The following is a 144,179-nucleotide window of genomic DNA, read 5'->3' as shown; positions in this document are numbered from 1 at the left end:
AGGGCACATGCCTGTGTGTGGGCTCGATACCCCGCAGGGGACCTGCAGGAGGCAGCCAATCAATGACTCATCATTGATTTTTCTATCTCTCTCTCTCTCCCTCTCCTTTTCTCTCTCTGAAATCAATAAAGATATATTAATATATATATATTACTGAGAAATAACTATTTTAGTGGTCATGAACCTCACACGCTACAGCTAATCAAAATGCAATTGCATGGGATTTCATGCTGTCTTTACAAAAGTGGGACGTGGCATGACAAACATTCTTCACTGAAACCCCTGTGCCCAGCAGGTTAAAAGCCACATTTCAAAAACACAACAGCAAATCTAAGAGATTTCATGTTTTCTTATAAATCACATTTCAATGTGTTTAAGCAGAAGAAACTTCCCATTCAATTTATAATTTTTAAGGAACTAACCAATTTTTCTGCATAAACTGGAAACAAAAAACAGATAGTTTTAAGACTATTTGAAGTCATTATGAGTCTTGAGAGAAATGTACTTTTGCAATGTCAAAAAGAAACCTTAACTTTCTCATTTGGGAGAATTTGGAGGGTTTATCTGGTAAGTAATATTGGTATATTGACTACAAAGTGGAGGTATTTAGTAATGGACTACACTCATGGAATCGGTAGCAATCATTAGATTTATTAAACACTCATCATGTTCATAAAAAAACAGATATATTCTCAACATTTTAGTCATAGAGAGATCTCTAAAATGTTAAATTCCTTTGCAATAAACAATAACTGGATGGGAAACTGATTTGAGGGTGCAGAATAATAAAGACATTCTGCATATCAAATAGATCAAAGGGAAAAGTTCTTGAGAAACCACAGCTTCTTAATAATAGAACAATGCTGACAAGAATCAGAATTGGCACAGGCTCATGGAAGAACTTCCTGGAACCAGTCACCGGAGAAGTGGCTCTATAACTATGCTGTCGGCAAGGTCTTCACAATTTATATGTGTGCTAGTTATGACCTACCATCCTCATTGTCATAGAAGCACATCTTTTTATCTTGGTTTTCTGAAGCCCACCTTCAAAGTGTATCTTTTAAAAAGCATGTTTAGCTGGGCCAGGTGTGGCTCAGCAGTTGAGCATTGACCCAGGATCCAGGCGATCAGGGTTTGATTCCTGGTCAGGGCACATGCCTGGGCTACGGGTTCGATCCCCAGTCGGGGGCGTGCAGGAGGCAGCCGATCAATGACTCTCATCATTGATGTTTCTCTCTCCCTCTCCTTTCCTCTCTCTGAAATCAATAAAGATATATTTTTTAAAAAAAGCATGTTTATAACTTCAAAAATCATCTTCTAAGAGCATAATGTTTATCAATTTGAAAAAATGTATTAGTTAATCAAAAGTTAAAAATAAACTATATTGTTACCATTTTTCTTTTTATTTCCTGTTCTTAGTTTTCTTTTTGAATAGGTAATTCATACACTTAGTACAAAATTCAGAGGCTAATAATATTTTACAAACTTCTATAGATTATTGAGAGACATGACTGTGCCCCAAGAAAGTCCTAAAAATTGTAAGCGCCCTTTAATACCATGTCTGTCCTCTCTTCCATGTCCTGCTATAAGATTTCGGCCCTCTAGTTTTAACTCTATATATGGACCTTCATTATTATGAGGCATTGCTTTACTAATATGCAGAATTTCACTCTGACATGCTTGATAGACTGTATAGCATTTAAAGTTGTACTGATAGTCTTATGCCATCCCTGTATTCTAATGTGTTACCTTTTCTAGGCACCAAAATAACTACAAAGACAAGTTGCTTCTGTATTTCATATGAGGAATGTGAATGAGGAATGCAATATAAATAGTGTAGGCAGAGTTTACTGAGAAAGGTGTGATGATATTAAGAAATGACCAGTTATAAAATTCCTGTAACAAAAAAGTTTGCCTTTAAAATTTTATAAGCAAAAATCATACTATGAAGGAACAAATTAAAAACAAGTTTACAAAGCACTAAAAATAGCATGGAGCCCAAACCCACCCTGTGATAGATGAGGGGATTTAGGCCCAGAGAAATTAAGCAGCTTGCTCACCTTAACATAGCTAATTAATTACAGAGCTGAGACTAGAACCAAATCTCTGAACCTCCAGTCCTGCTCTCATTTTTTCTGTCAATTTATTTTCCTTTAATGTACATTGCCTGATGTCCTGCAGAAATGGAATATATATTCAAGTTATGAACAGGGAGTTCTCTCAGGTTTTTGCGGGAAGAAATAAGCAAATCGGATTATGAAGGAATTGGATAAATTAATGGATGATATGCTTACAGTAATTTAAGGAACAAAATTAGCTATCTTTGCAGAATATCATAGGAATTTACCCATAGATATGTCTGCTGCACTCTGTTGAAAATGAACTCTCCAGAGTGATGCCACACCTTGGAGTTCACCTCAGCATCGTCTGTCACTCTAGGCTCCACGCCCTGCTTTCTCGGACACACTTCCTTGTCTTGTCTTGTCCATCTTTTTTTACTCCCTTTTCAGCCTCACTGGCCCTCTGCTGCCACTATTATTGCCCTTCCTTACGGCCCTCTGCTACTCACTTGAACTTCTCTTTCATTGCTGTCCATTACTTTTTCCTACATTTTTCTCTGGAGATGCTCCCAGATTTCTATTTCCTGTTCTTCTGCTGACCTTCATCCTGGGTCATATTTCCAACTGCCAGTGGAAAATCTCCATTTGAATGCCACGCCTGTACCTCAAGCTCATGGTAAAAGCCAGTGCTAGAGGGTTTGAGTAGAACATTAAGTACTCAGTCCTGGGGCACCAACAATCTGGTGAATAAACAGCCTGTGCCAAGGCCGGAGGTCAAAGCAGAGGTTATGATAATACACTGTATAGAGGTTCAAATAGAAATGGGAGCCCAATAAGGGGTGAGCTCCAACAGTTCTCTATGTCTCTCCTCAAACTTGCCCTCGGGTTTATATATCTCTCCTACCTGCCCCATTAACTTCTGCCCAAGAAAGAAAGTAAAGTACTGGCCAAATTATTTAAAAATTATTAATAACTATGAATAGGATAAGCAAAGGAGAAGACTATTAGGAAGCTCATAACTAGAAAAACCTCATCTAGTAAAATTTAAAATGAGACCTGAAAGGAATACAGGACAAAAGGTAAACAGGGGAGAGAAGAATGATCTAGGCACAAAATAAACAGCCTGTGCAAAGGCCCTCAGTCAGGAAGAAACCAAGAAAAGGTCCTGTGAAGTGCTCAAGGAGCCTAAGGCAGAGCATGTCCCTGGCCCAACACTCAGGGCTCCAGTTAGAACCTGAAGGAAGTGCAAAGCAATCTACCTTGTGCCTATCTGGGAATTCCTATCAGGCCACAGAGTTGGGGACTGAGGTTTGACAAAGCATCTGTTCCTGTCTTAATGAGTTTTCAGGAGGTTTTATATTCTTTCCAATATCATAATCTTTGGGAGGTATGACAGAGCTCAAAGCTTCTGCATTCTCTCCCTAAAACTAGGGTTTTATAAGCTGACATTTGAGCGAAAGTGGTTATGTCAGTCCATTTGATTCATGCCTGAAAAGTCAGAGGTACTATGGAATCATGTTTAATCATGAGCAGTTTCTTGATTAATTGTCTAGATATTAAGATTTTTTAAAGAACTGAGTGAGAGGTAGTCCACTCTCTCAAATCCGCCTACTAAATATGACCAGGAAGCCTAAGAGAGTGAAAGACAAAGCAATAAATTTTCCAAACTTCTAATTTATTAAACATGACAGAAAAAGTCATGGCAATGCTGCTACAGTTATTTACTTTTTACTTTGCATGGCCTGCACTCACAAAATCAGTGGGAAAGTCTCTCAGGGCTGTGCTGCTGTGATCACAGCAAAAGGCAGTTTCTATTTTTGAGTTTCTGCTTCCTTGTACTCAGACACACTTTGGGATTTTTTTCTCCACAATTGTAGTGTTGGTTGTGGCCCTGTTACTTAGCAACATTACATGATTTTAATTGAGTGTGGCTGTATCTAGGAGGGAAAGGGCACCGACTTTGTAAAGCAAATATCACACCAGTCTGTCTCAAGGCTTGCTGTTTGTTTTTCTGGCTGGTTTAAGATTTCTGCAGATGTTGGAAACTGAATCATTATGGAATCAAAGTCCCCATTAAAATGTTCTATTTGTCATGCTGAATCAATAGAAGGCAGTAAGTTAATACTGGTTTCTCAACGCAATGAGTCAATGGAATATTTTAAAGTTATATATTTAATTCCTTGTTCAGTTGTATTGTGACTTTGTCCAACGATTGCATAATCCCTCGATGAGCCTACTATTCTGGGTCCAGAACTTCTGGGACAGTCTCCAACACGTTTTTTCTTTCCCATCAAGATAGTTTATTACTAATAGGTTATATAACCTAAGAGCTTAAGTGATAATTGAAAAAAATTTCTTCTCCAAGGAATTTAAAATCTAGCAATATTTAAATTAAAAAACCTTATTTTTTTCTCTAGACTATAAGGCAACATTAGCTATAACTCTGATACAGTTAACAATAAAAACAGTGACAAATAAACAGACATATATTGAACATAATTCCAGATCCTGCTACTCAAAAGCCTTTCTCTCATTCTTCTTTGCCAACAGAAACAGCCCCCCTCCTTTTTTTTTGCTTGACAACAAGCCTAAAAGTACACACCTTGTTAGACAATCTTGCACCTGAGGGAAATCGTGTGACCCAATTCTAGACAGTTAAATATAGGCTGAAATTCTTGAGGTGGTTTTTAGGAAAGCTATTGTTTTCCTAAGTGTTTAAAAAAAAGGAGAGAGAGAGAGAAGGGACAGGAGGGAGGGAGGAAGGGAGGGAGGGAGGGAGGGAGGGAGGGAGGGAGGGAGGGAGGGAGGAAGGAAGGAAGGAAGGAAGGAAGGAAGGAAGGAAGGAAGGAAGGAAGGAAGGAAGGAAGGAAGGAGAAGGAAAGAAAGAAAGAAAGAAAGAAAGAAAGAAAGAAAGAAAGAAAGAAAGAAAGAAAGAAAGAAAGAAAGAAAAAGAAAGAAAGAAAGAAAGAAAGAAAGAAAGAAAGAAAGAAAGAAAGAAAGAAAGAAAGAAAGAAAGAAAGAAAGGACTTTCCCTTCCCACCTGGAGCTCAGAAGTGGTGGCTGCCTGTGAAGCAGCCACTCTGATACTGAGATGAAAACCTCCTTTTACAGAGGTGGAGTGGGAAACAGGACAATCTGCATTCTTGATGGTTCCTTTTGAGCAGCTGTGCATCCGTTCTGGACTGCCTCCTCTCAGATTTCTTATCATCTGAGAAAAAGGAACCCCTTTATCTTCAAAAAAGAGTGCTCAGGATTTGTGACGTAGCTGCAAGAGACCCTGACTGGTCAAATACCTCCTCCGTGTGTCCGCTGTACTCGTGTTGCACACGTCTGGGGAGCATCACTTACTTTTACCCTGTACAACAATCACGTGGCCCTGCGGCTGCAAGGTGCTAAGGGAATTCTGGGGATTCAAAAATGAGTGAACTATGGATTCGGCCTTTCAGGAGCTTACAACCTAATGAGGCAAATTTGTAAACAGACAGTTACCATGTAAGTTTATCTGTGAACTTCAGGATTTCACAGAGGGTGTTCCCTGGCATAGCACTCAAGTTGAAAAACGGTCTGCCCTCATGTGTTTGGGAAGCTTACTTACTGTGTGCTGTAGCCTCACGATGCACTCGAGCACACTCACCGCTCTGAGGAGTCCTGTAACAATAAAAGGCTATTTAATTTTAAAAAAATTCTTTGTCTTAAAACATGCCATGATTTTACTGCTTTATTTTATGTCCTAGCATCTCTGTAAAGCCCACAATTCACAGAGCTGCAGTTTGCCTATATTATCCAAGGAGAAGTTAAAATCTGAACCTTTATCCTCTGACCCTAAGTTGGACACCACAGATGGTTAAAGAAGTTATTGGGAAAAGGCAACTTTCTGGTAATTTTAAATTCTCAATGAATTTTTAAAAATATGACTTAGTTAAAAATTAACTGTTCAATTTTTAGAAACATTGGGCATTGGAGTAATAGGAACTAGGCTGCCATTGTATTCAATAGAGATAAATTAGGATTTATTTTGTAGAAACTGTCTTATTCGACTTTCTTTCTTTTCCTTAAGAGACAACTTGGCATTAGAAATCATAAAAGGGGAGTTTTTAAAACCAGGCAGTATTTTTTTCCCCATTAAAATTGCTTATATTTATGTGTAACTTTCTTTAACCTACTATTTCTTAGAACTATTTAATAATAAAACCCTTTCTCCCCAGGCAGTATCTCTTAATATTCTGCATATCAGTGTTAAAACAAACACAAAACACTTGAGGAAATGGTGTACTAAGTGATTTAATATGCTATCTGTGGAAATAATTCAGCCATAATTAAATTATTCACTATTAGTCCCCTCCCCCTGCCTTTTTAAACCATCTGTTATGGGTTGAACTGCATGTTTCCAAAAGACATGTTGATGTGCTAACCCCTAGCATCTGTATTTGTGACCTCATTTGGAAATAGGAGCTTTGCAGATATAAGTTAAGGTGAAGTCATAATGAATTAGGGCGGGCTCTAAATCCAATCACTGGTGAGCCTATAAGAAGAACAAAGGATACATGGACATGCAGAGCAGAAGGCCATGTGAAGACAGAGGTAGAGATGGGGGGATCAAGGTGCAAGCTAAGGAATGCCAAGGATTACTATCTGCCATCAGAAGCTAGGCAAGAGCCATGGAACAGATTCTCCCTCTCAGCCACCAAGAAAGAACCAACCCTGCTGACACCTTGACTTGGACTTAGGGACTCCAGAACTGTGAGAGAATATATTTCTGTTGTTTTAGGTCATCTAGTTTGTGGTACTTTGTTACCTCCACCCTAGAAAACTAATACACCATCATACTCCTACTTGGCTTTTTGTCAGTTTTCTTTGTTCTTAAATTTTTTTCTTGGCATTTTCTCTCCAGGCTAGCAGCTGTGGATTGGGAAAGGAGAGGTTTGAAGTCCAAAAGAGTTTGAGCCCTGACAGCCAATTTTTAACTCTTTGAATTTAGGCAAGTTACTCAGATATTCTGAGTCCCGATTTTCTCAATTATAAAATGAGGATAGAAACTGTCATTCATTCATTCATCAATTCATCCATTCCTTTGACAAGTACTGATTGAACAGTAACTGTGTGCCAGGCACTGTGCAGGGCACACAGATAGATATTAAGTAGGCAGCTATAAAATCCTGCAAAGGAAAAGCAGATGCTAAGAGAGGGCATAACCTGACCACGAAAGCTACTCTTGGAGGTGGTAGTGAGAAATAAATAAGAATGTGAATGCACTTTATAATCTGGACCTCAAAATACAAACAAATGTATTATTATAAATAGAATGAGATGGATTAATAAGAGTAAATGTTCCCTCTAGTCAAACTGATAATTATTAGGTTAAAAAAATAGATTTTTGGTGGAGTTGCAGGAGACTGGCAGGAGAAACTGTTGGAAGATCATAAAAGGGAATAGAAAGATAAGAGGGGTTTGTGAATTTATTCATGAGTATTCAACAAAGTAAACCTGGTCATGCTCCTCACATAGTTTAGTGAAAGCCCACATATCATGTATTGTAATTAAGTGAGATTGTTAATAATTCTTCTTTTTTTCCCCTCCAAAAGTAGATAAATGGATGTTTATGTTGAATCTTTAAGTGATACATATAGGAAAAAATGTTAGAATATCAATAACAGGAAGGCAAAGTACCTATTGGTGTTACATTGGCAAAATATGTACTAAAACAGAAGAGACTGAATTATATCAGATATCTCTGGAGTCATGCAGACTTCATGGCTTGAAAGTTCAAGTCACTGATACCTGCATGTTGAAGGTGTAAAATACCTTCCTCAGTAAATCTGTCAGGGCTCATCATCTGATTTCTATGGAAACCAATATGCCATTTGAAAGACCCCTTCCTTGGCATTCAGCAGACTTAACTCTCCCATTCCCATAAAGTGAGCAGCCAATAGTTTCTCACGCAAGAACAAGTACTGTCCTATTAAAACTTTATGAAGTGGCATGGAGTCTTCGATGCAGTTACTCCACATTAAAATTCCCAGCACAGAGATTTACCCTCTACATGAAGACTATGCTGGATTGCAGAAAGAGTCAAAGAGATGGGGCTCTGGGTTCACTGAACAGCTGGATCTACTGCCCAGCTCTCGTACTTTACAGTTTCACGGGTCCATAACTTACCCCTCACTTTTTTCCCCCAAAGTAAAAAACAATTGACCCAAGAATAAATACTGAAATAATGACAATGTGTGTTTGTGTAAATAAATACACAAAAGCATATATTTCTCCCTATTGCAAAAATGTTTGGGGGCTACTTTTAAAAATAGTGTTTATAATGAAAGACGGATATCCCTGGCTGGTGCGGCTCAGCTGGCTGAGCATCATCTTATTGCACCAAAAGGTGGCCCGGGTTTGATTCCAGGTAAGGCACATACCTAGGTTTCAGGTTTGATCCCTGGCCAGGGTTGGTACATGAGGCAACCAATCAGTGTTTCTCTATCACATCAATGTTTCTCTCTCTCTCTCCCTCTTCTTTCTTCTCTTTCTAAAATCAATAAAAAAACCTTTCTTAAAAAGACAGACATTCTGCTAACACAGGACTTATATTAAGTCTTATATTACAGGTTTTATTAAGTATATTAAGTTTTTAATATCACATATTAAGGTTTTAATGTCACAATTAACATTTTTTCATGGTAGGAATTTTATTTTTAAAAAACCAGTTCAAATTGGATTTCTTTCATCTATTCAAGATTCAAAGAAAAGTATTCATCACTCAAAACCTGGCCAGCAATAATTTCAAATAAACTACCTAATCAGCAAGAGGAAAATTGTTTCATGGACTCCAAGGAAATTCTGGCCAAGAAGCCAGAATTTAATGAGCATCAAGAAATTGTGAGGAAATACAGTGGCATTATAGTAGTTGAATTATAATTATATCTACCAAGAACCATCTCAGTTATACTCATTAATTACCCTAAAATCACCCATACTTCCAAAGCTTTCTGCCATAATATCCTGATCTCTAGTGCCTTGTGTTTAACACTCCATGGCCGTTGTCAGAAGGTTGACTCCAGCTAAAACTAGAGTGGGTTCACGTGGTTTGAATATGATTGAACATTAAGAGAATTTGAGAGCTACTATATTTTACTCAGAGATGGTGAATGTATATAAGAGAATAACGACATTTAGAGAAATCACAAGGAATCACAACAGGATCTAGGATAAACCAGACACATATGTATGTTCGTATACACACACATATACACATGCAGTTGAAAAGAGATGTAAATATGACATCTGATTATTTCTTTCAAACACCTAACTTCAATTATAAAATGTTAGTGCTGAAAAAGGCATCAGAGATCACCTACCTCATTTTTCTCATTCTACAGTAATCTTGGTCATTTCGGGCTGATGGGATAAACTACCATAGACTGGGTAGTTGCTTAAACAACAAATATTTCTTTCTTTCTTTCTTTTTCTTTTTTTAAAAAATATATCTTTATTGATTTCAGAGAGAGGAAGGGAGAGAGAGAAACATCAATGATGAGAGTCATTAATTGGCTGCCTCCTGCACGCCCCCTGCTGGGGATCGAGCCCACAACCCGGGCATGTGCCCGGCTGGGAATCGAACCTCCAATGCCTGGATCCTAGGTCGATGTTCAACTGCTGAGCCACGCCAGCTTGGCAAACAGCAAACATTTCTCACAGTCATGGTGGCTGGGAAGTCCAAGATGAAGGTTGGCCAGCAGACTCAGCTCCGGGGAGAGCATGCTCCTCTGGTTTTCAGCCTGCGCCCTTCTCACTGAGCCCTCATGTGACAGGACAAGGCTCTGGGGTCTCTACCTGTCCTTATGAGAGCACCAGCACGACTGGATTAGAGCCTCACCCTTCTGACCCCATTGAACCCCCTAACAAGCACTATCTCCACATATAGTTACCCGGGGGGTTAGGATTTTAACCTATGACTTGTGGGGGACACAAACATTGGGTCCATAACAGCCATGGAACCAAAGGCAGGAGAGGCAGAGCTGCTCATTCAAGATCACCGAGTGTGCAGTCAGTTGGCGACGGGCAGGCCAGAACCTGAAGAGACCATAGTTAGGGCAGAAACCGGGACGCGGGTGAGCTTGCAGAAGAGGAACCTGAACTGGAAGGATTCTGATCCTGGAGAAAATCCCCCCCCCTTCCTTTCCTCCCCTCTGTGCTCCAGGAGCTCATCACCTGCACATGGCCAGTCACTTGAGTGCCCCTCGCAGCGCTCTCACTGACGCTCAGAGGGTCCATGCTGGCTTTTTGCACTGGAAACCAGCACGCCAACTAACAGCAATTCCCAGCAATTCTTTACTCATCTGTGTACATCCAACAGCTGTGAAGAGTGCTTGTTTTATTTATTTGATTGCATGAGGAGAAACTAGAGTTTTTTCATTTATTTTAATTAGTTTTTTCTCTTGTGCATTAAAATGCTGTATTCTTCCAGGGGAGATGTAATTGAAAATGTACATAAACAAACTAAAGTTTTGATTTAAATGCCACCATTAAGGTTTTCTTCTATCTACTACGCATAGCTGTGTTGTTTTTTTAAACCCAGTATCATCAATATAATAAAATAAAGGCGCAGGGCCGGTGTGCTTTGGGGCCCTTTGGCCTGAAAGGTGCCTTGTCTTATTACTTTTGCTCCTGAGGCCCAGGCTTTGAAGAGAACAAAGTAGATCTGGAGTTTCTCTTCCTTCCCCAGAGTCATTATTATCCGAGGAGCAAAGAAAATCAAGCAGAATATTGCTTCACCACAGCACTTCTCAATCTTTCATGCTTGTTTCATCTTGTGGCCTTGGTGGCAACATTCCAGGCCGTGGGGAAAACGGGCTCTTACACAGGCTGCGTAAGTAAAGAGTAACTTATTAACACTAACACAGAGGAGTACATAGGACCGAAAAGAAATCAACAGAAGGAAGGAGCCCTTTAGGCGTGCTCGCAACAATCAAGTTATTATTCCCTTCAGGGCCTCCCAGGAAACATCTCTCTCAGGCGCTTGTCTCTGAAATTCCCCACCGACTACTGCTTCTTCTCACTGTCCCAGTTTATTCCCCCGCAAAGCAGTCTGTCTCTGCTCGGTCACAACAGAAGATTAGAGTCGGAAGCATCTGAGATTTGTCATTTAATGAACTCACCTCAGATATAACTGCGCCCTGAAGAGGATCACCTTTGAACCTGGTTCCGCTTTTCAGGCTTGCAATTCCAATTCAGTACTACAGTGCCTGTCAGGTGACTTGTTTTTGGTCAATCACCAAGGAGGAAGAATTAGCCTGGCTATTTTTTCCCCCAGATATCAGACAATTACCCTTTTCACATTTGTTTTTTTTTTTTTTTAATACATTTTAAGTGGAAATCTCTCTAAAGTGCATAACAAGTTTTCATGACTCTACCGAAAGGGTCAACAAACAAAGCCTAATTTAATTTGTTACTAATCTTGGCATTGTTACTAAGACTTTTTTTTTTTTTTTTTGGTCAAAAAGCAACACGGCTCCTCCTGAGTGAATTGAGGCAAGCCGGGCAGCTGCTAGGTGGAAAGGACTCCTCTGAGTCTGGGCCAGTGGTCATCAGATACTTGGCATCAGCATCTTCACTCGGGTCCTGACATGACTGTTCTCAGAAGTTCTGGGAAAGAGTTAGTTCTGTTTAACTCCTCCAGAGCAAAGACTTGGCATGCGACCACAGCTACGCCCAGAATTGCAGATGGGCTGTCTTGTGATTCTGTGGGAAGTTTGCTTCTTTACTTGGCTTGTGCTGCACGGTGTGTCATTTTCTGCCCACAACTTGATGAAAGAGAACTTCTCGGAGCTCCTCTCTAAGCATGTGCGTGCAATATAAAAGCAAGGCCGCTGAGAGCCAAGTATAGCGGGGTAAAGGGACAAAGAACAGATCATCTTTTTTTCTAAGCATATTTTGAGTAATACAACCCAAAGACAGCATTCTTCCTTCCAGCCTATGGCTATTTCAAGTAAATGTATTCATCACTATCCTTAAATTAAACTGATAGTTATAGGTTATAAACATGTTTTAAAATACTACAAAATACCTCAAACTCAGTCATAGTAATGATTGTTCTATGATCTGTGCAAAGGATTAATATTTGAAGAATACACAATTAAAATATAAGAAAAGTACCAATTAAAATCCCTTCACATTCTTGAATATAGTTATCTAGAAATACGACTTTTTGACAGATGTTGATAATGATATTTGAGAAAACATTATGAACAAAAAGAGATTTGCAAAGGTTTCTGCGTTCTATACCGGCTTCTACTTTCTTTTTTTAATGCGAGGTGTATTTTACAATATTTCAACCCTCTTCAAAATTCTGTGATGGCTCCCTTTTCCCTAATGAAGCCCATGTGCATTATTTTAGTATTTTTAAGTTTATCCCTGCTTTAGCCCAATTTGTCTTTCCAATTTAGTTTCTAACCCTCATATACAAAAGTCTATACTCCCATACTATTAGATATTTTATCATTGCTTGAGAAAGCCTTGCACTGTCCTTGGGCCATTTCTAACGTCCCTTATCCATGAAACCTCTGTTGTCCCTCCAAACAAAAGAGATAGGTCCTTTATCTGAACTTCTGCAGTCCTTTGTGCTTCCCAAGGGCATTCATCATGTATTGTATTGTACTATTATCTGTAACATCTTATCTTTCTTACTGGATTGTAACATAAGGTGAGGGCAGACTCTGAGTTATCTGCCCATATAGGCATCACCCACAATGCATAACATGGTGCCTTACATATACAAAATATAAGATAATCGAATGATATTATGTGTGTGTCGCTCAGGTCTCTGTCAGTAGCAAGATAACAGAAACCCAGTTCAAACTGGCTTAGTTTCTGAAAGGGGAATTTATTGATTCATATATTTGACCTAATCAGGGATGCAGTTTGACCTCAGGTGTAGGATTTAGGATTTAGGAATATCATGAGAGTTCTCTCTCTACTCTTTCTACATCTCTTTGTCTTTATTTTTCAAGGAGATATTCTCACATGGTGGCTAAGAAAGGCACCAGCAGTCTCAGGTCACATGTTCAGGGACGACATCCATTGGTTCTGCTTGGGTTTCATCAAGTCACACCAGATACAGAATGAAAGCATAGTTTCCTAATGTAACTCAAAGGCAAATGATAGGCAACAGTGCTGTACAGTAAAAACAACTACAAAATTACACTACAAGTTACAAGTTAACTTTTTAAGAATCTTACAGATTAATGTAAAGGTTAGCTTCATCATTTTCAAATTTTAATGAAACTATCAAATAAAAAACACATATTATAGCACTGTGTATTGCTCAAGGACTGCAAATGATGTAAAGTCAAAATATCAATCACTGAGAAATCTTAGTCTAGTTGGTGGCTGATAAAATTTAAAGCATGATGAATGAATATAAAGACATGATATTAACCAAGAATTAAATATTACTGCACAGATTATAGCCTTAATAATAACTCAGAAAAGAAAGGAAGATTGTGAAGTAGAATAATCATTGAAGATTTTTTGGAGGTGATGAAACTATTTTTTTTAATGACAGATGAATAGATTTTGAATTGTTGGAAGAGGGTACAAAGGAATGAAGGTGAAAGAAAAAACCCCAAAATGGTGCCGAGGTTGACATTCTATTTATAGAGATACAGTTGTAGACAACAGCTCACATGTAGCAATCAGAATAGTTTGACTTGCATAGACCTATAGCATTGTCTGCATGATCACGGTGTTCTAAGAAGTGAAATAGAGAAGAGGCTTACTAAAATCTTACGTGACTTGTACCAGCAGAAAATTTGCAGGTCAAGTGGACAAAATCCTAACCTGAATCATAAAAACAGAGTCGTGGCCTTTCAAGCAACTCCCTAACTTGAATCACTTTTCAAATACAGAACCCCTTCAATAAGAATGAGGCTGGGACCCTTTGAGGATGGAACCCTGTACACTGCCCAAAATTTATACTGTTAACCTTCATCCAAGTCTTCCCCAAAATGATCTACAGCATTTTACCAAGGTAACTGTGCATTGGGGGAAAGAAAATAATTAGACCTTTTGAGGACTACTAGAAATTGTCTCTCAGCTCACACTAATTCCAAGAGACTCAAACTGTCACTGTGGTCCACCAGCCGGAGAACGGGCTTATGGAGGTCAGGTAGTCTGGAAATTTTAGCTCAGGCTCCTCTCACAGTGAGCCAAGAGGTTCCTTGAATACATTTGTGTTTATTTTCCCAGTTCCTGGAATGCATAATTGGAATAGATATAATCAACAGTGGGCAGAATACCCACATTGGCTACTTAACCTATGAAATGAGGGCTGTTATGGTGGGAAAGGCCACATGAGAGTGGCTAGAACTGCCTCTAACTAGGAAAGTAGTAAACAAAAAGCAATAGTCCTCATTTGGGTGTTATTCTGGCCGATTAACTGAGTGGCCCCCACATTCCTGGATTGATTGCAGAGATTAGTGGCACCATCAAGGAGTTGAAAGATGCAGGAGTGGTGAGTCCTACCACTTCCCCATTCACCTCACCTATTTGGTAGAAGACAGGTGGGTCTTGGAGAATGGCAGAGGAGTTTGTAAGCTTAAGTAGGTGGTGATGCCAACTGTAGCTGCTGTACTGGATGTGGTTTCATTGCTTGAGTATATTAACACATCTTCCGGTATCTGGCATGCAGCTGTTGATCTGGCAAATGATTTTTCTTGATACCTACTAGTGAAGACTGCTGGAAGCAGTTTGCTCAGCTGGAAAGGCCAGCAGTGCACCTTCGATGTCCTATCTCAGGGATGTACCGACTCTCCAGCCCTAGGCCGTAATTTAGTAGAGACCTTGACGCCTTTCCCTAGCACAAGATTATCATGCTGGTCCTTTACATGGATGACATGCTGATTGGACCTAGGAAAGAAAGGTAGCAAGTACTCCAGACCTACTGGTAAGACATCTGTGTGTCAGAGGAGTGGAGAACAAATCCAACAAAAGGTCAGAAGCTTTCTATCTCAAGGAAATTTCTAGAGGTCCAGTGGCATGGGGCATGACAAGAAACATCCTAAGGTGAAGGTTAAGTTGTTGAAACTGGCCCCTCCTACAAACAAAAAAAGAGGCACAATGACTAGTGGGTCTCCAGATTTTGAGGCCACATAGTCCTCCTTTGGGTGTTATTCTGGCCCATTAACTGAGTGGCCCCCAAAGCTTCTAGTTTTAAGTGGGGCCTAGAATAAGAGAAGGCTCTGCAGCAGGTCCAGGTCCCTGTGCAAGCTTCTCTGTCACTTAGGCCGTATGACCCAGCAGGCTCATTGTTGCTTGAAGTGTTAACTACAGATAGGGATGCTGTTTGGAGCTTTCAACACATTCCTATAGGTGAATCATGGTGCAGGCCCTTAGGATTTTGGAGTAAAGCTCTGCCATCCTCTGCATATAACCACTGTCCTTTTGAGAAACAGCTCTTGGCTGCTTCTGGTCTTTAGTAAAAACTGAGTGCTTAACCATAAACCACCAAGTTACCATGCAACCTGAGCTGCCCATCAAGAACTGGATGTTATCTGACCTACCAGGCCTTAAAGTTGGCATGCACAGCAGCACTGCCTCATCAAATAGAAGTGGTAATATCCATGCTTTATTTGGTATGGTTTAGACTTATTGAGACTCATTTATATCTCAGAATATGGTCCACTGTGGTACGTGGTCCACGTGTAATTAAAAAAAAAAAGTGATTGTATTGTTGTTGGGTGGAACGTTCTAAAAACATCAATTGGGTAACGTTGGTTGATGTGTTGTTCAGGTCTTTATAACCTTACAGATTTTCTGGCTACTTGTCCTCTCAGACCCTGAGAGGAGCCTGTTGAGGGCTCCAGCTATGACTGTGGATTTGTCTACCCCTTGTCCAATTAGTTTTTGGTTCGTGTATTTAGAAGGGTTGCTATTAGGTGCACAAGTGCTTAGGATTCTTATGTTCTTGATAAACTGACCCTTTTTATCATTATGAAACAACCATCTTTATTCCTGATAATGTTCTTTTTCAAAAACTGCTTTGATAGTAATGCAGCCATTCCATCTTTCTTTTGGTTCGTGTTCTCATGGTGTGTGTTTTTTTCTTTTTTAAAAAAAGGTATTTTAAACTTTTTATTTGGAGGTGATTTTCAACTTACAGAAAAGTTGAAAAAATAGTTCTTGTACACCCTTCACTCAGCTTCCCCTCACGCAAAATGTGTCTCCAGTCTCCCAGTTTTGTCCCCTCTGTTAGGGAGATGGCCCTGCTGCACCTGGAGTCCTCCTTCTCTGTGTGGCAGCCTTCTCTACGGCAGGACTTAGAGCAATTATTAGCTTTACCTCTTTTGTTTCCTCCCTTTCTAGGGTTGCTTTTGCCCTGATGTCTTAAATCTGAACCATTATTTCAAATGTTTTGTAGAGGTTTATAGTTATTCCAGGCTTCACTGTAAATGTGGTCCCCTTCTATAGTACTGTGCACCTTGCTTTTGGTGTTTTCTCACTGAGCATTCATCGTATCATGAGGTACTCAAACCCCAGTTTTTGAGGACTTCCATATTCGCGTGCAAACCTTTACCACTCTCCCTCCCACGGGCTTGCAGTGGGCCTGCACTCCGAAAGCAGGTCCCTGGACCTGCCAAGGCCACTTTGCTGTTTGCACACAAAGGGCAGGAAAATTCCTGGGAATTTATTTGCCTCACCCTAGCCCTTCATTAATGACTTCATGGACCAGAAATAGAAATATGCCAGCTCCCCCAGTCCTCATGGGAACTCTGAGGTATGACCTACACTTTCTCTAGAGCTCTTCAGAGAGACCAAGCAAAAGTTACTATGTGTGGGACTGCTGGTTTGCCATCCTTCCTGCTACTATGTTGATTTTCTGCAAGAATTCTTCACATAAATCCTTTTGTCAGGGCCCTTTGTTCAGGATCCCAAGCTAGAACAACCAATTGTAACAATTGTTAAAATATTCTACTTTTACCATTTATATAACTTATTTAACTGTTTCCCAGTAGTTCAGCATTTAAGTTTTTTGTATATTTTTTCTACAATAACTAGCTTTGTAATGATTATCTTTGGATGCAAAATGTTTTCTCGAGTTCTAGATTACTCCTGTGAATAGATTTCTAGAAGGGAAATTGCTAAATCAAAGGGCATCAATATTTTATGTTGCTTTCCAGAAATATGTATCAATTCCTAGTTCCCTTTGCAGCAGATCTTTAAAAAATTTTTTTACCATATTAAGCCAATCTTAATAAAAACTTTTTAAAAACCTTGCTGATTTTACTAGTTATGAGATTATTCGTATTGTTTTCGTTTCTTTAATTAATGAGATTGAATGCTTTCTCACATATATACTGCTTGTTTGTCTTTTGTGAATTATGTTTATGAACTTTGCAACTTTTTTAGTTATTTTAACAATTTACATACAATTGGATAACTTAAAGTTATTAAATCTATGTAATTTATACAGCCTATTTAATTTATGCAAATGTTCTCTGTATATGTTTGCTTTTAAAATTTTTATATTTTTTAAAATGCAACAATTTTGACTTTCAAGTAACTCAATCTAATTGTTTTCCTTTGTGATTCTTCTAATGTTTCCCTATTTAGAAAGCTGTACTACATGTAAAAGCAGATACATTTTATCTTACATTTTCCTCTAGAATTCTTTCTTCCTTTTTTATCTCTTTAACATCTATTAAATTCCTTTGTTATTTATTTTGACATATGGCATAGATCAAAAACAGATTTCATCTGTGTTTCAAGTTTATTCTCTTACTCAATAAAAAATGTACTCGTTATTTACTATGCACCAGGCACAGTACTAGACATGACTGGCAGAGGCAAATGTTGAGAGGATACTGAAGTCACATCCAAAGTCAGAGTGCACGCCGCTGATTTCCAATGAGAAGGTGGAGAAAGAGGGGGGGGGAAAGGCGTGGAATGGCAGCCCAGGGCTGGGGATGTTGCCCTCCCTTTCCATAGTACACTATCAACTCACTCCTTACAGAAAAACAGACCTGTGGGAAGGGATATGCTCAACAATGTTAAAAACTGCAAATGTACAAAAAGCGTCATTATTCTAAAGAGAGTAAGCAGATTTTCATGAGCTATTTAAAATATCCTCTTTACCTAATTACTTAAAGTAATAAGCTATAACAAATTACTTTTCCTGTAAGTATTTAACATGGCTGTCATCAGACTGTCTGTATGATTTTGCATTCTACTTTTTCCATTTAACATTATAAAATATTTGCATGTCATAAACTGGTGAGCATCGTATCTAACAATTACATATAAAAGGTTTTAAATGGACCAATTACTCTTTTCAAAGCAGAGCTAGCTTTTACTCTTAAATAGATACTGTTTTACAGATATTCCATTTGGGTTATTATACAGTCATGCCCTTTTTTCTAGTGTACAGATTTAATCAAAGTGAATTATTACAAGCACACACCACCTTAGGCCCTCAAACAAATGCCTTTATCAATTAGCTTGGCAATCTTTTCAATTTTTTCCTCTTTAGTAACTCTAAAGATCATTTGCTCGATAATTTATTGAGCCTCTAGAATGGAAAATAAACTGTAATAGGGCATTGCCTTAAAAAACGGTGTTCCATACATTCTAATGATGGAGGCAGACCCCCTGGGCTTCTTAGAATCTCTGTTTAAATGTGGCACTCTACACCTTTAACCTATCCCTCTCTACCAGCTCCTTCCACAGATCCTTAAGTCTATGCCAACTCAAAGACAGAAACGAAAACAAAGCCCCCAATCAAACTTCCTTGTAATCTAGTTTCTTCCTTAAACTACGCCCAATCTATCTTATTTCCAGCCAAATATGTCAAAAGCAGAGTCCGCATTTACCCTCCTCTTTCCGTGCTTAACTGCTATCTATTTATTCCCCAGTCTGCTCATTCCCCCACCTCACCCCTAATCAGTTCATTCTACAGACTTGTTTTAGGCTTTACCTTAACTAGCCCTCTCTGAGTTCTGTCAATAATACTCACCTCTCTCTTCAAAGCACTCTATTCCCCTTACCTTTGGTTTCCCTCTTACTCCTCTCACATACCTTTTACTGATCGCCAGCTCTTCCCTTTACCTCTTTATTCGTTTGAATGTATGGTAGAAGCCCTTAACTCCGCTTAGCCAACTCAGTGGAGTTAGTTAAGGGAGGCCGTTCCCCTCTCTGTAAATCAGTCTCCACCACACTTCAGCGCTGAAGACCCCTGGCACATAAATGAATCTCTAACTGGCCTGTGCATGCCTACTGAACTTGTATGCTTTAGTAGAGAGACAAGTGGTTAGTTTTAAAAACTATTTTGCAATCGCACTTGCTATTTTAATTGTGTAATTTTTATCAAATATTATGTAAACTAGTGAAATATGAAAGGGAAAGGAGGATTTGTTTCCATGAAAAATCAGATGAGTATTATGGAAAAGCTCCATATTGGCTGGTAGCTTAAAAAATAATTGCAGTCAAATTAGGTGAAAAATAAGGCCAAGAAAAAAAAAATTCCTCAAATCTAGACATATTTTACAGTGAGTTACCTTACCGAGCAAGTGTCTTTAAGTTTTTGCACCACTCAACCAAGCTGAAACTGGAATGCTAATGGTGCTCCATGGTGCAAAAGACAAAGCAGAGCTCCAACCAGCAACAGATCCACACCCAAAGCAAAGGCTTGGCCTGACATCAAGAGAGAATTCAAGGAAAGCATGTTTATATGTTTTAAGGTGTCTATGCATTGCTTTTATTTTTTGCAGCCTTAACTGACCCCACAGATTAACCTGTCACAGTGGCCTTGCTTATAAGGCCTCCTTCTCTAGAAATATCTTGATTGCATCATAGGGATTCTTTCCTTGCTCTGCTCCGTCTGTGAGAAAATTAATTTACAACCAGAGCTTCAATTTATTAAACAAATAAGGACCGAATCCTCAAGCTCTTTGCAGAGAGGGTCAATAGTTCATTCACCACCACCTCCCCCACTCCCACTTTCCTCTTTGCCTTGTGCCTTGCACACAGTAACTACTTTAAAAAATTGTTGAGATTTAAAGCATAATAAGAACATTAGTCCATAAATTACAACTTAAGAATTAGGTATCTGGCTTGAATAAGTGTATTACAAGAAAATTCCTGTGTTTTGAAGTCATAATTTACCCCTTTCCAACAACTACAGGAAAAAAGCTCCATTGAAAATTACGATTGGAAAATTACCATTTTAAATTGGGTAGCTGAAGCCAATTTAAAGAAAACAACAACTGTAGTTTTCCAGAAATGTGCAGACAAGTTTAGGTGGACAGTGACAAGTACCACTACAATATTCAGTTTTATCTAAATGAAGTCTGAAGTTTTGTTTCTCTCTCGAATCCCGTGGGCTTATTTTCTCTGAGCTAGGCAGGAGAGATGTGATTATCTCTTCCATTTACAGATGAGAGAATTAATGGGTCTAACAGTTACTGACTTGCTTTGGAATTTAGAGAGAGTTTATGACTTCAATGGGATTTAAACCGTGGTGCTAGGTATCTTGTGTCACCTTTTAAATGTTCCTAAGCCCCTTTACAATTGGGCAGGAGAATCAGGAACCAAATATTAAAAAGTCAGACCCTCTATCCACAGCTATCACTCATCGGTTCACCAGGTTTTCTAGGATTATGCCATTAGAGTTCAGTTCTTTGATTTAACACATATGCCCACAACATTCTTGGGAGAAATAAAAAGTTAGTAATTCATTCTTTAATAGCTTCCTATTAATAGATCTACATAATTCACTTTTCTTTGATTAAGTGGTTACTTGAAGAAAAGGGCAGTGATTGGCATTCTGAGGTAGGATTATTTTAGATTATCCTACTTGTCTTCAAGAAGGAAAGCCCAATGTGTGTGCATGTATGTGGGGGATGGGGCGTGGGGGGCATGGTCATAGACGAGGTTCTGGAAAACCAAAGGGCAGTTCTAGGCCATTGGATGCCAGGAGTTGAAGAGCTGAACTAGAAAATGGAATGAAAAGAAGCAGAGTAACGCAAAACAAATGTTTCCATTTAACAATTTTAATTTGAGCTGAATTTAATGGTGAGGTAACTTGATTCTTATTATTTTTTATTTGAAAGTTTTCTCTAGTTTATTTCTAAGTAAAAATATTGGTAGCCCCTTTGTTTTAAATCAAAACATTCCTGAAAACTGGAGTATAAAGAATGTTTATGAAGCAGATTATGATTTCCCTTAGGAATAGTTCTGAAAGTGATAGCTGAATTTTTGACCCAGGAGTTAGCATTTGATACATTATAAATATGACCAGCTATGCCTCATGACAATTAAGTAATTATTATAAATACCTATCCTATAACATATTAAAATTATAATACCAATTCCATAAAATGGTCATGGATAAACCAAGCATGTCTTTTATATAAAGGAATCCAATAAACTATACATTTTGAGGGGGGGGGAATTAAAAATGTCGTGTTTCATTGGCTGCTGACCTTTTCCATGGTCTCCCTGAAGGCAGGGAGCAGGTAAAAAGCTGCCCGAATGAGCCGACAGAAGAAATGGGAAATTTGTTTCATTTCTGAGTCTCACATATGGTCCTTTTCTATTCAAACCTTCTATGAAACTATTTTCTAAAATTAATATGCCAGTTATTTCATTACATGCCAGCATAATAAAGGTTAAGCAACAAATTCAAAATAATTTCTTCTGCCACCTTAGAATTTAGTTTTAGAGTATGCCAGATGGGTCTGTTTTAGAAGGTTGTTAAATATGTTTAACAAATGATAGTTCCTGTTTCTTTTGTCTATTTATACATCTTGTGGCAAGTAGGGCCTTCGAAATAATTTCCCCTGTTATCAAAGAAGTTAATATTCAAAAGGTATTTATTAGTGATGTAGATGGTAAGGTTTTTCTTACTGAAAAGCATTTTACAAATAAGGGCTAAACATCTACTTTCCTCTTTACTCTCTAACTCCTTAAATAGTTTAGAGTTACAAAGATGGGAGCTTAGACAGACCAAAGGAAGGTACAGCACCAAGGCTCTTGGGATGGGGGTTAATTTCTGATTATTCATTTAGCCAAAGGCCTACTTTTTACTCTGTTAATCTGCTGACAGTTACCGCCAGATCATCAGCAAAAAAAAAAAAAAAAAAAGTACCTTGAATGTAACTTCCTTTACCGCTCAAAACAGGCCCGTTAAAGGCGTCAAGGAGAAGCGTGTGTGTTCATTAATGATTGCGAAAGGGAGAAGTGGCCAAAAGGCAGAGATAAAGAGTGAAGTTTCCTGAAGAGAAAAAGGGAATTGATTTCAGCACTTTTCACATGAAAAAGTTAAAACTAGTTTATTAACACTGAAGCTCCATTTAAAATTTTATTGACTTACTTTATATTGAGATATAATTGATGTCTAATATTATGTTAGTTTCAGGTGTACAACTGAAACTAATACAACTGAATAATGATTCAGTATATGTATTTATTGCAAAATGACCTCCCAAATAAGCTGCTAAACATCCATCACCACACATAGTTACAAATTAAAAAAAAAAATTATTTAACATTCATCACCTCTTTGTCGGTGTTGACGTCTCTTACAAATTAAAAAAAGCAACAACATTGAATTGAATTTGTAGTACAGAGTTAAATGAGAAATTTCAGAAAATGAAAATTACTTACTCTAGGATCCTGAACATTATTAATTTAAAATCATCTATTTTTACAAATTATGTACTGGCTGTATCCCTCAACCATATTTTTCTTGCTTTCCCTTCTTTTGAAAATAAGCAAATTTTACCAGAATGACAAATTTACTAAAACTGAAGCGAATGCTGAGGTTCCCTAATGTTACCTTAGCCCATATCAACTGTAAGAGCTTGAATCTCTCTAAGTTAATTTCTGCCTGTCTTAGAAATAAAACATTAAATTGGTGATATTCTTCAGAATTTACAATTTTTAAATTATATATACTGTTAAATATATGGCATATAGAATTACAATTACATGATACTATTATTAAAATGATAAAGAAACAAAAATAAAACAAAGATAAAAAAACAAAAACTAACAACAGACCTTGCAAGACCAGTATAAGTAGCTCATCTATTACAAGTTCTCCCCAAAGGCAATGCTATGTAAATTCAATTTATAGGCCCTGGATAGCTTGCCCAATGTTGGCTTCCCAAAGCTCTATATTGATATTTTCAAGAAACTAGCAGCATACTTCACCTTGGAAAAATAATATTATAAAGACACTGCCATTAGTGATTTTATGTACTTCTACATACCCTTCTTGAATTTGAAATAATGGATAAGTTCAGGTAATAATTTTTGTTCTCTTTCAAATTTTATGACTAAAATATTGAGTTGTGTTTTATAGCCTACATTTATTATTTTCTGTACAGTCAGCCAGCAGCTTTAGGCAAAGAATACTTTTGGAGTCTGGAATCATATGCAAAGAAATCAGAGGTTTAAAATGAGTAATCATGTATTCCAGAAGCATAAGAATTGTCCAAAGGTTCTGAAATACAACTAAATACTGTATACTGTATAATATATGAGAAATAACTTCCCAACCCTCTGTACAATTTTGTCTTCATTTATGACCAGGATAATTATCTATTTAAGTATGGTCCAGGATTACAGCTATAAAACTTTATTTCCTTCAGAGTAGTTTTGGGAGATTTTTTTGGAGGAAGAGTTTGTTTAGCAAATTGTACACTGGCAATGGTAAGGAATTTTTAGTTATAAGGGATTTAACAAGGTCACAGGAAATACGCAGTCTCAGTTTCTAAGAGTCAAACTGAAAGAGGGAAATTTAAAGCAGTAGATTTAATAACAAGTAAGGCTGTTACCATCAGAACTAGGTAACTAATAATAATAGGGAAGAAAGCAAAGGGAAGGCCAGATGTTATAAGCATGGTCATCTAGGCAGCTTCACCAGGAAGCTGTAATTTCACACTCCTCAGGGAACCACCGATCCATTCCCTGCAAATCACTGGGGGAAGGGGCCCAACAAAGGGGAAGCTGGGCACATGAGCAGTGAAGTCAGGATGATGTAAGGAAGGTGCTTGCCTGTCAGTATAACCTGGGAACAAAGATCATTGCTAGGAGGGTGGACCCCAATGCAAGCCTGGGAAAATTTGGGAATATATAACTCGCAGACAAGGGAATGCTCTCTCTCTTGTTCCTCTTGCTTCCTTGCACTCACTAGATTTGTGACCTGTGCTAGCCTGCCATGCAGCCCTAGAAGCCACACAGCCCATGGCCATGCAGACCCCACATGCCATGGACTGCAGCTGGGAGCACATGCTAACCTAGCCAGATGTTAGACTGAGCTGTGCAAATATGGAGCAGAAATTCTGGGCAATGGCTTTGATCTTAGCTCTGCTGAGGACAAAGTGGGACTTTTTCATGGCAGAACTGAGGGAGATGGGACTTTAGAAACCCAGGGGTTTAATTCCACAGAAATAAAGCTTTCTACGATACCTCATCCTTCCATAGGGGGCTCAGGAAAATCTTTTTCATTGGGCACTCCAAGAAGCCCATGGCAGAGAGCACCCAACCATTAGCAAGGCTATATAATATTTACATGACAGAACAAAACCCTAAAACTTCTTTAGATCTCTTTAATTTTAAATTTGGTTCTCATTTTAATGGAAGCTGTTAATTGTTTAAAAAGAATGAAAATGTTACTTTTACAGGATTAAGAGACGGAAAGGACAGGATACTGACTTGGATCCTAATCTTATGAGCTCCTAATTTTCTTTATGATCTAGAAGGTCCTAGAGCTATCACAGTCATTTTGATAAACTTTAGTTTCTTTTTTTACCCAAACGTGAGTCTTAATACATATGGGCCTTGACTTACAATGGCTCTCGATTTACAAAGTTTTGACTTAAAATTGTTCGAGTTAAGATTTTTTTGATTTAATGATGGTGTGAAAACCACATGCATAATAAATTACATGAGATATTCAAACTTTATTATGAAATGGGCTTTGTGTTAGATAATTTTGCTCACTTTATCTGATATCTTTAGGCTAATGTAAGTGTTCTGAGCACCTTTAAATTAGCCTAGGCTAAGCTATGATGTTCTGTAGATTAGGTGTATTAAATGCATTTTCGACAGGATAATTTCAATTTACGATGGGTTTATCAGGACATAATCCCATAGTAAGTTGAGGAACATCTGTACTTAATGTGGCTGTGACAAGTGAGATAATGTATTTGTACATGAAAGCATTTTGAATGTTATACTGTAAGTTATTTATTAGGGAAAAGCACATTCCAAGCACACTGTTTTCATGGTAGTTTAAATTTATGTCACAGGCTAGCTAGGTTGTAAATTCAATTTATTTTATGGTTTTTAGCATCCTTTAACTTCAGAGCCTACCTAAAAAATTCTGCACCAGGGACTGTCTTTATGTTGTATTTGGCTAAACAGATCTACCCTCATTTTGAGCGCTCACTGGCCATTATTGATAGTGATGACTAAATCCCAGTTAGAATATGATTAAAATTATGCAGTATGTAATAAACTCCACGACACTACTGAGGCATTTGAGAAATAATGTACTTTCTTAGAATTCAGGTCAAGAGCAGAAACAAAATTATTTATGCATAACCTCAATTTTCCCCTCTCAAGTACAGAGAAAGAACAAATGCACTACGGATTTTCTTTGGAGAGGTCTGTGTTTATTATGTTTGTTTTACTTGTTTTTACATAGGGAAACTTTGTTGGCCTTTAAAATGTAATTTAACAATGTAACTTATTCTCCCCGCCCCCCCCCCCAATACAACAAATACATATGACAAAATGAATGGGTGCTCATTTCAGCCTGTAAGATTTGTTTTTAAGTTATTCTATTTGCAGCCAGGGGAAAAAAATATGAGATCATTTCTTTCCCCTCTGCCAAAGGCAAGCTGATTTCCCCAACCCACGTGGACAGCTGAGCAGCAAGCCTAGCGCGCTGGAGTGCCCGAGTCTCCCGACGCGCCCTGCCATCTGGGGCGCACCCGCACTCACAATAGCGCGCACGCGGGATGGGGCAGGACGCAGCTGGCGCAGCGCCCCGGGTCCCACTGCGGAGGCTGTGCTGACCCTGTAGCCATCCCTTGAGTCTATCGCGTTTGCCCACTGAGTAGGAAAACAGAAAGGGCACCCGGCGGAGCAGAGCTGCTCCCATCCTTTCTCTCCCATTTTTATACAATGTACTCCTCTCCCAAGTGCTTTCCGAGTGCTGGATCACACACTCCTCGCTGGCACGCTCACACACGTGCGCGCCGTACCTCGCCCAGCTGCAGGCCGGGACGAGCCCCGGGCGCACTCCAGGCGCCCCGCCCCAGGCTCCGCCGCCTCTCGCCACCCACCCGCGCTCCACGTGGGCGCACCCCGGCGCCAGGCGGCCGCGCAGCCCACGAGCCCCTCGCCGGCCCCGCCGCGGGAGGGAGGGCGCGGCCCTGGGGTCCGACAGACAAAGCGGGCGTCCAATCGAGCCCGGCACTGCCTCCCCGAAGGGTGGGAGGTGCAGCTGGGACGGGCCCAATGAGCGGGGAGCCCGAGTGAGACTTCCTCCGGGAATCCCGTTGGCCAGAATAGCCGGGCTGTGGGTGACACGTAAGTTGGGTGGGGGGAGGCGGCGGCGGCCGAGGCTCCGCAGCCGGGTCGGTGACAGCGGCCCGCCATCCCCCAAACCCGGGCGAGCGCCCAGCGCCCGCTCGTCACCCACTCCCCGGGGGCCGCGCGCGGCGGCGCCACCTGGAGCCCGGGTCCCTTTGTTGGGAGCGCAACCCCTCCTTCTGGTGGCAGCCAAGTCGCGCTGTGGGAATCGCCGCGAGGGGGCGGGGAGCGGCCAGGGCGGGACTCCGAGTGCCTCGGGGGCAGCCGGGCCGAAAAGTGGGGCGGAGGGAAGCGGGCGGGCGGCGTCTGGGCTGCGGGCGAGCGCATCCCGCTCGGAAGCATGCGGAGGGCCCCCTCCCGGGCCCCGGCACTCGCGGAGAGCCAGCCTCGCAAAAGTTTGGCGGCGGCTCCCGCGGCGGCGTCGATGGCTGCGCGCCCCGCGGCGCGCGGGGGCTGAGCGGGCGCCACTTCCCCCGCGGCCCCGCTTTTGTGTCTCGCGTCTCCTCCCCATGCTGCGTCCGGCCACCTCCTGCGGCGGCCGCTGCTGAGGCGCTCGCTCGGCGGAGGGGGAAGGGACGGGGGCGGCCGCGGCGCGGCGCGGCGGGGACTATGGGGAACGGCATGTGCTCCCGAAAGCAGAAGCGGATCTTCCAGACGCTGCTGCTGCTGACCGTGGTCTTCGGCTTTCTCTACGGCGCGATGCTCTACTACGAGTTGCAGACGCAGCTGCGGAAAGCCGAGGCGGTGGCGCTCAAGTACCAGCAGCACCAGGAGTCCCTTTCAGCCCAGCTGCAAGGTACGGTTAACGGGACGCGCGGGGCCCGGGCCAACTTTGTCCCGCGCCTCCGCCCCGGCTGCAAAAGTGGTTCTGATGAGCGCTTGGCGCTGAGGGTGCCCCCTCTGACCTCCGGGGACATCCGGGGGGAGCCCCGCGGCGTCACCGCGCCCCGAAGTGTCAGGGGAGGTGACATCCCCATTCTCCGGGTTCCAAAGGCGCAGGCTCTGAAACGGGCACGCCGGCGCCCGGGCTCGCGGGCGGTGGGCGGCGGGGCCGAGCCCGTGGCTCCAGCACTTGTCAGAGGCCCAGCTGCAGCCCTGGCTCCGCGTCTGGGTGTTTGCTTTTGACGTTGTCAGTAGCCTAAGAAATGGGGAGCTGGGCAGCGATTTCTCAAACCGTGCAGCTTTTTCAAGGGAAATTAAGCTGTGACCCAGCAGCCCAAAGGAATGGCCTAGTCCAGTGGAAACGAGACCTGCTAGTTTCTGTTAACTTTGTAGGGGGACTTTAGAGATGGTGGGTATGTTGGGAAAGACCACGCTGCTGCTGTTCTTACCATCCTGCAGGTATGTGGTGTTTTTTTGGGGGGTGAGGGGGGTTCTTTGTCTGCCTGAGTAACATTTAGTTTATCACAGGTAGGGGTGTGTGTGTGTGTGTTTTACAGTCAGCCTTGAGGAGTCCAACAAGAGAAACACAGTTTTTCACTTTGCCAGACAGAGCGGACAACTTGAGCAAGACCTGCAAAAAGACAAAGTTCCTACCCTTCTGTTTTCAAATCTCATTTAATGTAAATTTCAGAAACATAAATGATGCATGACTGCAAAGTAGGCAGCTGTCCTGTTAAGAGCATAATCATCCTAGACATATATTTTGAAAGCTCTTCCTTGTACTTGGGGCTAGTTTTCAACACTTGTGCAGCCCTCTCTCCAACCAAACAATAATAATAAAAAGCTGTGAGTAGTGAAATGTTGACAGTCTTTGCTGATAGTGCAAATACAGCTTATTTTATACGACTAGGGAGATACAAACTGACTAGATGTATCTGTCAGTTCTGTGAATACAAATAGAAAACAGATACCTTTTCGTTGCTTCAGCTCTTTTGAGTGTTTTTTAGTAAAACAATTAAGATGGGAGAAAATGATAACACAGCTGATTGCTTGGTCTTATTTGCTTTTCCCAACTTAGTAGAAAGGAAAGTATTTTTAGTTTGCTGAAGCTACATAAACCATAGGCAGTGAAAATATGTGAGCTGGGCTTAGTTCAACAGGAAAACCTGTTTTGGTACAGTCTTAACTTAAATTTTTTCTTTAAACTTGTGGACATTTATGCATGAATTATATTGTTGGTATTCAAAAGTGTGGAGATGTATATATATATTTTTACTTATTTATTTAGATGATATCAGCGGCTTCCCTGTGAAGTTCAGTGCAGTTCGACCAAGGGACAAATTTACTGTCAACTAATAGTACAACGGCAGGGCTGGATTTTCACACTCCTGGCTGGTAGGGACTTGTGTGGTGAATTCTGTGAGCTTGGTGCCTCGGCCCCTTACTTCAGGGGACTCATGAGAGCAGGTGCTATCATGTTCACCAGAACATCCCCAGCACTGCACAGTGCCTGGCACTCAGGAGGGGATCAGTGTATAGTTACTCAGTCAACAAATAAAATTATCCCAAACCATGGTGAGAAAATTAATCACATGCTTTCACAGGCTCCGCTTCCTGTCTCTGCTTTGTGAAAAACCAGGCAAGTGACAACAATGAAATATTTTGCCCAAGTAGTGCGTTTGCCTTAACTGCCAGTACTGAAACTTTCTGGCCAAGACCCTGATTTCTGAGACATAGCCTTTATTTGCAGTGTTCCATTTTGAAAATCAATCTGAATTTCTTTTCCTTTTATTTGCCGCCTTTTGGTGGGAGTGGGGGAGTGGAAACAAAAGACTTAAAATACACATTTGCTTTGGAGCAGAAGACAAAATGTAGCTAGTTTGAATGTGTTGGCTTAAAGTCCATTTCTTAATTTACTCTTTTGCCGTTTCCTCTTGAGCTGTGATGTTGTAACAATTAGAATATGATTAAGCATGAAGACTTGTTTCCCAAGCAGGCTACAATTTCCTCCCTTTTAGATGATTCCCAATTGACTTCTGTAGCATTTATTTTGGATTTCACATCTGCAGGCCATTTAATGAGGATTCGCTGATGGTATGTGGGTTTGCTTCCCTTTTCCAATGACAAATGACATTTTTCTCAGCAGTGCTATGTACCACCTGCATTTGTTTTTAGGGCATTAAACTCTCTATTCTTAAGACTTGTTTAGTTTCATGAGATCTCTTGATCTGTCTTGGATTAAGATCAGTGTTAATTATGAGTGGCCTTCTATAAAAAATATGACTCTTGCCCTGACCAGTGTGGCGTGGTGGTTAGAGCATAGGCCCCCACACAGCACGGAAGGGTCACGGGTTTGATTCCTGGTCAAGGGCACCTACCGGTTGGCTCCTTGCCCCTGGTAGGGGCCTGTGCGGGAGGCAAACAATCGATATGTCTCTCTCCCTCTCTTTCCCTCCCTTTCTCCCTTCTATTCTCTGAAAAGCAATGGAAAAAATAACCTTGGGTAAGTAAGGATTAACAAAAAAATAAGAATAAAGAAAATAAAAAGCATGACTCTTGAAATGTTTATAGTTTGGTCCTATAACCTGAAGGTATACGTTTGTTAAGTGAGTAGAATGACTTCAGCTGAAGAATGGGTTGTGTTCCAGAGCTTACTCTGAACGTGGGTTACCTCTCCCGTCCAGTGCGTTTTGTAGTAGAACAGTTCCCTAAACGGGGGATGGTGGGGCAAGTGCCAAGACAAGGCAGCCCTCCCCCCACTAAATAGAAATACTTATATCTGTCGGCCTATGTTTTTACTGACCTGTCTGCCATCCACACTGTACTTCCATGATGCTGAGGAGTGGGGCGGGGGTTACTTACCGTTGGCAGAGGCAGCACTGACAGCCTTCGACCGGCAGTGTCTCCTTAGCCTTTTAAACATTTTTAAACTCCCTTCAGGTGGGCCATGCACCATTCTCTGTGTCTACACACCGAGCTTTTCGGCTTGGACCGGCCATTGGGATTACCTGGGCAGCTCCCAGGCCAATTAAATCACCCTCCGTGGGGGCGGACCTCACCTGGCAGCCTCCGCAGGTTATGACAACGTGCTGCCAAGTGGAGAACCTCAGCTCATAGTCTTAACCCCGAGCCACTTCACACAGTCACTTCACCTGCTTCGCAGCAGTGCCACTTAAGGTATTTTTTTTTTTTCTTTTTTGAGCATGTGATTCAAATTCTAGTCCTGCAACTTTTTACGTGAACGTGGACTTCATTTTTCTCATTTATATACTGCAGATTAGAATGACCCATTTCACAGGGGTATCGTGAGGCTAAAGTAGTTCTTATTAAGCTGGTAGCACATGTACCTGGCACATAGTAGGTGCTGCTCATTAAAGATCGGTGGTTACTGTCGTCACCATCCCTGTTAGAAGTTGATATTTTATCTCTTTCTCTTCCCAGGTTTGTCATGGGTAAAAATTTTGAAATTCACAAAATTTGTTTTTGTAGTGAGCCACCTCCCTTTACTGTACTGACGTGAACATCAAAGAAGATAGGTGAACTGTCGTAAATGTGACTCCTTTACTCTGGAGAAGGGACTTTCCTTCACAATTTAAATTTAGAACATGGTTAATGATTAACTCCTGTGTCATTTCAGATTAGGAGAGGGGGTAGATCTGGAAGAGAGATATAACTTTAAAAGTTTTTAAAAGTAGGAGCAGCGCTGGACCGTGTGGCTCAGCTGGCTCAGTTGGTTGGAGAGTTATCCCGTATTCCAAAAGGTGGCGGGTTCAATTCCCAGTCAGGGCACACACCCAGGTTTTAGGTTCAATCCCCGGTCGGGGTGCGTATGGGAGGCAACTGGTGGTGGTTTCTGTCTTGCATCGATCTCTCTCAAAATGAATAAGAAAAGGGTAGGAACAAAGTTTCTCTCATTCCTAAAACACTATATGACATTATTGCAGTGCTCTTGGTCTTCCCAATTATGACCGGAAACCATCAAGGAAAGGTTTATATAATGTTTTCTATGCTCCCATTCCAGATTAGTGTATCACAACTATTTAAAACAAAAACAAACAAAAAACTTCTAGTGTTTCTAAGGGTTATATTGTGTGTGTGTGTGTTTTTAAGTTAGTTTCCCTTTGCATTGTGTGCCCCTAGCAGGTCTACTTTGTTTTCAGTCTACCTTGAATCTGCTTTAAAAAAAAAAAAAGTCTCCTTCAGCTCAGAGCCACGCTTTTTAAATTCTTTTTTTTCTCCAGTGACCGGTTCCTGGCATATAGCATGTGCTCAGTGAATAGTAGGTCTGTGGCTTTTTGGTATTTTCTGTCTGCCAATGAATGGGCTTTATATAGGGTGGGCAGTGAGGTGTGGTGGATAAGAGCTGAGAAATCAGAGAGCTTGTATTTTATTTTTGCCCCCCTCCCCCACTTAGTGGTGTGATCTTGGGCAAGTTACTTAACTTCTCTGAGATTTGTTTTCATCATATGTAGTAATCAGGATAATAGCGCTTATAATAGGTTGTCATGAGGATCAATAGTGTTAGCCAGTATATAATGCATAGAAGGCTGTATTTGCATTTGGGCCTATTGGGCAACCTCATGACCCACAGAATGGTTCACAGACCTCAGTAATTTACCCACAGGTGTGGGCAGTGCATCGTAGATATACTCATTTTCAAGGGCAAAATTAGGACTTAGAAACATCAATTAGATGTTATCTAGTAAATAAATCTTTTCTCTGAAGTACATCTTGCAGCTAAAAGGAGATATTTATCAAGCTATTTTTGTTTCATTCTGTTGTGTTTAAAAAATAGAACAGAAATACTTTCTGGGTTCAATCGTTTTTATTTGTATGTAAAACCCTGCCTTAAAATCCATTCCCTGAACAAAAGATAAAAACTTCTAGATACTTTTGAAATTTTTCCTCCATTAAGTATTCTGCTGAATATATGTGATTTGCAAAAGTATCTGATTCTCCACATTGTGTCTGCCCCAGTCATCCCTCTCAGTGGGAACGTGCCACTCTCAGTTGACCATGTAAGAAAATTGCTAATTATCTGCGGAGCCTTTAGTTTAAGTACTAGGTGAGTTGAAAACCTTACCTTGAATTTTTTAATTTTTATTTTCTCCTGCTTTTTCAAATACAGTTTCTTAGGGGGCTGGGGCACAAGACCAAGTTTCAGTGACTTTAGGACTGAGTGAACTAGAGTCGGGGAAATGGCAACTGAAGCTGCTGTGGACCAAAATGCAAAGGATTTGAGAGAAACCGGAGGAAGGGAGAGAGAGAAAAGGGGACTAATCTCAGTTTATGATTTTTCCAAGCATCGAGAAAGATTCTTGCTCACATATTTATATCCTGAAAAGAAACAGGAACTAATGAAAGGAGAGTGGGTCTGGCATCAGATACAGGGTGAATGCAATTCTGGTGTTTGCCAGTAGAGTGACCTTGACCTCACTGAACTTAAGTTTCTTCATATTTAATTGGGGATAACAATGACTGTCTTGTACACTTGTATGGATTAGAAGCAATACACTTAAAGTGAACAACATGAATCCTGGAGCGCATTACAGCTACAATTATTAGGTGACCAGGACTACCGTTGTTGGATTAGTAGCGGGCTGGTTATTTGGCCACCGTTTGCTGTATCTAGTGCAGCAATTTTCAACCTTGTTCATCTCATGGCGCACATAAGCTCATTACTGAAATTCTGTGGCACACCAAAAAATGTATTTTTTGCTGATCTGACCAAAAAATAAGTATAATATTGATTCAGTCACACCAGATGGCTATTGTGTTGGCTGTTGTCATTTTTTAAAAATTTGACAATCTAAGGGAAGTCAGTGCCCCTGACTAAATACTAGTGAGGTATTGCATGTTTTTTTAAAAAAACATTTTTAGTGTTTCTTAAAGAAAGAGGAAGGAGAGAGAGAGAGAAATATCAATGTGAGAGTGAAATACTGATAGGCTGCCTCCTGCACGTTCCTGGGAACAAGCCCACCACTCAGGCATGAGCCCTGACAGGGAATCGCACCCGCAGCCTTTCGGTGCGTGGGATGCCACCCACCAGCTAAGCCACAGCAGCCGGGGCTCGGGTAGTGCATGTTTTAAAAATTCTTGGGGCATGCCAGTTGAAAATCATTCTGTTTTTTTCTATTGTTTTGACCCATTTTGGGGTAAGAAAAGACCTGAAAACACTACATGGTCGCAACTAAGAGTTGCTGTTTTTCATTTTGACCACTAAGTGTTGTTGACATCGAGGACAAAATGTTTTTACAATTCTTTTGCCAGCCAGTGGTTTGCGGGTTTTTAGCTTTGTTTGGAAATGAAAGTTTTATGTGTCATATAACTTTATTATAAAAGAAAAATGACAAACTATATTTTCCTCTCAAGCTACTATTTGAAGTGAATTCATTATGATAGAACTTTGAAAATGTATTTGAAAGAATGAAGTTGTTTTAAATACATAACATTTATTGAGTGTCTACGGTGTCCAGGTACTGTGCTAAGTACATTATATGCATTTTCTCACCTAACAGTGGCCCAAGCACTTTAATGTGAATGAGCAATCTGAGGCTCAGAGGCCTTCATTAACTTGCCAGTGCCAAGGTCAAATCCAGTGAAACTGAATTTAGAACCCTAATGTGACTTCCTGGCTCGTGTTCTTGCCACAGTGCTCCGTTGCCCTCAAAAATTATTTTAGTGTTTCATGACAGTATTATTGCTTTTGAAAAAGTAGGTTAGGTGGGTCATATGAGAATTCAAGATAAAATTTAGAATCAGAAGTAACAGCTGTGATTATTTGATTTTCAGAGTGTAGGACATTTCCTTCTGTTATGAAAGATGATTTTGGTTGATACTGAGTTGATTTTAGGTGGTATGGAGATCTTGCATAAAATAACATAATTAAAAAGTGTCCTTTTGAATTCCCTGTCAGTGTGTTCTTGACAAGTCAAGTAGAAACTCTCAATTTGATGCAAGAACCTATCCCCTAGATAAAGTTGCCAATTTTTCTCAAAGAGAGCAGATTTCAGGTAGCCAGCAGCCTGATAGCTAGAATTTAATAATTGTTTTGCTGTTTTATTGCACTTAAATTTTACAGTTACCATCTATTAATGTCATGGAAGTCAGATTTTTTTCATTTACGATGTACTAACGTAAAGTTTCCTTTCAGAAGTTTATTTTAGGGGAAAAAGTTAGTATGTGGCAACTCACAGTACCTATACAGGCTTTGTGTGCATAAAGATGTAAGAACTCACATTTGGAGTACCTGCATGAAGTTTAGGAATGCATTCACTGTTCAAATCTGATATAAACACTGAATTTTACAGTTATGAAAACAATCCTGAAGCACTTCCATGTGTCTCAAGCTAAGCGCAGAGCCCACGGCACATACCCTGGCTTCCAGTACAACATAGCACTCCTGCACAGTGCTCTGCTCTCTCTGGAGACCAGCAGCGCCCTCTTCCTGGGTAGGACAGAAATGGGAGTTGCTATTTTTAACAATGCTGTGTCTTTCTGAATGGTGTATTTGTGTTCTTTGTTTTTATTGGCCTGTGAGTGCTTATCCAGAGGACATGTCAGTCATTGCCCTTCACTAATAAGCCTCACTAAATAGGCTCATAGCCTGGAGGGACTGGGCATGAAATAAATTGCTCTTTATAACAGTATGACATTTAAAAAATATATATTGCTTTAACAATTTTTCATATATAAAATGTCACAATATGATAGATACTGAATAGAGAAGTAAAAGGTACGCTGTCATTCTGAAGAAACAGGCATTATAGAATGTTTGAATGACACCATTTCCTTTCCTTTGAGAGTAAGTGAATTTAAAAAAAATCTATAAATATTTTAGGAGAGATAAACATTCCATTTCCCATTTCCCATCCCATTTAAACCCCTTTAGGTGGAATTTTTGTTACAAACAAACATACAAAGTCTACAAATCAAGATATTCAAGAGAGCTTTGTTTGACATTGCTTATATGCTCTCGACAATGTCTTGATGCTATAAAATTAATATCCTAAACTTACATTAAAATTGGGCAGCTGATAATTACTTGATTATTTAGTTTGGTTAGTGTAGAACAGTCTATCAAGTTTTACATTGGTAAGACAATATTATGAATTTATAATTTCTGTTGTGTCAATCTCTCAACCTATTAACAAACATTTCAAGATAATTTTTGAAAGGACTTCATATCCTTTTTAAAGGTTTGATGCTATAAAACATGTTAAATTTTACTGATGTCAAACACTGCTTTTATTACAAGATGAAAAATAAATTCTCTGTACTATATAGGTGAGCATCTGCTCAAAATCCAAAAGTCATCTACGTTTGATCTGGGTGTGGGTGAAGCTCCTTGGGTATAGTTTCTCCAGGACAGTTCCTCTTCATCTACAGAACTGTGACACTAAAGAGTCGAGTTTTCTGACCTCAAAACAACAAGTGTACAACAGTGGGGCAGGCCTAAGATGCCTTCATATTCCTGTTCATCAAAGCAGAAAATCCAAGGTATGTAGGAACCACTGGTTCATAGCAGTTCTGAAATCCGACTGGGCAAATGGTCCTTGACTAGGTTTTCAGGCCTGGGAATAATTCTCCATGGCTGTTGATTCTGTCATTTCAGCTACTGGTTCCACTCTCTGAGTCATCCTTTCTTTTTCATGAAAGATAGTATGTGCCTGCAGCTGAGTTTTCTCAGCCTGCGTCCTGCCATTATATCTTTTGGGATCTATGGCCTTTTTGTATCTAGCACTGTCTCTGTCCCTTCAGTCCAAACTGGCAGTTTCTGCAAATAATATTTTCTCCAATCTTTTGTGGGTCTCCTCTGAAACCTGTTGGGGTTTACTGTTCGACAAAAACCACACCCACGTGTTTCTTGGAGACAAATCCTTCTCTTCCTTGGGCTTCTGCTGAGACACAAGAGAAACTACGCCCTTTAACTTCCCGAAGGCCTATTGAAAGGACCTGCAAGCCACACCCTTAAACTAAATAAGTACTCTGAGACACCACATTTCCAAGGTCTTAACAAGGATTTCAAAAGCCATACCCTTGGTCTCATCTTTAAATATATATGTATATTTTTAACAGTTCACTGGAACTGATCTTTGCTTGGGAGCTATTTCTTAATTTTAGCAGTTTGTTGTCTAGAGAGGCCGAGAATGTTCGAAACCATGAAGTCCTCCCTCCCTTCTGTTTAGTAGTTGTTTCCTCAATTTATCTTCTCACAGTTTACTATAAATAACAAGAAGAAACCAGGTAGCATCATCAACATTTTGCTGGGAAATCTTAGATAAACCACACCATTCATTTTTTTACTTCTCATATACCTGCAAGTGACTGCAGGTCCCATAGCTATCCGCAAGTGTGGATGTTGTTAAACCTTCTGCCACTACATAATTTCCAGCTTCCAGTAAAATTTTCTTCACTTTCATTTACACCTTTACTAGCAATCTTTTCAGACTCCAGAATTCTGTGGACAGCATGTTCAAGGCACCTTATTTTCTACTCGCACTCCTGTTAAGGCCCCCTACACAGTTCCAAAGCTGCTCCCTCCCACCTTTTCGATTTTTGTGACTGCAGCACTTCACTTCCAAAATCTGTATTAGCTACCCTGTTGCATAGCAAATTATCCCTAAATTAAATTGCCTTAGAGCAACAAATATTATCTTACAGACTCTGTGGGAAAGGAAACTGGGCTTGGTTGATTCTCCCAAGATCTAGCATGAATGTCACATGAAGCTCCTGACTATGGTTGAAGTCTTAAAATCTGTGTCAGAATTCCCAATGTGGTTGCCGGCAGGCCTCAGAAGGCCTGCTTTCAATTCTGCTCCTCTGGGCCTTTTTGTAGGAGTTTCCGTAGTGCCAGCGTGGAGCTTACAATGGGATAGCTCCTTGCTTCAGGGCATCCAAGAGAGTGTGTAAGAACCCAAGATGAAAGGAAAAGTATTTTTAATAACCCAATCATCCTGAAAGTGATAAAACATCACTTCTGTCCTATTCTGTTTATTAGAGTTGATGACTAAGTTCAGCCAATGCTTAAGAAAAAGGGTTTTGTGAAGGTATGAAAAACAGAAGCTGAGGATCATTGGGGGTCATCTAAGTAGCTGAGAATGTCATTACTTTCATTGTTGGCGTATCATTACCAAAGTCCTCCTAAGCTAACATTTATTTGACACTTGCTATGTACCAGGTACTGTTTTAAATTGTTTTCTTGGACTATGAAACAATGCTTTTGAAAAAAAAAATGTTTTGCTGCATATTAAAATGTGATTTATCATTCATTTTGAAGTATATTAGGAAGAAGTGGCATTTGAAATCATGCCTTCAGAAGGAAATTATCTGGTGTCTAAACCATCTGACGTGGAAGAATTAAAATTAAAAGAGAGTTCCAGGTAACTCTCTGAAGTATAATCCCAACTAGTAGGCTGTCAAAAGAAAACCCAAAGCGGAAGGTGTCATGTTCTTGGGGAATTTCAAAACTCATTGATAATACATGAAAATTCCCCGCTCCTACGCAGGACTGTATTTCACTGGCAAGTACATAAGAATGCGGTGTAGTCTGTTCATACAGTGTTTTCACATGCTTCTGAAGGTTCCTTCTAACTTTATAGACTGCAGTCCTTGGTGAAGACCTTGGTATTTGATAGTCAGAAGATAATTTTTTATAGAGTTTTACTGATCTTAGATAGTTGGTGTGGCTCAGTGATTGAGCATCCACCCATGAACCAGGAGGAGGTCACGGTTCGATTCCCGGTCAGGGCATGTGCCTGGGTTGCAGGCTCGATCCCCAGTAGGAGGCAGCTGATCCATGATTCTTTCTCATCATTGATGTTTCCATCCCTCTCTCTTACTCTCTTTGAAATCAATAAAAACATATTTAAAAAAATATATTAAAAAAATCGTTTATTTAAAGAAAGCTTTAATTGCATGACAATTTCAACTTGTTTCTCCATCCCTACTTTGAAAGCCAATTTTAAAATATTGCAGTATATGAACATTCTTTTTTGATATTAATTAAATAAAAAATAGAGCATAAGAGTATATTATGAAAAAGTCATTAAATGTTTTCTGAACAGTTGTAATTCCAAATTCATGGTATGACCTCACTCTTCTAAATATATTTTGGTAGTTAGAAATACATGAGATAAATATTTCTACTTTCCTTTGGGCTTTCCTAAACACATTTCTATAAGAGATTGGCTTGGGAAGTGGATAGAGAATATTTGGTCAAAATGTGTGAGGCCATATTCCATTCAAGAATTAGGGAGAGTTCTGTTCTTGTCAGTGAGACGTTACTGTTGCATTTCTGTGGAATCAGTGATTGCCTCTCTGCCCCATTTCTATCTGTGTGGGTGCCAGGTGGTTGCCATGATATTCATTGTTACTTTATGTCACTATGGGCCATGAGTCTCCTGTGATGTGTGGCCTCTGTTCTCTGACCCAGAAATCAAAATGGCAAAAATTTCCTGCATGGCCCACACTGTATTGCTAACGTGCAGTGTGGTTCTTAGGGAGATATACAGGTTAAAATGTTGTTTTTTAACATGTCTTTTGCTCCCTGGGTTGGTTAGGGTCCATATGGACTGAGCTAAAGGATGCTCTTTTCTGTCAAAACTGTCCAAGAAAGCAGCAGCTAAGAGTTAGCTAGAATGATGGTATTTGTGAGGACTTGTGATTCCCTGTATATACACCCAAAGAAATCTTCATCTGAGGTCCCATGGTAGCAACACTTTGCGTAGAGGCTGTGCCTTTCAAGAAAGGCTGCTTTGTTTTTATTTTTGGCCTCCAGCTGTTCTTAAAACTGCCTCATACCCAGCAACAACTCATTCCTAAGACCACATCGTGGGTCTTGCCTGTGGCCCTCTCGTTCTTAAGGGTGGCATTTTCAATTTCAGACCCATGGGGGTCCATAAACTTCCTGAAAATATATGTCGCTTGGTATATGTGCCATTTTCCAAGACAGAAGCCATAGCTTTAGCAGATTCTCAAAGCATCAGTGGCCTGAAAAAGGTTAAGAACCTTTGCTTTAGGGCAAATTCCTCTTTCTGAGGTACTTTTAAGTCCACCTTGGAATTTGACCTTCCTTGGTCCCATCTCATGAGCCCTTCAGAAAGTAGCTGGCTTTGTAATGGGGTGTCACTACTATTCCCCTAAAGCTCTAACCCACTCCACACCCTCAAATTTAAGAAGAGTTCTTATTAAAAACCTAAGTGGCATTTAATTGTGCATTCCTAGAATCCATTAGTAATTACTTCATAAAGAAAGCAACATACCTTGCAATAACATGAGAAATTTATACTTTTCAAATTGCTTTATAGTCATGATATCATTTGGTTCTGAAAACAACCCTGTGATATAGAGTAAAGCAAAATATGCTATCTTGTGACCAGTTTAAATTTGGGGAAACAAGTCACACAGCCAGCCAGTGACACACTTGGGATTAATGCTCCAGTTGCTTGAATCTTAACTGAGAGCCCTGACTAATCCTGTTTCCAAGGCTCCCTTGCCCTGCAACTCACTATAACGAGGTTTTAACAGTATTCACAGAACAGTTTCTTTCTGACTTTGCCTCTTGGAGGGAACTCTATCCTTTACAGATTCTGTCAAACAGTGATATTCCCAGACAGTGACTCACCTGGACTAGAGATCTCATCTCCTTGGAGTCTACCTGCCAGCTCCCACCTCTTCCCATCCGTATGTCCAAGGAAGGTGCTGATGGCTGCTCAGGCCACGGCTTCCTGCTTCACCTCTGCAGCTTTCCCCGTCAGTGGTGCAGTCTCCTCGCTCCTTTTTGGATCTCACATGCCCTGGAGTATCCAGGCAGGCTCTGTGGAGATCAGGTCCCAATGTACTAAGAGTAGTAGTCACTGTGGTGAACTTGGCTTCACCACCCTTGCCATCTATCTCTCTCGCATATTGTCCGTGTTCAGAAATTAGGGCCTTGGGTTGTTCTTGACCGTAGGATAATTCTTTTTTGGACTTCTCTGCATTCTGGGGTGTAGACGGGGCTTAAGGTCACACTAGGATCCCGCTACTTTTCACCACAGACTGTCTCCTCCTTCTAGCATCTGTGGCTTCGTCTTGACTCTAGGGGGGCTTTGAAGCTCACCACTCCACTGATTCTCCAGCTGTGTATTTTAGTTTCCAGATGTAGAAGTCAGATCACTCCTAAATAAATCATAGACTGGTGAAGCAGGAAAGAATGTTTGTAGAGCCCAGGTTGCAAAGAGCAGCATATGGATATGTTTTGGTTTGGCCTACAGTGCTCTGAAAAATTTCACAGTAGTTGTCTACAAGGAGAAAGATATTTTATGTAAACATCCAACTTCCAACTTTGAAGCCATGAGATTCCTGGACACCAGGCTGCATTCCTGTGTCATGAATGGCTCACGTTTTGAATGGAGCATGTGGGCTTCAGTTGGCAAAATTTTCACTGGGGATTCTTTATCTTGGTTTGCTTCTTTAGTTTGTCAATGAAGAAAGCGAGCCTCAGAAAGATCGAATGACTCGACATCTGTGCTGTCCAGCGTGGTAGCCACTGGCCATGTGTGGCAAAGGCACTTAAAACGCAGCTAGTGTGATTGAGGATCTGAATTGTAGATTTTGACTAATTTAAATTTAAAAGTTAAAACTGAAGTATTGTGAAATATTTTTCTGTCCAACACAACTTTATTGTTTTGGTAGCACTACGGTTCAGTTAACTGTTGTGTTGTGTTAGATATTATTGGTGGATTACAGTATACTTATATTTCTACTTTTTTTATTTATTTGAGGCTGCTAAAAATTTAAAAATTACAAATGTAATTCACAGTGTATTTCTGTTAGACCACGCTGACCTGGCAGAGCTCACACAGCTGGCTGGTGGCAGGTGCTGTATTTTTCGGCAGATACCCACAGTCCTAACCATGTTTTTCCCCATGACTAAAGTGGTACCCAATTTTTCTTCTAATTTGCAAAACGTTTTCATTGTCACATATAATCTCACAAACTCCTATAGGAATTTTTCCCTCATTTTTATGTGGTACATGATACAGAAGTGATTTTATATAAAAGAAAATTTAGCTTCCTGTATTATCATCTGTATAATAAAGGTAATTTAAAAGATAATATTCATGATACATATGGCTACTTTTAATTTTTAATACAGTCAAAATGACAGTGTGTTTGCTTTTGGCACAGATGCATAAAATAGGTAGTCTAAAATTAGTTACATATTGTAGCTTTAAAACTAGACAGAATTACTTTGAGACCTAATATATTGAGTTCTTATATTTGACAAGATAAGATTCAAACACTTTACAAATAAAACGTTGGACATGTGAATAGTCTATTCAACTCTAACATTTCCTTTTTTTGACATTTTTGTTATTGAACTATGAATTGTAACATATATACATAAAAGTGCACAAATTATAACCATACAGCTTGATAATTTTCACAGACATTTGTGCACCAGCCACCTGATCAAAACACACAACAATACCAGCACCCTGGAAGTTTCCTTGAACCCCTTTCAGTCACCAACTGCCCCCACTGCCGAAAGACAAGTCTCCACTGATTAATTTTGCCTGTTTTTGAACTTTACATAAAGGAAATCAAACAATATGTACTCTGACGTCTTTTGCTTAATATTGTTGGTGAGATTCATCCGAGCTGTTACCTGTAGTTGTAGATTGTTCGTTGCTATTGGTATTCCCGTTGTGTAAGTCTGTCACAATTTATCCAGGTTAGTATTGACCGACATTTGGGTAATGTCAATACCTGCTGCTATGTTCCTTTGTGTTTTTATTTTTTTTCAAGGATCGTTGAACTTGTGTTAGGCTACAGTTGGTCTTCATACAAATTATGCTAGAAAAAATTAACTAATGAAATATTTGTTTGAACAAAAATTTACCCCACATTTTAAATGAACAGATTTCTAAATGCTTAGGAATATAAAAAGGAAAAATATCCTCCTAGACAAAGAATTAATGGCTGATTCCTATCTAGTGATTCAGGCAGGCCCTAAAAGTATTAGAACTCAAAAGCAACATAGAGGATAGACTGACAGCTGTCGGGGGTTGGGGGTGGGGGTGTTGCAGGACTGGGTGAAAAAGGTGAGGGAATTAAGCAAAAAAGAAAAACTCATAGACACATGATGATTACCCAAGGGGAAGGGGGTTGGGGGTGGTAGAATAGGGTGTAGTGGGGATAAATAGTAATGGAAGGAGACTTGACTTGGGGTGGTGAACATACAATACAATATACAAATGATGTGTTGTAGAATTGTACACCTGAAACCTATGTAATTTTATTAACCAGTGTCACCCCAATAAATTCATTGAAAAATTATACTTATTGAATTCTTCCTTAATTCAAGCATTTTACCCATTCCCGTTCATGGGTACATATTTTGGCTGTGACTTGGCCATTATGGGCTGGGCTAGGCTGGGCCCAACTTGTCTGGACCCAGGCGTAGACAGCAGGTTTTCAGTTTCAGGCAGACTCCAAATACCTCCTTTCTGTGACCTGTGCTGAAAGGATTTCATCTACCTGAGGGTGCTCTTCTCAGGGTAGATCACAGGAGCTCAAGAGGGCGAGTGTTAACACGCGATGTCTCTAAAGCCTGTCATTTTTGTCTGCATCCCATTGGCCCAGCAAGTCATGTGGTCAGACCCAACGCTAGTGGGTTGGGATGCAGAAGAATACCCTGCCCACAGCAGTAAACGCAACAGCATGCATGGCAGGGTGTGGGTGTGTGATCACAATAACGAGGGGGTGGAGAATTTGGAAGGATGATCCCATCTATCATAGTCAATTTCAAAATTAGTACAATTTTGAAATAAAGGAGAAAGCTGCTTTTACTTAAAGAATCCTTTTGCAATGATTTGGTAGAGACTTTTAAAAAGGTTAACATTAAATAGCATCATTTTAGTCATATTTGTATTGTCTTGGCAAAGGGTATGAATTTATAACAAATAAACACTTAGCGTAAATGCTAAACAAAGGGCAGTAAGTTAATATCTTCTTTTATTCAACAAACTTTTCCTGAAGCACCTACTGTCCAGAGACTTTCTTGGGATATAAATTTTATTATACAGGTGCTGATATCAAGAGATAGAATGTAAAAAAAAGTATCCTTTAAAGTTAAAGGCTTTTCTATTGGATCCTTATGGCTCTGCTCTCTCAGTAACAGAGAATAACTAGAACTTCTCTATCAAAGTTATTTCGACATTCAAGGTGCTGATTTCAGTAGCAAAAGCGGATGTGACAACACATAGGGTTTACTTTTATACACTAACGTATGTGGGTAAAATAAAAAATGAAAACAGTTTAGAACATGGACCCATGGATAGATTTAGGCATTTAAAATTTTTTGTAGATTTCTTGTGGACATATGTTAATACTTGGATTTTTAAAAGAATTGTTGCCTATTCACTGTGATTATTTCATAAAAATATTAAATGAAAAACATTTTTCCATTAGTATTTACTTGAGGGTTTTAGCACTTACTATGGCAATTACATATGTTTATAACCAAGACCTTCGGGGGAAAAAATGTGGAAAATTTATAGAGGCAGATGCTCTGTGGCTCTTTTTGTCATCAGTCTGTTTTTGTTTTGTGTTTTTAAACTAATTCGATTTTAGGCATTTCTTTAAAACACCCTTACTTTTCAAGTTGTACATTTATTAATTCCTTTTAATGTGTGATTTCGTGTGTGTGTGTGTATGATTGTATAAATGTGGGTGGGTGACTAGTAAGTTACTATATTAGCCTTCTTTAGTAAGATAATCCTAATAGCAATTTATTTATATTTTCACTTTTTAAAGTATGATTCTTCGTGGCTCAGCTTGAGAAGGTCAGAATTTTCTCCTAAAAACAGGAAGCTGAAGGTGGGTCCCTGGGTACGCAAGTGTGGCTCTGATTTGGAATCGGATACTTCCTGGGAGTTGTCCTGACATGCTTTGGGTGCATAGAACAGGAGAAGAAGTAGGAAGAGACTTTTTCCCTCTGCCAGGCTCATTTCTGTACTTTTTGTGAACAGTGCCTACTCAGAAAATTTTCAGAGTAGGAACATGTAGGTTCTTGTTAAGACCTAATAGGTAAACCGGTGAAGAGTCAGCCAGTTACCAGTGTAGTGTTTGTTTTCTAACTTAAGTAAATACTTCTTCTCATTAACTTGTTTCTTTGGAAAAAAGTTGATGTGGAAAGAAAATCTGGCTTTGATCTTCCTCGTTTCTGTTTTATTACTTAATTTTTATTTAATTTTTTTACTTTGCTAGTTCATTGCTTCAACACTGTTTTGTTTTTTTAAACAGTCTGATTGGCACCAATATGAGACACCAAAATGAATATTTCTACTGACTGCTTAAATTCTTTTATAAAGGGAAAAGTCCTTTTTTTCCCCCCAGGCCCCCCAGCATTTAGCTATAAGAAGTTATTTCTTGAATTTCGAGTTATGTCTCAGTAGATCATGTCTAATTTCCCCTCTTTCTAGGCGTATTCTGGTGTTAGTCTGGTCACTCAAAAACCAGAACCTACTGGCATGGTGTAGGCTACATAGATGTTTTTCATATAGTTGTGTTGACTCTACTTTCAAAATGTATATCCTGAGTCTTACCAATCTACAAATACTTCTATTTCTAGCCTCCTAGCCTGACATACTATAATCTTTTGACTAACTGCAGTAGGTTTCCACCTGGTTTCTTTGCTTCTACTCTTACGTCCCAGAGTAGCCCAGTAGTTTACAAAGATTGTTCCTTGTAAAATATAAATTAGGTAATGTTATTTCGATCTCTCTTTGGAGGAAATTTTAACTCACCTGTTTTAATTCACCAGCAAGATTCCAGCTACCTGGGCCTTTTGGCTGTTTCCGTGGCACCTGGAGCTGACGCCTTTCTCAGAGACTTCATACCTGCTGCGCCCTCTGTCTAAAGTTCATCCCTGAGATTTCTTCATCACTTTTATTCTGGCCTCAGCTCAGATTTCAACTCCTCCAAAGGCAGCTGCATAACATATGACCCCCAAACTTAACACGTTCAAGCAGCCAACATATAAATATTAACTCTTCTGCAGGTTTCCTGAGGGTAATGAGTCCAGGGGCAGCTTGGCTGGATAGTTCTGGCTCAGGCTCTCTCATGAGGCCGTAACCGAGCTGTTGGCTGGGGCTGCTTCATGGGAAGATCAGGCAGGGGAGAATTCACGTCTGAGCTTATTCACGTGACTGTTGGCAGGCTGCAGTTCCTCACTGTTGGCCTAGTGCCTCAGTTTCTCTCTGTGGAGCACCCCTTCACAGATGGCCTGCCCTCCACGGCATGGCATCCGCTCCCCACAGAGTGAGGGTCTAACAGGAAGAGCCCAGCATGGGAGCCACAGTCTTTTATCACCTAACCTGGGAAGTGGGATAAGATCACTTGTGCTGGATGCTCTTAGTCACAGAGACCGGCCCTGGTGCAGTGTCGGAGGGGTGTACAAGGGTCTGAATACTTGGAGGTGGGGATTGTAGGGGACAGTCTGGAAGGCTGGCTACCACAGCAGGCCTGCCACATGGGACATTACTGGTTGCTTTCAGGAAGCCTGCGCCTTTCATATTTTTACCTCGGAACAGTCCGTACCTACGTCTTCCTTGATACAAGGGAGTAGCCTACATAAGCTGACAAATGATGATAGTTCACCCACCCAGGTGCTATCTGTCTCCATTGTCCTACATTATTACCTAGTTTGCACCGTTAGAAGTCTCATCTTGGATCTCCTTGTTTATGGTCAATCTTGTTTGTTTTTCTTCCTCTACGAGATTATAAGACCTTAAATTCAGAACACTGGCTTTTCATGTTCACTCTTCTAACCCTGAGCTTAGAACAATGCCTGAAATACAGTCGATAGCTATTTGACAAATAAGTAAATTGATTTGCCTTTTCAAGCCCACTTTATATGGAAGTGTTCCTACTTGCATCCTAGTGTTCTAAAATTGAGTATGCTGAACATATGTAATTCCATTGGTTTAAGTAATATTTGCTGAGTTTACCTTATGTAGAAGGCACTGTGCTACATACTCCGAAGTTATAAACACAAATAAGGCATGGTTCCTACCCCCAGGGTGTCCTTTTAGTAAGGAAGTAAGTAGGTTCTCTATGGAATGGGCCATAAGAGAACACGGAAAATAGAGAAATCCCCTTCTTTATTTAAATTTAAAGTGGTAGGGCTAGAGGCAGGGTGAGAATTGGGGCACAATAGAGTGCCCTCTTGATGTCTTAGGGTCAGTACAGTTATTTTGTGCTATAGTATTGTGTTCCTTTTAGCATGTTCCAAATGTAGGAAGGAAAGAAGCCATATTTTGAACAGCAACAACAAAACCAGGAAACCCTGTCTAAGCAGAAATGGTAAGTTACTTAGTTAATATATTTTTAGAGATCACCTTGCTAAAATATACATGAAATTGTGTTTCATTATATGTGGTCATCATATGTAGAGGAGTTTGCCCACATGTTAAATCGCCCTCAATCAGTGAGTCTTTGGAATTAGTTCTCTGAGTAGTGATTATTTTTTATAGCATCTTTGCTGTTATCAGCTTCTTACTAAAGACGTTCTGTCTCCCTCTTAGTAAAATTGCTTCATCTAAGTTTGCTATGGACTTGAAAGTCCAGTAACCAAACTTTATAGAATTATGTACAAAAAGAAGAAACATTACTCTGTACAAAGTTTTCTTTTCCAGTAATTAAGTTTTAAGGGAGACTGTTTTTAGTTTAGCTCTTTGTGGCCCATTTGTGCATCTTTCTGGCACTCACCTATGTTTCAACAACTCTTAATAGGATGTTATTTTAAGTTAGGTTTCCTATTGAACTTTTGTCTCTGTTCAATATATCATAGTTGGCTTTGAAGTCAGTCTGACTCATAGGTCTGCCAAAATTTCGTTTTATGCCTTGAAACAAGTTGTTGAATCTTTCTGAGCCTGATTTAAAGAAAAAAAAAATCTTATCTTCCTTGAAGACTTGGTGTAAAGAATAAACTAATATGTTAAGGGCCTAGAATATTACCTGGCAGTCTATTTTCTTTCCTACTTTCCTCCTTCCCCAGTTATTCCCCACCAGGTTGACTGGGCTTCACACTCTATCAGCTAGTGCCTACTGACAGATACCAGGGATGTCCTGGCTTATCCCCAGGGATGTAGGGTGGACTGGGAAGACCAGTCCTGCAGACAACTTTCTTTTCTAAGACCGTCGTCCAAGGGTGGGTTTCACTGCAGACTGGTACCAGTAACTTAGCCAATGGAAAACCGAGTCCAAACTATCTCTAAAAATAAATCTACCTTCTAGGTATCCTTCAGAGATTTGATACCCACAAGCAGGTTTAACTGCTCCTCGGCATTTCACTCCCTGGGGTTGGCAACAGCGGAACCCAGTCAGGCACCTTTGAGAAGAATTAGGCTACAACGGTTTGGTGGGCGGGAAGGATGTTCCAGTCCCTGTAGATACTCAAAGTTAACAAAACATTCAAAGCAAGGAATTTTTTAATTAGAATAAGTTCTACAACATCCATGTCATTACATTTTTCCACTCCCTAACATTTTTTCTCAGCTTACGCACCCACCCATGTGACTCACTCAGTGGCAATACCAGTGAAATCAGCATTCTCTTTTAGTCTTCAAGTAAAAATGGGCCATCTCCCCAGTCTCCTGGATTGTCTGGTATGCCCCGGAGCGCCTCCTTTCAGTTTGGGCCCGTGTCCTTCGTTTCCCCTGGGCCTGCTTTCTCCTGGCCCTTGGAACCCTCACCACGCCGGCTCTCGCACTCAGGCTGCCCTCTTCGGAATGTCGCGTTTCTTGTACTCGGGCATCGCCCACACCTTGAGAGCACTGCTGAGATTCTGCCGTTTTCTTGTTTTAAGTTTGGCTGAAGTTCACTGAGAACCTGTTATGTGCCCTCCACCCTACCGAATTAGGCCCTGACACTTACATTATGGGCTAGGATGAAGCTTAAAAAGATTATGCCCAGAATGACAAACACAATAAATGATGGGAGAAATTGGATGCAGATCTGCCCACTCCAGATTTCGTTGTGTTCCTAAGTTAGCACAGCTGCCCTTTCCCCCAGGTGTGCCGAGACGGTGAGAAAGGCGGGTGCCGGCAGCTGGAAGGCTTCACTGGTTCAGGTTGGGGCCTGTGCCACTGGCCATCACCCCTCCTCCAGCTAGACGGACTGCCGTAAGCAGTATGTGGCAGAGGTGGCCCAGGTGCCACTGCCTGGCTCCACTTGGCGTCTGTAATGCCAGCGGCTAGCCTGTAGGATGCAGAGAAAGCTATCATCTTCCACACTGAAAAAAAAAAGATTAGAGAAAAGGACTCCTCTTAAAAGCTGATTTAGCAAGTTAGCATAGGAAACCTCCGTTCACTAAGAAGACTGAAATTATTATTAAATGTAACAAAATTGGGGGAACTCCCTGACTTCAATTATTTAGAATATTGATTTAATATTTAATCAGCAATGTGTTACATTGGATGAGCTTTCCCTTTGACATTATAAGGCCTTATGCCTCTGTCTAGAAAGGTCATAGAATTTTTTTTCTTTTTAAAAAAACGTTTTCAATAACCTTAATGAAAATGAAGGTGGTTTCCATTAGTTGAAAAACAGGTATTTATTGATTAATTACACTACTGGAAGAGAATATTAAATAATTCATTTTGGGTTTCATAATGTGTGTTTAGAGTTTACCTTTGAATTTATATTTGATGAGGTTGGCGATTGCTTTGGAGCCTAATGAAGCCACAGTGTGAACACCTGAGTCAGGAAGATGAGGACGCTCTGCACTTTCCTAAAATTTGAAATGACTGTAGACCTGGGTTTAAATTTAGACTCCAGACCCTGGCCATGTAGCTCGGTTGGTTAGAGTGCCCACCCGATATGCCAAGGTTGCAGGTTCGATCTCCAGTCAGGGCACATACAAGAAGAAACTAATGATTGCGCCAGTAAGTACGACAAGAAATCGATGTATGTTTCTCCCTCTCTCTCTCTTTCCCTTTCTCCCTCACTCTCCCTTTCTCTCTCTAAAAAGCAGTCGATAAATAAATAAAAAAATCCATTCGGACTCTGTAATTAAAAACCTGATAGACCTTTAGCAAGTTACCTAGCCCCTTGGCCTGTTTCATTGTCTGTTCACATCAGGATTACACTTGCTTTCTGGATTTATGAGTCTAGTGTGAGTATCTGTATTGTGTCTTTTACCTGGTAGACATTTCTGAAAAAGTAGGTCAACCCCACCCACCATTTTAATTAGTTAATAAATTACAACTTCTAGGAAAATAAAGTATTTGTCATAACTAATGGTGAGTTAGTAACTTCATCTTTCTATACAAAAGCTTCATATTTGAAAACTAGCTATATTACATAATTTTTTACACAACACTAACTTAGAAAATAAAAGGCTCTCGTGATACCCTTTGAAGATCTCCATGAAGGTGAGTTTCACATAGTATAAGACATGATGTTTTTCCCAGGCATTTTCTATTTCTCTCACGACGTATGTTTTGGAATGATGTTGGAAATGCTGCCGTTTGAATCGTTCATTCATTTTACTCAAAGGCTATGAACAAAAAAGCAGTAAACTCAATTAAGTGAAATGGTCAGGAAATGGAATATTCTGGTGAATTTAGTTGTTAGTATTAAATAGAAAACTTATTACCTTCTCCACCCATATGGTTTCTGGTCTCTACGTAAATCATTCCATTGAATTAGAGTTTGTATAGAAAGCTCTGTGCCAAGTGTTTTTCTAGAGAAAGGAAGGGAAATAAAAAAATTCTTAAAATTCTTTTTGCTTCAAGTTATATTACTGAAAAGTGTTCCAAACTGTACTCGGTGCTTTACTTCATCGGTAAAGATGGTCATGGAAAACATCAGTTTTTCTTCCAGTACTTTAGTGGAGATCAGATCTGACGATTCAACTGAATGTACAGGGCGGGGCAAAAGTGGGTTTACAGTTGTGAGTACTGGAAACAGTTTATTCTTGTATTACTATTTATTTATTATTGCATTATTTTCCATACAAACAACTGTAAACCTCCTTTTGCCACACCCTGTATACCGGTCGCTTTTTAACCTATTAAAATTTTGCATTATGTATTCTTATTTTCACTTTAAGTTTTAGACAAATTATATGAAAAAGTGGATAAAAAACAGAAATGAAGCTTCCTTTTCTGGTTTAAAAAAATATGTCCTTTATTTAATCAACATTGCCGTATCTTATTGTGTATATAGAAAACATAACAGAAATTTTTAAAGGTTTTTTTATTCTACAAGGAGTTGATATGTAAATAGTAGATCACAGACTGTTTTTCAGAATTCAGGGGAAAAAAACACTGAAAAATAGCACCATTCAGAAACCAAATTTTAAGATTTTTTTTTTCCTATTTATTTTCTTACTCGGTATTGAATGAACAGTTTCAATCACAGTAATTTTTTTGTTGGTTTGCTTTCAGTTTCTTTCATCACAGTAAGGAATGCAAGCCTAACAGGAAAATGCATCCACGAATAACCAATATTTGTTTTATCTTACTAGATTAATTCCTGATCTCTGGCTTCGTAAGGAAAATCTTATGAAAATTATTTTAATTTTATAACGAACTATTATCAGATATATACTTTCATCACATATAGATCATATATATATAACAGCATTTTAAAACACTGTGCATGTATGATAAGCTGGTGGCTAAAGAAAGGTTGCTAGACTTTCTAAAATTACATTTCACCCCCCTCTCACCCCCAACACACACTCACATGCACAAAGGTGGTGCCCAGGGCCCCAGAGCAGAGTGTGCTCCTGTTAGAGCCACATGTGTTCTTCTTAAACCATCAGGACACTGTTCATTTTCCACAGCAAATATGAGGAAAGGAAAGAATACTTCATACTCTTATTGCAAAGAAGAGGTGGAAATGTCTAAAAATGAAAAGAGAATGCAGGCTGTCACTAAGAGTTCCAGTCGCACTGCTGAAGAAGGTTTGAGACGTCCAGAGTTGACTTAGTCCCCACAGTTTATGATCTTTTTCAGTCCCCTCAGTGGTCACTGTGGGTAGTTAAGCAGCTTGGTGGCGGAGGGACAGAAAATGCCAGGAAGAGTAAACAGTGGCGGTGGAGAGTCGGCTGGGATTGTCCTCAGAGGGGTCCTCACGTTAGGTCTTCAGACTTGTAAATGATGGTGAAATAGACCTTCCCGGCAGAAACCTACTAGTTACCGGCAACCTGGGTGTTTCCTAGGTTACTCTTGACCCTTCTCTGGGCTACCCGTATATCTCTCAAGCTTGAAACGTCTCCGACACGGAGGCCTAATGTGCTCCCCGTCTCAAGGCCGTCCCCGTTGGTCCTGGGCCCACCTTGCACACAGCAGCCTAAGCCAGAAATCTGTGCGCCGTCCTTGGGTTTGCTTTCCTAGTGTACTTGGAATCAGCCACCCAAGTGTTTTGGGTTTATTTCCTTGAATAGCTTTGCTTCTGTGCCTTCCTCTGCCTCTGTCAATGACGGCTGCCTGGGCTTAAATATTATGGGGCAAGGCTCTCCTCATGGTGCAAAATTATCCCCCAGAAAAGAGGAGGTCTCGCGTTGGAGTCAGTACAGAGCCTCTGCTATTACTGGGTGCTTTCCCAACGGCTTTATTTTAAACAGCAGAGCACTTTGTGAGGAAGACACATTAGCCCAAAATGACCTCGTTTAATGTGGTTAGATATTTATGGAGGCCTCCTGACAAAATCGTTTTATTTTTAAAGGATGCAGTAACATTTAAAATTGTGTGGGCGTTTAGCCGCTGGAATGTGTTCTCACAATTGCAAATGCAAAATGTCTTTATAAAAAAATCTTCTTACAAAAACAAATAAAAAAACTCACAAAGCAAAAAAACACCCCCGTACAGCCAGGAATTAGGGCTATAGAAAGCATAAATAGGCACCTACAGGACAAATGAAAAGTAAGCTATTGTAACTTCCACCAAGCATCTGTAGTTTAGGACGTTTGCAGGCAGAGATTGCACAGCAGCCAGCTCCACAGTGAGGATGGGATGCTGCAGAAACCTGCCAGGGAGGTGTCTGGAACATCACGAACAGTTCAGGACTTTTGGGTTTGTTTCTGACTCCAGGCTCTTACCTGTTCTCTCTCCACTAGCTGGATTTTTCTCTCTCCTTTTTGTTTTTCCCCCCACTTTATTTTTAAAATTTATCTTTATTGTTGAAAATATTACGGATGTCCCCTTTTTTTCCCCATTGACCCCCTCCACCCTGCACCCACTCCCGCCCCAGGCCTTCCCCACACTATTGTCTGCCCTTCCTTCATTGTCATCTTTAAATATCCATTCACATCACCTCTGTAATCTCTTGAGTCCTGCAGGCTGAGTAAATCACTCTGCCATCAGCAACGCTTCTTCCCTGTCTCCCTCACGACCCGCCCCACCTGCAGCCTTTCCCTTCTCTGCTGATAAGAGGCGCTGGTGTTATCTCAGTGTAAACGCAGAATCTGCCGCAGCTGCACAAGGCCCTGTTCTGTCATTGCTTCACGGCTGGGTTTCCACCAAAGCCCGCTCCTAACCAGTTTCCCTGCTTGCATCTTGCACCAGTCTGTGAGAGTGACCCTTATATTAAACACCACGTCAACATCACGTATTCCTCCTCGGAACACTCCACTGGCTCCCCGTGTCTCCCAGAGGAAAAGCCAGTCTCCAGTGGGTTCTAGGAGGCCCATTGCTATCATCTGACCCCTTCTCCGCTTTCACCCCTTGACCACCCAGGCTCACTCTGCCTCAGCAACCCTGCCTCCTGCTGCGCCTAGACTACCCCAGGCATGTTTGCACTCCAGGGCTTTTGCATTGCCGGTTCCTTCTAGCTGGACCAGTTCCTCTAGATGTCTGTAGCACTAGCTCTTTCACGTTTTTCAAGTCTCAGTGCATCCTGCCTTGACCACACTATTTAAAAATGAATTCTGACCCATCCTTCCCACACCTCCAATTTTTATAGCCTGCTCTTACCCCCTCCCCCACCTTTACGTTCACTGGTTTCTAATATACCATTAATTACTCTCATTATCATTTATATTTGTCTTCCAGAATATGAGCTCCCAAAAGTAGGTATTTTTTACTCTTGTGCTCGTGACGTATTCCCATGTATCAGAACGATGCCTGGCGCACAGTAAGTGCTCGATGAATATTTGTTTTATTTGTTGAATGAAATATTCAGGATGTTAATACGTAAGAGATCTTACATAGTATCTCTTTACAAGCCAGATTTTTGTGAAACATTTTCCAAGAAGTGTTGCCTGTTTTCAGATTTTGAGGTAAAAACTTGCCTTTGGGAGTTTGGATGGAGATGGGATTGCTTGTGGACTCTGTGCTGGTTTGACGGAGAAGCCAGTGGTAGCTGGGCTACTCCTGCCCGGGTCGTGGGTGTTTCTGGGTTCAGGTTTACTCAATGTAAAAACCTCTTAGGGGTTGCTACACAAGTACTGGATTTTGGGTTGTTTCCGCTTTGCTGGTATTCCCAGATAAATTATGAAAATTAAATATCTTTTATGTTTGCTTCAAGCACATACATTATGAAAAGTGTATTCATCAATTCATAGTCCCCTCATAAAACCAATGTGCTTTTGCATATTTTAGCCCATCTCAAGGGCATTCTTATACGTCCTTGCATTAATTTGGGGTGACCAGAAACCTGACCCTCTTCCTCTGTCATGCATTATTTCCTGAAATACTGTGATGTTGTCCCGCTGAAACCTGACTGCTAGATAAGAATAGTGCTCTTCAGGGTCTATTTATATACAGCTAGTTTTAGAATAACTTTTATTTCTATTACTCTGAGTCCTTAAGTTTCTAATACACGTACGTTTTTACATGTAAGTTTTGCTTCGTGGAGTGCAGCATTTTTATGGGAATGGGGGATATTTTTCCCCTCAGTTTACAAAGAGATTATGTTTAAAAATCTGTTGACTCAGCAGGAGATTTTGTCGTCCCAGCTCGCCTGACCTTTGCTGATCTCTGATTGTCTTCTCACTGTTTTACCTGTTTTAGCTTCTCACCACCTGAATTTATTGATTTTAGGCTTTTTATAAGAGTAAATTCTACACTTTAGCATCTCCCAAGCTGCCTGGAACAACACTGGGCTGTAATATAATAGCTCTGAGCAGCTAAGAGAAGAATCTTTTCACGGGGAGTGAATAGATTTCATTTCATAATGATGATTATTAGTGGCTCGCCACTAGAAAGCATGCCAAAAAGGAGACTCTTATGAAGAAATATAGCTTAAGTCAGCTACTACAATACTTGTTCCAAAAAGCCAAATCTCAATTAGATTGTGTCATGAAGGAAAGCCTGGGTATCATTTTATCCAAAATAGAAGAGCCAGTTAAATCATAGTTAAAATTTCCATTTAAATGACTTTGTCAACTGTATGCATAACAAACTTAAAAATAACACTTGTGTGAACTATTATAGGAACTTTATTGTTTAGTAAAAAAACACTTCAATCGCCCTGTGGTAGAAAAATACCCAGTCAGACTGTTCTTTGGTCTCTCAGCATTTTGAAAGCTGTGTTTTAGGGCTATGATTTAACTGCTAATCTTATGAGCCTGTACATTTATATTTAATGTCCATCCTTTTATCTGTTTATTCTCTGGGGTATGTGATACTAATGAACCAACAGATGTGGAAATTCAGTTTAAAAATACTGGGACATAGAGCATGGCAGGCAAAGGAGGCAATCTTTTCTAAATGCCCTCATTCATTTAACAAGATAATTGAAGACCACTAGATGTTAGGAACTGGGGGATTGAGACCGAAGTGGTCATGAGGGTTTGGGATACAGAGGAGAGATAGCCAGTCCCATCTTCAAGGCACGTACAGTGTTCGTTCATTCGTTCGTTCATTCATTCATTTATTATCTATTGAATGCTTAGTCAGTTTACCGGGCATACAATGGTGAAATAAAACAAACCAGAAATTCTTGCCCTGACTGAGCTTATATTCTAGTGGGATAGAAAGGGAATTAGACAGATCAGTAAAATATATTGTAGAGTGTTAAGTGCTAGGGAGAAAAATAAAGTAGGAAGGGAGACTGGAGGCGCTGAGGGCGGGAAGCAGGTTGCAGTTTTAGGTAGGTCATCCGGGAGGGCCTTGGTGGGAAGGCAGAGACCTGAAGGGGCGAGGCGGCCGGTTGCAGGTGCCTGGGGAAGGAGCAGTGGAGGCGGAGGAGGAGGCAGCCCCGGTGCTGAGGTGAGGCCTGCCTGGCTGCTGGGGCTGCTGCAGGACCACAGCCCGGTGAAGCCCTGAGAGGGCTTTGGGCTTCACAGGGTCATGAGAAGCCCTTGGGAGGTTCTGCCCCCAGGCTTGGGACGTGAATGTGCCATTTAGTAAAGGGAGCTAACCGTAAAAAAAAAGGTTGATTAAAAAGAAAGGCTGATTAATTATTAAATTCAGCTATAAATTGTCAAGCAGACTGGAAAGGTTGAGTTCTGGAAGGTGTGCAGCTGGGACTGAGTGAGACATGAAAGCTGGACTTAGTGGGTTAGGAGTGGGCTGGGGAGACATGCAGACAGCTCAGGGAGGCCCCGGCCTGCTCACAGGGCTGGGGGGACCCCGTGAGGCCCTCAGAACGGAACTAGTCGGCTCCCTTCTTTTCGCTTCTACTTGTTTTATGTGGGTTGTTTTCTAAGGAGATCTGTATTCTTTCTTAAGACTTATTATGAGGCAAATAGGAAAGAAGGAAGAAAGGATAATTGGAAAACTCGATGATGTCTTGATGTTAATGACCCACTCATTGTACAGAGGGGGGGCGAGTGGCTGTCCTTCACTCCACTTCCATAGGTTAGAGCCACAACCAAAAACTGCTTTTAGACGATAATAAATAGCTACGGCGTTAGGCCTACAAAACAAGACCTCAAAAGTGCTATATTGATTTCAGTTTATTTTCCTTCTCTGTCATTTCTCTTGCTATCCTACTTAAAAATCATCATCCACAATTATCAAAAGCATACATTTGTTCATTTTCATTTTTATTTGTTAAATGACAAAGTTACTTGCGGATCTTAATATTTTCAGAAGTTGAATTGCGTGACTTTCATATCGAGCCTTAGTTGTTGTTGTTGTTTTAAATAAAGTTAAAACCTTAGTTGTTGTCAGGACTGAGAGCAAAATCCCGTGGGCTGTTGCTTCTGCCAAAGGAACATTGCCCTCTCTTGGCTTAAGGAGTTAACACACTTGGCAGAGCTTTCTGCCTCATTCTGGAATGTCGCTTTCTAATTCTGATTTGTAGCAGTTTACCCCAAAATGTCCTGGATATGTGTTTTGCCTATAAATGGATGTATATGGCTGATTTCTCTGTGACTTTCAGATGGAATTCAAGGTTAAATTGGAAAATTGCTGTGGAAGCTGACGTGCTTTTGAACTCTTGAGGGCTTTTTAAGACGGAATGAAACCTCTTTCCATTCTCCACTGCATGGAAAATACCAAACTCCTCTGCAGTAAGCAGGAGATGAGCACTGTGGGTTTTCCTCTTTTCCTCGTGAGTTCCTGTGATTCAGACCCCATCCCTGTCACAGTGTTATTCTACAATAGAGGCTTTGGGTGCCGAGATGGAACTATTTTATTTTTATACCTATTTTTCCTTAAACTTGTTTAGGCCGTGAGAATATTCATTATATACTATTTTTGTTGCAAAGGTTCTAGCAGCATAGTTCATCTTGACTAATGCCCTTGACTTCCAAGTATAAACAGAAAAATAGAGAAAGGTGACAAGGATTGATTAGCAACCCTCCTTGTAAGCGAAACGGTAAACCTATCTAGATAAATCACTCGCTCGAAAGCCTGGAGAATGTACTTTAAAAGAATTAAGGGTAGGGGTGTGTGTGTGTGTGTTTAATTGATAGGGAAATTTTCTAGAAGAGCTACAAGGACACAAAAACTCTATCTGGTCTGTTTTAACTGTCCTTCAATTTTTATTTTTAAAAATTGGCTTGTGGGTTTTACTAAGCTACTGGAATGATTATTTGCTTTCTCTTTTTTTAAGTGGAACTAAGAAACATTAAAGCAAACTGAAATCAAGATCTGCTGCCTTTTTGAATATATATGTATACATACATATATTCTTTGTTATCATTAGACTTTAATTTTAGGGTTGAAAGGACTCACCCGATTTCCCCTCTGGCTCTTTTAAGCCATCACAGCAGATAAGTGATAACATATTTTAGTATTTACTGACATTTACTCCGTGCCAGGCAGTGTTCTAAGCACTTGACATATATTAACTCATTTAACCCTGACATTCCACCGAAAGAGACAGGTACTGCTATTATCGCCACACACCCTATAAAGAAACTGAAGTGCAAAGAAGCTCAGCAGCTTGCCCCTGGAGGAGCGGATCTGGGATCTGAACTCAGACGCCAGAGAATGTGCTCTCAGCGGCTCCATTACGGCCTCCCTCTTTCCCTCTCCCCTTCTTTCTAGTATTTCCAACCCCAGTGATTAATTTTCACTCTCACCGGCCTTTACCTAGTGTTGGGTTCCTCAGCTCCCGATTTGGGGCTCCCTTTGGGGCTGGTTTTTTTCCTCTGGCCGGGTGAAGAACCGCGCTTCCCCTTCCCGCCAGGCCCTGCTGCTCCCGCACCCTCTTGCCTGGGCATTGTCTCCACCTCTCAAACCAGTTTTGCGCGTATTACATCAGGACTAGCAGCCGGTGCTAAAAGAATGGCTTGACCGTCCTGTGTAAGGTCATAGTAGTAGTACAGTTCCCCCGTGGTTTCCACACAGTGTCCCCTGTTCCCGTCCATCACATCCTTTTGTCTCCTACTTTTGCGGGATCGCATCCTCTTTCTGTGGTGCCATTTTTTGGGTGTGTATGAATATGTCTCAGATGTCCCGGGGCCTTTGCATTTGGACGGTAATCCACAAGCATGTTCACCTCTCTGTGGACATCATAGAGCATCTCTTCGGGTGGTTTGTGACAGTTTATAACTATGTATCCTGGGATCTCCTGGCTCTTGAGACACAGATCTATTAATATGTTGAATGTGTAAATTCCCATTTTGTGTAAAGCCGTCAGAGACGGTTATGTGATTCAGGATGACAAATGGGTACTGTGGACCAGCTGTTGGCATGTTATGCAGGGAAGATAGAAAGAAAGAATGGAGCCGGGCCGGCGTGGCTCAGCAGTGGAGCATCAGCCTGTGATCCACCAGATGGCAGTGCGATGCCCTCAGGGCACAGGCCCGGGTGGGCTCGATCCCCCAGCAGGGGGCGTGCAGGAGGCAGCCGATCAATGGCTTTCTCTCATCACTGATGTTTCTGTCTCTCTCCCCCTCTTCCTTCCTCTCTCTGAAATCAATAAAAATATATTTAAGAAAAAGAAAGAAAAGGAAAGACAGACTGGAGCACTGTCTCCCACCGCCCCACACTCAGGGCCCTCAGGCCACCCCCCACTCCCCTACTTGGGATCATCTACTGGGTGCTCCCCTCCTACTGAAGTTGAAATCGCACCATGAGTTTTCTGCTTCCCAAGCCAAAGATAATCATGACCTGATTACCGGGTCCCATACAGCATGGAGTTTGCAACAGGGAGTTTACGGTGATCGCTGCTGTGTATTATTAAGAATCTCACAGGATTGAAATTCATATCTGCATCTTCTCCCCGCTATCCTCACACTTCCACAGTAATAATTACTGAGTGTGAGGTGGCTGGGGATGGGTGGTGAGCAGTCCCCTCGTATACATGTTCTTGACTGTACCGTAGGTTTGTTTTGTTTTGTTTGTTAATTACGGATGTTTCTAGGCTGGAATCATTAAGCCCTAATGGACCTGACATCCTCGGGAGCCCCTAGACTCAGGACCCCCGGCTGCCTCTTCAGTTGCATTGGAGCAGGGTCTTGGCTGCTTTGCCTGTTTCTTTCTTTGAAAAAAGTGCACATGCTTGCTGAAACTGTCTGCAGTATGTCCAATTAGTGCACCAAGTTTCCCTTTTAACTGGCAAGTTTACATTCTTGTGATCTTCTACCCAGGCCGTGGGAGCTTTGGCCAGTGGATTGGAGTTGAGGGTGTGTTTTCCTTCCAGCTGGGGAGCTTAGGTGTTCCTATGGCACCCGTTCTTGCCTTTGTCACGTTGTGACGGTGTTGGAATTTGTGTTTCCCTCACCTAACTAAAATGCTTTAAGACTCTGAGCCTGCAGCCCAGGGCCTGGCTTCAGTGTGGGTGTAAAATAGCACTAATCTTTGTTTTCCCTGCTTCTTCCCAAACATCATACCACTCTTTGGGGCCACATTTCCTGTCCCTGGATGGAATCTAGGACAGACTTAGTTGCTTCTTGACTTCTCTGGGATTATAAATATACATATTTCTTGTGTTATAATTATGCAGTGTAATAAAAATTGCTACATCAGCAATGATATTACAATATATAAATGTATCAAAATCACACTGCTTCTACCTTAAACTTAACCAATGTTACACATCAAATTTATTCCATAAAAATAAACTTTCTGTCACTTTTATCCATAAACACAGCCTTGGGTTAGTAAGTATCTGGTCTCGCCCAGTGTAGTAACATTTTATTCATTCAGGGGTAAATCTCCTTCTCTTGCAGCTCCTTTTTGCCGTAGCTGCAAAGCCTGCAGTGGGGAAGAGAGTTCTGCCAGGCTTCTCGTCTCTCTAACACATCTGCTCCTCACCAGGCAGCATTGGCTGCTTTGGAGTAGACGGAGTAGGCAGGGCCGAGAAAGTGAGGGAGGGAGGTCACAGCGTGACATCACCCTGCCATTGCTTTCTTCTGGCCACGGCAGGCAGACGGAAGCCTGACTTGTTCTTTCCTGGGCACTTCTGTAGGTTCTCTGGAATGCCCCTCCCTCCTTCATTTCTGAACCTGTGTTTCCCGTGACGTGGGGACATACACCTGCTTTTTCATTCCAGGGGTGTGCGCTGAGGTTTTCTCACTGACGCACAGCTGCCTTAACTCAAATTCAGATGCTGGCGGTGTTTATGGGGCATCTAGATGGAAGCACCCTGTAGGGCTTAGGGAATACTCTTCAAAGGCCTAGGAGAGAGTCAGGGGTTGGAAATACAGATGTGCTGGGTGAGTGCTATGCAGATGGTGGTTGAAGTCGTGAGAGTGGACGTGGTTGCCCAGGAAGAGACATGGAACCTCACAGAGATGCTCATTTAAGAAGCAGGAGAAGGAAAAGAAGTGGGCAGAGAGGCAGCAGCCTCTTCCAGAGTGTTGGTTGTATAAAGGGGCAAACTATATAGGCGTCAGCCCAGAATTATGTCAGTTATTGCGCCTGTCTTTTAAGCCGAATGTGGAACTTATACATACATACATTTTTATTTCAGCTGTGAAAAGACCCTAAACTGTTTTCCTCCCGTCTTAAAAATTGATGTTAATTTTACTTGAGAATGTTTAATTCTTTGAAAATAAATTTTAACTCTTCTTTTTCCAGTTGTGTATGAACACAGATCAAGATTAGAAAAATCCTTGCAAAAGGAAAGACTCGAACATAAGAAAGCAAAGGAAGGTAAATAAATAAATGCAATTTGTGTTTTGTTTTATCATATTCTTCTTTGAAACATCATGTATTTGCTTTACTTTTTTTTTTTTTTTTGGTAAGAAATTGATGTTATCAACCCAAAGTCAGTTTTATAGGTAGACAGAAAGAGATGTCAAGCAATTTGCTGTGCCTTGTGCAATAAAATAATTCCTGCTCAAGACTAGATTTAGAGTCTCTCATTCAGTGTGTGCCACCTTGCGGTAGTTCATATAGTGGTTCTATATATTATTTCAGAAATAGCTTCTCATTTGAATATTATACACATGTTACTAATACGTGGAACTTTTGTCTACAAATATCCAGAAAGCAACAGTATGCATTGTCCAGAATATGACAGATTTTATATATACATAAGCATATATAAACACATTATAACATAATACAGTGATCACATTGTGTGATGACTTTTGAGTTATGCACCTGTTTTTATCTTGTGACGGCTTTTACTGGACAGCTGATTAGTTCATTTTGAAAAATTAACATTTAGCACAGGTATTATTAGGCAATGCTATGATTTTTATCAGAATTTTGGTATAAAGCACAGGCTTTATACAGCTTGTGATTTAAAGTTATCTACATTTATATCTTTCTTCATGTTCTGTGATAAATCTTGAGATTTAAGTGAGGTGTTCTGTCTGATTAACTCGGTGGGTAGAAGGAGGGAGAAGAGGAGAAGGTGGGATGTTCTACTGACCCTTGGATTAAGCCTGTGTGAGGAACAGAAGTTTAACGTCATGAAAATGTTTGGATAGGAGTTGGATTTTTCTCGTCTTCAAATGCAGAGTGATTTTCCAGGGCCATCTAGTGGATAGTGAGCTCTGAGCCTGAAAGAGGTTTTCAGTGGCTTGAATTCTCTTTCTAGGTCCTGAGTGAGTTCAGTGTGCCATCTAGTGGGTAGCAATAAATCATCTCTCTTTAGGTGTGCTGCCTGTTTTATTTCCTCCTTAATTTCAGGGCTAGTTAATTACAGACCACATTCTAAATGCACCTTTAATCAGTCGGTTATAATGTGAATATTGCTGATGCAAGATTTACAGCTTTAAGGTAAAGAGGAAAATTATATAATAGTTTTTTCAACTTTTTCTAAAGTTTCAAGAGGCAAAATAAAGCATATATAAGTCACCAAGCAGACTGTTTTAAACCTAGAACTTTTTTTTTTTTTTTTGTAAATCTGAGTAAAGTTTGCCTTTATTCTTTTAGATGTTTAAAAATTTCACAAGGAATGAACTTATACTCTGTTTCCTCCATTTTGCTTTTTTTTTTTTTTTTTTTTAGATTTTCTTGTTTATAAGTTAGAAGCACAAGAAACACTAAATAAAGGAAGGGTAAGTTTTCTTTTTTAATTTTTATTTCATAAAACCTAGAAGAGAGGAAATTGTTGTGAAATCTTTTACTCTGTTGATCATTAGTATTGTAGGGCTGAAATATATATATATTTTTGCTACCAAAAATTTTAAGAGGAAGACTTTAAAAGTTGTTCTTTTAAAACCTGCCTTTGCTTATTGCATTATTTATGACAGCAATAAATTGGGAATAGCTTAATCTTCCGCAATAAAAAGCATATTATTCATTTATTTGTTCATTTGTTTATAATCTTTCTTTTCTATAGAATATAATATTTATTTTGGTTTGCCTTTGCACAACATTACTGCTCCTTGCCCAGACACGAATTACTGTGTGATGTCTGACAGCGCTGTGGTGCTCCTGTCTATCAAAGTGCACGTCCCTCTCAGTGCCAGCCAAGAGATTACCACCTCCGAGAAGTCTTCCCTCACTCCTCTCCCATCCAGAGCTCATCCAAAACATTTGTCCAATGCATGAATGAATAAAGGATATTGGCATTAAAAAAATTTAAGTCCAAATTAACTGGAGAAAAACTAGTCTTTCTCTTACTCTAAAAAAAAAACATTAACCTTTAGTTGAATAAAATCATTGGCATTTTGGGATCTTAAACTGAGAAGAGTCAGTTCCTTGGGTAGCAGGGAGGCTATTACTTGCTTTTAAAAGCCCTGACCAAAACTGTGTGCATTCTATTGTACATTTTATAATGTAAATTCCTTATAAATTAAAGTAGTAAAGCAATAAAATAAAGCGAGAAAGAAAAAATGCAGTTCATTTTAGAAGTTGTAAAAATCTGAACTAAGAAATGATTGAGAGCGTGTCCCTGTGCTGGCCATGGGGCGGTGTGTGAGACAGAACGACACAGTGGGGAGAGAAAAGCTTCAGGAGTCTCGCACACTGGCTGGTCATGGCTCCCAGGACTGTGGGAGTGTGTGAGGCCCGCATGTGGACCCAGCGCTCCACTGGCACCCAGCGATCTACTCCTGGAACATGGATCCAGCCGCAGGTCAGGCTCAGGTTTCAGCCCTGGCTCTGCTACTGAAGGAAATGCTCGCCCTTGGTCAGTTTCTTATCCTTTCTAATTGTCACTTTGAGGTGGCGTCTCATTGGGGTAAAGTAGTGTATGTAGAATTTCTTACCCACTGAAGCTCAGGGAAGGAAAGCAGCTTTTCTCTCCCTTCCTGTTTGCCAGGCTAAGCTTGCGAGGCCCGGTCCTTGTTGGCTCAGCCCCTTTCCCTTGGGCACCGGGCGTAATGCATTATTATCTGCCTGCTGTACTGGGGCTCAGGACAAGCTCCTTTGTACATCTGGGCGTCAGTTCTTCTGAATCTGAGAGTGGAAGTCATCTCCAAGGCCCTGTCAAGCTGCTAGTTTATGACGCCGTATCTTCTTTCTTATTACTAAAATCTACTTATGGAATGTGAAAGCTTTATTTTTGCTGTTATATGAAGGCTTGGCCTCAGAGACATCCTGGTTCAAGTGTAGAACTCAGCTTACACAAGTGAAATAAATGTAATTCTTCCATTAAGAGTTTTAGTCTGTGTTTAGCAAAAGAGCCAGATTTTTAAAATTTTTGTGTTAACTATTTTCTTTTCAATTTACAGCAAGATTCCAATAGTAGATACAGTGCGTTGAATGTGCAGCATCAGATGTTGAAAGTGAGTAATTTAATGTTGTTCTTTGTGAATGACTTTTAAAGGATAAATTAAGTAACTTAAGCGATTAAGGACAGTTACAGAAAGCTGATTTCTATTGTAATATGGCATCGTAAAGTCATATTTGGTTAAAAATGATATATAAGTATAATTCCCCATCATATTTACTACCTCATTCCAAAGAACACATTTAACTTATTATACATTTTCTTATAAATCAGACTCTCTGGCCAACTAATTTTTCTTTTGTTCTTCTCTTTATTCTTTAAGGCTTTTTGTCTGTTTGTTTAATTTCTCTCAGAGGTTTTCCTTAGATATTTTCTTTATCTTAGACACACTGGAGGTGGTAAACTATTAAAATGCCTCCTTTGTGCTACTACTATTTAAAAAGTGTCTTTTTACCTACCACAGGGACACAATTTATAATTAAAGATTTTCCTTCCTTGGTTCTGGCGTAAAACTCATTATTGTGTGTCAGGAAGACAGAGAGAGAGTCATTATTTCTGTCCAGCTAGAGGGGGTGGAGGGGCTGCCACTGTGCCCTTCTGCGCGGCAGGAAGGCCACGCCCCGGCCTCCACCCCCAGCACCCCAGCTGTTGGTTGGGACTGTCTTTCCTCCCGTATCAGTAGGGCCAGTACTTTTACTGAAACCAGACTCTTCTCTATTATCAAGAAAGCAATACATGAATTACAGCAGACTCTCCTTTCACATGAAGCATTTGGAGACTAGAATTTATCGAGGTTGTCAATACTACAGCATCGCGTTATAATCAGGAGTAAGATAGAAAAGAGTAATTCAGTGAACAATCAGTTTATTACTTCCCCCAGAGGGAAGAGTCTTTTTCCCCCCCTTCTTTAAACTGGGTTAGGAAGGCTGAAAATCAAAGAAGGGGAATAAAACATGTTTTTAGAACAACAGATTGAGAGAGGAAGCGTAAAATATCCACAGAGGGTTAATTTTTCCACTAGCTTCACCTTGTTTCCACAGTAATTCGAGTGCCTGGGAATGTCCCCAGATCCCTCCCTTTTCCATCTCTCCTGCTGACATCTCACTTCTTGTTGTTTCCATTGATGTTAAACATTAAGAAGAAAATTATTTTTGGCCACGATCCCAAACTCATTATTTGAAATGTAAGGGGAATGGAGGTGAGCTCCACAAATTGAAAGCAACCTGAGGAAAACGAAACCCACTTCTTCATTCGCTCTTACTTCCTCGCAAGAGAAAGGCCGTGTTATTGAGGAATAGACTCTGGTGTAATTTAGAGAATGGGCGGTTTTGCTCAAGGCCTCCTCTTCGCAGAGTCAGCACGAGGAGCTAAAGAAGCAGCACAGCGACTTGGAAGAGGAACACCGCAGGCAAGGCGAGGACTTCAGCAGGACCTTTAATGACCATAAGCAGAGGTACCTGCAGCTGCAGCAAGAGAAAGAACAGGAACTTTCTAAGCTGAAAGGTATTTGGAAATCCGATTAGCCAGCCTATATGGAAATAAGTGCTCATATTAATGTCTCAATAGAACAATAGGCTTTTGTTTTATTTTGTCTGTTTTTTGCATGGCGGCTGGTTTATCTGTAATTCGCAGTCCTTTCCTGGCCACTTATTTCTTTGTAGCATTTCTCATTTATCTTTATCTCTTTGGCTTGTTTAGGGAAGCGGAGAATATTTAGTATTTTTCAGTGGGGCGCACCCAGCACGTTGGGCAAGACAGGTCTGTGTGCGCGTGTGTGTGTGTGTGTGTGTGCGCGCGCGTGTGCGTGCGTGTGTGTGTGTGTGTGTGTGTGTGTGTTGGGAGACATTTGGCATCTCTAACCTCAGCCCACAAACTGCCATCCATCCCCTCTCCCCAGTCATTGCGATGATCAAAACTTGGGATGGTGAAGCATTTCTAAAAATCTTCAAGGGGAAGAAACACTTCTGACCAATGGCTGATAGTAGCTTGCAATGGCTCAGGCCCCTAGAGTCTGACTGCCTGGTGAGCCTTGGCCTCTTCGGTTACTGGCTGTATGACCAGCTGTGTGAAGTTGTGTAATCGCCACTGGCTTCGTTGTCTTCACCTGTAAAACTGGGATATCCATAAACAGTATCAGCCTTGTAGGGTTCATGCAAGGGTTAAATAATTTATGTAAAGCACCGAGAACAGCTACTGGTATGTGGTAAACCTTCAATATATATCAACTGCCATCAGTATCGGCATCAGGCATTTTCTTAGTAATATGGAACAAAATGTGTTACTTTCTCAAAGTACATGTGGGTTTTAGAAAAGAGAAATGGCACATTCTACAGTTACCTATTCAGTGATTAATAAAAAGTAATATTAAATTTAAATAAACGATTTAAATAAGTTTAAAGTGTGGAGAATGCTTTAAAAAAGATACAGAGTGCTTCCGAAAGCAGTGGTGAAGTCTGAGTGAGGTCTGTCATCTAGTTAACTATACTGTTCCTGGTTTGGTGTAGAACATGACATTTTAAGATGTCATTGCCAAGAGAACTGAGTGATGGGTACCTTGGGCCTCTCTGTGTTTTTTATGCAACATTTTATCTGTAAGTATTTCAAAATAAAAACTTATAACGAACAGGCTGCTGGGAGGAGGTAAGTAGCCACTGAGGCAGTTTACAAAGGGTTAAGGCGGTCTTGATGGAGCCGGGCTGGGCACCAGCAGGTGGTACCCAGGGGCTGTAGACGTGCAGGAGCATTGGCTTGTTGCTGATGCCGCAGGTGGTGAGGGTTCGTTAAGACCACAAAACAGCGAAGCATCTATTTGACAGCCTTGGAGCAGTTGCTGTCTGCTGCTAAGGTTCCAGTGAGATGCAAGAAAAAAGGGTCCTTGCGCTTTCTGTCTGTCTGATTGTGGCAGCCAAGATTGAATAGGGGAATACAAAAAAAAAGAAGAAAGAAAAGGTAACCAAACAAAGGAAGGAAGGAAGACAGCGCCAGAAGTGCAAAGGTAGTGAAGGAAGAGAGAAGCAGAGGCCTCCCTGTGAGACAGCACTTGCCGTGCCCTGGGAGCTCTGCCTTCCTTTGGCATATTGGATACACTGTTTAGCATTTGCAAACCTGTGCTAAACTGAGTAAATGTATTAAATTATACTGATAATAAATAAGTAGATTCTTTAAGGCACGGGAAATAAAATTTCCTGGGTGCCTGACCTGTGCTTGGTATACTTTACACAGTTAACTTAATTTTAGCAGTATCCCTCAAGGGCAGGTTTTCTTATGTCTATTCTATATTTACTCCTTTCTTGGAAGCAAAATCCATGTGTAGTACAATTTTAACGAATTTTATAGAGAAGTAAGAAATAAGAACCACAGAAAAGAGGACATCTGTGTGAGTTCTGCGTACTAAGATGATTGAATCCTGTAACCTGGTCTGAACTTCCTGGCACCCAGGACAAAAGGGGAAATACAGTAAGTTATAGAAGCTCTCGTTTTCAGAAAGGGAGTGGCAGAGACAGAGACAAAGGGAGAGTAACAGTGACAGAGTGAGAGAAAACACTCTATTACCAATTAAGTTTTGGAAAAAATTTCTCAAAGAGACCTTAGCCAGCAGAGTGTGACAATGCCCTGATGACACTTACAAAAAATTACTTACAAAAGTAATGTTTACATCAGCAGTTTTGTTTATGATCCTTGATAAAGCTTGGGGTAGCAAGTTAAAGTGATAGACGCAGGTCAGCAGTGGCAAACTAAGGTGTGTGGTCCAAGTAGTTTTTGGTAGTATGTTGTGATAGGAGGAGAGAATTTAGAATGCCTAGGGAGATGAGCTGATATAAGCTTAGATAATTATTTTTTTCATTTTCATCATCACAATAGCTGACACTCAACAAATATTTACCATGTGCCAGAACCAGGTGAGACACTTAGTGCAATTGTCTTATTTAATTCTCACAACAACCTGTAAGTCAGGTGTGTGTTTAGCCCAATTTAACAAACAAAGAAATTGAGGCCGACTAAAGTTGAATAACTCACTGTAACAGCAAAGGCATGGGGTCCAACACCATTAAGTTTGTAATCTGTAAGTACTTTAAAAGCTAGCAAAGGTTGGGTATTTCAAGTGTGTTTGTTCCGATGTGTTTAAATGAAAGCCCCTTCCAGCCAGTGACACATTTACAGTCCTCTTGGATCACCAGTGGTCCTGTTTTGACCTTGAGAAAATCCATTATTACATGTAGACGAACAGACCAACCACTGGCCCCATTTCCCACCTTGTTGATCTCTGCCCCAAACCCAGTCGCGAATCAATGCCCAGGAGTTGGCAGGGACTCCTAAGGTGTGAAAATGGGCAGAAAATATGTTGAGCGCTGGTGACTTGGCACTTTCCTTCAGTGCCACGCAGGAGGATCAGGGTTTATCTGCAAAGGGGTGGCTGCCCCTGAGGGACAGTTTGCCCAGCACAGTCACGGTTGACATCTGCTGTTCCAGTATAATAATTAACAGCACCTCCTTTCACTCTCAGAAGTATCTCCTGTTGGAAGATGAATTATATGGTCACTTTGCCACCATGCAACTTTCATTGAGTGTTCACATGAGAATTGGCCTAGTGTTGCCAGATTTTACTAGACCCAGATTATTATTATTATTATTATTATTATAGTATGTCTTTTATTGATTTCAGAGAGAGGAAAGGAGAGGGAGAGAGAAACATCAGTGATGAGAGAGAGTATTGATCTGTTGCCCCCTACAGGCCCCCTACTGGGGATCGAGCCCACAACCTGGGCATGTTCCTTGACGGGGAATCGAACCCTGATCTCCTGGATCATAGGTCGATACTCAACTGCTGAGCCACGCCGGCCAGGCTAGACCCAGATTCTTGATTTTGTAAATGGAGCCAACTATTCAAATCAAATGTGGGAGATACTTATATAAGCCAACATTGCAGGGGCAAAAAAAAATGTGGCTGCCAGTTTATAACATCTAATGTTCAGATACAGGGAATGTGAGAAAATTACCAAGAAGGTAAGAACAGTGGGTCTAGTCTCTTTAAGTTGCTGAAGCTGAACCCTGAATAAGCTTGGGGAGGTTTTAGGACTTCTCTATGATGGCTTCAGTCTCCCCTTGCGACCCTGGAAGTATTTCCCTAGAGCAGAGAATTTCGATCAGTCAAGAGCTCAGTGGTAGGAGAACAAAAATGTATTTAGAATTTTCAAGAGGTAAGTGGGATTTCTCTCTGTCTCTTATTTCTTGAGTTGCCTTTATAATTGAAATACCTTTTGGGGTTAGTGGAAATTATTCATGCTCTGAGAAATAGGGTGTGTGCTTTTTGATAACTATGTTCTTAATTTGTAAAGAGACTCATGTCTTAGATCACCCTGGCCTATCACATTTTATTCCTAAGGGCTTATTAACAGAAATCTCATTTTTAACTCCTGAGTAATTGAAAATTCTTAACTTCTCCCACAGTGTATGACCTGTTTAAATGTATGTAAACTACTGACCCAGGTTGTATTGGGATGTTCAGCTGAATCCATGCCAAATGGTATAGTTTTTGTTGATTTGTAATATTATATTATTTAAGTTCAAAACATCCTAAAACAAGTTATATGAAGCTTTAGATATGAAAACATTAGAATCAAAAGTCTAAAAGTTCTAAGGCTTTATATGTGATTTTTCTTTTTCTAAAATAGAAACCGTGTACAATTTGAGAGAAGAGAATAGACAACTGCGGAAAGCTCACCAGGACATTCACACTCAGCTCCAAGATGTCAAGGTAAAATCAAACCACGCCTCTGACAGCATAGTCTCTGCCTCATTTACTTTTGAGGAGTGATTTAAAAGTCATTTTCTAATTGACCTGCTCTGCAAAACCACACTGTTAACTGGGGCTTTGCATCAACCGGAGTGTGCCCAGTACTTTCACCAGTTCTGCATCGTAAGCTAAAGAAAGATGGTCTGAAAATCCAAACATTTTCGTTGGTACCGAAATTATTCTTTTGCTAGATGGTTGCATTTTAATACGCTTTTTATTTACAAAGGTTTGATAATAATGAAAGACTCATTCCTTCGGTTTTGATTTCATTGTAAATGGTAGCACGTTCTAGAGTTTGAAATACTGCATTAATCGTAGTTGTCTCCTTACAACGCTTTTTAAACTTAACAAATGCTGCAGCAACAAAGAAATAAACAAAAAGGCAAGCAAACAATGTGTGGGTGGTCCTACCACTGTCAGCCAAAAAAGAATTTGTCTTAGAATGTGAAAACTCAACATGTAAAATTCTTTTTTGTGTAGCAACAGCATAAGAATTTACTCTCCGAGCATGAACATCTTGTAGTGACTTTGGAAGACCACAAGAGTGCACTAGCTGCTGCACAGGTTAGAAGGGTAGCAGCCTCTATCAGTTCTTTTTCAAGTCTGCTTAACATTTCTGAATTCCTTTGTGCATGTAGTCTCTTAAAAGCCAATCATCAGCGAATTCCTTAGGACAGAGCTATCCTAATCCTGAGGATCATGCATGCTTTCAAAATTCAGTCAAGAGAATATGAAATAAACCTTTGACTATTTTTTGCACTGGTTGTGTAGCACATAGGACTGTTTCTACCCTGCAGCATCCTAATACGTGTTTAAATCACAGAAATTATTCCATACATATGGCCTCTCGCCACTGTCTGACCTGTGTTGACTCTTGCATTAGGATTTATGGGACTTTATGACGCTAGCTACCTAAATAAATTATCGTCAGACTTTTTCATTCCTCCCTCGCTTGCTGCTGGCATTTCAGCCTACACACACAGTCCTTTTGGGACCAGGCTGATGTGTTGTTGGTCAAATTACAGAAAAAAAAGAAGAGGTCTCATGTCAACAGGGAAGGAAAAACTAGTTGTAAGTTCCCTTTGGTCAAAGTCCCTGGCACAAGGCAGGTCCTCAGCAGATATTTCCTGAACGAACAAATGAACAAGCACTGGTGCTGAAGAGCTTATCAAAGCAACGCCATACCAAGGGGTCCACGGCCTTCTAGCAGAAGCAAAGAATGGGGTGGCTGGCGAGGCACTCTGGCTTCTCGATCTTTAGGTCTTTACTTTTTTCTCCTGGAAGAATTCAGAGGAAAGGGCAAAGGAAAACCAACCATCTCAACTTATCAGGAGACCATGTATTATTTCTTCTCTTTATGAAATTATTAGTAGTATAATATGGTGGGCCCTGGAGCCTGCATTTTTAACCTGATCCTTCCGTGAGTCCTAATGCACACTGATGCTTGAGGACCACAGCGTTAACGCCTTCAGAGATTACACATTTAGCAGGAGGAAGCAGAAAGGCTAGAATTTAGGTTTGTGTGTTCCTCCATAATTATCTTAAAATATTTGTATTATCTCTATGTGGATGCTGGTTGTTTTTTTCTTTGACCTCCAAAGTTGGTTGGCAAATGTTTTGATAGATTTCTGGGCTAAGGGCCCCTGTTAGCCGTATGGCACGCCTTAGTACAAATGATAAAGAAGCACTCCCGTGAGACATTTACAAGCAGACTTCTTCACCTTTGTGTGAATTAGAAAAAGGGGAAGAGGCTGTGGCCTCTCCTCGGGTGGGCAGCGCTGGGCGGGCGCTTTGTCAGCCTGAGCACCGGCGAATTCCCGTCTGCAGCGCCCGCTCTGCTGTGCACCCGAGGGAGGCTCCCCGTTGGGAAGCTTGTTCAGAAAAAGACCTCTGTGTTCTTTGAGTTTCTGTAAGTGTGCGTTTGCACACACAGCATTTCTGTTTTAGGGTAACAGTGTTGGTGCACGTGATGAGCTAAGTATAAACAGTGTCTATTCATTTTCGCAGTCAAGGTCTGATTTTTTTTGCCTTTCTAGCTCCTTGTGTTAAAAATATTACACGCACACACCCCACCACATATACACACAGATATATCTAAAAGAGTATATGCTTTTTTACACCTACATTAGTGCCTTTATCACTTTAGAAGAAAGGTACATTCCGAATTGAGGAATAAAAATCCAGCCTCACTTCATGTCTAACTATTTCTTTCAAAAAACCACAGAGCACAATAGTGGAAGTGTTTTGGGGAATAAGGGACCCCATCTGAGCAAAAAGAGGGTGGCCTGAGTGATTTCACCTATATATATTCAGTTACTTATCTTAAGCTTACTCCTTTCCACTGAAAAATGTTACTCTGACCACATTGGTAAAAGATATCAGCACCTGAATTTATAATTATGTGAATTTTTAATAGATTTTTAGATGATATAAAACTGATTGCATAGATGTCTTTTAATAATGATAATGTACTAGAAAGTTATTTAGAAAAATTCTGACTTTGTTCAGTGTAGCATGGGAAACTAACATCTGTCTTTGATATTTTTTTCTCTGTTCCCTGTAACTCTAATTCTAATTTGCATGTGCTTAAAAAAGGTTATGCATGTCCAAGTAAGATTAGCTAATGCATGGAAACGATCCTCATATTTTTTCTAATTTGAATTTAGGTGTAATAAATTCCAGTGAAGCCTAATGCCCACCCATGAGTGATATCTTTTTCCCTCTTCAAATTGTGCAATTTCTATGCAGACTCAAGTTGCAGAATATAAACAACTGAAGGAGACTCTGAACAAGATTCCCAGCTTTCGAAGAGCGGAACCAACAGAGCCGCCAAGTGTTACTCAGGTGGCACATTCTCCACAAGGCGACACCACGGCAAGGGAGAATCGAGCCGGAGAGCCGCAGGAGGTAAGAGGCCAGTAGCCTGTGGTCAGATCCCTGTCAAGCTGACATCAGGCGAACTGCTCTTCCTGCAGAACAGCGGTTCTCAAATATCAGGGTTCCCAGCAGGGCTGTTCAAACGCAGATTGTTGGGCTCCAGCCCAGGGTTTCAGACTCAGCTGGTTCAGGGTGAGGCCTGAGGACTTACATGTCTGATCCAGCCGGTCTGGGGAGCACACTTTGAGAACTACTGCAGTACTTTCTGGGAAATACACGGTGGCTTTGTCTTTATTTGTGTGGACTTATTTGTTTGAAAGGAGCTGTCTTGTCCTGAGATTTTTAAGGTTTTGTGTGTTTTTTTAATCTTCACCTGTGGACATGCCTACAGAGAGAAAGGGTGCGGGTGGGGGAAAGAGAGAGAGAGAGAGATGGATGTGAGAGAGAAACATTGATACGCTGCCTTCTATAAGTGTCACAACTGGGGATTGAACCTACAACCCATATATCTGTCCTGACCGGAATCAACCTGGCGACCTTTTGGTGCACAGGACGACACTCAACCAGCTGAGCCACTCCAGCTGGTCAAGGTTTCTTTTTTGTGGTAGAGTGAGAGGCTGAATGACCATGCGTATATAATGTGACCATCAGCCCACTCAAGTATTAAAGTTGATAACGTATTTGAATTTGATGCAGTGCTTGGTCCACATGGAACATGCCAAAATCTGTATGAAAAGGCCTTTATGAAACTACCAAGGGCATGAGTGTTGGTGTCAGGGTCGACTTTTTTGTCTTCCTGTTCTTCATGAAGACTAAGCCTCGCCTAAGATTATAAACAGGACATCGAAAGTAGTGTCACGTTAATTGTGAATTCTTATAGTTCATTTTGCAATCACAGGTGTCATAAGAAAGGCCAGTATGGTGATCTTTCCTCTGACAAAGCTGTTAGAGTGTTTGAGAAGACTCGCCCCCAGTTCCCATCTTATAGGAATAATTGAGTGATGCGAGCCTTCAGTCCGCACGAGCGTTTCTTCACAGATAGGTTCTGTGTCCTCGTGGACCCTTGTTCTCTGTCTGGGTCTCAGGTTACTACTAACTTATGAAAACACGACCAGATCCCTGACGAGGGAATCGGGTTTGTTCTCTCCCCTAGTTTGATAGTCTGTGGGATTAATCTTTAAATGACTCGGAGCTTCAGTTTTCCCATCTGCGAGGTTGGAGGTAGCTGTGTTCAGCTCTGACCTTTCTCTCAGGGATAGTGCGGAGATAAATGACACGTGTCTGAGAGCACTTCGTGTTCTTTAGAGAAATAAACCCAGCGCAGCAGCATGTCACACTCGCCAGGTATGTGAGGATGTTGGTAAATGTACATCTCTAAAAGGTGTTCTCAGATGTCTGAGAGAGGACTTTTTCTCCCAGGATTATTTATATATTTATACAATTCAGTTCCTTAGTTATATTCCTGCTAACTTAAGAAGAGGCCTTCACATTTATTTCAATTATGGGGGAGCAGCCTGACCAAAGAAGTTGTTTCTTCTGGCAAAGAAAGAGGTGGGGAAAGGAGTGACAGATGCTCCAGTTGACATGAGCTCATGTCCACTTTGCCCCCCGTTCTAAGTAACGAAGATCGCGTAGAAAGCTCTGAAACTTGCAGGGAAAACGGATTTAAATAAATTAATTTTAGAAGAGGGGTACTCTTTGGACATGCTTTTTTTTGGTTCAGTTTTCTTTATTAACAGTACAAAATACAAAAGCCTCCCTCTGGTTTATGAGGAAACAGTACTTTAACACATTGAAAAGTGTTATGTTTCTGGTTTACCGGGCACTGTTTTTAGCTAACATGGATGTCCTTCTTTTTCTTACTAGCTAATAAAAACAAACCCAACTCATTCTTTATTTGATCTTATTCTTTTCAAATCATTATTTAAGACAAAATTTACGTTGAAGAAAAGCGTGTCAGTGTTTCATCCCTTGTATGAAGGTTTTCCCCCCTTCATTTTAAGGGCAGACAGGAGCTAGACTGCTTTTGAGACAAAGGCCTGCTGAGATGTGGTCACTCACAGGCTGTGCTTTTAGGTTATTTGCTGTGATCTCTCCCAGATGAAATTTGCTTGTGCAGTTTCTATTTCGTAGGTGAGGTTGCACAGCGAGAAGAGTTAAATAAATGACTGTTGCAGCCATGCGTTTTAGTCAGGACTCTATTTCTAGACTTCAGGATGTTCCCTGTGTTGTCACCCCACAGACGTGGTTATAAAGAAATTCTCTGACTCCTTTTGAAGTGGGAGAGTGTCATTTCCAGGGCTGTGCTTGGCCTAGGTGTCTCGAAACAGCGATGCGTGGCCGCAGCGTGGAGCTGTGCCTGGAAGGACAGAAGAAACAAAAGCTTACGCGCCCACCCAGAAGGAGGCAGAGCTCCAGGCTCCAGCAGGGCTGAACCGGCAGCAGGTGGACGCCAGAGACACCGAGGGGCACCAGGTGGAAGAGGAACACAGAAGGGCCCTGGAGGAGGAGGCCATGGAGCAGGTGGGGCAGGCGGAACATCTGGAGGAGGAGCACGATCCGTCCCCAGAGGAGCAGGACCGGGAGTGGAAGGAACAGCGGGGACAGAGAGAAGGCGCCAACCTTCTGGAAGGGCATGCTCGTGCCGAGGTAGGCGGGCATCCACTTCAGGGGGGCTCCCCTGAGGTTTTTCTGGCTGAGATAGGGGGCGTAGCTTTGATTTTAAATATTAAAGAGAAAAGCTTCCCCATACATGACAATCTCTGAAATAAAAATGTGAGTGACTTCACTGAATGTTACATGCACATAAGTTTTCTTTTGTAGCGTTAATTGCAGACCTACTTGCATACCTAAGAAAATTCTTTGGAGGAAAGAGAAAGAGCTGCTGGTCTATGTATGTGCCCTGTGTCCACAGTGTACAGTACAGGAGATGCCTGCTCACATCCCTTTAACAGAGCAGCATAGGTGAGCACCTGACTGGGCACCTTCCCAGAATGGGCTCAAGCCCTATGGTCCTCTTGAGGGTGAGAAAAAGTCTGATTTTCTGTGATCAAAGGTTTCTTCTCCCTGCTCATTTACTTTCAAGTATACGCTTGCTTTTGCCCACTCACCTTCAAGGTGGTTATTAAGTTGTCAGAAAGCTCATCTTATCGCTTAAGGTGAGCATGTTTAACCTCTGCTCAGGCTCCCCCTACTGTGCACTCCCCTCTCACATCAGTAAGATTTTCAAAAATGATTCATCATTTTTATAAATGGTACTTTAAAAGAACTTAAAGCAACACTGAATGCAGCTAGGCACCTTTCTTCCACTGTCTCAAAGCTGATACTCAACAACAGGCTACCTGGCCCTCGCATAGGTGCTGTCACCTTTTATTTATAACTGAAGCTGTGTTTGGCTTCGAACTCTCTAAGACTTCAAGCTGCTGGAGACATTAGGCTGAGTAGTGTGGAAGTCTCTATGGCTGGATTCTGATACTGTTGCCAACTTAGCATCGAGAAGCCTCTCCCAGCTCTGTGTCCTTCGCGGCTTTCTTCAAAAGTAATTCCTCACTGTGCCTATGGTGTCAGTTGGGGGATGGAGGGGGTGGGGGAGCTCTCAATGGGAAGCAGAGTCTAAGAATCTGCATCAGATTTTCCTTTGATCAGAAGGTACTATCTTTCACCTATTCTTTGTTTTATGGAAGAAAATTGATTCTCTGCTTTTCCACCCTAGTCTGAAATTTCACTTTTTAGTGATGTTTCACTTGCAATTGATACAGACATTGCTAGAGTTAATTAGCATCCGTAGGTCTTTAGCCTCAAGCTCACAAATTGCCCCAATTAGCGTGAGATCACCAAGTTCCCACTTCTAGCAGAGCCTTTTGAACATAAATTTAATTAAGGTTCAAATCTGGTTTCTTCTGTTTGTCTTCTTTCATTTGAGAGGGAGCACATTGAAAATTGGCCTTCAGGCCAGTAAGTCGGGAGGATCAGTTACTGAGAAGCCAAGGGCAACTCGTAGGGAGCTGGGAAATAGGAGTCCTGGCACCGGGTGACCTTGAACCTCATGTGTAGTCACCATTCACCTGACATATAGGTATTAATGTACCAACCCTGCCTCCTGAGGTTGTCATGAGAAAAAAAATGAAGGGAGAATTCGGAGGACATGACTGCTTTTGTCCAACGCCAGCTTGTTTTTCCCCAGGGGCATCCTTCAGCACAGCCTGTCACCAGGTTCCGATCCCCGTACGAGGAGCAGCTGGAACAGCAGAGACTGGCGGTGAGGCGGGCAGAGGAGGCCCAGCGGCTGCGAGAGCGCCAGGAGGCCCTGCACCAGCAGAGGCTGCAGGGACACTTGCTGAGGAAGCAGCAGCAGCAGCAGCTGCTGGCCCAGGAGATGGCCCGGCAGAGGCAGGCCCGGCAGGAGGAGGGGCGGCCCCAGCGCCTGGAGCAGCTACGGTAGCCTTCCGATGGGCACGGACGGCTCCCCCGCCGGTTTTTAGAAGCAGATTAAAAACAGCTTCGTGCATGTGTTATCTGTAAACTTGAAGGGCCCGTACTGCTTCTGTATCTGAGGCAGAAGTAAATTCCAAATATTTAATTCTAAAAATAATCAACTTTTCTTTCTTTCTGCTTAACAGTGATAGTTGAGGTCTCGGAATAATCTAGCAGGTTTTGTGCCAACTTGTATTTTATCATTTGAAAGGTAGTTCATCTTTTTTAAGGTATCCTTTGAAAGTATATCCGGAACCTTTATGAAACCTAATGGCATGAGCTTTTTAGAGAAATTTTTATGGCTTTCAATAAAAATGTTGAAAAATTAGTTTATTACTGTCTTTAAAGATAAATGACTGATGTCAAACTGTGATACTTAATTTGTGTCGCTGAGTTGGTAATGTTTGCGCCCCTTGCAGGCAGCAGGCTCATTACGATGCTGTGGATGAGGACATTGTGCAGGGGGCAGAGGACCAGGGCACCCACAAAGAAGGAGGTGGTAAGACGTCTTAGATGATGGATGTTCGAATAAAACTGCTTGGTAGTATGTTTCAGCTCGGAGTTCGTGCATCTCTGAGCACATGCAAAGGAGGCTTGTGTTCCGTCTGTCTTTCGTTGCTGTGTTTTCCTTAATCCTTCCAAACCGTGCCCATTAGTAGCCAAAACTGCCCAAGATAATGTTTCTTCTGCAACGTTTTTGAATAGAAAGGAAATAGTAGTTTAAGCTTTTGTATACGGCGTAGTTATTTCTGACGCGTTATCATAAGACTGTTCTGCTTTGGGAAACTTCTTCATTTTTCTCCTTGTTTTGGAGGCTTTTGGATCATTGCCTTAAAAGTTTTCAAAAATTAAGTCAATAGTAGCTTTCCTCTGCAGTGTGCATCTGGTATGCAATTTATCGAGTGCTGCTCTCTGTGACAATAGAACTAGAAAGTAGCTGTCTCCCTGACAACACTAACACTTAGATATGTATTCTCTCCAGAGTCTGAAGGAAGGTGATTACCCGAGCTCCCTCTGTAGCCTGCTCTGGTATTTTATAGCCCTTATAGTCAAGAAATTGTTCTCCGCATGTCCCCTGTGCAGCACTTTAAGCTTTTTGGTTCTGTTATCAGTAAGACTAGAGAATGGTTTGTTCACCTCTTTATTTAACGAATCCCTCGGTGCACTTGAAACCCGATGGTGACTTATCCTGTATCTTTATTTTCTGTGCGTTAAATACTCTCCATATACTTCACTTTTCCTCTTACTTTAAAAGTCATTTGCTCTCTTTGTATGCTCTTGTCCAAATTTTCTTTATCAAAATATTTTTTTCAAAAAGCAAGTAAATGTCTGTGCGAGTATAACGTGGATGTATCTGTGTCGTGGCCGTCGCCATCGCTGCCACACCGGAGAGCACGGGATGGGCGGCATTTGTTTTTTCGTTCCACGCATGGGGTTCTTTCTTTTACTTCCTGAAACAGCATCAGTTTCTACTTTGGTACCTTGCTATCTCCTCTGGTATTACCAAAAATTAGTTGGTAATTTTAGTAACGTCCCCAGTTGACTGGCTTTTATTGAGAGTTTTGATTGTTGATTTTTGCAAAATGGGGTGGAGGGTGAGGAATCGCAGTTTCTGTTATAAACATTTGTTTCTGGGAATTAGAACGGTGCTGCTCACCCGCACGGTCTCCTTAGACACACCGTCTGGGAAAGGGCATGATGTTATTCAGAAAAGCCGAGGCGCACGCCTTACTTTGAGTTAACCTTGCTGGAGGAGAGATTGGGTGAAATGGTCACTGGAAAAGCCTGCCGGTGGCTTTTGTTTTGTGAAGGGAAAGGGTCCTGTCTGGTTCATCTGGGCTGATGTTAGTTCCTTTGATTTGCTAGCGTATGAGAGAGACAACCAGCACCAAGATGAGGCAGAAGAAGACCCAGAGAATGGACGTGAGCCTCGAGAACAAGGGCTCCATGGAGCGGACCCGGAATCTGAGGCAGACGTAAGTGTTCTCTCTTCTGGTCATGACACTCAGAAACTCCCAAGGTGGAAAAGGAACTTGAAGGTTTGCCCGACACCAGGCCTCTGGTTCCAGATACGCCTGTGATTTCATCAGCACAGAGGGAAGGCGGCTTGCATAATTATATGATGTGTTGTTAACCGTGGAGGGTGTGTGTGTGATGAGAAGGGGTTAATGTTTGCTCTGGGAAAACATCAAAGGATTCTTTCTCTAATGACTTCTAGATTAATAAATTAAATTAAAAAAGGAAAGCAAAATTGAAAGGCATTGAAAGATGTAGTAATTTTGAAAGATTATTTTTAAAAAAAGTCAAGTGTGGGAGTTGGAGAGGGAACCAGAGAAAGGAAATTAAGTATTATTGAGCTTGGCGAGCAGTCTGCTAGTGCGTGTTATGTGTGTTATGTCACTAATTTCCCAGTAGTCAGTAAGCGTTTTCATAAATACATGGATAAGAATTTGTGGCTTGAGAAGTGAAAAAAGTTGCTCAAGTACCGTAATGCTATATTGTGTTTACCTAGAAAGGACTAAGACCCCCAGTTCAGCTGGGTGGCCTGGGGCCTTGGCCTTGCCTGTAAGTATAGGGAGCAAATGCTGAATGGGCATGTTCTTGTGCTTATGTGTAGGTGGTTTTCACAACTAACTTTAGCCCTCCTGTCATCTTTTGCTAGTAAACCAACCACCATGTTTATAAAATTTAGCCCATGCTGTCCCATGGGCCCTGTTTCTGTTGACCCAGTGTGATTGAATAAAGGCTCCACGTCCTTCCTAGATTGTCGTTGACAAAGTCTTCCTGATGGCTGCCGAAAGCCGCCTTGATGGGAACGGCTTTCCCACTCAACTTGCAGGGAGAGATGGCAGAACACGTTTTCCTGCCAGCCCTGGGATTAGCATTTTGAAAGAATGCTCCAGGAAACCCTAGCCCTGAGATATTTCCAGGAAAGAAGAAGAGCTGTTGAGAGCGGGAGAGTCGGAGAGAGCCAGAGGGTGTGAAAGAGCGAGGGAGTGTCCATGAGAGAGAAGCAGAGTGTGTGAAAAGCCTGAGTGTGCCCGAGACGGAGGAAGGGGGACAGGGAGAGGATGAGTGTTCAGTCAGGGACATCTGGGCGACACTGCGTGCTTTGATGACTTACCATCTTTCTTCTATTGTCAGTTTGCTCATTTTGGAGAACACACAGGAAACATTGGCCTCTCTTCTCTACCATGCCTTCTTTTCATTAGAGACTGTTAGCCCCCGTGTCCCTCTCTCTGTCTTATGTATTTCATTTGTGTGTTTTTTAAAATAATTTTTAATTTTTTAATTACATTTGATGCACAATATCGTATTAGTTTCAGGTGTACAACATAGTGACTAGACATTTATATAACTTACGAAGTGAGCACCTGGATAAATCTAGTACCCATCTGACACCATACATAGCATTCATAGTATTACAATATTATTGACTGTATTCCTTATGTTGTGCTTTTATCCCCGTGACTGCTCTGTAACTACCAATCTGTACTTCTTAATTCCTCTACCTTTTTCCAATTTAGTTATTGTATTAGGATATAACAGCCATGCCTGTTAAACCTTACTTATTATGTGGTCAGAGTTGGAGCTAGTGTGCATATTTTTATTACCTTTTGCAGTAGCTTTGCTATTTTTTTTTCCTGAAGAGAATGTGTGACCTTTTTTTTCTATTTCCACATGAATTATTGATAATGCACACAGAAAAATCCATGTAACGAGAGATGGCGGAGTACCTGGGGTTTAGTGTGCAGGCAGGCTTTGTCATTCTGTGTCGTCCCCAGAAGAGTGTCATTTGCACTTGAATGAGGTGCGGAGCCAGGATGTGCAGATAGCAGTTTAGCGGAGACGGCAGTGAGCTCTCGAGCACGTCCAGGGCTCCGAAGTGAATCCAAGTAGAATGGTGTCTGGAGAACACGGCGAGAGACTCAGCCTCACTCGGAGCCTCGCCGTCTCCAGGAGCACTTGCTGCTTCGGTCACGTGTCCTATCGATGGCACTGGAGTGGTGGGGCAGCTCGCACAAGCATCGCCGTTTCTGCCCGGCTCAGGCTCCGAGATTGGAATCTTTATGAGGTCATGCATTATTTTGAAAGGCGCTTTGGGAGCTTAAGTGGAAAATTGAGATAATGCTAAACTTTGTAATATGAAGGGAATTTGTTGAACGCCGGAACTGAGAACTACTTGGAAGGGGAGGGTGGGCCAGGGGAGAGATTTTTCAAAATATATTGCCAGAGGTGGGGTTAGCTCTGTTCTCGTGAGGCGAGGCCCTGGCCAGCACAGCGTCCCTCGGCGTCCTGACGGTGTTTGTCGTAAAGAAAAGGGATCCGTACTAGAAACTGATCATTTGCTTTTTTTTTTTTTTTAATATATCTTTATTGATTTCAGAGAGAGGAAGGGAGAGGGAGAGAGAGAGACAGAAACATCAGTGATGGGAGAGTCGTTGATCTGCTGCAGCCCGAAACCGGGGCATGTGCCCTGACCGGGAATCAAACCCTGATCGCCTGGATCCTAGGCCAATGCTCAACCGCTGAGCTGCGCCCGGCTGGGCTGATCATTTACTTTTGATCTGGCCTCTCCCTGGGTCCTTCCACATGGGCTTGCTTTCTCTCCTGCTGCAGTTTGACCCACTTACACGGAAAGGGTTGCTCACGAAGGAAAGTTTGTCTGTATAAACATCACTGAATGGAGTTACTGTTTGCCCATCTAAGTCTTTCATTTTAATTATTTCTCCAACTTGGTGTTTTGGTTCTTATTGGCTCTTTTCCTTGTGTCTGTCTCGCTGTGCTCGCATTACTTGTGGTCGTGCAGTGTTGAGGACTAGTTTGGAATCCCTTACAGGAGAGAAGGGCCAGTCGTGTTTCATTCCGATGCATCAGCCTCTCGCACATGACGCGGGAGGTTTGTCTTTGGACGGCGGGCGTTGTACTTGCATCCCGGCAAGGATAGATCTGAGCAATCCGCTGAAGGACGAGTTCATTTTCTGCCCCCGTGTGTCCTTTCAAATGAAATTAAACTTGATCCGGGTTTTGAAGTGGTGGTTGCTCTTCATTAAAATTTTACAGAGGGCAGCCGTAGAGGATATCAACCCCGCCGATGACCCCAACAATCAAGGCGAAGATGAATTTGAGGAGGCTGAGCAAGCGAGAGAAGAAAACTTGCCGGATGAAAATGAAGAGCAGAAACAAAGGCATCAAAAGCAAGGGAATGCAGAAATGGAGGAGCATTTGGTGGTAAGTGGAGACCACTACGGAGGGCGGTGTCCCCCGGGTATTCTAATAAATGCCTGGTTTATGCAAAAGATGCGTCATAACCGACATTGACAGGAGGTTTGCCTCTTTGGCTGGTTTTCAGGCCGTTATGTGAAATGATGTGTCTGCACTCAGAGAGAGAGGGTGACGGATGGCCTGGGCTTTGTGTTGGGAACGATTACTCATTATTTCCTGGCCACCGAGGCATTGAAAGCGCACTGGTGGTGGCGGCCTGCTCGTCCTTTGTCCCGGAGCACCGTAAGCCACAGCTCCCTGGCGCAGTAACCTGAGCCTCCGCTTTGTTTCCACAGATGGCCGGAAACCCAGACCAGCAGGAGGACGCTGTTGATGAGCAGTACCAGGAGGAGGGGGAGGAAGAGGTAGGCTGCCCGACGGCAGGGCCCTGAGCACGCGGCCTGCTGTCGCACACTCGCCGTCACCCCGCCTCAGCAGCCCTGGCTTTGATGTGCCTTTTATGGAAATGTTTATGGAAAGACTTAGGCAGGACAAGAAAGCGGGTTTCAAGAGGAAACAGATGGTGGCCGTGGAGACATTGGGTAGAAAATAACAATAGCAGGGTGATAGACCCCCTTCTCTCTGGCTCTCACTAGAAATTTTGAATTAAGAAGACATTTGGCCTCCAGGAATAGTGGACGTGGGTATATGTGGTCTTTGGAAGAATATTTCCTGCTGTATCTTTCCCGCATAAAAGAGAAGAACAAGGCTCCGCTGGGAGCCTGGACTAACCCCGCAACTTTCCCTGTAGACGTTGCGCAGCGCCTGCCTCCCCGGGGTGCCCCACAGTGTCTGTGGGAATTCGCTGCACACCCTGCAGACATGTAAAAAGAATTTTATAGGCTCTACTTTTAGCCTTTTCCCTCCCAGGAATTTGGTATCTTAATTAAATTTAACAATGAAGAAAAGGAAAAATAAGGAGCTCAGTTGGATAAAATGCATTTGGGGAGAAATTCTTAACCTTTCATTTTAGTTTGTTTTTTTATTGTAAACTTCTGGCACATTATGGTAGTTAGGCTTGGAGCATTTGTGTAATTGACGGACAAGTGCTGTTGGTTGTAGCCACTTTGTCACAGCACTTTACTGTATGGGCACCTGAAGCTCAGTACTTGGGAACATGATGTAGATGAGACCAAGGCCCCATGGTTAGTCTCTCCCTGGACCAGTAAGATGCCTCTCTGTCAGACGTCTTGCTAATATGTAGCTTTGGCCCTAAGGGGAACTGCATAAGAGAATGGACAAATGGCAGCCTGAACACACCCTTGCCTCCCCAACCTAAGACCCTGCTCAGAACACCTGTGCTGCTGCACTCGGTACACAGTTACCACCTGGGACCCTGCTCAGAACACCTGTGCTGCTGCACTCGGTACACAGTTACCACCTGGGACCCTGCTCAGAACACCTGTGCTGCTGCACTCACTACTCAGTTCCCTTGTCTAGGTCTGCTTTCTCATTTTTGTTGCATTTGTCAGCTTTCAGAACTAATGCTAAAATTTGTGCTTATGTCAGGAAAACAAAAGGATGTTGCTCTTTACAGCTGTTGATAACATAAATTTTAGTCACGTGCACTCCAGCTGGCTTGATCTTTCTTTCAGTCTCTCTTTTCTCACCCTGCTGTTCATCCTGAGCTTTCTTATCAGAAAAGAGCATTAGAGAAACACGCAGCCTTGAATATTAAGACATTTGGCAAGAAAAAAAATACTCATCTGGACTTCTCTTGTAACAGGATGTCTAGACTAATATTACTTTATTTCATTATGGCAGATGCCAGGAATCTTTGTGGGATTAAAAGCAAAGAGGGTTCACCTTGGCTTCTTTTTAAAAATTCAGAAGGGTAAACATAAAATTTTAATCAGTATTTAGTGATGATTTTTTACCTCTATATTATGTCAGTTAAGGTGGGGAGAGAAATCCTGTGATCCAAGAGGGATCGAGGATAAAAAGAAAAGAAAGAGACCAGGGGGAGGAGAATGGTGATCAGGCAGATGTCAATGCCTTGCCGGAGACAGCTGCTCCCTCAGGCTGGGGCTCTTCCTCCCTCCACTCGGTGGAACCGACGAGCATCCTTTCCTCTCGCTGCACCGAGCCCAGGTGGTCCTGCTTCTCTTTTTCCAGTTCCCTGCCCAGAACCCCTGTGCTTGGGATCTGTGTCCTCACTTTCTAACCCCATCTTGCATAGGCTCCCCATTGCCACACCCTCTCATTTAGGATGTTGCCCTGTGGACTCCTCAAGGAAGCCCAGCACGCCTTTCTTTTCCTCTCTGCAACTTTCCTCTCTGCCCACACACGTCCCTTGTTCAGGCTGTATTGTCTTTTTCTGGTAGTTCTGAGATGCTGATTGTTGGATCTTCCCACCTCTTTCTGTTGTTCGCAGTTCTTTCCTTGAGGAGGGCAGAGGAGAGTCGTTCCCAGATACTATTCAAGGACTAGTAACAGAGACAAAGATCTCAGCAGGCTCCACCGAAGTGAGAAAAATAGAGAGGAATACACTGTGGAGAAAGCATATTGTGTTCATTTATGAGTGATTGTGTATGAGACACTGGGTGGGCACTCTGACAACCATCAAATACTGTGTAGTGTACATCGTTGTCACCATCAAGCCTCAGAGTCTCCTAGCTGCCCCAGCTGACCACCGGGGTGTCCGGCTCACTGCTCCCGTTGGATCCCTTCCCCTCGAGAGGAAGTGTATCTCGCTAGGGCGAGGAAGTGTATCTCGCTAGGGCGAGGAAGTGTATCTCGCTAGGGCAATACTTGTTCAGAGGTGCAGCCTATTAGCCTTGTGACTTGACCTCTGAGAGTACAGGACCCAAAACCAGTGTGATTTTAATAAATTTGCATGGTCCCTGCTTGTTTTGGTCTTAGTACAGTGGTATTGATCACCCTTGAAAGACAGAGAAATGATGGTTATTGACAGCATTGTTTATTGTTTATGATTGTTTGAGCGAAAGACATTCATATAGTGATTCCATCATCATGTTTCCTTACTTCCCAGATCTTTTTATCTACTTATGAGCAAATAAGACAAGTTACAACATTGCCCAAAAACACACTCTGTGTGCTTTAAAATTACTTAAATGTTAAAAAAAAAAAAAAAAGGTAGATTGAATGCTTGAAAATCCTGAGTGCTCAGTTTCCCCAATATAACTGACCACAGATTAATCTGAACACTCAGGAGAGAGCAAGCACAGGTTATGTGGGGACCTTTAGTGGTACTGCCAGCCTGTGAACCACCACAGCAAGAAGCTGTCCAGATGGCAGAAACCCTCCTGTTAAACATCACTCAGTAAGCAGTGGTGCCCATCACTATAGCTGGCATTGCTGAAGGCCTTTCTTTGGTCACATCCCATCCACCTGTTTGGATCCTAGCGTTCTTGACTACTTAGAGTTCAGCCTTCTGGCTCCTGGCTCATCCCATAACATCTTTGATGTATAAAAGAAAGGAGTTAATACATATAGGGACAGGGACAGGAACAGGGAAAGGGGTAGCTAGCCAAAACCCACTTTGGACTCAGTTGACCTGTTTTGTTTTGTTTTTAACTTTTTGTTTAAAGATTTTTTAATTGATTTTTAGAGGAAGAGAGAGAAACATTGATTGGCTGCCTCTTGTATGCCCCCTACTGGGGATCCAGCCCGAAACCTGGGCATGTGCCCTGACTGGGAATGGAACTGGCAACCTTTTGGTGTACAGGATGGTGCCCAACCAACTGAGCCACACCAGCCAGGGCAGTAGACCTGTTTTGTCTTGTTTTGGCTAGTTATTAAACTGTGCCACATCACACAGGGACCATTTCTAAAATGCTTAAAACATCAGAGTTCAGTGAACAAAAGTGGGTAATGAGGAGCAGTGTTGGGAAATCTTTAACAAAATGTTTGCATCAGCTTTAACAGGTCACTAAAGAAAGTGGAATGTGGAAGACATAATTGCTGTGTCTATATTATTAAAAAGTACTAATGTGGCTTCTGGTTATTAGTCTAAGCATATTTTAAAATCAGAAACTCTTTATCATTTTTTCCCTTTTCAGTAATGCCTGTAAGATGAAATTGAATTACTTTTGCCCCAAACATGAAGAATATATTACTAGAATAATAGGGTGCATCTATAAATCTGAAAAATTACAGAATTTTCATTTATGGGTTCCATAAATTAAAAAGTAATCTAAATCAGTACTTCCCTCCTCATATTATGTTGACACATGGTAAACAACCTAAATTTTCTACAACAGATCTGAAGAGAAGAACTCATAAAAAGGGTGTTTATCACTTTAGCCAAAGAAATTCTAGCCAGTATTCATTGTCACTCAAGTGGGTGGCTCTCAGTCTTTGCTGTGGCTAAGAATCACCTTGGAGAGTGTGTGAAAAATACAAATACTAGGTCAGACCATACCCTTGGAAATGTTGATCTTATCTATGGTGCACCCTGGAAGTCAGAGTTGTACATTGTACACAAGCCCCCCGCTGATGCTGATGTGTCAGGAGCACACTGTTTAGAGAGACAGCCCTAGGACAGAAGTTGCAGGTGGACTTTGGGAAGTCTGAACCTGCCAAAACTTCTGTACAAAATGCTGTGTATCTATACCTATTTGCTAACTACTTTCTTACCAAAGTCTTAAAAGGATCCATGATTCCCTCTACCCCACACACAATTAAAAATCACTGATTTTTATCCAACCTTTTTATTTTACAGATAAGAAATTTGAACTTTAGAGAGGGTAGCTAAATTTTTGAAGGTCATACAGCTTGTTATTGTTAGAATCATGATTAAACCCACTGAAGTCTGATTTTAAAGGCTAACATAATTAAGTATACCCAGTGTGCAATTATGCACGTAACTAAATAATTGATATGGCCAGGTTCTTCTTTATAGAAGTTAGTGAATGCAGAAGGAATGATAGAATTAGAAGGGCACCATTTCTGTAAGCCCTAATTAAAACAATTGATTTAAGAGCAATCATCAATGGACGATATCACTAGATGAATGGAAGTAGGGGAATTTTACCATGGAGGGTCAGGCTGTCCCTGTCAGGCGCACTGAACAGTCTTAGCCTCACTAAAAGTGGGACAGACATTAAGTACCTTCTGATGTGATGAAAATATGAATTCTCCAGCATCACCTCTAAAAAACTCTTACTTTGCAAATTGAATCGAATTCATCCAAGCCTTAAGCTGACTTGCTTTTATATAAGAAATGTCGGGGCTAAAGAAATGAGTTAAGTAATACCTTAAAGAAGCAAATAAATGCAGAACGTGGGTCTTTCTAACAAATCAATAACTTTGAGGAAAAAAGAAGGGAGCAGAACCTAAGCTAGGTGTGACCTTTGTTTGGATGACTAGAACAAACCAGCTGTAAATAGACATTTGTAAGACACTTGGGAAAATGTGAAGTATGGACTAGACACTAGATGATACCATGGAATCATTTATCAGGTGTTTTAATGGCATGCTTATATAAGAAAGGTCCATTGTTTTCAGAGATATATACAAAGATGGGTAGGGGTGAAATTATATGATGTCTAGAATTTTGAAGAATAAGTCATCATTAAATAAAGAAGAGCAGTGCCCGGCCGGGCGTGGCTCAGCGGTTGAGCCTCGACCTAGGATCCAGGCGATCAGGGTTCGATTCCGGGTCAGGGCACATGCCCGGGTTGCGGGCTAGGCAGCCGATCAGTGACTCTCTCATCATTGATGTTTCTATCTCTCTCTCTCCCTCTCTCTTCCTCTCTCTGAAATCAATAAAGATATATATTTTTTTTTAAAAAGAAAAGCAGTAAATGATGCAAGTGTGGCACATTGTGATGACTTTTGAATCTTGGTGATAACTATAAGGAGTTCATGAAATTATTTTCTTTATTTGTGAGCGCTGGAAAATTTTTATAGTAAAAACAAATGACCTCATTGTTTATACAGCCAGCAGAGTTGCGGAACCAAGGTTTTATCCAGGTTTGTCTGACTCCATAGTCCGTGTTAGGGGTTGGCAACTATTGGCCTCAGCCTGTTTTGTAAGTGAAGTGTTATTGGAACACAGCCATGTTTTTATTTGCATGTTGTCTGAGGCCGCCTCTGCACTACAGTGGTAGAGCTGGGTAGTTGCTACACTGTATGGCTGAGAAAGCCTGAATATTTACTATCTGGCCTTTTACAGAAAAGTGTGCTGACCCTGATTTATATATTCTTTCCACCATGCTGCAGTTTCAAGGCAGTTTCTTCCCAACCCCAACCAAGCCAAGCTATTGTTCACTGGTGTATTTTCATTATTGCAGCTATAGCAGACATATCTATTCACTGATATCGACCAGGACACTTGAGCAATTTAACGATGTTTCAATTAGTGAGACCTTAATATAGTCTGAATTAAATGCTTCATCATGTTCATTCCAGTGTCCTGGGGAATGTTGTTAGGAGGTTCTGTGACCAAGGGCAGAACAATGTCATGGACCATAGGTAGAGCCTGCCAGTGCAATGTGTGTCTTCTCTCTAGCTCGCCCCACCAGGACATGTGAATACAAAAGATGCTTTATGCCTTTGTCCCCAGAATGAATTTATTTTGTGCCTGTGTAGTTTAGGGGCTATGAATACAGCTGGCATTGGGTTGGTTAGAGAGGTTCATGAAAGCTGGGCTCTGTCTAGGGCATCCTTGAAAGGTCATTTGTAGGCTCCTAACAGGCCAGGTGCGCTCCAAAGCTTGTCTGGTAGGTTGCAGTTCATTTCTGTTGCACCTGGACTAAACACCTTGAGACAGCCCTTAATTTCTTGCTCCTTAATTAGAACACGTGCATATTTCCTCCCCTTGCCCATTTCTGGGATTTTAAAGATCTCCCCTCTCTGCACCAAAAGAAAAAAAAATCCGGTAATTTTATGTGTTATTCTAGAAGATTTACTCTACCACTGTCCTTGGAGAGATCAGGTTTTCTTTTGGTATCAGGACAGTACATTATGCTTAATTGATGGTCAGCAGTTTTTTGAAATGTATTCAAATGACTTAAACCTTTTGGCATATATATAGTTTTCAAAAACAGTTAAATTAGAAAGTATTTCCTAGCATATTTTCCAACTCTTATATTTTGTGGAATGTGATCATTAAATAGAGGTTATTTAGCAAATATAGTTGGATGATTTTTTTAATCTGCATATGAAAAAATAATTGTGATCAATGACATAATATTAATAGCATTACAGAAAACTATTTAAAAAAGAAATGTCATGTTAGAACACTGAAGAGATATAGGGATTTGAGGCAGTTTAGTGACTATTTTATAAAGAAATTGAAATGATTGTGTTCTATGTTCTGGATATTTTAGCCAGAAATGTTTAGTCTTAATTATAGAAATGTATATACACATTTTCCCCTCCTATCTTATATATAAGCCATGAGGTATGTTTTCTGTGCCTTTACAGAGCAGATATGCTTTGCATTGACTCATTCATTCACTCATTCAACCAGTATTTATTAATCAATTTCAGTGTGCCAGGTTTGAATCTAGGTACAGAAGACAGTTGAGTAAGATTTTTTATAGTAGGTGTATTATACATCTCTTCATTGCTAATAGACAAGTCAAATCTTTGACTTCTGTCTTTTTTTCAAATTTATTTTTAGTTTAATTTTGTTGCTGCTACTTTGAATGAACTCTTTAGAAATCAGAATAGGTTGTTTCCAGTGCTTAAATGATAAAAGTGTCACCTCGTATCTCTGGTTTGTTTTAGGTTCAGGAAGATTTGACTGAAGAGAAAAAAAGGGAATTGGAGCATAATGTTGAAGAGACCTATGGTGAAAATGATGAAAATGTATGTGTGGGATGTGTATTTCTATTGCGCATGTTTGCGGATGCATAGGCCATCCCTGTGTATAGTTGGATGGACACCAGTCCGTACATCTAGGGCGCCCTCTCTGGAGTTTAACACGCTAACCCAGACTTAGGAAAATGTGTGACAATATGAAGATTAGGAAAGACTGTAGCACTGTTGCCTCTTGGAACATTTTTTTTCACTTTCTTCCTTCTTCCAAAAATGAGTAACTTCTCACCCTTTTTTTTTTTTAAAGAGGGAATTATTTATCTCACTAACTCTATGCCCTATCTCTTAGGTGTTTGCTTTTTTCTTTTAACTTTAAGGCTGATGAGAAAAACAATGATGGAGAGGAACAAGACGTTCGAGACGACAACCGCCCCAAAGGCCGAGAGGACCCCTATGAGGAGGAAGAAGAGGAGGACGGGGCGGCTGTAGCTGAGAAATCACAGCGAAGGGCTGAAATGTAGCTGTGTCCCCGCTTCACACACAGCGCTCAGTGGAGAGATTCCCTGCAAGCTGCTCAAAAGGAAACCTGCCTACTGAACTCTAGGATATTTAATTACAGAAATTAAGAATGTAGACTTTTTTACAACTTTTGTATTAGAAATGCTCATACATTTATATGAATATATTTTGATAACCTAGGTTAGAGCTGCTTTTATATTCAAGCTAAACCTGAGCAAGAAGAAAACAGTAAAGCAAGCCTTAGGCTCTGAATCTCAGTTTTTCAAAGACTGTGATGTAAAGGACATCGATTTTGTATATGTTTCAACTTGTTACTTTTCTATCTTCCAGTTTCCAGGTGTTCTCTTGTTTGCCTTTGACAAAATACAGGATTTCAAAATAAGAAATACTGCAAAAAAATCGAGCAGACGTTAAGGAGAATGGCCAGTTTACTAACTGCTCCCTTTCCGAGGTTCTTGTGTATAATTGTGATGGACTTTTCACCCGTCTGCGTATCTCTGGAATAAGATTCATGTACAGAGTGACATTGCTTTTCAGACTTGTCAGATCAGTTAGAAAAATATTTGGCTTTACTTAAAACCACAGCTATTCTTCTTGAAAGGAATTAAATTTAAAAGTCAGGTAGTACTAAATTCATGTGACAGTATTCTGGAGTTAGATAGTTTAGTATTCAAACAAGATATGACACCTTAGTGTATTAACCTTTTTGAAGGACTGACAGGTTGTTTAATAACGAATTTACTGTGTATGGGTGGTGGTTTCCACATTAGCACCCAGTCAGTTGTTTTTCCGACGCCACCTAGCGATACCCTTGTTTCATTACCAGTTCCTACAGTGCTGTATATTTCCCCTGGAAGCTCTGTGCCTCAGTAAGTAATCACTTTGATTACAGTGTGAATATGAAGGTATACCAAAGTGTATAACTAAAAAGGATTATTTTTTAAAAAACTATACGGTGAGGTACATATGGTGGTAGGATAGACCCTGATGACTTTTCTGATTGCTGGGGTTGGGTCTGTGTTATGCCCACAAATAGGCATTTTAATGATGTTGAATTTAAACATTTCTTAAAGAAATTAAAAATCAAACATTTTCCTTGGGATAGAAACATTTCAGTCTCAAGCGTGAAGATTTTTAGATATATAGAATTAGGTTATATAATTCATGTGTGTGGTTTTGTAATAATACTCTCAAATTAATAAAAACAAATTTCAATTTCCGTTGTATGAATGTAATCTTATTTTTTAGTAACCACACTCATGTATGGTTTTGATTGTCTCAATTGAATGATTGTGTATGTATGCATAGGAATGTTTGTTCAAATGTATTTTGGATTTTCAATAATCATAAATCAAATTTTACCTTTATGTATAAAAACCTTTTATGTAATGTAAAATGTATAATATTGTATATAATATTCAAAATACAATTATTTTGGTAAATTAGTTTGTATTTTTAATGTCCCAGTTGCAGTATTTAATTATTTGAAACATTGAAACTTGGTAATAGTCAATAAAGCTATAAAAAGAAAGTGATAAATCTTTTAAAGTATGTGATTTTTTAAATAGTTTATGATTTTAAACATTATCGTAAAAAAGAAAAACTTTAAGAGGTACCAATATATATTAATGAATTATACAATGCCTTTCCTAACTTGTTATTTTCCTTGTCACTTTCCCTACTTGATTGGCATGTGATTCCCCCCCCCCCCCCCACTGTCCTAAAGAAAGAGCTAAGAATTTTTATTTTATTTGAGCTACTTCTGGGGGAAGAAAAAAGAAACCGGTAGAGAAATGCACCAGTGTTGTGTGCACACACAGACATTAAACAACAGCAACAGAACCCTATTAAATCCCCACTAGGAAAGCAACAATCACAAACCATACTCCTCTCAGGACAGCACAAGTTATAGGGCCATTTAAGCTAATGTTTGGAAGGGAACTAATCAGCCAGAGCTGATCTACATTAATGAGATGAGCAGAAATAAATTGTCACTTGTATTTATCTTGCCAATTAATCTGTGACTTCTGGTGCAACCAATAAGTCAAAGGACTTGGTACCATTGACATAATCAGAAGGGAAAACACATTTATTAGGGACAAGAACAGTGGCACACAAAAAAGCTACATTGGTACAAATATAATAACCGGATAGCTGTAAGTGACTGAAAAACATCTAGGAGTAAGAGTATGATCTGGCCACATGCAAGTCAGTGACTCACTCTAAAGGAAAATTACTGGCGGTTATTAAATGTCATAGTACGAGGGGTGTGTTATTAAGACCCACTTTGTCCTGCAGTGCTCCTTGAAGATTGATGGAGTTCCTCCCTCCCCACCCAACTGAAGAAGTTTGTCCTGGAGTATTTGACATCCTTTAACTGCCTTGAGCTCTTTGTTTTGTTTTTAGTTCTTGCATTACCTGTGGTATATACATACTACGGCATGTTGCACAGCCTTTTAAAAAAGTGAGGTCAATTTTTATTCTTGAGCCATCTTTTGGCTTCCATCGTACTCTGTTCCTACTTTTCTTACCATCCTGGCTAGTCTTGCTCAATCTTTTCTTGCAGGTTTCTCTTCTATGTCTTCCCCTTAAACACTAGTGTTCTTCAGGTTTTGCCCTAGAGGTCTTCTCTCTGGCCCTCTTCCCACTCATGTCTTAGACACGTCTCCAAATCCACCTACTCAGCCTTGCTTTCTATGACCTGCCCTACCTCAAATTTATAATTTTCAAAACTGAATTTGCATTTCCCACCTAAATCCCACTTATCTTTCCAGGTTCTGTATCTCAATTCACTAAGTCTTCCAAAACAAAAGACAGAGTTTGTCCTTGAATCTGTCTTCTCTCCCTATAGATGCTATCAAAATATCCTTAAGTTTGCACATTTCTCTGTGGAGAAAATAGTCTATAGAAGTACAGACAACTTAACCCACAAAGACAAGCAAAATGCAGAGGCAGAGATCCATTTTTTTCAGTCCTTGTACCTTGCCATCCCTGATGCCAGCCAAGTCCACCCATAGGTTAATTAATGAGCCAATAAATTCTACTTTTTTATTTGAGCTAGTTCGCTTGCCACCTGAAGATTCCTGACTAATACTTGACTAACATTCAGTTCCTTTAAATCATCATGGCCTTTCCTATCTTGGTAAATTTGCCACCTACTCCCCCCAGAAATATTGTTCAGTCCCTATTTGCTCTTCTCTCATTTGCTCTAGGTTTCACCATAGATACCACCTTCCCAACCCCAGAAAGTCCAGTTTGCATACTTTTTCCTCTGTCTACCTGTAGTATACTGTATTTTATATCATGGTACTTATCACAGTGTATGGAAACAACTATAAACTTGTCTGTACTCTTCATGACATATGTTCTGTGGGGGTAGAGACCTTATTTCTCTCGTTTATTGTTGCATCCCAGGCACTGATACTTCCAATAAATATTTACTAAATGATTATCTTATAGCCCTCATTTGTAAAATGAGAATATTTGATTATTCCAAGGTCATACAATTTTGAATAAGTGGCAGAGCTGCAGTTTCTTCCCGACTGAATCTGATTCCAATGTTAATTCTAAATATAGCCAGATTCGTATGGATCATTACCCGGTGTCACATTCTGAGTCGCATATATTAAAAAGGTGTTTTAAATTTTACAAAAAACTTACCCCCCCCAAAATGTAATGGATATAAAACATAAATAAGTGAAGTCTCATTCATAGGGTTTTGAGGAGGAACCAAGAAATTGGAAGTATTTGACCTAAGAAAGAACTGGTCAGAGGAAGACGTAACAGTATCTGCCTGTCTTCTCTGAAGCATCAATTGTAGCATCAGGAATAAAGAAGTTCTTGAGAAACAGGTGAATGGAGTTGTGAATTCTAGAGAGTGAAATCAGAATATGTTAAATAATCATTTACCATTTACTAGAGGCCTGCCTAAGATGGGGAATAGATGCAGTATCCTCTGAGAATTTCCCTGGCTCGTGTGATCGTGTGGGAGGGCCAGCCGTTATGGTGGATGGCCAGGTGGTTAGGCTTTGTGCTCATCCACTGATTGTCCTCCTGTCTGCACCCCATTTCCTCTCTGCTCTTCATGTGTTGAAAGGCCTAACCCTATAACCACAGGGGTGAACCCCAAACCAATCATTGTACTCTGTCTTCTGAGGCTGGATTAGGAAAATGCTCTTGGTCTGCTCTGGTGAGAGCAGGAAACGTGCCCTGGGGACTGCCAGGGGTCATACTCCCCATGACATGGAGAAAACCCAGCTGCAGAAGGAAAGAATGAAGCCAGTACAAAAAGGACAAGATTGGGGTCTTGGTAGAGAGGGGAGAAAGTGGGAAAGGGAGGGAGACAGAGACAGATAAAGGAAGAGAATGGTGTTTAAATTCCCAGGTTCTGATTTCCTTTGATTTTATTTATCAAAAATCTTTTTTCTTAAGCAAGTTTAAGGTTCTTTGCTACCATGTACAGCCTAAAGAATATTGACTTCAGCATTATATTTTCCTTTATAACAGTAAAGAACAACAGTAGGGTGGGAGGAAATGCTTTTCATTACTTTTCAGTCATATTGCCCTACATGTAGCAAGTTTTAATAAATAATGGCATGCTGTTTTGCCAATCTTTTGATTGCCATCTTTTCTCTTGGATCTGGCTTTAAGACCTCAAAATGTGTGACAAAAATTTAGGGATTATTGTGATAAAGTTAAAAATACTTGTATACCCCCATTCTTTAATCTACACCAAAGATTGGCAAACTTTTTTCTGTAAAGGTCCAGATAATTAATGTTTTAGTTCTTGTGGGCCATAGAAACTACTCACTCTGCCGTTTACTGTGAAAATAGCCAGAGACACTGCATAAAGGAATGAGCATAGCTGTGTTCCAATAAAATGTGATTTACATAAACAGAAAGCATGTGAGATTTGGCCTGCAGACTGTAGACACCTGTTCTATATGATACAAGTGCTTGCTTTATTATAACAGCAATGATTTCAACAGAAAATAGAGCATTTTGAGATTTTTAGATATGAAGGCTTTCTGGTTCTCTCCCGTAAACCTTTCCATTTTAAGTTGGCAAGTCCTCAACATTATCTTAGCTGCTGCATTAATACACTATTTTAAGTAATTGGAAATGAAATACTCTTGTCCTTTACCATCTTGGCTGACCTTGTTCTCACCATTCCCTGTATGATACTAATGAAGCTTGAAATTAAATGTCATTTCTGTTTATCTGTTAACACATACACAGCATTTCCCATAAAGCACATGTCTTTTAAAGAACTGATTCATTGGAAAACATGGGTTTGAGCAAGATGTGATGGTTTCTTTTGGTCCGGTTATGTTTTTCCTCTTTTTAAGACTTAAGGTATGGGAACACATAATCATGCCTGCCTAACAATATGTTAACATATTATTAATATGTTAACAATAATCGAATTTGTTAGCTCAGAGTTTTTTGGGTTCTGTAGGTATCTGATTCCTGTTAGGTTTATGCATCCTAGTGGAGTTAGATTATTTTATCCATAAGGCAATTAAAGTATCTTTTATATTCCCTTAACCCTGGCCAATTATCTTCTGCGGTGGTTTTAAGATTTGTTCGCCAAATCTTTGAGAGTCTCCCTTTCAAGAGGCAAAGTCTAGTTTCCTTTTCCTTGAGTATGAGCTAGACTTAGTTACTGGCTTCTGACAAAATTAAAGGGAAGCAAGGGTGTTTGATTCAGAGATTAGGCCATAAAAGACGATACAGCTTCTTCCATGCTCTCTCCTGGAAGCCAGCTACCATGTCCCAAGGATATTCAAACAGCCTTATGTTGAAACCTACATCCATGTGGCAAGAAATCCAGGCTTCTGGCCAACATCCTGTAAGGAACTGAGGACTCCTGCCAAGAGCCACATGAGTGAGTTTGAAGCGGACCCTCCAGCTCCGATCAAGTCATCAGACTACAACCTGATCGTAACCTCATTAGAAACCCTGAGCCAGAACCACCCAGAGAAGTCTCACTCAGATTCCTGGCTCACACAAACTTTAGATAATAAATGTTTATTCTTTTAGGTTTTGAAGTAATTGGTTACACAGCAGTAGGTACTAATACATCTTCGAAGGAGTGTTTATGGCTCAAAGTGGAGAGGCCGGTGGTGAAGATGCTGTGCAGCTGCAGGGTGCACCTGGGCATCCAGCCAGCCGCTCTGCTGGAAACCAGGCCTAGATGTGTTGGTGAAGGAAGATGGAGTTCTACTTAATGAGTTGAATACTCTTAAGCCAATTTATTTGTTCAGAATGATAAGATTCTTTTTTGGCAGTTATTAGTAGCCTCGAATACAGTAGTAGTTCACTCACCTGGAGAATTTCTAAGGTAGTGATACCTGGGTCCTACTCCCACAGACTTAGAATTAATTGCATTACAGTGTCATCCGGGCATCAGGATTCTAAAATTCCCCAGATGTTTCTAATGTGCAGCTAAGGTTGAGGACTACTGTTTCATTAGAAGTTGGAAAGAGTAATGTTCCCTCCCCAACATATCGCAACCAAATAGTAAATCACAATGAAAGCAAGTCTCAGATCAATTTGCAAAGCCAATATTCACAGGCAAGCTGAAACCCAATATTAAACTTTCCTAAGTCTCCATGAGTCACAGATCTCTCTGCTTTTAGGAATTCTTCCAGGCATGAGGCATGAAGGATTGCTCAGGACAGAGCTCACAGTGTTCCCGGATCAGAGTTCAGCAAGACTTCGGTCAGGTCCCAGCCCGCAGTCTTCCCTTAAGAGGCCCACGTCCTTCTGTGACAGGTGCTGGGCTCACCCTGTGCTCAGAGCTCTTTGTGGGAGGGGTAGGTGCTTGTATAGGACTTCCTTCAGCTCGCCCACATAATATGAACACCATTAATTTCTAGAATAAATTTAAAAAAGCCTTTAATATCCATCGTGCTATCTAACAAAACAGCGCTGATTTGGGCTGAAGAAAGTAGATCTTGTGATAGCAGCCTCTGGAGTGTGGGCCCTGCGGAGAGGACCTGCTTTGCAGCCGTGGATGCACTTTAGAGCCCATGAAGAAACTTTTAGAAACACCTCACCCCCCACCCCAATCTAATTAAATCAGAAACTCTGAGGGCAGAGCCTGGGCATTGGTATTTTTTACAAGTCTCTCAACAAATCATGATTGCCAGGGGTTAGGGTGGCGGGGAGGGGTGCCCTTAAAGGGGCAGTGCACACAAGGGACTTTTCTAGGTGGTGAAAGTCTTCTATGTTCTGATTGTGAGAGTGTTATACAATCTGTACATGTATTCACACTCATAGCTCTGTTCAACAAAAGGAAAAACAAGTCTTATTGTGTGGTAATTTAAAAAATAAAATATAATACTAATTCTTTTTAAAAGCTTCAGATAATTCTAATGTACAGCAGGGCTGGAAGTCACTGGGTTAGACTGTTAAAGGGCTGATTCACCATCTGTGGGACATGCATTCATAGTTAGGGCACCACCAGGGTTAACCTCCTAAGTTAACAACCCCTCCAACCATACATATGCACACACCCATCTATATCAGCACACCACATTACCTATGATAAAGTATTTTACAGTAAATTATAAATACCATAATAGTGAGATATAGCTGTCTTACCAGATTCACACTGGAGAATTTCAAAATATTGTGGCGGGGAATTGCATGAGTCAATAGTTCTATTAATCTCTGCTCTTGGAGACAAAACTCATAATGCAATTGCTTTGCCTCAGCACAATGTTTCTCAAACTCATAAACTGTGGTTTTTATAGAATAACAGAGAATCCCATAAGGAGAATAGCTTGGCAGTTTAGTTTCATTTCTGAGTAGGATTACAGGAAGAAATAAATACATTTTATATCACAAAAGAGTGTGCATACATATGTGTATATAAAAACTGAAATAAAAGTTTCAAGAAACGACTCATGCCTTTTCCTATTTTTCTCTTTCAGAGCAGGGTTGGTCATGACTCAGGATCTTGACATCATGATGCGCTAATGTTGTAACACTGGGAGAATAAAACCGGGTGTCTGTGTTTCATCCCGCCCTGAGGCAAGGAGACAGGCATTGATGCCTGGCTGCACCATTCTTTAGCTTTCTGAAATTAAGCACGTTTCTTGATCTTTGTGTGCCTCCCTTTGCTCACTTGTAAAATGAGAATAATTGCAGCGGCCTTCAGGCTGGGCTGGGATCACTGCACCCTCATTTGATGTACTCAGCTCCTAAGTTTCTCTTCCTTTCCTCTACACTGAAATTAAGACTCAATGAGAAAGAGACTGGACATGGGAGACCTGGACTATTTCTTACCTTGGAGGCCGGAAGACTGGACCTGTGTTTATTGTCTTTTTTCTTTGAATGATGTTACAGGGAGATAGGTCTTTTCAGAGCTTTCAATATAGGAAATAGTCAAAGAGTTTAAGAACAGTATATATTCTTTAATCCTCAATGATTTGGGAAACTCTGGCTAGAGGCAGAAGAAGAAATTAAGCAGTTCTGGCAAAAGAGGATTGAGATTCAAACTGATCTGCCCCATGCATGTCCTTAACTTTGAAAATAACCAGGAGCCCGGCCCGGCGTGGCTCAGCGGTTGAGTATTGACCTAGGATCCAGGAGATCTGTTTGATTCCCGGTCAGGGCACATGCCCGGGTTGCGGGCTCCATCCCCAGTCAGGGGCATGCCGGAGGCAACCCATCAATGACTTTCATCATTGATGTTTCTATCTCTCTCCCCCTCTCCTTTCCTCTCTCTAAAATCAATAAAGATATATTTTAAAAAAACACACCCCAAACCAGGAAAGTTTCACTTACGGATTTATCTTATGGAAAATCAATTGTAGCATGTGAGGGGGGAATGAGATGATTATCCTAGTTAAGAAAAAAGATGTACAAATGGTCCCAGCAGAAGGGGATGACCAAATGAACAGGCATGTGTTGTTTACCTTGCCGCTGGTTGAATTCCTCACCATTCACTCACTTTCAAGGAATCCCAGGGCATCTGAGGATCTGGCAAACTAGGCAGAGTTTATTCAGATACTCACTAGGGCACTTTCTAAAACTTTGGAGACATGGAAAAAATATGCTGTATGTTATAGAAATATAAATCACGCAAAACGCAAGTGAGTAACGAAGTAAAATCACAAGGCAAAGCAGCTACTTCCTTCCCTTTCTGGTTTCCCTTATTTTGGGCAGGAGCAGGGACGGGTGTTTCTCATGGCAACCAGTCCTGCTACTTAGTCACAACCTGGACAGCAGTTCAAATTCACGAACATGTGCTGTTTACCTAGTGTCTATTCCAGCCAAGACCAGGAACTTTTCCAAGGCATGGAGAATAGTGACCCTGCAAAGTTTGTGGCTAAGTTGGGGTAGTTCAATGTATATTAAATCTCAAAGCTGTCTTTTAGATTACAAAAACTATCGCAAAGGCTAATCCTGAAAGAAAATCAGGTGTTGGTTTGCAACCTCGGGATTTCCCGTGTGAAATATGAAACTGGGCATGGTACACGGAGGGCAAAGAGAGGCCCAAGAAAGAGGCAGGCACCTCCAAACTGGGAGGTGGCAGGTTTAATAAGCAAGGGAACTTACACAGGAGGCTTGTCTGGGGTGGCCATAAGACCGGTAGATGTCTGTACAGGCCCACCAGAATCTTAAAAGTTTATAGAGAAGCCTTAACAGCATTCAGTCAAGTATACTGTCCAGATGGTCTCAACAACACATTGCTCTCTCAAGGCTGCATCCTTGAAAAATCTCCAGCTATGAGAATGGCAGGAGGAGTGTACATTCCAAGGATGGGGGGCGGGGAGCCTCAGATTGCTGGGTCCAGCTCATGGGTCAACCAGCGGTCACATCCTCTCCATGACCTCCTCTAACAACAAGAGAAATAATGTTATTTGACTTGTGACAAAATTACTAATGTGGCTAAAGAGCACAATACATGTTTAATAAGAATGAAATTGTATTGGGAGAAAAATCAGCTATAACACACATTTAGAAAGGGGGGAAATGGCACTGTTGAACCTGAAAATGATAGGTTTAATCTCCTTGGGGCCATGCAGGAGGGGACAGCAAAGTGAAATCTTGGCTTCTCACTTTGAAATGCATTTGAATTTAATGTGTACACACACTTTACAGTTTTGACTTTGCATATTACCAGTTGGTTACACCGCAGGACAGCTTGGTTCAGGAACATCTACGTCTGAAGGCCCTGGGAAACTTTTCCTGGCCTCGGAGCCTTGCAAGGTCAGTAGGTCCCAGGGTTGCTGTAACTTCAGTGAACCATAGCAAGTACTCCTCAGTTGTTCTTCCTTCTTGTTTTTAATCCCCACCTTTTTCTTCTTCTTCTTTTTAAATCAGTTTACTAATTTTTGAAATGTCTTTAACTAAACAGTAGGACTGGAAGACTTGAAGTCCTCAATCAGCAGTGAACGACTTGGCGCAGGGTTCTCTCTGGATGAGGTAGGTTACCCACCTCCACAGCATCTCAGGTAACGAAAATGGATCACTGAATCCTGATGATTTGGGGTTCAGATGCTGCTGGGTAAAGAGCCAGAGGATGCTGGCTCCCTTGAGAACAGGAAATAAAGAAGGAGGGGTGCAGGCCCATTTATTGAAAGCCTGTCCATCTTTGCCTTTAGCTGTGAGTAAAGTATTAAAATAGTTTGCATTAAAGTTCAAAGATTATGACCCCTTGCAAACCATAGGAGTAATTTCTTTTATCTTAATAGATTGCTAACCCTGGTTTCTTAAATGGGTGAGTAACTTTATTCTGCATCCTGACTTTGGAGTGGGTTTTAACAGCCCCTGGGAGCCTCTTCTGTCCTCTCTCTTCCCAGCATCTGGGCTTCCATTGCCTCAGAGCTGTAGGGAGGCACATAGGCACCACCAAGGCTCATGGGGTGGAGACTATGATTCTAATTCCTTTCCTCTGCTTTTCCCTTCAGCTTCATGTCTATAAATATTCTTGGTTTTTGAGGAGAGAAAGCTGAATTAATAAATGCCTATGCACATAGCACAACAGAGCCATATGTGGGCTTAATCCTTTTGGCATTTCCCTGTGGTCTGTTCTTAGCTCTTGAATTAACCTGTGCTCCCTGTCTGCAGGCAGACTTGGCTGTGGCCCCTTTCTCTCCACCCTGCTGCGCGTTCTTCTTACACTAACAGCCTGGCAAAGTCAATACGCTGTGAGTCAAGGCTCCGTGCGAGGGAGCAGCTGGCCACTGGCCAACATCCCATGGTTTCCTGACCTTTCAAAAATAAAATTCGTATCATAATGGTAAGAAATAAGACAAAGTTTACTCTCAGCTAGGAACTGGCTTCTGGAAGGAATGTTAATGTTATGCTTTTGTTTTTAAATAGCTTAGAAAAGCAAACATTCCATGGCTGGATATCAGTACTAATTTTTATGTAGTATTTATTTTCTACAGAGATTCCTTAGTTCATATAGAACTCTCAATAGCTGTTTAACATGGCCATAAACATTAGTAAATATACTCCTAATATATTTACTGAAATATAAATTTATAGTATAGCATATACTATATGCTATGTAGTATAAAAATTGCATAGTATAGCATTAATTTTATGTGTTTCTTAGAGACTGATATAAGCATATTACCTGTTTTAATGAAGAGGTAACTCAGCAGCTTTATCCATACTAGAATTGATGAATTAAGAGGTAATACAACCAACATTTACTTGTATATATATTCCAGCCCACAATTTGAGGGGAAATTATTCACTTATTATATTGCCCCTCCAATACTTTTTTCTGCTTAGAAGCCATAATCATGCCTTTACCTTACATATTAAAAATTAATTAACTGTCATTTATATTTTGATGGCTAGGATGAAGGAGTTGTCAGCACCGTCATCTCACATTCTTCTCTTATACTTTTATTTCCCCAGGGATCCAGTTCCAGTATAGTTTTAAATCTATAGGTGATGCCAACAGCAAGTAAAATTTTTTAGTGGTTCATATACACTTAAGTCCCAAATGTCAAATTTGGAAAAAAAATTTCAACTGTAAATATTACTTTTATACCAATTAAAAACCATGTATTTCTCCTTGTTGCTCAGAAATGCACATAGCCTCTTAAGGCATATTTCTTAGAAAGCCAGGAAATTGTTAAAATAAGAAAAAACTTAGCTGTCTAGGTTCCATTTAACATTGTAATTATTTTTAAGTTTATTTAATTTATATTTTCAGAATTTAATGCAGTTGCCAAATAGTTATTAGAAGCAAAATCTCAATTAAAATAATTTTTCTTTGCCCTTGTTTCAAACTGAAAGTATTTCTGGGGTAAAAGGGAGGAACTTGTGTGAGCAAATAAAACAAATGGTTAAAGTGTTTTTGTACAACTACAAATGGCTTCGTATAGACTTTATCAATTTTTTCTTTTGTCAACCTAGTAAAATAATTGCCAGATTCATTATTTGATAGCTTAACATTTCATTAATTAATGGATTATATGTAGCATTTGAAATTATTTCCAAAGCTATCATCGTATCTTTATGAACAACCCAGAGGAAAGGTCATTGTTTTGAAAAGATAATGGGAGTTGATCTGGATTGCCTTTCCCTAAAAGTTCTATCAAGTTAATTGTACAATATGAGAAGCCTAAAGCACTACCCGTCAGACAGAAATGAAATGATTTATTAATGTTAATGTTAATGGAGAAAATATATTACAAGTTTTATATCAATGTATAGCAACAAATAATTAACTGTCAGAGACTGAGCTTATTCAAAAGCTTAAATAAGCTATTTTACTTATTAATTAATTTATTTTTTAATAAATTTTCTTTTTTTTATATCTTTATTGATTTCAGAGAGAGGAAAGGAGAGGGAGAGAGAGATAGAAACTTCAATGAGAGAGTCATTGACCAAGCCCACAATGGGGCATGTGCCCTGACCGGGAATCGAACCCCTATCGCCTGGATCCTAGGTCGACTCTCAACTGCTGAGCCACACCCGGCCAGGCATAAGCTATTTTATACTGCTTTGAAAAGTGATCATTTTAAGTAAATTAAGACCATATATGTTTATAATAAAAATACTGATATTTATAAAATAGCTGTTGTTTTTACTAATGTCTAAACAATTGAGGCATCAGCAAATTTCTAACAATAAACAAACATTAAAATTTCACATTAGTGTCTATATTACTTTCCTAGGGTTGCCATAATGAATTACCACAAATTAGGTGACTTAAAACAATAGAAATGTGTTCTCTCACAGTTCTGGAGGCTAGAAGTCTAAAATCAAGGTGTCTGCAAGGTTGGTTCCTTCTGGAGGTTCTGAGGGTGAATCTATTCCATTCCTCTCTCCTGCTTCTGGTGGTTGCTGGCAATTCTTGGTGATCACCGACAATAGATGCAGTGCTCCATTCTCTACATGTCATCGCATGGTGTTCTCCCTGTCTGTCTATCTCTGTGTCTCTGTCAACCCATTACACTCTTCTAAGGACCCCAGTCATTGGATTTAGGACCCAATTAATCCAATATAACTTCATCTTAACTAATTACATCTTCAGGGACCCTATTTCAAAATAAATTCACATTCTGAGGTCTGGGAAGACATATATTTGGGGGGTAGAATATTCAACCCAGTACAATGTCTTAATATTGTAAAGAAAAAATTAACAGTTTAAAAAAGAAAAAATTAACAGTTTAAAAATGTGGTTCAGAATATATTTTTGGTATTCATGTGCTTGAACTGGCAGTTAAACAAATTTATTTGGGAAGTATATTGTTTCATTTTTATTGAATTTTATCTGACTAAAGAATTAGGGAATAACTTAATACTATTTTTAGAAAATGTTGGTATAGTCTCTGTATACTTAATAAGAAATAATCAATAAATAATTATTGAAACTTTACTATGCCCAAGGCACATGTTTGGGGACTACTGGCCTTTCATTTATCTGAAACATGAGTACTATTGATTAAAATATTTATTACATCCATTCTTGATTGCTTGCAATACATAGAAAATGCAGGGTATATTGGAAATAGGAAATAAAAAAATACATAGTACTTTTCCTCAAAAGCTTGCAAATAAAGATATACTCTATTATAAAGAGGGAGTGTGGCACGTGAAGGCATGCCAGGCTGCTACTTATCCAGGTAACCATAGGCAGGTTAGTAGACCTCATCCATGCTTCTATGTTTCTGGATCCATTTTGTTCATCAGTTTATTTTGTTTATTATGTTCCACATATAAGTGAGATCATGTGGTACTTGTCTTTCTCTGACTGGCTCATTTCACTTAGCATAATACTTTCTAGTTCCCTCCATGCTGTGCCAAAGGATATAAAGATCCTTCTTGAACTTGTAGAGACTTGTTTTGTGTCCTAACATGTGGTCTATCTTTGAGAATGTCCCATGTGCACTTGAGAAGAATGTATATTCTACAGATCTTGGGAAGAATGTTCTGTAAATGTCAATTAAATCCATCTGATCTAGTGTGTCATTTAGGGTCACTGTTTCCTTGTTGATTTTTTTGTCTGGAAGACCTATCCAGTGAAGTCAGTGGGGTGTTAAAGTCTCCTAGTATGACTGTATTGCTGTCAATCTCTCCCTTAAAGTCCTCTAGAAGTTTTTTTTATAAATTTAGGTGCTCCTGTATTAGGTGCATATATGTTTATCAGGGTTATATCCTCTTGTTGGATTGATCCCTTTAGTATTATGTAGTGATTTTTTTTTTTAATTTATCGTTATTGTTGAAAGTATTACAGGTGTATCATTTTCCCCCCCACAATTGACCCCCTCCACCTCGCTCCCACCCCCTCCCCAGACCTTCACCCCATCATTGTCTGTGTCCATGGGTTACACATATATGCATATAACTTCTTTGGTTAATCTCTTCCCACCCTCCAACCCTTCCTTCTTAAATGTGATCACCTGTTACATGAGTCAATGTCTCTGGATCTATTTAGTTCATCAGATTCTTTTTTTATTAGCTTCTTGTTAAAGAAGACCCTTCAACATTTCCTGTAGTGCTGGTTTGGTGGTGATGAACTCTTAGCTTTTCCTTGTCTGAGAAGCTCTTTATCTGACCTTCAATTCTAAATAATAGCTTTGCTGGGTAGAGCAATCTTGGTTGTAGTTCCATGTTTTTCATCACTTTGAATATTTCTTGCCACTCCCTCTGACTGCAAAATTTCTGTTGAGAAATCAGCTGACAGTTGTATGGGTGCTCCCTTATATGTAATTAATTGCTTTTCTTTTGCTGCTTTTAAGATTCTCTCTTTGTCTTTAACCTTTGGCATTTTAATTATGATGTGTCTTGCTGTGGGCTTCTTTGAGTTCCTCTTGTTTGGGACCCTCTGTGCTTCCTGGACTTGTAAGTCTATTTCTTTCCCCAGGTAGGGGAAGTTTTCTGTCATTATTTTTTCAAATAGGTTTTCAATTTCTTGGTCTCTTTCCTCTCCTTCTGGCACCCCAATAATACAAATTTTGGCCTCTTGAAGTTGTCCCAGAGGCTCCTTATGCTATCTCCATATTTCTGGATTCTTTTTTCTTTTTTTTCTTCTGGTTGGGTGTTTTTTGTTTCTTCATGTTCCAAATTGCTGATTTGATTCTCAGCATCCTTTACAATACTGTTGATTCCCTGTAAATTACTCTTCATTTCAGTTTGTGTAGCTTTCATTTCAAATTGGTCCTTTATTATGTCATCGATTTTCTCAATTATTTTCATCATACTCTTATTAATATCCTTGAGCATCCTTATAACCATTATTTTGAACTCTGTATCTGTTAGCTTGCTTGGATCTATTTCATTTAGTTTCTTTTCTAGAGATTTCTTCTGTTCTTTCCTTTGTGACATGTTTCTTTGCCTCCACACTTTGGCTGCTTCCTGGTGTTTGTTTCTATGTATTAGGTAGAGCTGCTATGTCTCCTGGAATTGGTAGAGTGGCTTTGTGTAGTAGGTGTCCTGTAGGGTCCAGTGGCTCAGCCTCCCCAGTCACCTGAGCTGGGCCTTCCAGGTGCTCCCCTGTGTGGGCTGTGTGCACTGTGCTGTTGTAGCTGAGCCTTGGTTGCTGTTGGGGTCACTGGAAGGAATTGACCCCCCAGCCAATCAGCTGTGAGGACCAACTGCAACTATGGCCAGAGAGCTCCTGTGCTGGAGACACCCCTGTGGAGCAGGACTTACTTCAGTGGAGCTTTGGTGTTCACCAAGTGCACCCCTTGAGTGTGTCAGTCGTGGATGTGGTAGGGTTGTAATCCAGGATGATCGAGTCTGATCACCAGGTGCACTGTCTCTGGGGCCTCCTGGGAGGTGCCAAGTCAGCCTGTGCCAGTGCTTTGCCCAGGGCCACCCAGCATGAGCTACTTAGCTACTTTTGCTGGGTTTGGCAGTGTCCAGGAGAGGCCCAGCTATGAGCCAATGCAGCTGCCGCTAGTGCCAGGCCTGAGGCCCCTTATCAAGCCGTATGGGGCCCACTGCTGCTTGTTTGAGAGATTTTAGGAAAGTCCTAAGCATGAGGCTCGAGAGGCCACTTGCACAGAAAAGCCCCTGGAAATGGCCTGGATGAGCCGCAGGTGGGGAGGGGCGTGGCCTCCGGGAATCATGGGGCGGGGCCAAAGGTGTGAGTCAGGTGCTGGCCATTCAAATATGGCGCCTGCCTGCCGGCTGTGTGCGGGGAGAGTCGCCAAAGGAGCCATGGCCTCCGCCAGCCCTTCTGCCTGGGAGGAAGCCGCCCCTCCAGCTCTCGCCCGGATCTCAGGCAGGTTAGTTCCCCCCGAGTGTCCCAGGTCCTTTCAGGCTGCTGCCCGGCGCTGGGCGCAGAGGGAGCGTCCGAGTGAGTCCGTGCGCGGGCCCTTTAAGAGGAGCTGCTGGGGCTCCCGCAGCCTCCGTGACCCTCAGCCACAGTCCCAGCTGGTTTCACAGCCTGGAGTTGTGGGGACGTCTCTTCCCGACCCTGGAGTCCTGGGCTGGGGGCCTGATGTGGGGCTGGGACTCCTCACTCCTCCAGGAAACCTCCTCTGCTGAGATGCCCTCCCGGGTTTCAACCACAGCACCGGGTGTGGGCCCGCGGCCGCATCTCCACGATTCAGCCCCCATCCGCCCGGGTCTCCGCCCCTCCTCCTCAGCTCCCTGGTTGTGGGGCTTCTGTGCAGCCAGATCTCAGGCTCTGAGTGATGGTGGTTCTGTATTTTAGTTGTAATTTTGATGTGGTTGTGGGAGGCGGCGGGTGCAGCTGTTACATATGCCGCCAGCTTGTTTCTCCTGTAGTGACCTTTCTTGTCTCTTGTTATGACCTTCATTTTGAAGTCTATTTTGACTGATATGAGTATTGCTACCCCAGCTTTTTTTCATTTCCATTTGCACGGAAAAAATTTTTCCATCCCTTCACTCTCATCCTGTGTGAGTCTTTTGTTCTGAGGTGGGTCTCCTGTAGACAGCATATATTTGGGTCATGTTTTCTTATCCATTCAGCCACTCTATATCTTTTTATTGGGGCATTTAAACCATTTACATTTAAGGTTGTTACTGAAAGATACTTATCCAGTTCCATTTTATTTCTTTATGCCTATGTTTCTCATTCTCTTTATTTCTACTTCTAGTTATAGCAGTCCCTTTAACATTTCCTATAATGCTGGTTTTGTAGTGATAAACTCTGTTAGCCTTTTTTTTTTTTTTTGTCTGGGAAGCTCTTTATTTCACCATCTATCTTGAATGATAGCCTTGCTGGATAGAGGAGTCTTGGTTTCAGATGCTTGTTTTGCATTACCTTGAACACTTCCTGCCATTCCCTTCTGGCCTATGGAGCTTCTGATGAGAAGTCAGCTGACAGCCTTATGGGGGCTCCTTTGTAGGTAACAGATTGTTTTTTCTCGAGAGCTTCCTTTAAGATTCTCTCTTTGTCTTGGATTCTTGGCATTTTAATTATGATGTGTCTGGTTGTGGGCCTCTTTAGATTCTTCTTGCTTGGGACTCTCTCTGCTTCCTGAACTTGTATGACTTTTTCCTTGACCAGGTTAGGGAAGTTTTCTGCCATTATTTCATCAAACAGGTTCTCTAACTCCTGCTTACTTTCGACTCCTCTGGCACTCCTATAATACAAATATTGTTACGTTTCATGCTGTCCTCCTGTTTTTTAATTGTTTTTTGGTTTTGGTTCTCTGTCTGAGTGATTTTTTCTACCCTGTCTTCTGATTCACTGATCCGATCCTCAGCTTCCTCTAATTTGCTGTTTATTCCTTCCAATGTATTCCTTATTTCTGCTATGTCATTCTTCATTTCTGACTGGTCATTTTTTATAGTTTCCATATCTTTTTTCATGCTGTTGAGCATCCTTACAATCAGTATTCTGACCTCTATATCTGAGAGATTGCTTATCTCTGTTTCATTTGACTCTTTTTCTGGAGACTTCTCTTGTTCTTTCATTTGGGGCTTGTTTTTGGTCTCCACATTTTGGCTTCTTTTTGGATATGTTTCTAAGTATTAGGTAGATCTGCTAGGACTCTCAGTCTTTTTGGTGGGTCTCTGGTACAGGCCAATGTCAGACGCAGTTTATGACTGGGCCCGACCGAGTACTCTGTTTGGGGCTATCAACAACCCTAGGCTTGAGTTCTCCACTGCTAGGGCTGGGTGCATTTGGACAGGACTGAGATGCACACCAAAGTTAGCTAGTCTAAGGCCTGGGTCCCAAAGCAGATCAGGCAAAGGCTCAAAGGACCCTGAGGTCTGCCTCTGCCTGCAGACTCGTTAATCTGATTCTCTGAATGAGCCTCAGGCTGTAGAAGCTTCTCTGGTGAGGACGAGAAGCTCTCCAGCAGGGTGGGGAAATTGCTTCCACCCTCAGGCAAAAGCTGAAAATTTGCCGCTGAAGAAAGATGTCCCCCACCGTCTGGGGGAATGACTCGGCACAGGAATCCAGATGGGTGTGCCCTGATCTCACTTTCCAGAGCCCACAACCCCACACTCTCCCCACACAACTCCCATCCACTCCACTCCCCCTCCCCCAAATCCCAAGGTGAGTGGCTGCACATGAAACTTTGGGCGTTGGCTCTTTAAGATATGCCTGCAGTTCCAGCTACCTCTCCCTGGCAGACAGAAACCCAGCTGCTTGTCACAGCCAGATGTTATGTGGGCACCTTTCTCAGTTCTGGGGCTCTTGGCTGGGAAGCCCAGCCTGGGGTTTAGGCCCCAGAGTCCTCAGTGGGAACCCCCACAGCTGAGATCTCCCTTCAGACCTTCAGCTGCTGCCTGTGGGAAGCGCTCTCGCTTCCACACTTCCTACTAGTCTCTATGTGGTCTCTACTTTTCCTCCTTGGTTATGAGGGTGCTTTCCAGCTCATCTTCAGTTGGTTCTGAGGATAGTTTCTCTGTTTTAGTTGTAAATCCAGATTGGTCCTGGAAAAGTGTCGGTGTAGCTTCCACTCAGTCCGCCATCATCTTGGATCTCCCGAGTTTGCTCTTAACAGTAACTCAGATTGAAAAACTTAAAATATTTGAAGAATTTGATTGTACTGGTTTGTTTTGATATTATACGGGTTTGATTGTATCTTCCTGTGAGGTCCTTCACATCATAAAATAGGCACTAGCCAGAGCAAAACAAGACCTTCACCTTGAGCATGGTGGACATGGGCTTCTGTCTCTAAAAAGAATCCTCTGCTGGGTCAACTTCTCAGACCAGCTGCACCTTCCTGGGACATCTACTGCCACAGACAGAACATAGTGCCCTGGAGCACTTAAATTACTCTGATTTTGATGTTTTCTTTCCCCAGCTCAGCCAACTTATTGTATGTCACATGAGAACCTTTTGGGTGATAATAAACTTTTCCTTAGGGAGTAAATAGTATCTGGTATTTTCAAAAAATATTTTTGGAACAAGTTGAGGGTGAAACAGTGTTTGTAAAATGATGGTTTTAAATGTGTACTTAGAAATAATAGATTCTGTATCCCCATCTTTAATTTCAAATGTAAAAGAAACTAAGTAAAAACCAAAGGAGAAAATTATTTCTGTATAAATGTAGTGCCTATGGATGATATTAAAATCCTTTAATGAGGAACTTAATTCTGTAATATAAATCTTTGGGATTAAAGGTTTATAAGCATGGCTGATATCCCATTAACTTTTTAATAATGCTATAATACCCCAGGGGAAAATTAGCACTGTCCTTAAAGATCATTAGCACAGTGTGCCTGTTTTCTCTACATCTTCATCATGGCGACTTTTGATTCTAAGAGTCTTTTACGGTTGTTTTAGGAAAATGCTTGATTGTAAGTCCTATTCATTTCTGAGCATAAGACCACTTAAGTGCAGATCTTTCTGTTGCTGGAACTATTCCTTTTATAATTCTAGTAAGTGTTTCCAACTTCATAAAATGATAATGAGGGTTTAATGGTTCTCTTCACCCTCAAGGAAAAATGGTTTCTAGGACATTAGTGATATAGGGACTTTGCTTTTTCTGGAAAGACAAAAAACAAAATTGACCTCAGTTCTCAAGCTTTAATCCTCAGGTGGTTAATTGGATATTATTCTTACTGTGTTTCAATCTGTTTTCAAGGGTCCTCATATTCACTGATTAAAAACTAACAAGAAGAAAGAAAGATCATGACTTGAAGCGTGAAGGAATTAGGACATCATAGTTCAAAATGGAACAGTATAAATAAACTTGTATTGCTTGCTATACCTAGAAACAGGGTAGGCAAAAAAGGTCAAGAGGGTGGTGAGAGGCAAGAGTATGGGAAAAGACTGCTTAGCCAGAGTAAAAGGGAAAGCTCATATTGTCTAAGAATAACAGTTGGAACATTATAGGCACTCAGCAAACTGGTCAATATTCAATATTTGTAGAAAGAATGAATGGCTCACAGTAATCAGATCTCTAGTGCTTTGCTAATTCTAACACATTGATTAGGAATTATTTCAATATAGAGATAAAGCAATAATGTAGAAGAGTTTTTCTGATTTTTATTTAAGATCATAAAACAGAGAAGAAAAATATGCACACCCTTCCTTTTCCCTTGAGTAAGTCATTGAGATTCAGATTCTTTCCAGTTTTAGAAATGGTAATATTGGCTTTACCTTCCTCGCCTGACAATTTGAGAATCAAATGAGAGAGCTGATAAGGATGTATTTCACAAGTATATTGGAATATTACTCTGTGAGGGAGTATCAGTTTCCTTCAGAAAGCTTTTTCTCATCCAGCGAGTGATCAAATCTCTACATATGGATGAGAGGCTGCAAAGCAGAGATGCACGGCGGCTGCCCATGTCTATGTTATTAATGGCGTAGTATGAATCCATGATTCTGAACTTCTCAGTGTGGTTAGGTTCAACTGGACAGCTGTTACAACATACTTGTGTCTGCATCTTGCTCTTAGAAATTCTGATTTAATTAGTCTAGATAAGGCCCAGGTATTCAAATGTTTTTAAAGCTCCCTAGATTATTCTATGTGTAGTTAGAGTTGAGAACTACTATTATAGATCAAAGTTGGGGATAGAGAGAGAAGATAGAGCTTTCAATTTTTTCCTATATCAATTCAACCAATACTTACTGAATATCTATTAAGTGCTAGACACTGTTCTAGGCACTGGGCACATATTGATAACTAACACAGAAAATTCCCTATCTCTTCTTGAGTTTCGGTTCTAATTTGAAAAGGAGGACAATAAATACAAATTTAATCAATTTTAAGACACATATATTGTCCACAATTTAATATCTCTAAAACCATTAAGCAGTTTATAGCAAATGTGATAAGAAAACATTGCAACATATAGTTATTAGATAATTTTTTTTCTTAGTGGTAAATAGAGTAATGATACATTTTATACTCTTTGAGAATCTAAATTAAATAGAATATAATATGATTTTAGATAGAATCAAGGAAAACAATTTCTCCATAATCAATAAAATGTCAAGTCACATAATCCAAAAGTTAAAAATCTCAGTGAACAAAGGAATCATTAATAAATTATTCACCTAGATCAACACTATGATTCCTTCATCAAGGATTTGCTTCCCTGGACTGACACTGTAAATTCTACATATTTTATTGAACAAATATTGTAAAATTAAAAAATGTATATTATCAGGTTTGGGACACAATTTTCAATGAGTCATGTTTCTCCACATCTTGAGAAGAAAGGAACTAAATGCCCTTTTTTCCAACTATCTTTTCAAGGTTATTTACTTAGCAAATAGCTTTGGAAGGCAGAGCAGCGTTCCCCTCCAAAGCAAAGGGCAGGCAAGCTTACTGTCTGTATAATAAAAGGTAACATCTCCTCCGGAAACAAAGAACTTGCATCTTATTGGCCATTATAAACGTTTCAGGTTTATAAGCTCAGAGTTATCTCTTATAAAAACATCTTGCTACATGTTCAGTTATCACTGAACTCCTTTGCATTGCCCTTTGGGAACTGGGGTTTAGTGAACCAGCGCAAAAGATGCTTATACTCTGACTACTACAGGCATACCTCAGAGTTATTGTGGATTTGGTTCCAGACCACCCACCATATTGTGAATATGCATATTCATAATATCCATACAGTAAATATTGCAATAAAGCAGGTCACACAAATTTTTGGGTTTCCCAATGGATATAAAAGTTATGTTTATACTATAGTATAGTCTATTATGTGTATGATAACATTATGTCTAAAAAAACAAGGGACATACCTTAATTTAAAACACTTTATTGCTAAAAAAAAAAGTGCTAACTATTATCTGGGCCATCAGCAAGTCATAATCATTTTGCTAGTGGAGAGTCTTCCCTTGATGTTGATGGATGCTGACTGATCAGGGTGGTGGCTGCTGAAGATTTAGGTGACTAACAATTTCTTAAAATACAACAGTGAAGTTGGCCATGTCAATTGACTCTTCTTTTCATGAACAATTTCTCTGTAGCGTGTGATGCTGTTTGATAGCATTTAACCTACAGTAGAACTTCTTTCAAAATTGGAGTCAATCCTCTCAAACTGTGCCACTGCTTTATCAACTAAGTTTATGTAATATTCTAAGTCCTTTGTTGTCATTTCAACAATCTTCACCAGGAGAGTTCATCTCAAGAAACCAGTTTCTTTGCTCATCCAGGTTAAGCAAGTTTTCATTCATTATAGTCTCATTATGATATTGCAGCATTCAGGCACATCTTCAGGCTAGCCTTCTAATTCTAATTCTCTTGCTATTTCCACCATATCTGCAGTTACTTCATTCATTGACATCTTGATTCTCTCAAAGTCATCCATGAAAGTTGGAATCAGCTTCTTCCAAACTCAGTTTAGAATAGTGCTAACATCTTTGCCTTGGAGTGAAACTTCCAAGAAGGCTGCTGTGAGGTTACTTAAAGAGATAGAGAACTGGTATTCCCGATTGCCACAGAATCTGTATGTTTGACAGAAATCAGTCTGAGCCTTGCTCTCAGCAACCCTTGACGGCGAGGTAGGGGAGAGTCATCCTGATTAATGTAGATCACCAAAAGGACCTGACAATTATGAAGACACATGTTCACTTGAGGTCAGCTCAGAATAGACAAATATCAGTATTATCCCCATTTATAGATAGGAACCTAAGGCTGACAGAAATAAGTGATTTGTCAGGGTGACAAAAACTAGGCCAAGGCAGAGCTGGGATGGAAATTTGAATATCTTTCTAATGTCCCTTTCCTTGCACTTAAAGCTGGTGAAAAAAAGAGGTGCCAAATTGTATTATTCTAACCATGGGGCAAAAATAACACCAAACCAAAGATTATGCATTAAAAAATCCAAAAGAAATTATACCAAAAATATTACTAATAGTCTGTGGGTCGTGGGCAATTGTTTTATTTTCCACTTTTCTGTAATCTTTATACAAAGTATCTGCAGCTAGCATTTTCAGAGGTTTAAAGAGAAAAAAATCCTAAATTTTATTTGATTAAAAAAAAAAATTCCGGCTGAAGCAAACTGTTCTATCAATGTTCCTCAAAATAGTATATGTAGAGATAAAAATAGTATATGTAGAGATAAAAATACATTCATAAGCCAAATAAAATTCTTCTTGTGTCAGAGTCCTAAGACATTTATGCTGTTGACAGAATTTTTGAAATACACAAAATCTCAGCCAACATATTATTTATTCTATTATTAGAGTATTTTATCTTTTTATAATTCATCTTTAAAGAACAGAATATTGGTTTTATTGACTAAAATATGTTACTTACTATTTCAAAGCCACATCAGAAGAAATGTTTAAAAGCAATAGAAATAAATCTACCTCTATCTGCTATTTTAAATTTCCTTTTGCATAGTTTATGTGCATTGCAAATCTTGCTAAGGATACCTTGCACGAAAGAGTAGGTTATATTTATGTTTCCAGTTGTTAATAATGGGGGAGCTCTTTGCTTATATGCTCTCTAAATGCTCTCTAGGTTATTTTAAGCTGGTGAATAGGAACATTGTAAATTTGTATATGACTGACACTGTGGATGAATAATGCAGTATAGTGACAATCATTATCCAAAACAGTTTTAAGTAGAGCAATTGCTCACTGAGTTTTGTATTGTTACTTTACCATGTGCAAGGTATTTTAAAATGTAGCTTTATAGTGAGGCTAAGAAAAAAAAAAGTAAGGCAATATGACAGGATTTTGTTTGTGAAGTAATGGGGGAGAGAGTGAAACAACAGCCTCTCTGTTTCTCTGATTCTTGTCTCTCCACTTATACATGTGCATAATTATATTTATATATGTGTTTGAACTATATTATATATTTCAGTACGTTTGGAGACATGTTCTGATGTTGATAACAAAAAACAAAACAAAAAAACACACACAACAACAGTGTTCCAGTACCAATTGCTAGAATTGTGTTACGTGACCTACACAATGTCATCTGGACTATTTCTAGTTCTTCAATACAAAAGTCAATTAGTACATTGATTACGTTTTTAATCTATTAACAGTTGTATGAAGACCTTTTTTTTGGTGGTGGTGGTTATATAATAAAATACAAGATAGCTCATTTGAGACTAACAGAAAAATGGATAAAATTGTCTTTCAGTGCTGCCAGGGAGAGACTGGAGCCTCAGTGGTGGTTCAACGCACTGATGAGGAGAGTAGCTCCGGCCAAGAGGGATCACTGTCTCCACCAGAGCTCAGACTCCAGAGAGGTTGCAGTCACCCGTTCCAGATGGAGGGAATATAAGCCAGCGAAAATGTGCAAGAATATGACTGCGCAGGTAGTTTTTGGCCTGTTAAGAGTCAAATATATCTATTGGACTACAGGGGATGCTAAATAGCTTCTTACCATTTCACTGTAGTGGCCCCCTTTTGAAGTTCTTCCATAGAAACATTAGCTTATAAATATTGTCATAGAGCATTTGGGGTCCATTGAACTTCTGCTTAATACCTATTCAACCTAAAACACAAGCCGAAAATGAAATTAATTTTATACCATAAGTAAAAAATAGGCTAATTTTTGCTTAAATAACTATATAAGAAAGTCAATTTATTTTTAAGATACAAATTTATCTGATTAGTTTTTGAACTAACAATAACAATGGACTTTGTTTTCTGTTTTATTGAAGTTGGAAGAACTTTCAAATTATAACTAATTTGTATTTTGGGTTCCCTTTCAGTAAAATGAATAAATTGTAAAATGCGTTATGAATTTTTTTAGTGAGCATTTAGGATAATTTGTGTGTGTGCTGCCATTATTTGTGTTAAATGAAGATAAATCATTTTTGAAACTGTATTGTGTCATAATTAGTTTTTGCATATTTTGTTCTATGTACACTGAAAATTCCTTGAGGGGAGAGATTATTTCTGAATTTTTTAACCTCTACAATGCCAAAGATACAATCCTACATGTAGCTGGACTTCAATAAACACTTGCTAAATTGAATTGAATTTACACATTTAAAAAGAAAGAAAGTAAGAGAGAGAAACAAAAAGGAGGTAGAGGGAGAAAAGGAGGGGGAGAGAGAGAGGGATAGAAAAATTTGGAGAGAGGCAGAAAAAAAAAGCAACCAAGATATTATTATTAGGGGGAAATTTTCCTTTTAGTAAAGGTCAGTTTCTTTTGCTTGTTAAAGGTATAACTACCTTATAGGCTTCACATGCGAAAAATTAAGATGGGCTCCAGTGCAGCAGGCAAAATTGACCTGAGATGATGAAAAATACTTTGACCAGAAAAATAGTTAGAATGATAGCACAAAATAAATACAGAAAAATGTCAGTGATCTCTGTGCTTTTGACAACCATTAGTGTTTAGGGAAAAAAATGAAACCAGATGAGAGCAATTACTTTCCATTGTGGGGAGAGGAGGCAATTAAAATGGGACTTGAAGAATATTATAGATCTGGGCCCTCAGAGTAGAAATGCAAGGAGAAGGCATTGAAAACAGAAGTTTTAAAATGAGCAAAGTCCCAGGACTGTGGTGGTGGAGGGGGTGTTGGGGTGTTGAATAGGAACAACTGATACACAGGAGAGTCAGGATCTGCACTCAGGTCTGGATTTGAGCTCAGGTCTGTTAGACCAATGTTGATTCTCTCCTGGACTATCAAACTTTGCCATTTAGTGCTCAAAACTCCTTTTCAGCTGCAAAACTTTTCCCTTGTGAATCTCGTAAAATCAGAATATGAAGGGTGAATAGAGATTTCCTTGTGTAGAATTTTGAAACTGAGAGAAGGGATAGAGTGGGAAAGTTGGGCAACAGAACCTCCCAGGGTTGTCAGTGTTTTTAGAGACCACCCGATTCTCCTTTGTGCTTCCAAAAGTGTTCCCATTGAAGCTCAGAGAGGTCAGACGTGTTGGACAGAACAAAGAGCCAGTTAGATCCAGATCCCAGTGGTCTGCCATGTGCTACCGGGATCTTTCTTCCGGGAAGGGCACAACGGTGTGATGGGAAGAGCCCAGACTGTGGAAGGCAGACAAAGCTGGATTTGCACTCTGTCTCCATTACCCATTACCCTGTGAACTAGGGGTTTCACGGAGCCGCGGTCAGCTCTTTAATGGGCACCTCAATCTTGACTTACCAGCCTCTAGAACTCTGAGAAAGAAATGTGTGTTGTTCAAGCGACCCAGTCTATGGTATTCTTTTATAGCAGCCAGAACTGACTAGGCAATATTCTCATATCTAGTAGAAAGAAAACACTACCTATTTATAGAATTGTTGTAAAGATTAAATTGGTTAAATCCTCAAAAAATTGTTAACCCATGGAAGAGTTTAGGACTGTACCTGACACATATTCACTGTTTAATAGATAATGGTTGTTATAGCCATATCATTATTAGAGCAGGATCTGTGGTTTGAATCTTGTTTTCATCACTTCTTATCTATATGACCTTGGTGAATTTCTCTGTGCCAGTTTCTTCATCTATATATAAAATGATAATAAAACTACCTGCTTTATAGGGTTGTAGTGAAGATTACACAAACAAATAAGTATAGGAAAGAGCTTAGAGCTTGGTATAGACTGAGGACTCTAAAATGGCTAGCTGCTTTTCTCTGCAAACCACCAACAGATTACTTTGTAGATGTCATTTTATATCCAAGTGATATAATTTTATGGAATCTATAAAACTGTATAATAACAAGTTTAGGATGAGTTTTAATATAAATAGTGAACTAAGTTTTATGAACTAGTTTAATGAACTAAGGAGAAGAACTTAACACACAAAGGTCTGAGTAAAGAATATTGTAAACTTCAACTCTTGACAATATGCAGAGAGACAGCGTTATTGAAAACATCAAATGGACACAGTTAAATTCCAGTTACCATAATTGCTTATTCTGAGGAACTAATAATTGCTTCTCTTTGCCCTGAGGATCTTCTCTCATTAAAACTGAAGCAATTGTAGCTTCAGGGGAAGGTAGATATTCCAAAAAACAAAGAAGTAATTGCTCAGCTTGAAGCAATTTTTATTCATATATATTATTTAGGGGAAAATACATTTTAACGAATTAAATGAGCATACTTTTAAGATAGAAATGTATTTATTGGTATTTATATGTTTGATAGTCACGTGGTTCAAAGTTCGAGAAATATAAAAGACTATATGGTGAATATTCTCCTCTCTTCTGCATTGTATTCTGCACAGATTATGAATATTACTGGTTTTAGTGTAACCCTCCAGATAGATCTTGGAGATCTTACAGGTCAGTACATAAGAGCCACTTCCTAATTGTTCATGCCTTTATAATATCCCATTGTGTGAATTTATCGCATTTTATCTAGTCAGACCTATATTGATGGACATTTAGGTGGTTTCTAATATTTCACTCCTACTAACAATCCAGCGATGATGAACCTCATAAAAAGGCCATTTTGTGAGAACATGATTATATCTACTGTATAAAGTCCTAAAGGTAAAATTGCTATTCAAGGCCATGTGTATTTAAAATTTGTTAAATACAGGGGTGGGCAAAGGTAGGCTTACAGTTGTTCATATGGAAAAAGATATGCAGGCTACAAGTATTCCAATAGGCTTATTAACTCTGTCTCGTGCATTCACAATTGTAACCTGCTTTGCCCACCCCCTGTACTGCCATGTTACTGTCGGTGAGGTGGTACTGATTTCCATGCCAACTCGAAATGTATGAGAAGTGTTTGACCTAGACTTCTTCAAGTCTACATCAAAATCACTTTTTTTTGGCTTCCTGAACTTGAGTTAAAATTCTGGGAAAGGGAGGGATAAGGCCAATGGGGCTGCCACTCAAGCGGAAGATTCAGCCTGGTGCTCACTTGCCCAGCCATTTCCTGCAGATGCGATGAGTTCCCGGGGTGACGTGGCTTTGCATTCCCCATGGCACCGTGGCAGTAGCTTAGCAAGAGCAGGGAGCGGTTCCACGGCTGTGGGTCTGAGGGCAGCTCCGAAGGGCCCCCTCAGCCCAGAGGCATAGAAGCTTCTGCGAGTTCCTGGGGCCCACACAAGGCTTGGAAATGCTGAGAGGAGCAGCAGAAGAGAAGGCGGGATTTGGGACCAAAAAGCTATCGAGGACAGAAATCTTGTAATCAGCAGTGATAGCTAGGTCTGTTGTTATCAGTAACAAGTGACACCCAAAGACCAAATGAGACCTGACAGGTAGCCATAGTAGGTTGTCTTCTTCTGGGCCAAGTGAGGGGGACAGAGGACATAGCAGAATGAGACACCGGCCAGAGACCAAGTAGGACAAGACATCTGTCCTCTTCCCTAATGACAGGAAAGTAAATAAACTTGAATCTTACCTGGGGATAGAGCAAGGACCCTTGTACTGTCCTGCCTCACCTCCTCTCAGATATTTCTTTCCTGATTTGCTCAATGCCTGTGTCTTGGATTTCTTATTTCACTGTTTCCTTAGGTAATTTACAACTGTAGTTGCAGACCATAAAATACTCTAATTTAAGCATGAACAGACTTATAAAACACTTTTGGGAAACTCATAGGAACTCCAGGGTTCCTGGAAACTAGGCTGAGATATAAAACCGGCAGTAATGCAGCCAGCAGAGAAGCCCTGTAGAAACCAGTCATCACCGCTCATCACTTCGACTCCAGGATGCTGGGGAAGAAATGCTAGAAACTCTGCCACATTTCTCCCAGAAGACTCAGGAGCCTCTGCCACCATGCCTGCCTGTCTGAAAATTATGTTTTCCTGTGTCTGACAGCTGTTCACTGTCACATCAAAAATGCACACGGACTTGTTGGCACCAGGCTCTAGCTGGAAGGGTGCCTGGGAATGACTCTATTGGGGTTCCTGGTGTACGGGACAAGAAGACAAGCAAGATATGTGTCAGCATGGGTGTTGCATAAACCAAACCAGAGCATCTGCCTCTCTCCACATTTCAACTGTGACCTTTATGTTGAAGAGTTCCACATATATATGTATCTAAGCCTCGGATCTGCATTTTCAACTTCCTGCTAGACAGGAAAAATGACTTGTTCACACCTCGTTTGAAATAACACCTTATTTATTTATTTTTTAGTGATTCTTTCTCCTAAAGCTAGTCTTATCCTCTTATATTTAGCATTTTTGGATAAGGTCTCTGGAGACATGTTCTTACCACCTTGTTTCTGAGATTTTATTTTGAACAGATTTCCCTGAGATACAACCTTTCTGCTAAATTCAATGGCATGGTTATCATGGTCCAGCTGGAAATGAGTGAAAGACGGAACAATTGTTTTTCAAAGACAAGACATTTGGATTCTGAACCAACACACTAAACACAAGATGATTAACCATTTCATGCTTTCCTCCCCCACTAAACACGGACATGCAGGGTGTCCCCCAAAAATGTATACACACTTTAATAGCTGATAGTTCAATTTTGAAAATGAAATGTATTTTAATAAACACTGCCTTTATAATTAGTCAAAGTGTGTATATACATTTTTTGGGACACTCTATATTCATTTTTTGTGGTTCTTCTGTGTAGGTGGATTTATAGCCTTGAGATCTCTTGATAACACACACAATAGTAGTTCCCATTAGGTCTGATTACTTTTCTAGAATATCCTGTTCACAGTCCCTTCCTACCAGTCATTTGCTGGTTTACTATGTAATTTTGCTTCTTTTCCTGTTTTCTTCTCACTACTTTCTCTTCATTAACATGTATTTCAACATTGCTTCTCTCCATTATTTACTGATCTGCTGTCTTATCAGGGGAGACAATAGTATTTCAAACAACAAAAGTTTATTTATCATTTAGGATACATATCCCATATGAATTGGTGGAGGTCTCTGCTCCACTAAGTCACTCAGGGACACAAGTTTTGAAATTTGAGGTGGCAGGGAGACAACTGGAGGGCTTATTCATGGGTTCTTCTATGCTTCAGCCTAGAAATGACACAGAGCTATTCACAGCCTGTTGGCTGGATCTATGGCTCCCCCTTAGTGCAAAAATGCTGGGACATGTGAAAGAATATTGGGGAGCAGCATTGTTTATGTCTCCCATCATATCAGAGGGAATGAAAGAAATTTAGCATTCCTAGTAATGCCTTTCAGCCCTATTGTCCTTTCTTTCACACACTTGCACAAGCATAGAAACCCATAGATTATCAGATACACACAGACCCTCAGTTTGAGAGAGTATGTGATTGGCCCAGGTTACACAGGCCTCCCCCTGCTTGGCTGCCTCTGCCAGCTGCTTTCCAACACAGCAGTGACCCTCGAGCTCTCTTTTCCTTGGTCTCTCCTGATTTGTTCACTGGCTCCTTCTCTCTTCTAATTTTTGTTTTATTATGTTCCTCCCCTCCTTCTGCCTCACCACATATTTTAACTGTGACCTTTATGTTGAAGAATTCCAAATATATACATGTATCTGAGCCTTAGATATGCATTTTCAACTCCCTGTTTCTGAACTTTGGTGGTTCAGTTACTCCAAATTAATTTTATATATATGTATATTTTTAGACATAACAGGTAGGAAGTGAACATGCTGAAGTTAAAGGAATCTTGTAAGATACGTGAGTAAAGGGGAGTTTTGCTTTGATGGCTGGGTCATAGATTTCCAGAGTCAATGTATGAAAAGCATGATTGTGGGAACCCACAGAGAAAGTTGGAATTTGAATGCATATGGAATTAGCTTCAGATGCAAGAAATGCAGCAGCTTATATTAGCTGATACAATGAATACCTTGCTTCCTTTTCCATTTTAATAGATATTACAGACTTTCAAAGCACTGAATATGGTTGAATTAGAGGCTTAGGGGACACAACCTAAAGACTCCCGATGGTTGTGAAATGTTGACTTTACCCTCTTTGCATTTTACCTTATTTTGTTTAAAGAAAATATTGCGTATCTTTTCTTTGGTTTCCTGCTGGTAGCTTTTGAACAGCTTATTCTAACAATTCCATTGGCATTTTGCCCACTTGAGGTCTTCAAGTTAAGTAACACTTTCTGAAATGCAGACTTTCTTTTTTAATTTTCTTGGCTAACATTGGCTGCATCTTGATTACTTAGTAAACTTTGTGAAGGCTTTTGGGCATCAGGAAGGTGCATTAATTATTTCACTTTAAGGGAACAAGTCTTGTAAAAAAATGGAACATGAGTCATTTCCATTTCTCATTATTTTTTAAAGCTTCTCTAGAAAATGCCCTTTTCTCCTTAGGCATAGAAGCTTGCTGTTTAAAGCTACAAGGGTGAGTGATTTTATTTTCACCCTGAGACAACTCCTGCAAAAGCCAGATATTGATTTTTTGTTAGAGGTACAGTAAAGTCATTTTAAAAAACTTGTTTCTTCTTTTTCTTTAAAGACGAGCATTTTACATGCATGCTCCTGCTCTCTCTGATAAGCCACTGCCTAACTTAAATTCTCTATATCATTTCATACATTGTGTGTGTGTGTGTGTGTGTTTGACAATAACAAGATAAAAAAGGAATTTGGAGAAGTGAATACAAAAGAGATTTTTCTTGTGTCAAATCTCATGAATTTTTTTCCCTAAGGGTTTTGAGTGAAACCATTTTGCACAGGGCACTGTTAGTGAGAATAAAGGAGTTGCAGGGGAGATTTTTAGTCAAAGAAGGTTTTTCACTTAATGAAACAATCCTGTATTTATTAAGAAATAATAGAAAATAATATTTCTCTCTCACAGAAAACAACTTTATATTGACTATAAAATAAGATGATATACATTTAATTATAAATGTTTAGTTCATACACCACTGACAGTGCAAACTGGAACATTTATGAATGATGATGTGGCATTCTCCATCAAAATTTAACATAACCATGCCTTTAGATGCAACAATTTCACTTCCAGTAAGTTATCCTGCAGATAGACTTACACATGGTGTGAAATGACCAATGTACAGATTGATCACTCAGCACCGCCCTCTCCCAAGTTAAAAAACAATCTACATGCTCAGCAGTTGGGTTACATAAAAGTTATGGCACATCCCTAAAATGGATTACCTTGCAAGCATAATAAAGTGAATGAGAAAAGGTGGTATGTATCACTACAAAATGACCTCCAAGGCATTCTGTTAAGTGGAAAATCAAGGAGCAGAATAATATGTATGAAATGTTACTATTTGTGTTAGAAAGGGGGAAATAAATTTACTTAATATATTGATAGTATATACCTAAAATATATTTAGAAAGGTGTTCCAAGAATCCAAATAATATTAGTTGCAAGTGAGGATCAAAATTAGGAGGCTGGGTAAGAGATTGAGGAGGGGGGAGATGTGTCAGCAGTGGTGCCCTGGTAAATGTTTAACAACTAGTTGGGGGTGGGGGAGGGACTTAATTTGTATATTTGCCAATTTCCATTGTGTAAATACTCTCACCAAGTCCACTTTCAAGAGACCAATGTGCTTTCAGTGAACACAGTTGAGAAAGAGATGTTTCGATGGTCCTGTGAGCCCAGTGTGAGCCATCTTCAGCACAACACTGCCTTTCACTAGTCACCATGTTGCAGCTTTTGAATTTTGAACTATGTGAATTTATTACTTATTCAAAAAGTAAGTAAAAATTTAAAAACCTAAGTGTTCATGATGAATTATTTGTTGTCTAGTAACCAGCTATTTTAAATATCAAAATCAAGACTTTATATTAAGAATAATGAACCCCCAAATTATGTATCTTTTCACCAAATACTTCACAGTATCACTTATATGTGGAATCTAAATAACTGAACTCATAGAGTCAGAGAACAAATTGGTGGTTGCCAGGGGGTGGGGGATGGGGGAAATGGGTGAAGGTGATCAAAGGGGGCAAACTTCTAGTTTTAAGATAGGTAATTTCTGGGGGCGCAATATACAGCATGTTGATTATTGTTAACAATACTGTATGTATATTTGAAAGTTGTTTAGACAGTAAATTTTAAAAGTTCTCAACACAAGAAAGCTGTAACTATATGAGGTGATGGATGTGTTTACTAACCTTATTGTGCTAATCACTTTGCAATGTACATATATCAAACCATTATGCTGCGCACCTAAAACTCACACAATGTTATATGTCAATTATATCTCAGTAAAGCCGGAGGTAGGGGGAGTGATATGACCCCATTTAAATCTAGCAAAGATCTACCTGCTTTGTAAAGAATGAACTGAAGTAAGAGGAAAGAAAAGCCCAAATCAGGGAAGTTGCAGTGAGAATAGAAGATGAACAGTGAAATATGTTGTCAAGACTAGAAATTTATTGATTGGGAGCCAGGAAGGAAAGTAGAAGGTAATTGAGATTTTGAGCCTGAGCTGGTTGTCTAAAAAGGAGGAAGGAAACAGCATGAGAGGACAGTTGGTGAGCACTTGGGGCATGTGATTGTGGGGACTGTGGTATGTCTTGGCAACCTGGGATGTGCAGCAGTAATTCAGAGAAGAGAATGAAGGGGAAGATAGAAATTTGGGAGCCATCTACATAGATATTATCCTGTGGTAGCAATGAGGTGGGAGGAATTCTCCCAGAGAAAATGAATATAGAGAAAAAAGGAAAAAGGCTTTAAACATATTCTTGAGAATCTGAAAATGCAATTATAAATTGGCATTTCTATGCCTTAATTCTAATATGAGTAACTGCTAAAGCTAGAATATTTATTTCCCAGCTTTCCAAATTAAGCAGAAAAGAGAAATAATTCTTTTATGGTGCTTGCAGCTTGCAACATGATTAGAAATTAAATAGTCTATTTATGAGATATGGATGTTTTGTTTTGAGAAATGCAGAAAGCAGGTCAGACAGAATAAATATTGCTATAAATAAACACATATAATAGGCAACCCCAAAGCATCCTGATTTTGAAAATCAAGCTATCAACCATCTAATATTTTGTCAAGAAGAGAAGATGCAAAGGCCAAATGAGATTTGTAAAGAACAGATGGATGTCCTCAGGTGACAAATTTTTAACTTGAACAATAGCAGCCATTTCTCAGTAGGTTGAAAAAATCTTAATGACCTAAAATTTATTTTAACTTTCTCTGCTTCAATGAATGAACACCCACCACCTCCCCAGCCTCCTTAGGCAGTTTGTTGTGATAGATACACTTTAAAGATAAAATATTGACCTAAACTATATTGACAAGGTGGATGAGAGCTCCCAAACTTTGTTCATGGAGCCTTTGGCATCTCAGCATCTTTTTTCACCGTATTTATTTCTGTGTATTTCAGTATTTTTTTCTCAGGACTTATTTTATAAGTATTCATGTTCTAGCAACTCAGTAGCCATTTGAAAAAAATAATATACATACACTGAAAGAGAAAAATATTTTATATCATTCTTGAATAACCACAATTACTTCCTAATGGGAAGTACAGCTGTTGAGCACTGCAAAATTTCTCAAACCTTGGAATCAAATTGGATGCCACTACCTTCATTTCCTGTTTCACATAAATTTTTGTGAAGTATTTGCTTTTTATCATAGCAACTGCAGAAAACTGAGCATCTAAAAGATATTATGTCATCCAAAGAAATGTTATGTGGTCTGAAAATTACCTCAACCTTGTAATTTATGAATCATCTGAGAGACACTAAGTATCTATGTGTTTCCCTTAAAAATATAAAATATCCACAGCTCCCCTATGAATTTTGTGCATCACTGTGTGATGACTTGGCACTAAGTTGAGAGATGCAGCTTTAGGGAATTTGACGGTAATCAGAAATCAAAATGAGATAAGGGAACAGAACATTTAGGAGATCATCTCTTTGGATGACCAAGTGATTTCCTCCCTGTGCAAAACTAAGATTCATTGAGCTCATAAGAGGCCTCATCATTTGTTTCTAGTTACACATCAACGTGAGTTTGCATAACTCTTTCTAAAATATATAATTAGTTTTCAAGATAAAGCAATGACCTTGTATCTTCAGAGTCCATCAGAATGTTTTGAGTAAAATCAGGTCAGACTACGTCACTACTTTGGTGGGCAGAATCCAGGAGCCAGGCAGGTCTGACAAGATGTGATTTGTTCCTCTCTTAGAATATGTTGAACTGTTCCTCTGGCACTTTGTTAAAGGACATAGCATCAGAACTATTATCTATTATAAAAGCCAGGAAATCACTGCATCTAATCGCTACCAAGCCTGGGGATACTTTATTATATGAATGAGATATTAGGCTCCTACATCACCTTAATTGTGTTCCAAATTAGATCCCAACATTAAATCCTTGAGTCCTTTCTCTAATTGCTAAACTTGTTTCCCCCCACCCCCCGCTATGACAACATATTCATTGTAAGTTATAATTTATCAGCTCTCTAATGCAATCATTAGACAGGCCATCAAGATTACCTCTATCTAGCTCCTAGGACAATTATGGAAAAGCTCATTTATCTCCCCCCATTTTCCCAAGAATAAACCTGATTCTAGAATGTGTCATCTGTGAAAGGAAGAAGAAAAAGAAACAATTACTTATTTTTTTCTAGTGTTTATTCTGTCCTAAGCACTTTAGTTATCTTAACGAATTTAGAACTCACAAAAACTCTTAAGTACACAAAACAGTCTCCTTTTCACTGTGAGGAAAACCCTCCTCAGAATTAGTAAGTACTAGAGTGGGAATTCAGATATCAACATGAATGTTCTTTTTACTATACACTGTCTCTCTCTCTCTAGGACTCTTGGACAATGCCACCAGATAATGCAAAGCCCATGCTTGATCTGTGTTGCTCCATTCTAGAACCACAAGTCCAGGATCAAAGGAAGTCAGGGTTAGGTTAAGGCCAGGGTTGGGAATGTCCCAATAGCCAATGTATAGAAATGTGCTCCCTCAGGGGTTGGAAATGGAGTTGGTATTTGATCATACCTACATATCAAGTCCCAACAGTATGGGATCCAGAGCGTATCACACTCCAACTCCATGGGGACAGAAGCTCCTGTACTTGGGACCCTCCCAGACCTTGCCCTGTGTATCGCTAGATCTGACTGTTCATCTGAATCTTTTATAATATTCTTAAATAAACTGGTAAACATAAATAACTATTTCCCTGAGTTCTGTGAGCTGCTCCAGCAAATTATTCAAACCTGAGGAAGGGGTCATTATAACCTCAGATCTATAGCCGGTGGGTCAGAAGATAGGTGATGATCTGAACTTGAGACCAAAAGATAGGGGAGGGACAGTCTTATGAGCCTGCAACCTGTAAGATTTGATGCTATCTCCAGGCAGATAATGTCAGAATTGGGTTAAATTGTAGGACACACAGGTGATGTTGGAACTTGCTTACTGTTGTAGGGGGAAAAACCATATTTGTTGATTAAAAGTGTCAGAAGTGTTTTGTGGAGGAGAAAAGGAACCTCACAGGGCAGAGACTCATTGTAAGGAAGAACTGGGGTTTCCCTTTCCATGTCCTAAACTGTTAATCTAACGACTCCAATGTGAGAGGTGGGAGGGGAGAGCACACAGCAGTGTGCATGCACATTGTTGTAGGTTTATAGGTGATTTCTTTTTCTTCTTCTATCTTTTAGTATATTTCAAATTAAGTAACAATAATAAAATTGTTTTTATCTCTAAGATAAAATAATTTTTAACTGTTGGATGGGATTCTTTTCAATATCTATTTAAATCTCTAATAACAATGAAATAACCTCATGGTTCTTATAATTTTGGCAACTCATAACAATTGAGTATTGAAATAAAGCTATGGACCCTCTTGCCAGAAGCCAATATACACCAAAAGGGGTTTCAGGGATTAATTGATTCTTTGAAGCATATCTGGTTTTAAAATGCTGCTATGAAGTAAAGAGGGGAGAAAAAGGGACATTTTTTGAACAAGGTAATATTCTGAACAACAACAACAACAAAAAATTGGATAAGCAAATCCCCAAACATTTCTATTTATGTTATAGTAAGGCTATTTAAAATAACAATTTTTAATAAAAATATGCAGGTTAAATTTATATTTATTTTTTCTATATTTGGAGATTATACCTCAATTATCTATCCCTGCCTAATAAATACACTAAATCTTGCTTGAACATAGTAAAGTAGTTTTAAAGTCACTTTAATTTTTTAAGGTGGAAAATCACCCCCTCCTTTGGCATATGGAGATGTGCTCTATATCATCATTATTCAGATATCAGGATATAGCCTGAATTGAACTTATTGACATGCCATTCTGTTCAACTAGTAATGTATTTTGAATGATAGGCATATAAAAATATTCAAGATGCAAATTATGTATACAAACAAAATAACCTTGTAAGTCAGCATTCCTGTTGGAATAAACTAAGGTGGTTTGTAAAAAACAATAAATCTTTCTTCCAAAAATTAGTAATGTTTCACAAAGATTAAAGTAAGAGTGTTGTTAGGATTCAAAATACAGCAGACAATATCAAATGACTCTAATTTGTTAGAATGGATTTGTGTCTAAGGTGAGAAAAGTTGAATAAGACTTTAAACAAATTTTAAAATTAATTTTTTAGCTAGAAATGTCAGTTATCATAATCATTTATCATAGGCAGGTATTTAATGCCTCTTAATTAATGATTTTCTCAAAATTATGTCAATCTCAAAAAGAGTCACATAGCTTAATGACAGTTTCACTTTGCTGAGAAGGTGGGTTTCAATTTCATTTCTGTCGTGTTTTTCTTTTTTGTAGTTAATTGCAGATTCGTGGATCTACTTGTGACCTATACCGTTCTCTATTGCTCTGATCAATTCAGTAGTACATTTCTGTTATTTCTAGAAATCTTAAAATACTGACACAGTTTCAAATTTCATAGAAAATGAAGATCAAGGAGTGGATACAGCCCTTACTTAGTAATAGGGAGGGTTAATCCACGGTAACCCTGGTGATGTTATGAAACATAAATGGAAATTATGGAGTGTTTGAGGTAAGGCTAGCCTAGTCTAATATTTCGTACACCAGCAGTGGGTCTGCCTCATTGCTAAAGACAAATACTCCCTGGGAATAGGTGCTGTTTTGCTTCACATGTGCACAAGTGCACATTTATAGTCAGTTTTAGAATATAGCTATCATCTGTACTGAACATTAGCTCACAGCTGGGATTAGGTGACACGAAACTATTCAGTCCGTTTTACAAGTGTGACTTTATTCAGGTGGCTTGGTTTAGTTTGTTGGATTAAAAGCACCTTCACCCTGTTAGTTGGCAAGAGCATTTCGTTTTTTCGGTTAACATATAAAATTTTAAATGCCATATTCAGGGGACATTTATGAGAATGTTTACTGCTGTCACCATTATTTCCCACCCATCATCAAAACTTGACAGGCAGCCCTGTGATGAATACTTTAAAGGACTGAGAAAATTTTCTTTCACTAAGAAATGTCACCACTGGGATGAACCAGATTTTGAAAACAGTCAAAGCTTTAATAATGGATGATATTAGGAATACTATTTATATCCTGGATAGGCCAAAATATCATGGTTGGCACGTTAATGAATAAATTAAGTTTATAATGAATTTAATGGAGAAGATTCTTATTTCTTTTTGAGATATTGCTTTATGTGATATCAATAATAATAATAAAGAGAGAAAACCTAAGTTAAGCATGTACTATATGAAAGACTGCTAACTGTTTTATATGATTATTTTATTTGATAAGATACATCTTAGGAGGTAGGTAGTGCTATTCTCATTTTACATGTGATGAAATAGATACTTTGTGTGTTAGTTTTCTATTGCTTCGTAACATATTACCCACCTTTGGCTTAAAACAACACCCATTTATTAATTAGCTCACAGTTCAGTAGGGCAGAAGTCTGAGCATGGGGTGGCTTGGTTCTCTGCTCAGGATCTCACAATGCTAAAATCAAGGTGCCAGCTGGGCTGCTTTCTCATCTAGAGCCTCCAAGGAAGAATTCACTTCCAAGTGCATTCAGGATTTTGGGAGAATCTAGTTTCTTCAGACTATGAACTGAAGTCCCAATTTCCTTGCTGGCTCAGTTGGAGGTCACTCCTAGCCACCAGAGGCTGGTCACATTCCTTGTCATGTAGCCTCTTCCATCTTTAAAACAGACAATGGGGATGTCTTGCATCAAATCTCTGACTCCTTTGTCTCTGGTTTAGAAGGCTCATGTGGTTAAGTGAAGTCCACCCTTTCCTAAAGTCAACTATGTCATATGATATAATCTGACTATGAGAGTGACTATCCTGTCACATTCATAGTTCACACCCACAGTCAAAGGGGAGGGTGTTATACAAGGGTTGAATTACTGCAGGTGGTCTCAGAATTCTGCCTACTACACCCTGATTGCATAAATAACTTTCCTAGGTAACATAGCTAAAGACTGGTGTCACTAAGATTTGAACCATAGTTGTCTGATTCTAGTGCTTTGCCCTAGATATTAATTTAAAGCTAAAGATAAGTGAGGAATGTCTGGCCACTGTGATGATGATGATGATGATGATGATGATGTCATCCTGACTAGACCGTGCTATCTCTTGTCCTGTTCTAAATCCATATCTGCTTTATAATTTAAAAATTTTATCACCAGGATACATGCATTTATTTTAAAAAGTCAGAGGGTACCATAAAAGTTATTTTTGCTTTGTATTTTGAAATAAATTTAACTTGCCAAAAAACTACAAAATTTAGAAATCCCATATACCTGTCACCCAAGTCTTGTTTCTGAAAGACTGAATCTTGAGTTTTCTGCTGAGGAAAAGAAAGGGTAAGAGCCTGACTGTGCAGAATGTGGGGATGGACATGGAGGGTTAAGTGCGACATCTGAATACTTTCAACAAATCTCCCTGTTTTCAGCCCCACTCTGCACCCTTCCCATCAGAGTGATAACTTCAGTTTATGCTTGTGTGTGGTTTTGCAGCTTAAATTATCTTCTTTCTAGCAATTGTGTTGTCATCTTTTTCTACTGTTGTTTCCTTCTTTTCTTGTGTGTGTGTGTGGGAGCTATATGTCTTCTTAAAATTTCTGATTGTTTCCTAACTGTGATTTTCTAATAGTCATCTTAGTGGGGGGTCCATTGTAGGGACTGAAAACCAATACCATCAGTTCCACCACCCTAGATAACCATTTATTGAGACTCCAGCAGCAAGAGTTTGCGGGATGGACAGATTGCAGGAACTGAGGAAGAGATCAAACCCCGACCAGAACTCCTACGCCAAGGAAGGGAAGGTGGAAGCCTGTGCTCCATGGTAACGCTGATATTTAGACATGGGCCTCTTATGAGAATCAGTTGGCAGACAATGTTAAGAAACAGTGACAAAGAACAAGAGAGGTCTGCCATCTGACTCTGAGCAATCATGGGTGCCCTGGCCTAGTTCTCCTTCCCAACATCAGAGAAAAAGCTCAGAAAGCAGAGGCAGAAATGTGGGAAGAGCAGATTATACCTCTTCTCTAAGCCACAGGAGAAATAGCCTGCAAAGGGGAAGAGGAAAAGTGTGAACTTGGAGAATGAGGCAGAACTTTCTGCATAATTGATATTGACTCTTTGAATGCCCCAGTGAGACTATTTAAATAATAAAATAAGGACTAGAAGATTATAGATTCTGGACAAAATGTACATAAGAGAGTTACTGTCCACCTGGAAAGGGATGTGCTATATGACCCCATTGGAGACTATTTTGTTCATACACGAATAAGTAAAAACCAATAATCAGGTGATGTGGTGAAATACAGCTACTCTGAAGTTTACATGTATTCAGATCAAGAAAAGAGAATATATTTTTTGAGGCACTCTAGATTCTAGTCTCAAATACTTGGGGCAAAAGAGTTGGACCAGGAACAGGCTGGCTTAAGCCAAGTGTCTACCCATAATCCAACTAGATGGGGTGGGAGAATGAGGAGGGAGAGCATGGGCAGGGACACAGTATAAATATTACTTTGGGGCCATTCTTATAGATGGTTCTCAGAGTAGGTGGAACATAGGTTGGGAAAATAGTCTCAAAAATAGTGTTATAACTAAAGGCCCGTTAGCTTGCTGGCAGTGATGGCATCAGAGTTAAAATATCAAGTCCACCAGAATCTAATACACTTTTCTTTTCCCTGTGCAAAGTAACTGTGTGATCAAGCAAAAAATAAGTTAGTCATTTGCTCTAGGGAAAAATTACTACTTCCAACTTGCTTACCAACACTAATAGCTTATTCATCAGTACTTTAAGCCCTCACCTCACCGTGCCCTCTAAACCAAAGCTACCACGTTGTAAACGTTGCCCAATACTAATCAGTTCTCCTCCTTGCAAGGCCTACCTAAAATCTCCCAACCTAAGTCATAAAACTCTTCAAATATTTTCCATTGGCTTTCCTCTTCTATATTTCTGTCAAGGTGATATTCTCTCTCCTTACAATAAATCTGATAAACTGAGCTTTGCTGGAGCAGTAGGTTCATCTGGGGGTCTTCATGCATGTCAACAGCTGACATTGAGAGCTATGATTTCCGCTACATTTCCTGTTTCAAATTAATTTCTACATTTTATTACCACTTGCTTCCCAGAAGAGTTATATGTAGTCAACATTTGCAAAGCAAAAAATATACTTTTTACAGAAAAACTTATTGAAAAGATTCACTAGTGACAAATTGTATCCTGAAGAAGGCTACAACACTTGGAAATAAGTTTGAAGATAAACACAATAATCAAAGTTTACTCAAAATGTTAGTCAGCCTTTTAGTTGAAATGTAGGTTGAATATTCAGAGAAATAACAATTAGACAGAAGTGGTGATTAAAGAACCACCCATGAGAAATTCTACAGCGTTAATATCAATGGCTAAAGAACCGTGGTAATCAAAAGCATTGCTAATACTGCCAATTTTAAGTAACTTTTTGAGTACATTTTCCCTGGCGTATTTTTTAATTTCTCCTAATCATTGACCTCCCATCTGGTAAATAGTAATAAAGGGTAGAGTCTCTGTAATATAAAAATTTGGAACATGACGCTTTTTATTTCTTGCATATCCCAATACTCCTACAGCAACACTATATACAAAGTTAGGTGTTGTGACTCTGCCTCCATTGTAATATTGTCTTTATTTTACTAAAAAGTATGCTCATGACCATATTTAAAATCTGATGCCATATAAGAACAAATAGGGTTGGCTTCAGTCAGAGTAAATATTGGGCAAAATTCCATGCGCAAGTTTTCCTGTGCATACTCAAGGACAAAAGCTAATAGTATTGCTTTGTGTTCATGTAGGTCATTATCACAAGAAGAACCTAGGAAATTGTGGAAGTCTGTTTTCAAAACACCTGTCCAAAGCATTCACTAAGCCACAAAATTTCACTTTCTTTCTAACGATGGCTGTGAGGTAATGACATCATATGTTATTACATTAAGTACTGCTGACACACAGGGACCATAGGAAATTCAGCAAAAACTTTTTCTTAAATATCAATTTACAGTCTCTGATTGGGTGATCTTGGGCAAGTGAGTAAAATTATTTTTCAGCCAAAGTTGTCTCAATTGCTGTATGTAAAGAATAGTATCTGCCTTTCACGTTGTTATGAAGATTAGAGAAAATATCTTAGAACCACGCCCTCCTCTCAATAAGTGTTAGTTTTTGATAATCCATGCAATACAAAAATGAAGCAAAAGAAATTTCAATATATAGGCACTCAAAAACTAGTACAGGTAAGCTCATTTGCCAGTGAAAAATTTGAGAAATGTGTTCTAACCCTGGAAGAGCTGAGTTAATTTACCACAAAGGAAGCATCTATAACAGAAAGGCAAAAGGGAATATTTCAGCAGCCTCCTCAAATCAGAGAGTTGGCTGGCATGTCATACCTCTTTTACATCCATCATTCATTAGGAGATTCTGCACTGGATACTTGGCAAGTCAGATTTTGTATAGTGTGACAGAAAAGGAGATATCAAGTTTAAAACTTTTTGTATTACCAGAGGCCATCAATATTACCATACAAATATTTAGATGGCTCACTGGAAGAAGAAAAATCAAATTCTAGATATATAATTCATAAATTGAAGTCACATAGGACAGATAGGAGAAACTTTTTGCAAAGAAACTTATTCAAATGAAGAATTTTTGAATTAAAGGCCTCTAATAGAACCAACTTGTCAGATCTTTCATGACTCATGAGATTAAATTTTCTACCAAGATAGCAAGACACTGACCACATTTGTCTTGAATACTCAGGGAGGACAAATGAGTCATTACTGATTTGTTCAAAGAGGTGGTAGTTCAGATTCAAGCTGAGTACGTGTATAGTTGGGGTGTCCAGACTGATCTGCAGCTGTGTGCCCTGCTGGAGCTCAAACATGACCCGGCATGTCTGCAGGACATGCACTAGTTCCCCAGAAATCTATTTATATTGGGAATGAAGAGCATCTTTTGAAATAAATCATCGTAAGGTGAAGAGGAGTCAGATGCATGGAGCTGGTCCAATAGCAAAGACTCAGTCACCCACCAGGCAATTTTGAGAATAGTGTGGTTTATGTTACTTAGACTCCCAGCTTCACTCCCAAACTTCCTCCGGTTTCCTGGAATTCATATAAGTTCATATGAGTTTATCACAGTAGACTGTTAATAGTTAAGTTTTGAGGGAGTCAAAAGTTGTATGTGGATTTTTGACTACATGGGGTACCAGTGCTCCTAAACCCAGCATTGCTCATTAGTCAGCTGTTGGATGCTGTGGGGTGGGGCAATTTTGTAAGAGCCTGGAGATCCTTCAATAGATAGTGGAAAGCCAGTGCCTGTGATATGGAATATACTTTTTAATGTCAACTCCATGAGAGTGGGGGTTTTGTCTGTTTCATTGTATCCTCAGATCCTACACTGAGAACAGATACATAATAGAAGCTAATAACTATTTGTCAAATTTGTTGACTGACTATGATCTCATTTATTATCCTGGGCAGATTGTCTGATAAGACATGGTGTAATGGTTAATTTTATGTGTCAATTTGACTGAACCATAGGGTGCCCAGAAATTTGATCAAACATTTTTCTGGGAGTGTTTGTGTTTCTGACTGTCAACGCTTGAATGAGTTAACCAAGTAAAGCAGATTGCCCTCCTTGGTGTGGGTGGGCCTCATCCAATCAGTTGGAGGCCTGAATAGAACAACAGCAACAAAAAACAGAGTGAGTGAAAGTTGACTCTCTTTGCTGATCTTCAAGCTGTGACACTGGTCCTCTTTTGCCTTTGGACTCAGACTCAAACTGGACCTATACCATTGGCTTTGCTGGGACTCCAGCTTGCCAATCGCAGATCATGGGGTTCTCAGCTTCCATAATCACGTAAGCCAATTCCTTATAATAAATCTCTTTATACATAAAGAAATTGGTTTTGTTTCTTTGGAGAAACCAGACTAATACACATGGATTATATGTACATTATGCAAATGAATATTACAGAGAAACCTCATTTTCTATTGTAGAATTTCTAAAGTCACAGGAAACAGAATCTGAAAATTATAGAGCAGTCTTATGGAAATAAACAATTTCAGAAAGATTCACAGATTTTGATAACTATGAGCTATACTTTGACATATGGTAGCTGCATTAGTAGAGTATAAGCTTTAAACTGTATTAGTGTCACCCAGATGACACTAATACACTTGGGAGCACCTTCTCTGTGGGAAAGTGCATTTTCCTTCATGCACTGGTGAGATCAAAAGGGAGAGACATTTATGTCTTAAATAGTGATGTAGCCCCTGGGTCAAAATTAACATGCATCCTAACTGCGTGGTTCACACATGGAATAGAGTACTCTTTCCTCCTCTATTTTCTGCAAGAGTCTGTGAATGATTGACACTATTTCTTCCCTAAATATTTGATAGAATTCACAGGTAAAGCCATTTGGGGCTGATATTTTCTTTGTGAGAAAAAATTTAAAATATTATTTCAATTACTTGTTAAAGAGCTCTTTGACATCTCTTTGAATACATTTTGTTACTTCATGTATTTTTAAGGAATTTGCTCATTTCAGGTAATTGTCTAATTTAATGCATAAGTTAGTTCATAATATTTCTTAATAATATTTTTTATTTTTGTAGATTGGCAGTGATGTTTTTTCTTTCATTCCTGATTTTGGTAATTTATGTTTTCTCTCTTTTATTCTTGCTAAATCAAACAAAAGGTTTATCAGTTTTGTTGAACATTTCAAAGAACCAATTTTTTAGTATCTGTGATTTTTCTGTTATTTTTCTGGTTTCTCTTTTATTGATTTTTGCTTTGATCTTCATTATTCTTTTGTTATATCTTCCTTATTAATTTGTTCGATTATATTATATTATTGATTTTAATTCCTTCTTCCTTTTCAATATAAACACTAAAGCAACAAATTTCCCTCTAACATTTCTTTAGCTGCCTCCCACATACAATTGAGAAACTTTATTGAGAAATAAAATTAATGAAATTAAATAACTACATTTGTACTCTAGTTATAAAAACAGAGCAAAGAAGGGAAGAAAAATAGCATAATTATTTGAATAATTTGCTCTTTTGAGTTAGTAACTTACTGTTTAAATAGAGGAAAGAAGTAAGTGAGCAGTATTCTCATACATCATTGGATCTAATAACACTGCAACCTAGAGTGTATATTTTTTCCAGGGCATTGCTGGAGATATCATTATCCCACAGCAGCAGTTCTTTCAGAGCCAAGTTCCTAAAAACCCAGTTAAAGGGTGTAAATATAGTTGACTTTTATGAGCCTTCCATTGTTCACGCCTATCATCAATACAGATTATGGCATTTGAATCTGGTAATAATGGCAGTATTGGTGGGTCAGATAGGCAGAAGAATGCAATACAAAGGAAGAATAGGAATTAAACAGTGAGATTTCCTTTTATCCTGTGATTACTTCACCTGATGTAATAATCCCTGCAGCTGGACCTTGCTGGAGAAAAATACTTTTTGCAGACACCAGAAGGACTTTTAAAAATGTAGGTCAAATCATGTGACTTCATGCAAATCCCTTCCACAATCCCACTCCCCTCAAAGTGAAAGCCGGGATCTTTGCACTGGCTTACGAGGCCCTGCATGACCTGGCTTCCGTTGCTTCTTGAGTTTCATCTGTGGTTCCTCTTGCCGTATTCACCCTGCTCTGGTCACAGTGGTGCCTAGACATTTCTTGCAACACAGTAGGCATCTTCCGAATACAGGCTTCTGTGTGTGCTGTTCCCCGTGCCTGAATTACTTTTCCTCCACATATCCATATTGTTTGCTTTCTTACCTTATAATACAAAGAAAGTGTAGAAAGTGAGAGTATTTATAAACCATTATAGCCATTGGCATATCATGGTATCCAAGTTCATGATCAGAGAACTCATCTTGTTTAATAGCATATAGATCAGTACAGATGCTGCTGAACTTGGTGGTGCTCTGCTTGTTGTTCAGCTGCATACTAGTCATGTGTGATATTTTAAAGTTAGTCAACTATAACCCAAAAGTGTATAAAAATCTGACAACTGGTAAGCATTAAATTATAACTTATTTATTTATTTTTAATATATCTTTATTGATTTCAGAGAGAGGAAAGGAGGGGGAGAGAGAGAGATAGAAACATCAATGATGAGAGAGTCATTGATCCGCTGCCTCCTGCACACCCCCTGCTAGGGATCGAGCCCACAACCCAGGCATGTGCCCTGACTGGGAATTGAACCTCCATCGCCTGGATCCTAGATGGACGCTCAACCCCTGAGCCACACCTGGCCGGGCTAAATTATAACTTATTATTTTAATTGTTTTACTTCTTAATTCAGAATTTTGAAATTTATAGTTTAACATTCTTTGCTATATTTCATTAGTAAAATTTATATTTATTTATATTTAACCCAAACTTACAGGTGACCTTTTTCTAAGCCTAGTTTCATGGACTTTTTTTTTGTCAAGAGAAAAGACTTTTTTTCCTGAATATGTCATTAAAATATAAGTGATTACTAAGAAGAGAAAAGCAAAAGAACCCATACCAGTTTCAAATAGAAAAAAATATGATGCCTCATGTGTAGAGTTTAGTTTTGTGGCCACAGTTGATGGAGACATGTGAAAACGTCACTGTGTTACTTGTGGGAAAAGTACTGGCAGATTAAGTTATACAAATAATAAAAATATAATCAGGATTTGCATTCATAGCATAAAGAAATATGTTTAAATCTAAAAGAATTATTTAAAGAAAAAATATTGAAATGAAAAGCTGACAGAAGTACATTTTCACTATTTCAAATATAAACATTATATTTCACATGTAAATATGGGTGCTCTCTGGGTTACCTAAAACATAGCACTACACACAATTACTGAAGCTTAGGCAAAAACCGACATTAAAGATTTTTGCTTGTAAATCTTGGGTTATGCTGTTGCAAAGAAGGTGGATCAAGCACTTTCCAGTGATACCATCACAATCTGACATATCAAGGAATAGGTGAATGATAGGGAAAACCAAGTTAAAACAAATAAAGCTAACAAATAGTTTTCTCCTCGCCTTGACAAACGTACAGATACTGTTCATGACAATTCTTTTATGTATACATGATTTGAACATGATGGCAATTATTCTGTCAGCAAATGTGGTTCAGAGTTTCAGTTTAGTTTGGGAATAAATTCTGATGATGGTGGTAATAACAGGAAACTAATCTGGAGTAGTCGCCCAGATTAAAGAATTTGTGCCAGAATATAAATCAACTCACTGCTTCCAGCATTAATAAAGTCTTGTCTCAAGGAAAAAGAACAAAAGTCAGCTGAACTACACAGCAAGCTAAGTAGTAAAAATTGTGAATTACATAAAAAAAAATACGTTAAATTCAGGATTATTCCCTTTACTGTATCATAAGGAAGCTGATCATAAACAACAACTACATATGCTGACGAAGATGGTTATCTAAGGGGAATGTTCTGCCAAGAATGCTTGAACTATGGAACAAATTCTTAATGTTTCTACAGTGTATGAAACCAGTTTGCTCTCAACTTTTTTTAAGAACTTTAACAAGATGACAGACTTGTTTTTTTTATCTGACAAATGAGTTTTATATAATTTTTTAATTTATCTTTATTATTGAAAGTATTACAGGTGTCCCATTTTTTCCCCCCAGTTGACCCCCTCCACTTCACTCCCACCCCCTCCCCAGGCCTTCATCTTGTTATTGACTGTGTCCATGGGTTATGCATATATGCATATAACTTCTGTGGTTAATCTCTTCCCACCCTCCACCACCCTTCCCTCTTTTCTCTGAAATATGATTGTCTGTTGCATGCCTGAATGTTCTGGATCTATTTAGTTCGCCAGATTCTTTTGTTCATTAACTTCTTCTTAAAGAAGACCCTTCAACATTTCCTGTAGTGCTGGTTTGGTGGTGATGAACTCTTTTAGCTTTTCCTTGTCTGAGAAGCTCTTTATCTGACCTTCAGTTCTAAATGATAGCTTTGCTGGGTAGAACAATCTTGGTTGTAGTTCCATGTTTTTCATCACTTTGAATATTTCTTGCCACTCCCTTCTGGCCTGCAAAATTTCTGTTGAGAAATCAGCTGACAGTCGTATGGGTGCTCCCTTGTAGGTAACTAATTGCTTTTCTTTTGCTGCTTTTAAGATTCTCTCTTTGTCTTTAACCTTTGGCATTTTAATTATGATGTGTCTTGCTGTGGGCTTCTTTGAGTTCCTCTTGTTTGGGACCCTCTGTGCTTCCTGGACTTGTAAGTCTGTTTCTTTCCCCAGGTAGGGGAAGTTTTCTGTCATTATTTTTTCAAATAGGTTTTCAATTTCTTGGTCTCTTTTCTCTCCTTCTGGCACCCCAATAATATGAATGTTGGGCCTCTTGAAGTTGTCCCAGAGGCTCCTTATGCTATCTTCATATTTCTGGATTCTTTTTTCTTTTTGCTCTTTTGGTTGGGTGTTTTTTGTTTCTTCATGTTCCAAATTGCTGACTTGATTCTCAGCGTCCTCTACTCTACTGTTGATTCCCTGTAAATTATTCTTCATTTCAGTTTGTGTAGCCTTCTTTTCTGATAGGTACTTTATTATGTCATCGATTTTCTCAATTATTTTCATCATACTCTTACTAATATCCTTGAGCATCCTTATAACCATTATTTTGAACTCTGCATCTGTTAGCTTGCTTGGATCTATTTCATTTAGTTCCTCTTCTAGAGATTTCTTCTGTTCTTTCCTTTGTGACATGTTTCTTTGCCTCCGCATTTTGGCTGCTTCCTGGTGTTTGTTTCTATGTATTAGGTGGAGCTGCTATGTCTCCTGGAATTTGTAGAGTGGCTTTGTGCAGTAGGTCTCCTGCAGGGTCCAGTGGCTCAGCCTCCCCAGTCACCTGAGCTGGGCCTTCTAGGTGCTCCCCTGTGTGGGCTGTGTGCACTGTCCTGTTGTAGTTGAGCCTTGGTTGCTGTTGGCGTCCCTGGGAGGAATTGACCCCCAGACCAATCAGCTGTGAGGACCAGCTGCAACTACAGCCAGAGAGCTGCTGTGCTGGAGACACCCCTGTGGAGCAGGATTTACTTCAGTGGGGCTTTGGTATTCACCAAATGCGCCCCTTGAGTGTATCACTCATGGATATGGTAGGATTGTAATCCAGCTTGGTGGAGTCTGACCACCAGGTGCACTGTCCCTGAGGCCTCCCCTGAGGTGCCAAGTCAGCCTGTGCCAGTGCCTTGCCCAGGGCCCCCCAGCATGAGTTACACAGCAAACAGTAGTTGGCTGCTCCTTGTGCTGGGCTTGGAGGTGCCCAGGAGAGGCCAAGCTATGAGCCAATGCAGCTGCCGCTAGTGCCAGCCCTGGGGCCACTTATCAAGCTGTATGAGGCATGATGCTGCTTGTTTGAAAGCTTTTAGCAAAGTCCTAAGCATGAGGCTCTAGAGGCCACTTGCACAAAAAGCCCCTGGAAATGGCCTGGATGAGCTGCAGGTGGGGAGGGGCGGGGCCTCCGGGAATCACGGGGCGGGGCCAAAGGCGGGAGTCAGGTGCTGGCGTTTTAAATATGGTGCCTCCCTGCTGGCTGTGTGTGTGTGTGTGGGGGGGGGGGGGACGGGACTTGCCACAGGAGCCATGGCCTCCGCCAGCCCCTCTGCCTGGGAGGAAGCCGCCCTCCACCTCTCGCCCGGATCTCAGGCAGGTTAGTTCCCCCCCGAGTGTCCCGGGTCCTTTCAGGCTGCTGCCCGGCGCTGGGCTCAGAGGGAGCGTCCGAGTGAGTCCGTGCCGGGCCCTTTAGAGGAGCTGCTGGGGCTCCCGCAGCCTCCGCGACCCTCAGGGACAGTCCCCGCTGGTTTCACAGCCCGAAGGTGTGGTGACGTCTCTTCCTGGCCCTGGACCCCTGGGCTGGGGGCCTGCTGTGGGGCTGGGACCCCTCCCTCCTCCGGGGAAACCCCCACCGCCCAGATTCCCTCCCGGGTGTGGGCTCGTGGCCGCGTCTCCGTGATTCAGCGCCGATTCCCCCGCGTCTCCGCCCCTCCTACCGGTCTCGGTGCTTCCTCAGCTCCCTGGTTGTGGGGCTTCTGTTCAGCCAGATGTCATGAGGCTCTGAGTGATGGTGGTTCTGTGTTTTAGGTGTGATTTTGATGTGGTTGCGGGAGGCGGCGGGTGCAGCTGTTACCTACGTTGCCATCTTGTGTCTTCTACTGAGATATTTTTAATGAGATTTAATTTTCCCGTGCAAGGAAGGGATACAACATGTTTTCCAAAGAAAGATGAGACCAAAGGCCAAAATGTACATTAGAAGCCTGGAAGAACAGTTTTTATAGATTGTTATGACATGTCTCTTAAGTGAACAATTTTCTGTGACGTTGTAGGTGATGATCTTGATGAAGCACAGCAGCTAAATGAAATTTCCATAGGTTATTTTTCTAGATGGAAAATGAGACCTGGGGCATGTTTGTTTTATGATATGGATATACATCTATCACCTAAGGAATTACTGTTGTTTGAGTCACCTTGGCTTTTTGTTCTCTTACTTGGCTCCCCTCTGTTTAATTTTTAGAAAGATTAAAGATAGTATAAATAACATGTAATTTAGTATTGATTACTTTTCTTTGCTAAAAGCATTCTCATTTGGCATTCTTCTTTATTTTTTTTGGTAAACTTAATTTTCTTCCGCTCTACCATAGGTGCCTAGTAATCATCATGATGCTGATGATGATGGTGATGATACTGCTGCAGATGACTATTATTTTAAAATCTAAAAAAATTGTCTCTTTTGTTGTCTTCTTGGAATAGCAAATTTTACATTTAAGTGCACCATTTGACTCTGCCACCGAAAGTGACACATTTAGTCTTTTGAGATATCTTGGTATCACGCCACAAAAGCTTTTAAAATGGCATTTTAGTGGAAAGAGATATTCTATCAAGAACTGCAGTTATGTACAAATTATTGCCTAAATTACTTTACTTTTCTTGTTCTCCAACCTGAGACCTGTAGTTAAAGAAAAGAAAGTCTGATTCATTTGCTCATTTAATAAATCATTATAAACCCGAAGGTTTACCCTGCCAACAGATGTGGTTCTCTCTATTCCTTACTCTCTTGAAAGAAAGAAGGAACAGTCACCTTGTTCTAATGATTGCTGCAGGTATACGCTGCCAGATCTTAGCTTAATGATCTGTATTAGAGCAGAAATACTGATACTTAGAGATTTTTGAAACAAATCATAGTTTTAAATTTTTTTTAAATTCTGTAGATCAGGGAATAACAAAGTCTATTCCCCACATTTCATCTTGAGTCAACACCACACATATGCACCATTTTCTCCTGCCACTCTCTGGTTACCCTCATATGAAATCTCTCCAGGTATTTTTCACTTTTACAGAATTTAAAGACTTCTGATATTGAGATGCCACTTCAGTAGGGAACTATAGGGTCTGGGCTTTACCTTATATGGGGGATGAAGAAAATGAATTTTAGTTCTAGGGGCCAAGAGTAATCCTGTCTTCTAGCATGTGACCTGTTTCCTGCTAGGCCTATTGTGAATTCCACTATAATTGATGAAAACACACTCTGGGCTGCTGGAGAATGTCTAGAAATGGGGTCATGGTAGAGTAATATGAAAGCTGTGAAAACTGGAGGTGTTACAGCAAGCCTATTGGTTTGGCGGTCATAAGACCTTGACCTGAGCCAGCAACAACACTTAGTAACTGAATAATCACAAATAAGTCACTCTAACCTCTCTGAATCTCAGTTTTCTGCACCATATAATGGGAATACTATTACCTAGTGAGCAAGTTATAAAGATTACATACAGTACTATAAGAAATATTTTAAATTGTATACACAAATGTATCGCCTCATAGTGATAAGTGCTCTACATTTTACTCATGGGTTTTGTTTTGAAGTTCACTCCCAAGGCTGCTGCATCAATCAGTAGCTCACAATGGGAAATGGTCTTCCTTGAACTTTGTATAATTTTCTAGATTTTACTTGATATTTCTATACTCTTTTTGAATCTCTTTTTTGAGTTCACCAAAGGGATTCATTTCAAATGTAATTTGAATGCTTTCCAGTGCATCTGCCTTTTCTTGCTCAGGAACCTGCTCTTGCTGTGAGCTAGTTGCTTATACCCACAGCTCCAGGCTGCCCCTGCTCAGGCCTTCCTCAGGCCTCTCATCATGGCCTTCACCCCTGCTTGACCTCTGGCACCCCCTTGTGATCTGCTCTCTCCTTCATGTCCCCAGCCTGTCTCTGGGTATAATTTGCCTCTTTCTCTCCAGTTGGTTAGAAAATACTATACTCTTCACTTTCTTCATTCCAAGAGGTGGGATAAGGAATCCGAGTGGAGCAGTTTATGTTTCTACTGAGAGTTCTCACAGACTTAGCACACAGGCCTTTCCAGCTCTCCAGACATTCCCTCCAC

At 40.2% G+C, this 144,179-nt stretch overlaps 1 protein-coding gene across 3 annotated transcripts; it reads left to right on the top strand.

Annotated features, from left to right (window-relative positions):
- Positions 1-26,626: 26,626 nt before the first annotated feature.
- GOLIM4 (golgi integral membrane protein 4) lies at positions 26,627-91,876 on the top strand. Of its 3 annotated transcripts, XM_081138906.1 has the most exons (16): positions 26,656-27,447; positions 60,950-61,024; positions 62,333-62,382; positions 64,003-64,056; positions 65,354-65,504; positions 69,674-69,756; positions 70,276-70,359; positions 72,544-72,702; positions 74,989-75,321; positions 76,856-77,109; positions 77,565-77,644; positions 79,012-79,121; positions 82,210-82,377; positions 82,707-82,775; positions 90,109-90,189; positions 90,516-91,876. In XM_081138906.1, the coding sequence occupies exons 1-16, from the start codon at positions 27,261-27,263 to the stop codon at positions 90,657-90,659; spliced, it is 2,082 nt and encodes a 693-aa protein (XP_080995032.1). In that variant the 5' UTR covers positions 26,656-27,260; the 3' UTR covers positions 90,660-91,876. The 3 variants fall into 3 exon arrangements, with proteins under 3 accessions (XP_080995034.1, XP_080995032.1, XP_080995033.1); XM_081138908.1 differs by lacking the exon at positions 70,276-70,359 and having other exon boundaries at positions 26,627-27,447; XM_081138907.1 differs by lacking the exon at positions 90,109-90,189.
- The last annotated feature ends 52,303 nt before the right edge of the window (positions 91,877-144,179 follow it).

The sequence above is a fragment of the Miniopterus schreibersii genome (assembly GCF_964146895.1).
Source record: "Miniopterus schreibersii genome assembly, chromosome: 5".
NCBI classification, from domain to species: Eukaryota; Metazoa; Chordata; class Mammalia; order Chiroptera; family Miniopteridae; genus Miniopterus; species Miniopterus schreibersii.
The sequence above is the reverse complement of the archived record's forward strand: the minus strand, read 5'-3'. Positions and strand labels throughout refer to the sequence as shown.

Bases quoted from the DNA above. Each gene is read 5' to 3' on its own strand.
- GOLIM4 (XM_081138906.1), top strand. From the start codon at position 27,261: ATGGGGAACGGCATGTGCTCCCGAAAGCAGAAGCGGATCTTCCAGACG. The intron at 65,505-69,673 runs GTATTTGGAAAT...TTTCTAAAATAG, and splicing joins GGAACTTTCTAAGCTGAAAG to AAACCGTGTACAATTTGAGA. The intron at 77,645-79,011 runs GTAAGACGTCTT...TTGATTTGCTAG, and splicing joins CACCCACAAAGAAGGAGGTG to CGTATGAGAGAGACAACCAG.